Source organism: Salvelinus sp. IW2-2015, linkage group LG17, assembly GCF_002910315.2.
Source record: "Salvelinus sp. IW2-2015 linkage group LG17, ASM291031v2, whole genome shotgun sequence".
NCBI classification, from domain to species: domain Eukaryota; kingdom Metazoa; phylum Chordata; class Actinopteri; order Salmoniformes; family Salmonidae; genus Salvelinus; species Salvelinus sp. IW2-2015.
In genome coordinates, this window is record NC_036857.1 from 30382642 (window position 1) to 30526820 (window position 144179).

The 144179-nt window shown below is 43.8% G+C and overlaps 3 protein-coding genes and 1 long non-coding RNA gene across 4 annotated transcripts in view; 1 reads left to right on the top strand and 3 right to left on the bottom strand.

Moving 5' to 3' along the window:
- The first annotated feature begins 369 nt into the window (after nt 1-369).
- Nucleotides 370-1331, top strand: LOC111977144 (uncharacterized). The gene is made up of 2 exons (XR_002878998.2): nt 370-585; nt 704-1331. It is a non-coding gene; the product is annotated as an uncharacterized lncRNA (long non-coding RNA).
- A 5867-nt stretch (nt 1332-7198) lies between these two features.
- On the bottom strand, nt 7199-69606 carry LOC111977092 (sodium channel protein type 8 subunit alpha-like). Its single transcript, XM_070448079.1, is given in 25 exon segments — nt 7199-13637; nt 14059-14329; nt 15007-15111; nt 15414-15605; nt 15971-16255; nt 21716-21838; nt 28994-29167; nt 31274-31402; nt 31405-31430; nt 31665-31785; nt 33635-34108; nt 34368-34724; nt 35124-35297; nt 37477-37715; nt 39497-39632; nt 40649-40669; nt 41709-42032; nt 44875-45162; nt 45989-46195; nt 51845-51986; nt 56084-56147; nt 56328-56549; nt 67967-68058; nt 68985-69113; nt 69522-69606. Coding segments are annotated over 25 exon segments (5526 nt in total). The 5' UTR covers nt 69602-69606; the 3' UTR covers nt 7199-12486.
- Nucleotides 69607-72427: 2821 nt separating this feature from the next.
- LOC111977093 (sodium channel protein type 8 subunit alpha-like) lies at nt 72428-100563 on the bottom strand. Its single transcript, XM_024006397.2, has 3 exons — nt 100445-100563; nt 94151-94483; nt 72428-72533 (listed from the first exon to the last, which is right to left on the bottom strand). Exons 2-3 carry the CDS (start codon nt 94424-94426, stop codon nt 72453-72455), a joined length of 357 nt encoding a protein of 118 aa, XP_023862165.1. The 5' UTR covers nt 94427-94483; nt 100445-100563; the 3' UTR covers nt 72428-72452.
- A 30302-nt stretch (nt 100564-130865) lies between these two features.
- The window catches only part of LOC111976456 (disco-interacting protein 2 homolog B-A), a 73958-nt gene continuing 60644 nt past the window's right edge, over nt 130866-144179 (bottom strand). Inside the window, 13 exon segments of the mRNA XM_024005292.2 lie at nt 130866-134145; nt 134147-134295; nt 134298-134324; nt 134327-134340; nt 137925-138048; nt 138294-138468; nt 138710-138784; nt 138994-139051; nt 139249-139310; nt 139597-139767; nt 140075-140285; nt 141406-141460; nt 141736-141783. Of these exon segments, the coding sequence (XP_023861060.2) occupies nt 134092-134145; nt 134147-134295; nt 134298-134324; nt 134327-134340; nt 137925-138048; nt 138294-138468; nt 138710-138784; nt 138994-139051; nt 139249-139310; nt 139597-139767; nt 140075-140285; nt 141406-141460; nt 141736-141783 (1223 nt within the window). The 3' untranslated portion in view covers nt 130866-134091.

Sequence of the window (144179 nt, forward strand, 5' to 3'; positions counted from 1 at the left end):
GAATTAAGCTAGCTAGCCTGTTATGCTAACCGTTTAGCTAGCTAGCTAATGTCAGTAAGCTAAATAATGTACATAGCTATGAGTCTGGCTGGCACTGGCAGGAGTATGGGGTAACGTTGGTTGCATTAAATTCTTCAACATCTTGCTAGCTAGCTAGTTTACAACATTAGCGAAGCCAGCTGCAGTCACATATTGGCTACCTAGCAACATGACATCGTTTATAATTTATGGATACAGTGGAAATGCAATTTGAGCTAGCCCACCAAGGCCAGTGCAACCTGGGTTGACTTCAAAATGAAAACGGGGCTTAAGAGTTCCAAACCTCTTTGCCAATAACAGCTAGTTTTCATTTTTCCCCTTCCCACTTAGACCACTCCCAGAGAGTTCTAGCAAAATTCTTGCTTGAGAAATTGCTCTTTGCTAAGAAGCTATTTTGTTTCTTTTTGACCATTTTAACTGAAAACAATCACAGTAAGGTTTTTAATTGTTACTCATAAATGATTTGATATTGAGATAAAAATGACTGCATTGGACCTTTAAAGGACAGCTTTATCATCAATCCAAATACTGAAATACTTACAATGGGTATGTTTGTTGACTTCTGTTTGTCAAAATTGTTAGAAAATATCAACTTTTATGTTGTTGTTAGAATTTTTGGTTATTACATTGTTATTGAAACAGATGTTTACATTTCGACCTGCAGATGTGAGGACTTTCCCCTCCTTAACCTAGAGGTAGGTGAAAGGACCCAGACACTAGAAGTACCACAAGGACATTTCCTAGCTCCTTATTACCATATAGAGCAACATAAAACAGGACTTTCTACCACCAAAAAAGAAAAGGCGTCCTGTCATTGGTTTATGTTGTGGTAAATTACATAGAAACCTGGACGTTATTTCTGAACTGTATTACAGGCTATGTCATGTATGGTAACAGGCTGTTCTGATTTTCTACAACACAATGTCCAGGTGATAACATACAAATTGAGTTTGCTGTGCAACAGAATGTCAACCCTCAGGTCTAAACAGCTTACAATGTATTTTCAGTAAAAGTGGCCATTTTGGTTTTCAAATAGGACCGTAAAAATCCACATCAACCAAATTCGAAGGACAGTTCGGTCAGCGATAGCACACTATACAATGTCAGTCGGTAGAGCATGGCGCTTGCAATGCCAAGGGTTGTGGGTTTGATTCCCGCTGGGGCCACCCATATATAAAAATGTATGCATAACTGTAAGTTGCTTTGGATAAATGGCATATACTATTATTATTTTAAGGGTTTTTATTGGATGATAATACGGGATGACAAATAAAACGTGTACTGCATTATGACATTTTTACATTTACTGTGAGGTATTTAACTTTGAGCATGAAAGTGTGAACTGAAAATCTGCATTTATGGAAAAAGCTGTATCATTTCAACAGACTGATACACTCTGTATTAGAGGTTGTACATTATGTTTGACATTTTAATAATTTGGATGGTGCTTATATTTGTCCTATTTCATACATGTACAAGTGTGTATTATATTATTTTTGCATATCCCAACTCCCCCTGAGAGTGGGGTTGTGGTCAGCCATTATCAACATTGACCCTGGAATAATTAGGATTAAGTGCCTTGCTCAAGGGCACATCAACAGATTTTCACCTTGGGGATTCGAACTAGCAACTATTCGGTTCCCGGGAAGGCGCCACGCGCTGCCCTTGTTAGTGCATAGTCATGCTTGAGACACAGGGCTGTGACAGTGATTTCGCAATTAATCTTTCCTCAATTACTCTATCGTCTCTCTTCGGCTTTTACTCAGAGGCCGACAGGTAGCCTAGCGGATACAGTGCTGGGCCAATAACAGATAGGTCGGTAGTTCAAATCTCTGAACTGACATGGGGGAAAATCTGTCATTGTCCACTTGAGCATGCCACCTAACCCTAGATGCTCCAGGGTCGCCATTAACAATGTCAGGAAAGTTGTGATGCACACTTGTAAAAACAAGCTGGATTTAAACCATATCGCCAATGACCCGTGTTAAAATGTCAAGTTAATATCTGGCATTTACTGTGAACGCAGGAACACGCCTGGAACTGTTCAGTGCTACAGCCCCAAATTTATTTTATTAAACTGTGTTGGAGGAGAGAAGGGGAGGAACATTAGACTTTCTCCTCCAATACGGTTGAGAAGGAGATGAGGGGCAAGGAGATCATGGGCGCAAGGGATCATGGAAAGAATAATTGAGATAGAGCCTAATACATCATCTGAAATGAGACCCACTGAGAGGGACTGTTGGTAGACTAGCCAATGATGCCAGCCTACTAGTTTCAGTACACTTACATCACCTAACCAGTAGTGGGCACCCTTGCTCTTCAGATGACACACCAGCCACCAACAACAGAACCACAGCTTCCCACCACAGACATGTATGTTGACTTGGGAATGTAGCCTAGAAACGCTATGCGTGGGAGTGAGTAACAGCATATGTTTAGCAATCACAGTAAATAAACTGCAAACATCAACAGTGTCTTCCCACCACAGTAATTATTGCAGACTATCATCCATGTTACTCATATGTGCTGGCTGTATCATGTGATAGATATCTAGAGAATGAATGACTACCGGTAATAGAATTGCATTATCCACTGATGGAAGGAGGGCGAGATGGAAGGAGGGAGCAGGTGGGAGGGAGGGGATGTAGATGCAGGAGGGAGGGAGGGGTACAGCGCAGTCTGTGTCCGCCTCTCATTGGAGGGAGAGGCTGCTGGCCACTACTGAAATGGAGAGAGCCCGGTCCCTACTGAAATGGAGAGAGCCCCCTCCTGGCTACCCCCCTTCTCTACCCGGGTTCCCCTGCACAGCTCCCTGGAGAGAGACAGAGGATGCAGGGAGGACCAGGAGAGAGAGAGAGAGAAAGCGAGGGAGACAGAGAGCGGGAGAGAGAAAGAGAGGTAGCGAGAGAGAGGAGAGAGAGGGGGGAGGGAGAGAGGAGGCAGTAGGACTAGGGGAGGATAGAGGAGGCAGGGAGAGACAGAAAAGAGAGAGAGGGGTAGATGAGAAGGCAAGGAGAGACAGAAGAGAGAGAGGGGTAGAAGAGAAGGCAGGGAGAGAAAAAAGAGAGAGGGGTAGATGAGAAGGCAGAGAGAGACAGAAGAGAGAGAAGGCAGAGAGGAACAGGAGTTGCTAGAAAATGCTGAGAGAAGTCACACATGCTGTTCTCACTGCTGATTTTGGCTTTCACCACCTGGGTGTATTGAAAAAGGCTAATTCCATATTGATTAAATTCAGTGTTAAATGTCTGTGTTAAATGGTTAATAGCTAGCACAATACACCTGTCATATATCATACACATGCTATTCCTGTGTGATACACAAATTGAAAGATCTTAACAAAGCTATACCAATAAACAATAATGGTTGATTATTATAGACGTAAATTGTTAACCAGAATAATGGCCCCCAATTCGTGTCATAAAGAGAGGAATCACATGCTAAGTACTGCAGCTACATGACCAAATACACCCCAGTGAGAGGGGAGGGGTGTGGAGAGAGAGAGATAAAGGGGCAGTGAGAAAGAGAGAGAATGGGAGAGAGAGTGAGTGGGAAAGTAAGAAACAGAGAAGGAGACAGGAGAGAGAGCGGTAGGTGTGGCTGTCTATGAAGTAGGTCGGACTGTAAGCCTGCCTGCTCACACTAAACACATGACCATTCCGGGGCTCAGCCTATGCCTACAAGCCAACTTCCCCTCACACCAACCCATGGGACAAGGGGACTTTGTTCTGTAGCTCTGGTCCTTCAGGAAGGCTCAGCGTTAGCAAGCTGCACTAATGCCCTGGACCAGCGCTAACTGTACTGTAGCTAGCTAGCAGAGCACTCGCTGAACACCTACCTACCAGCTCACACAGACACCCCATCACACCGCCTCCACAAAATAAAAACATTAAATAACATCACTGTACATGTCTGTACATGTCTGTCCTGAGACGAAAAGAGGTATAGGGCTGGCCGTTATAATGGTTATAAAGCTCTATGAATGTGATATGTGTTTTTGTTTGGCGTGTGTAGTGTGAGCAAGGTGGAGGCAGGGAGGCTAGTAGCTAGCACAGCATATCCCAGTGCCATGGTGATGTCCCAGTGCTCTGGTTGTTGTCTCCCAGCGCAGTCACTGGGCCATGTGTGTGTGTGTAAGTGGGGGGGGGGGGCATACTGGGAGTGGGCTGCTGAGTCAGCCTGCTCTGCTGCATTAATTTATCTGCACTGCAGTGCTCTACTCCACCACTCCCTCCCCCTCCCCTTCCCTCTCTCTCTCCACCTCACTGCACTCACACAGCCATCCCCGGCAGAGCGAGGGAGAGGCGAAGGAAGAGAAGAGACGGTCAATAGAAAAAAGGACTGGCTCCGACACGCATAATTGTCTAGATGAATGGATAAGATAGAGAAAAACATTTTCATATAGAAAAAACCCTGTGAGACCGAACGAGAGAGAGGAGGAGGAGCGGGGGAAGAAGAAGAGAGAGAAACACTGGGAGAGAGCTGAGCAGAGCAGGGGAGACCATGTGACTAGAAGAGAGAACCAGGCAGGGTTGAACATTTTGTGACAGTGAAAAAAAGGGAGAGGGAGGGAGGGGACAAGAAGACGGAGCAATGAGAAGGAGAGAAAGAGGGAGGCAAGGGACAGGGAGAAGGAGAAAGGAGAGGAAGGAAATGTGAATGTGTACAGTGCAATATACACATAAAGAGAGTCAGTACCATACACTGTCTGTGTGGACGTCAGCAATACAACTCTACTACATCAGATTCATACAACTCCATCTCCTCCTAAATGTATTTCCCCTCTTCCTGCTCTTATTTCAGGCGATGACAGAAATTCACACATATGCTGCATCCCAAATGGGAGCCATTTGGTCAATATTGCTGCACTATAAAGGGAATAGGGTGTCATTTGGGACACCTGATCAAAAGTAGTGAGCTATGAAGGGAATAGGGTGTCATTTGGGACACCTGATCAAAAGTAGTGAGCTATAAAGGGAATAGGGTGCCATTTGGGACGCAAACAGGGTCTMAAMGMTYGGGGGGGGGGGGGGGGTGATAGTGATACTGGACCATTGGGCTATCTACTCTCTGGTTCTTTACAATGAACCACAAAGAGAAGCAGCAGTGTTGCTATACAGATGAACTCACCAACATAATGGTCTTTGGTCTGTCTTATGGCTGTGGGGGGATGTCGTTAACATGGGGCTTTAAACAAATTCAATACAGGCCCTACATTTCAAAGGATGGCTTTCAACGGCCGGGAAGGACTGTTAGCTGCTATACCATACCACACTTGGCTCTATTTCCTGGAGTGTGTTGTGATGCACTAATGACATCCACAGTACTGTAGGAAACAAACAAAACGAGCTAATACACACAGAATGGTGAACGAGTGCAGGGCAAGGGATTCTCAGTGCTAGGCTAGTAACAACACATTGTAAATGATGAGTAAGGGTCAGTAAAAAAAAGAACTATAAAAGACTTTCATATTTGAATTTGCATCAAAAGTGTTGCCTGCTGTAACTAAAATGAGTGAAGAATCACAATATTGTATAAGTCTATACTGTAGATACAGTGCCTTTGGAAAGTATTCAGACCCCTTGACTTTTTCCAAATGTTATTCTAAAATGGATTAAATACGTTTAAAAAATGTACAGAAGTATTCAGACACTTTGCTATGAGACTCGAAATTGAGCTCAGGTACATCCTGTTTCCATTGATCATCCTTAAGATGTCTCTACAACTTGATTGGAGTCCACCTGTGGTAAATTCAGTTGATTGGACATGATTTGGAAAGGCACACACCTTTCTACATAAGGTCCCACAGTTGACAGTGCATGTCAGAGCAAAAACCAAGCCATGAGTTTGAAGGAATTGTCCGTAGAGCTCAGAGACAGGATTGTGTCGAGGCACAGATCTGGGGAAGGGTACAAAAAAATGTCTGCAGCATTGAAGGTCCCCAAAAACACAGTGCCCTCCATCATTCTTAAATGGAAGAACTTTGGAACCACCATGACTCTTCCTAGAGCTGGCAGCCTGGCCAAACTGAGCAATCGGGGGAGAAGGACCTTGGTCAGGGAGGTGACCAAGAACCCAATGGTCACTCTGACAGAGCTCTCGCATTCCTCTGTGGAGATGGGAGAACCTTCCAGTAGGACAACCATCTCTGCAGCACTCTGCCAATCAGGCCTTTATGGTAGAGTGGCCAGACGGAAGCAACTCCTCAGTAAAAGGCACATGACAGCCCACTTGGAGTTTGCCAAAAGGCACCTAAAGACTCTCAGACCATGAAAAACAAGATTCTCTGGTCTGATGAAACCAAAATTGAACTATTTTGACTGAATACCAAACGTCACATCTGGAGGAAACCTGGCACCATCCCTACGGTGAAGCATGGTGGTGGCAGCATCATGCTGTGGGGATGTTTTTCAGAGGCAGGGAGACTAGTCAGGATCGAGGCAAAGATGAATGGAGCAAACTACAGAGAGATCCTTGATGAAAACCTGCTCCAGAGTTCTCAGCACCTCAGACTGGGGCAAAGGTTCACCTTCCAACAGTACAACGACCCTAAGCACACAGCCAAGACAACGCAGGAGTGGCTTCGGGACAAGTCTCTGAATGTCCTGGAGTGGCCCAGCCAGAGCCCGGACTTGAACCCAATCAAACATCTCTGGAGAGACCTGAAAATAGCTGTGCAGCAACGCTCCCCATCCAACCTGACAGAGTTTGAGAGGATCTGCAGAGAAAAATGGGAGAAACTCCCCAAATACAGATGTGCCAAGCGTGTAGCGTCATACCCAAGAAGACTTGAAGCTGTAGTCACTGCCATAGATGCTTCAACAAAGTACTGAGTAAAGGGTCTGAATACTTATGTAAATGTTATATTTCAGTTTTTTATTTTTTATATAAATTATAAAAACCCTGTTTTTGCTGTCTCATTATTTGGTATTGTGTGTATATTGATGAGGGAAAAAAACTATTTAATCAATTTTGGTATATGGCTGTAACGTAACAAAATGTGGAATATTGAATACTTTCCGAAGACACTGCATGTGGAAATATTTTGAAATCTCAACCAATTGCTTTAATAAGTCACAATATTGTAGAAATCTTCTGTACTGTAGAATACTGATATTCTGAATCTTGATCTATAGTTAAAAATAACCCACAGACAATACAGTTTGTAACTGGAAGGCTGCTTTATTGGTAATAAAAAGGTTCGTGCTCAAATGAAGACAATCTTTCATAAGTTCTTACTAAGAGTCCAAGTGGTTGTGCATCACTACCATCTTACTGTATATATCCTGTTTTATATCACGGTGTTCAAATGATAAACAACAGTTTGAAAAGCACTTTTTAATTATTTTTCAGCAAAAAAAGAAAAAAGCCTGTAATAAATCCATGCCAAAAAAAAAGAAAGAAAAAAGAAAACAGAGTCCCGTAATTTAATTAATTCAATATTGATACAAAAATAAATTTCAGATGGAAAGAACAGAAATATAGAAGGCAAGCTGCTTTTTCACAAGCGATAGAAGTGGGTGACACACATAAGCACAAGAAACATAACATTTTGAGTTTGAGCTGTTTTGTTAGGTAACATCACATTGTTGAAGTCTATCTAAAAGAGAAGAGGTGGGGTGTTAGTTTGTTTTCTCGCTTGTAATAGTTGTTAGGATGATCTGATCCTCGGCAGTATAATTTCTGACTCCTCGCGTCGTATGGTACGGACAGACGGTGTCGTGCTGTAGCCTCGAGTCCCCGATATACGTTGTGCTCCATACGTTTCAACTCAACGACCACCCCACCCTCACCTGTTCCCTCCTTACACAGTTTTGAACATTTAAGTGTGGTATCATCATCTTCCCAAAAATCACAGAAAAAAGCAGAAAAAGGCACATGCCAATGAGTGGAGATAAACACTAGATTAGAAACAAACCATTCAAAGTAAAAGTGAGAGACGATTGAAGCACAAATGATCAGACATTGAAATGTTGAACTGTAACAGTACTGATGTTGTGTGGCTGTATTTATGTGTGGGTAGTTACTCCTAATAGGCTTTGTGGATGTAGGTGTGGATAGATACATTTACATTGACATGTAACGATAGATTGGCCTGCTAGACCTTATGTATAGATAGATAGGTACTAGAGCGTTGGACGTATCTATAGACAGATCGACTATGCCTTGGTTGGGATAGACATACTCCATCTTCACTGGAAGAGGCAGTCACATCCAACCTTGTTGGGACAAATGACTGATTAGTTAGGTTGGTGAGTGAATAGTTGTGTGTCAATTTGAATGTGTGTGTGTGTGTGTGTGTGTGTGTGTGTGTGTGTGTGTGTGTGTGTGTGTGTGTGTGTGTGTGTGTGTGTGTGTGTGTGTGTGTGTGTGTGTGTGTGTGTCTATTCTGTGTATGTGTTTGTGTTTGTTAAGTGAAGGTTAAAAAAGTTATGAAAAGTTTGCAGTAGAATGTGAGAAATGTGCTGGTAGCATAAACCTCTAATCATATCAGGCTACAATCCATGGCAGCAGCTCCAGTGACATTGTATGAGCTATTTCCCAACACATACAGTAGGGTGCTGGAAACCAACCAGTTTTAGACATCCACTGAACATGTTGCACATAAATCAAATGTGACAAACAAACAGTGTTCTTTTGTAATATGTATATACATATAGACATATATATGTATACATGTATATATATTTTTGTATTATATAATATCTATATTTCATTCAATTTCCGTCAACAAAGTGAAAAGTGTCTCAAAAAATCCAAAAGGTAACAAATGTGACAAAGGGCATAGCTGGAAGCCATTCTATACTGTTATTGTTTCATTTTACATTATTAGTGGTAACTTTTTAAAATTCCGTATTTACAAAAAACACAACAAAGCATGCCGATAAAATAAAAGAATATAATACATTATTTATAGTTTCTCTCAAAAAGTTCCTTCCTTTTCAGTGATTGTGCCACCATAGCCTCCACTGTACATATATTTCTTATTTTTGTTCATTTTTTTTCTCTCCAAGTAAGTTCAATGATCAATGCATCACTCATCTAAAACATCACATCCAAAATGAACACGGGTTAAAATTGGATGGCATTGTTTGCTCTTATGGTTGTATCGTCAGTGAACGATCAATCGGGAATGTATTTGGTTTTAAGTGTGCAGCAGCCAAACAGACGTTATCGTTATCTGGAGACATGTCTTCATATTGTAAACAGTCCTCTAGATAGTATTATAATAGACAGGACATGGGGATATCAGGTACGGGTACAGGCAGTGTTCAATCAACACACCACAATGGCTTTAATGGTGTGTCCGTAGATACCAGGTTGTTGTCCAACCAGGCATCCGTTTGTTTGTGTGTTTGTTTGTATAGAGGACCGACCATCACGCCTGTGTAAAAAAACTAACAGCAGACACCTTAAAGAGGAAGTGTTAATATTATGTCTCATCTTGTCTAACCTGCCTGTCACTCACAGAGATCTGACTCGTATCGTTGGTTCGGCCTACGCTGGCCTGGCCTGGCCTAGCGCTCGCTCGCTCATCTTGTTTCCTCTGAGTCGTAGTAGCTTCAAACTGCCTTTAAAAACGCCTCACGTGTTCTTAAAGGCACGATTCTACTGTGAATCATGAATCAACTTACCATGAGTTGATACGAGTTGATCATACAAGGCCTATCTGATAGAAGTCTAACAGACTCTTATTCTGAAGAGACAGAGACAATCTGTGAGAAACTACGGTTGGACGGTTCACGCCACTTTGAGCTTATCCCCAGGCAGATTTTTCATTTATCAAACATACAGCAGGTGACCAATAAAAGAATAGCCTGCTAGCATATGACATGATGATGCAAGCCTGGGTCCAACATCCATACACTACAAACAGTGTTGAAGCGGTCCCACAAAGCGCAATGATACACTGACAAACATGGGACTTTCAGCACTCACTCCTAAGAAGACAAAATCACTATTCTCCCTGCTGCTCTGGCTCGCCATCTTTACTTTCTCTGATCATTTTCATTCATGGCAGTCAGTCTAGAAACTGTGGAGGGTCCGGGAGAGGATCTGTCGAGTCTCTCCATTGGTCCATTGTTATACCATCCTCCAGCTCCCTAATTAAGCCTATCAAATCAGATCTGTTTTTATTCTCTACAAACCTTCCATGGCCGACCGTCTTTTAGTCCTACAGCACATCATGCCAGGAGTGACTGAGCATGTCTTGCTGCAGCTGCTCTATGTACCCTCTATCTGTCCTCTATGTTACTTCTACAGTATGCATCTATGCTGCTTTATAGATGGCTACGCCACATACATTCTCACTGCTCGAAAATTCAAACTTTCTTCTGAGAATGATTGCACTGCAAGAAGGACATCAGATTCAGAGAAGGACATCTATTTACTTCAGAGCTGGCAACTCAAAGTGTCTGGAAAAGGCCATTGATGTACCACTGGGTCACAGTGAACAATATTCTAAGGGAACTAACTGAGTGACAGAGGACAGAAGTGGATAAAACAGATATGAAAAGAAGAACGAATCTATGGAAGCATCGCTATATCTTTAGTACATTTCAAACAGCTGTTTCAAAATCTGTTACATCTCCCCTACAGATGACACTCTCTCTTCTCTGTCCACAGATAGACAAAGCATTGGAGGAGAATTAAACATTTCAACTGACACTTGAGCTCGCTACACACAAATCTGTAAAGGATATGGCTATACAGGATATGGCATCAAACATTGCCTGTTCGTACTGCCACAGCAACAACAACAAGAAGGAGTTGGTTGGAGACCACAGGTAAGGGGAGTAGCCGTAGTAACACAGCTAAGACTGGTAACCATAGTAACACAGGCAAGGGTGGTAACCGTTGGATGTAAAAAGGTAAATCAAGGTATGTTGCTAAGCCCCAGATTTGGTTTCTTTAGAATGGTCTGAAAAGTTTTTTTCTAAATCTGTGCATCCTCATTCTGAAGATATACTCTTGGTACAACTCAGCAGTAACTTTCCCTATCCCTCTCAGTACAAACAGAGCAGCAAAAAACCCTTCTAGTTTCTATTTTTCATAAATGTGCCTGAATAAAACTTTGCCTCTGAGTGCCTCACTACATCCCCTGTTAAAATCCCAACGGGCTTCATAAAAAGATTGGTCTGGCAGTTGAAAAGCAACATTATAATAAAGGGTAGGTCATACCACTTTATTCCTTCAATATTGTATATGTAGATGTATATATATATATATATATAAATCATTTCCCAGTTATAGTTCTCATATACATTTTTCCAGTGGACGGCCTCAAACGTATGGTCAAGCCATTGTAGTGGTCAGAGAATTAGTGTCTTGTGGACTATGATTACGTCATGCATGATTCCTGATCAAAACATGCCTTCATGCAAGTCATTTCTATGCATTGAACGAGCACAATAATTATTAGTTATCTGAGACTCGGTCGGTCAGAGCGAGTCCCCGCCCTTCTTCAGCCCAAGTCTAAACGCTGACTAATGCCCCCTACCCAGTGTGACAGTGTGAAAGCTCATGTAGAAAATGTATTTTCCATTATGTCGGTATAACAAAGAGAGAGAAGATGAAAAGAGGCAAATGTGACATGGGCTAAATGTTATTTGTTCTTTTTTTTGCTGCTCAAATAATGTAAAGACGCAAGTATATTCAGCACAAACAAACGAAAAGTAAAAACCCTTTGTCTACTGTTCTGGGTTTTTTCCTTTCTTTCTCTAATCTTTCATTCTTCGTATTTAAAACTTGCTTAGATGTTGATTATTGTATGTGTTTCCTTGATAAGAAGGACGGTACAGGAACTGGATGTTACAGAGGCCCAGTCAGACTGCGTGGTAGAACAGTTCTAGAGGGTTCTGTAGTGTTCCGTTCCGTTCCACTCCTGGGGTGCTCCCATAGTGGTGGACCTTTCGCTGCAGGGGCTCGTCCACACAGGGTGGTGGCAGTAAGAGACTATTTGCTCCAGTAAATCTCCCTCCATTTTGTTTGCAGGGGTTTCTGTCCCTTTTTTCCCGACGATACCCAACATATATGTAATATGTAGTATGTCAATGGTGGGCACACTTTTATTATTATTGAGTTATTATTGATAATTAATTATATTATCATGGTTCTTCCTCACATTATTTCCAAGATATAAAGAAGAAATTCATCATTAGGCAGTAAAATCCTTTTGTGATAATGATGGTGTCCTAACTAAATCCTTATCGTGGGCAACATGTACATCGCCATCGGTGGTTTTCTTCAACCGACCCTAAGTATCCAACGACGAATCTCGATCCTTCATTTTGTATTGAATTTAAGTCCGTAAACATGTTTTTTTATATCGTTTTCGTACATTTTTTTTTAACTTGCAAATGATCTTTTTATACAGTTGTCTGTTTGTTGGGCTCAGAGTCTGTTCTCGTTGTGTGTCTTAATTTGCTAATGACAGTCACTGAACCCTAACTAACACTTCGATTCCCGCTCATCTTTTTGGTTTCTGTCCTTCTCTTTCCTCTCTCCCTCGTTCTCCTCCTGTTTCTCCTTGTCAGGTTTGGTTACGCTGTCGTAGGAGGGAAGAGAGGCGGTGGAGGGTGTACTCTCTTTCTTCTCCTCGTTGTTGGTCCCACCATTCTCCAGCTTGGTCTTGGGCCTGCGCTTGCAGATGAAGCCCCGTTTAAGCAAGTGAGCGCGGTAGGCTTTCTGGATGCACCGTGCGGATACGTCCTCCTGGCGCCGGCGCAGTGTAGAAGTGATGGGCTCGTATGAGACCTTGGAGGGGTTAGCCGCCACAAAGCGCTCCTCCATCTGCGTGCGTAGCATGTCCAGCTCCCCACTGTCTCCCAGCACACGCTTGGTGAAGGCAAACAGGATGTCCAGGCAGTGGATGCGGTCGCCGCTGACCATGGGCATGTCCATGGCGATCAGCTCGATGGTGTTGGGTTTGGGAACGCGGAYAGGGTGCTCRAGGGTGTCMGCYAAGTCACCCAGTTTTMSGAAGGTGATGAACTGGGAAGCAGAGGGGTCGAATTTCTCCCAGATTTCATAGAAGGTCTCGAAGTCGTCTTCACTGAGCGGGTCGGCGCTCTCTTCTGTCGCTACACTGAAATTCTCTAAGATGATGGCGATGTACATATTGACTACGACAAGGAAGGAAATAATGATATACATGACAAAGAAAAATATGCCAACTGAGGGGTTGCCGCAGTTGCCTGTAGACGGTGCACCTGGGTTCTCCATGGTTGGGTCACAGTCAGGAGGGTAGTTGAGGATGGGGAGCAAGAGACCATCCCAGCCTGCAGACGTGGTGATCATGAATAAGCAGATCATGCTGTTCCCGAAGGTCTCAAAGTTATACATGTCGTCTATCCCGGCCCCGTGTTTGACGTAGCCGAAGTTGGACATTCCGAAGATGCTGAAAATGAACATGACCAGGAAGAGCAGGAGGCCGATGTTGAACAGGGCTGGAAGTGACATCATCAAGGCGAAGAGTAAAGTCCGTATGCCCTTGGCTCCTTTGATCAGACGCAGGATGCGGCCGATTCGAGCCAATCGGATAACCCTGAAAAGGGTTGGCGAAACGAAGTACTTCTCAATGATGTCAGCCAGGAACATGCCTGTGGAGGGAGAAGGTAGACAAGACAGAGCACACAGTCAGCAGAAATGACTCCCAGTGTCTACCTTCAAAATGTCTCTTCCCTTCTACGATTTTTGGAATTATAGTTACGTTTCCATCCAATTGGCTCCAGAATTTCATGCGAATATTCTACAATCCGCATAAAGAAAATCTGCCATTTTCCCACCAACGGATTGTTTCCACAAAACGGACTTGTTGCGGATAAAAATCAGTGCGTTTTGATGTAGTGCTCACAGAATGTACTTTTTCGCTGCGTCCTGGTCAATAAGTAGTGCACTACATAAGGAAGCGGGTGCCATTCTAGACACAGCCTCACACTTCTTACACAGCCTCACTCTACTTACACAGCCTCACTCTACTTACACAGCCTCACACTTCTTACACAGCCTGACTCTACTTACCCGCGATGGACAGGATGACCACGACCGTGTCGAACACGTTCCAGCCATTGGTGAAGTAGTAGTGGCGCAGGGCGAAGAGTTTCAGTACGAACTCGATGGTGAACGCCACGATGAAGATGAAGTTGACCCAATAGAGGATGTTCTCCGTCTCATCCGACTGGTCGTCTGTCTCCACCATCATGGTGACCATGTTGAGGCAGATCAACATCATAATGGAGATGTCGAACACTTGCTGGGTCACAAAGTCAAACACCAACCCTTGGATATAGTTCTGTAGAGACAAGGAGACAACAGCAAGACACACACACACACACACACACAGACAGAAACGTACGCATGCAGAGAACACACACACACAGACAACAACAACAACAACAACAACAACAACAACAACGACGACGACACACACACACACATTTTGTTAATCGCAGGGAAATCAATATGTTATCGATTGAAATCAATAGTTCAGTGTTAACATCAAATCAGAGTTTATTTGTCACATGCACAGGATACAGCAGGTGTAAACAGTACAGTGAAATGCTTCCTTGCAAGCTCTTCCTCAACAATGCAGTTATGTATAAGTCATATAAAATAAATACATACAAGAATAAAAAAGTACACATGAGAATAGTTCAAATAATGCAACAAAAAACAACAACACTGAAAACAACAGAAAACTGCAAAGTTGAGTAGGCGCTAGCAACAAGGCGACAGTCTCTGTTATCTTTCCATATCACTATTCAGTGTTCCGTCAACAACGAAATACTGACAATACTGATTTCATTCTTTTGTGGCAGTGTTTTACACCATAAAGACCGAGCCTTGTCCCATACTGTGTGTTGAGCTGGCTAAACAAATATGGAGTGATATTACTGCCAACAAACTGTTGGCACCAATATCACTCCATAAAAAAAGCCAGGCTAATAAAAGCAGAGAGCAACAGCCAACCTGTGGTCTGGGAATGGGTTTCTGGGGCTTCTTTGAACCCAGTTTCTTCATGGCGTTGTAGTACTTCTTCTGTTCCTCTGTCATGAAGATGTCCTGACCTCCAAAGTATAGGGACACACAAACATTTGGTTACAACCCAAACCTAACCAATAATACAACACTAGGCCATTAGCCAAACGTTGATAACAATACCATTAGCTGCTTTACACATTCAGAGCCGTATGCAAACAGTGTAAATAACTACATTAAACTGTGATACTTTCATATGACCAGGTATAATGCTTTATAACATGTTATAAGCATGTTTGAGCCATTATAATTTTATATTATGTATATAATATGCTATAGGATTTAGCAAAAAGAGGAGGATGAGGCGGAGGAAGAGGAAGAGAGAAAATAGGTCTTATCTTTTTCTTCTGTTGGTTGAAGTTGTCAATGATGACACCGATGAAGAGGTTGAGGGTGAAGAAGGATCCGAAGATGATGAAGATGACGAAGTAGATGTACATGTAGAGGTTGTCTTCATAGATGGGCTGGTCCTCCACCCTTCTGGAGTCTATGGCTGCGTACATGATGTCCATCCAGCCTTTGAATGTCGCCTTTGGAGGCAAAGAGATCCAATTAACTTAGAATATTCAAAGCACAAATAAAGTTACGTCTCGTTTCCATATGAAGAAAAATTAAAAATGTCGAACTCAAACCCAAATTTGATGTGTGTCCTGGAGGAGATCTTGTACATGGAAAGAAATGAGGACATGTGGAAAACAGTATAAAGAACCAACAAATGGACAAACGCATAAAGGAGAGGAATAGAGGGAGAGAGAAGAGCCTCAGAGCACTGTGCAAGAGGATGGAAGGAAGAGAGAAGAGTAGACACAACATGACAAAATAGGTTAAAAACAGTGAACTGACGTGTGTGTGGGGGGGTGAGAGAGAGAGAGAGGGGATGAAGTGACATTCTCACCACTTGAAGCAGAGCCAGGTATCCAGCGCCAACATTGTCAAAGTTGATCTTGACATTCTTCCACCTGACCTCAGTGAAGTTCTGATTAATAAGGGCCAGGCACTGTGTCTTGTTGTTGACCTCGGTGGCAAGAAAGTTATCCTCTGAGGTCTGGTTGAAACAGTAGTAGTACTTGCCCGCGAACAAGTTGACTCCCATGATACTGAAAATCAGCCAAAAGATGAGGCAAACCAGCAACACATTCATAATGGAGGGGATGGCTCCCACCAGGGCGTTGACTACCACCTAGACCCGACCCGACGGAGGAGACAGGAGGATAGAACAGTGTGAGAGACAAAACATACTCCATGATACCTATCAACCCCCATCAGAGCAGCAGCATACTGTTATGGCATCTTATAGCAGAAAGTGGTAGCAAAATTAAATTTGACATGTTTTATTATTGGAGTCATAGAACAAATTGTGTTTCAACGTTATTATGATATTTGTATAAAGTATAGTATAGTTTACAGTACGGTTAAGAATATAGTTAGAGTACAATTTAGAGTATGTTTGTGTATATTGTAGTATAGTACAGTATAGTATAATGTAATACAGCACAGTATACTACAGTATTATCATAGTATAGTGTAGTACAGTATCATATAGTATATTACAGTATAATATAGTATAGTTTAGTAAAATCATATATAGTATAACGGTGAAAGAGCAGTATCAGCTCTGTTCTAATTAGAACGAATAGTCTTTGATCTGACCGAGCACACCGCTAGGATTGCCTAAGGGGTCTGCGCACAAACGCCGCACTTTCCTTTAGAGTGAGCATATAACTGTCAAACAAATTGAACTACATGTGTTTTGCCACACCAGTATGCGGCCTCATCTCTTCCCAAACATTCACCACCCTCCCTCCCTCTGTCCCTTTTCATAAAACAGACTCTAAACACCCTCCACCCAGACTAACACTATAATTTCAACACAATGCAATGGAAAGCATTCTGATCCATAGGGTGCATCCTAAATAGCACCATATTCCCTATACTGTATAGCGCATTACTATATTACAAAAGTAGTCCACTTTCTGGTTAAAAGTAGTTCACTATATAGGGAATAGGGTGCAATTTGAGGGACAACACATAGACTACGTCCCACATCCACAACCCCCCCCCCCCCCCCACACACCTATCCTCCTTTACAGCTTCTATCTCCACACTACCCAGCATCCGGACAGACCGGCCTTCCATACACTGACGTGCACTAAGCTCAGCGTTCTATACTATCCAGAACCTTAAAAGGGTCATTCGGCTGTCCCCAAAGGAGAACCCTTTGAAGAACCCTTGTTGGTTCGAGGTAGAACCCTTTTGGTTCCAAGTAGAACCCTTCGGGAACCCTTTTTTCTAAGAGGGTAGTGCATAGTGGGGTTTACCACTAGCTCACTAACAGTGTTAGGCAGGCCGACCAGACCAGCAGCTCTCAGGCACACAGCTGAGCTAAGCATGCATGTCATCTGTTTTTAGCAGACAGACTTGTTTTGTGGAGCCATATTCCCTCCTTGCATACAGTCAGGCAGACAGAGAGCAGAACGAGAGCTTCAGGAGCAGAATTCTCTCAGCAACGTGCAGGACATTGCAATGATTATTTAAAGCTACAGTCAGGGATTTTGGGAGCTGTTCAACGGTCATGTCAATGATGGATATTTATTGATTTACCCATTGGTTCTTGGAGGAATATTACTTACGAATGCTTTTAGTGCTTAGCATAAGTGGATGTCTTTATTTTAACCAAAAATATAGGTTAACTCTTCTCTTAGAGGTTAACATGTAAATGATGACATCATAGGTACTCTCTTTCTACATGTTATTGGAAGTGTTAACTACAGGCTTTTGACTGTTCCTCTTGAATGATTATGGCATATGGAGCTACTGGCTGCTAACTGGCTGCTATGGCACGGGGGTTGGATAAACACCATATGGCCAGAATGGACGCTTCAGGTAGTTGGGTGCCAACTTCTTTCTGTGTGAGTATTATAAAAATATTATAAAAATAGCTTACTGAAATAGCTGAAAGGCTTGTTCTTGGACCTCTAATAATACATGTAAGAATCTATTGTGAAAAAAATTAAATAGCTGTGAAGGAAAAGCTACCTTTTGAGAGGAACGATCACGATGCGTAAAGAGTTAGCAGTATGCCGCATCATCTCACTAACATCACACCTCCCACCTTTCCCATAAGAGAACACATATCACTGCACATGCTGAGAGAATGAACTACTTGCTCCTACTGAGGTAGTATAATTTAACTTGTTTTCAAAGATTCAAGGTAATATTAGCCATGCCTTATATAATCAAATTGGCCATGCCTTATATCATATATAATATATACCTGTATATATCATATATTATAAATATATTCTCAAAGCAGAGGGAAAATGGCTTTCAAAAGTGCATAATGTGCATCGGCAATTAGAGTACATGCGTGTTGTTACATGGATGGCATTGTTGTGCAATCTCAAGAACCGTTCAAATCGATAAATAAACAGATAGAGAAATGTTTTGGATAGAGAGATAAAGAGATAACCGCCCAAAATGTTGCTCGTCTTTACGTTACATATCTACCTGACAAGTGGATTTGACACTTGTGTACCTTCTGACACAAACCAAGACCAGTCAGGAATAGATGGTGTAGAGTTAGAATTCAGTCCCTCTGTTCTAAGAACTCAGACATCTGTTTTAAGGTTCTCAGAACTCAATTCTAAGGTTCCATGGTTCTAAGGTCTCTGTGTGATTGGTCTGTAACTCATGACGTTTCCTGCTAACGTGTCTGCTGCACATTTTTTACATGCTGCAGCTGGAAGGTATTGTTTTGTTTGTTTTTTACATTTAAAGTTAATAATATAAAAAATGTTTTAGAACTAAACATTGAAAATGCAACCAAAGACTAGAGAGCAAGCTCATTAGAAAATATATAGTAGGACAGTTGTAAGGGTGACTTGGCGACTGTGTCATGCTTGTACAGTACATTGCATTGCTCCAAAAGTAAAAAAATGAGGCTAGAAAGCAGCATAATTAAAGATATAGCATTTAACAAATGAACATAGGCAGTCAGGTAGGTAGGAACAGCCCATTGCATCATTGCATGTTAAGCAGTGCAATATATTCAAATGTAAAGCTGTGTTACGCTGCTCTCTCTCAGAGCTGTTGACTTGCATTGGCCTCCACCATTACACAACCTTCCATGACCACAGCCAGGAAGCTCAAGTCAACAAGAGTTCTCAACATTCTAACTCTCCAGAATCTCTTTTCATTATTATGGTTGTCGGTGTCATCTCTCCATTCTCGTACTTCCCTATCAATTTATTTACTACTTTGACTTGTCAATTTTAATATCAAGTTTTCAAAACAAAATAGCAACTCAATTGATGAACATAGACATTGTCTTGAATAGGTGAGTAAGTAAAGTGTTTTATTTTATTTCACTGCTACAGGTATTAGCCTACTGGGCCACCCTCACCTCCTACTACACACACCCAATGAATGAGATCATTCATAGGGGCAATGCAATGTTTGGCTACAACATTCCTTAAAAAAATGTACCATCATTTTTCGCCCAAAAATGACATTGGAATTTTGACCAGTCTAGCCGCCATAGAAATAAAACCCTTCTCATCCAATGCTAGTCTCATACCTGAGTAAACCAAACAAAGTAAGTGTAGTAGCCATAAGTATAGTATAGTAGCCATAAGTATAGTAGCCTACATCCATAAAGCCTATCCAGGGCCTAAAAGTTTTGTGATGTCATCAGCTCGTATTTTGCAATGTCATCCTCATATTTAGCCACTGGATATTTAATATGAATGGGCACTTCAGTATGAACAGAAATGTCAGTCAAATTGATGATTAGCTAGCTAACTTCTCCTGTACCGTAGTAACAGTAGTGCATAGCACACGTCTAAGCCACTACACCTGGTCTGTCATTTTTGGGACATTATGAAGAGGAATGGGGGAAATGCTCTGCGACTGTCTAGGGGTTAAGAAAGACGAGTGTTGTCCTTATAGTTTAATATAATATTAGCCCTGCCTGCCACCCAACCCACACCTATTATATAAGAAAATATGAGATATAAGAGAAAGCTCCAGTGTGCTAAACAATGTTGCCTCCCAGTTTTACTTCCTGTGGGAGTGGAAGGCAACAGGAAGCAGGAAGTAGGAAGCTCTATAAGACCTGCAGTATAGTTGCTATGTAGCATATTGTGTTATGACATGGGGGTAGTAATGCCTTAGGTGAGATGGCAGCCTATCAGCATATTTCCTAAGCTTCTGCCTTAGGGTCAAGAAGAAGACGAAAAAGCTAACATACTGAATCTGGTCTGCATTTACATTAAATCGGCTCTCGGGCCACATCTGGCCAATGGGCCGTGAGTTTCAAGCCCCTGGTCTACATTGGACTAACTGACATGACTTAACTGACCTCTGCGATTCAGCCATTTAACATCTCAGCCATTTAACATCACACAAAGTGATAATCACAATGACACAGGCAGAAGCCTAGAAAATATTATCTTCTCAAACCCACAACAATGTGAGTGTGGAGTGTATGTGTGGTTCTTTCTCAGTCCCTGATGATGCAGATAGATCCTGGACAAGCAGGAAACAGAGAGGAGCAGACAGACTGAGACCTGCTGCAGGCCCAGCAGATCTACTTGGCAAAGATGGAGTGCGCAGTGGAAGGTTAGGAGGAGAGGCAGGGGTAGAGGTAAGGGGGTGCTGCACAGTGCTGCACTTACATACGAGGCTTCAGGAGAGGGTGAGGGTGGAGAGGGTGGTAAGCTCAAACTAGACGACAACGCAACCAATCCAAGGATAGGGAGATAGAAAGGGACTACATGTGATAGAGAGAAAGAGGGACTACGGGTGACAACAACCAGTTGTAACCTGTCTTTACCACCAGGTACCTGGTTCCTACTGGTTGTTCTCTGTGCCAGATAGATGTGTTAAATGATAGGGTGAGTATAGTGGTTGGGGTGAGAGTTGGGGTAGGTTAGGGGAACTGGGGACAGGTGGTGGTAGGGGGGAGGGGGCTTCTCGATTTAAAGCAGAGATTGAGAATCAGGCCAAATGAACAGCCAATTGTTGATTCAAATGTTCTATGAAATGGTATGTAGTTTGGCTTTGTTGACATGTAGTGTTGACTAGTATTAATTTGATCTTATCCCTCGAGCCAATCATAAAAAACAAAAAATAAATAAATAATAGTTAATTTTTCTAGTTTTTATGTGATGAGGCAGCTTTGTGACATATCCCTCTAGTTCACTATTTTTTGTTATTTTCTTTCTGTACATGGCAGTAATACTGAAAATATGAATTAGTATTTATATTTTTTTTTATTCAATTGAAACCAGGGAAATAGTTTCTGCTGGTAATACTGTATAACTTTGTAGCATTAATATTTAACATTACTTTACACTTCCAGCTGCATCATGACGTGTGCGTATATATATATATCTATATATAAATTGTATGTGTAAAGTATGGTACAGGATTTGTGAGCATGAAAAGGTGACTTCTTGTCTTGACTATTTTCTTCAAGTTTCTATACAAAAAATCTCCCAATAAATAAATGTATCATTTTTTGTCATTAAAAAAAAATTGAGTTTGGTTACTTTTGGAAAATATTTCAGTTTCTAGCATGCTTTAATAAACTGTTGAATGGGCATGCGTAAGYATCAGCTGCTTAGCTTTAGGATCTTACCCTCATCCCTTCAAAACGTGACAAGGCTCTGAGGGGTCTCAAGGCCCTTAGTGTCCTTAGTGATTTAATAGGACCTAGATCCGAGTAGCCCAGTGCATTAGCTACCAGACTGATTATAGACACCTACACACAAACAGAGAAGCAAAAGAGTTCCAAACTGTTAGAAGTAGTGAGAATATTCTCTAAAAGTAGAAGAGAGACTCAGACGAGAGCCCTTGGAGCAATAGGGCTGGCATGGGTGGGAGAGAGTTGCTTGACATACACACATAAATCTATATGTATGTATATACATGTATAATATTGCATTTATATATGTATATACATTGAGAGAGAAGGTCAATGTTTAGTATAGGTTTTATGTGCGTAGTGTTTTAGTAGCAGTAGTAGGTAGGCCGCAGGAGGAGGGGTTTGTTTCTGTTATTTTAGGGCAGTTGGACGAGACTTGACAAACTCCTTTGTACCTGCAAAGAAACTTGTGGTTGAGAGAGAGAGAGAGAGAGAGAGAGGAGAAAGAGAAATACATAAGACTCAAAGGAAGGGAAAAATAGGCCAAAATGTTTTGCCACAGCACACGACTGATTCAGTACAGATACAGACAGGCGAACGAAGGGGACCGGGAAGGAGGAGGAGGAGGGGAGGGAGGAAAGGAGAGAGGTTACAACCTGTAGAAGTTAATATAAAAACCCAACAGACTTGTAGAACCTTACCCTGGCCCCTCTAACATTGTCTCTCCATGTCTGTCGCTCTCGGCTGAGGCATAATATCCCATATAATTTAAGACAGACAAACTTAACGGAACCTAAGAGAAAGAATACAGGTAAATATGTACATGTACGTCATTTTGATTTGCCAAAAATCTCCTTATCATATTCAGACAGCATTAGAATCAAATAGGAGGCACATACAATTCATACAGTTAACCACACACTGACAGTAGTAAAGGGCTGGGATAGAGGGTTAAGGGGAGATTGGACACATTAGTTATTTGGCACTGGATGGCACTTAAAGGACCACTGGAGAGACACTGAGTACAGTAGAGTTACACACAGGAACAGGTAACAACACACAACCTCAAAGAAACGGGTGCATCTCCCCCACTCTCACACACAATGGCCCAACACCTAATCAACCCCTAAGCTATGCACTTGTGAAGTACTGAGAGGATTTGTCAGGGGTAAGTAATACTGGTAATAGCTCCACCTTGCTCCCCCACTCTCACACACAGTACCGCAGCTGCCACTCAGTCACGGGGCCCGAGTTCTTTTATTTGGATATATTTCTTTTTTTAAGATTCATGAGCGTTGATCAGGTTTTATTTGTACTTGCAAACATGATTTTGGGGGATAACACTAGCCAAAAAGAAAAGTTTACAGCAGTGACTTTTCTGTAATCAACACAAAGAATTCACCTAAGCTTGACACTTTAAATATTGATTAGTCATCATTCTTCACATTTATCACTTATAGAAAGGCAACATTCCGACAGTCGACAAATGAATTGCTTCCATCTCAGAGGTTTTGTAATATAGCTAGATAATAATGTATTGGACCACTCAGTAAGTGCTTAGCCCAGAGCTGTGCCTCAGACTCTCAGCATTCTTAAATAAGCTCTGTTTTAGCCTTATGGAAATGGACTAGGAACCTTGGTACTAAGTTCAAGCATCAGGTTAGACACTCAGTGGAAAGGGAGCTTTTGCAGAGTCATCATTAACAGCAGAGTCTGGTGATCAATAGGCAGCACTGTATAGAAGCGAGGGAGGGGTGTTAAGAAATGATGAGGTAACCTCAAGGAGGCAATGCCTGTCATTAGAAGATGAAGGGGAGCTGCTGTGACCAGTAGGCCTGTACAGTAGCCACTTCCTGTTGTATCTCAGACACAATTGGGGTCGGAGCGCCATGAGTCTGGAAAGCAGAACCAGTAGGCATATAGTGAAGAGAGGAGAGCAATGTTTTTCAGTCAATTTAGGAAGTAAACTGAAATTCCAATGTCAACTTTCATCATTAGTAATTTCCGTTCACTTCCTGAATTGAAATAGAATTGACCTGACGTGACTAAATGGTACTACACAGTATCTCATTGATTCAACGTTACAGATGTCCATCTAATAGTTCTTAGAACGGCAAACACAAAAAGTTTGGCCCGATCTCTCACACTGCCATTGTTCAGGTGGTGAGACTGGGAAGAGAGAGAGCACCAGTTCCTTAACAAAGGGAAAACAGTGGTACACAGTAAAAACATGTGAAGGCACCTCCAACCAGCCAACCAGACCATACTGGTCAAACTCACTGCAAAGAACACAACATCCAAAGCTGACCAGACCAGTCACAGATAGAGGGGGGATTCTAACAAAGGCAAAATCTTTATTTAGATTTTAAGGCCATTGGCGGTACTACAGTCTATGGAAACTGATATACTACGTACAATGGCACTCTGGTCATTCCAGTTGACAGCGATGAAGCTATCGGCATGGAACTCACCACTGGACTCATGGCTCATGATGAGTCATCTCTGGGTTATGTGGTTCAAGGGCTCCTGAGTCTCCAGGACTCCGTATGACCTGTATATTACACACGATTCCATCAGATTCTAGCTAGCTCAATTATTTTAGTTGAGGACATCCCATTTGTTAATAATCGGTATAGCTGTATAATAACCCAGAAAGCTGTATGATCTGGGCAATGATACATTTAAATATAAATAATTTAAATTTAAATATTTAAACACACACATCAAGGATAACACAATAAAGTCACTGACTTATTTCCATTGTGCTTCTTTAAAACAGATGCAAAAATAAAATAAAGATTTTGCCTTTATTCTACCGTCACAGTATTTGGGGTATTTGTCACCTTCAGCCTCAGCCTGACCCCTTGGAGTGCCCCTCCCCCTTAGAGATCAAGGGGCCTGCTGTGTGGGTGTGGCAGCCCTCAGCGAATCAGCGTCGAGCTCTGCAAGGCAAGGCCAATCACATCTCTGGGCTGTGATCCAATGAGGAACAGTGGAACAGAAACAGAAAGAAAAACAGAAAGACAACGGAAACTAAAATCAAACAGAACAAAAACAACAATGATGAAAATGGCTAAATGTCTTATAAAATAAAAGGATGGATGGATGGATCCAGCCTCATTCCACTATTACATAACGACTCCATCCCCAAACTCGACTGGCTACTAGCTTTACTAGAAGGATTTGTTTTGATCTAGATTCTACCTTACAGCACTGTGGCTATGTAATTGAAGAGTACTGAGTCCTGCATAAAAATGTGGGTACCCAAAGAAATACTGTACTGTATTATTAGGAAGTGTCATTAAGATAGCGGTGTACTGAAAATGACTGTTTTCTCAACAATGTAAAGCAACTGATTTGATAAAAATCAATTCTTCAACTTTTGGACCAAATAGACTAGAGGTATATTGTAAGTAATGTATGGCTTAACAAAGCAAGGGTTCAGTAAGTTATTCTGTCTTCTCATAGTAATTCTACTGTATCACATTTGCTATTCACATTTCTAAAATACAAAATCAAGAACCAGAGAGGCCAATGAAAATATAACTCAACAGAAATATATCAAAACACAAAAGGTATGTGGAACAGATAAACACACACACACACAGAGAGTAATTCATGCTCGTATAAACTTAAGCAATGATGGTGTCCCCCTTCTGATGGTGCCCACAGAGTGACAACGTGGTTAATTCCAAACCAAACCACAGACATCACAGTGACAATGACAGACAGTAGAGTCACAGACAGGCCACAAACAGACGGACTACCCAGGACGACCTAGACTCGGTGAGGCACAGCAGCATTATAAGAGGGACTGACTGCTTGTTTGCCAGTCTGGAGGACCAAACTTACCAACTGGCTGCCACCATCATTACATCATCACCTCAGCACAAGGTCAAAGGTCACTCACAACATTCCTGGGGTAAGAGGAAGCGTAAGACTTTAAGGAGGACGGGAGGGGGGTGGGGGTTGGGTCGAGGGAGGAGAGGGGGTGGGGGTATGTCACACTTTGTTGTCAAACATTGACAGCTTGGGAGGGGATTGTCGGCCCCCGTACCATACGACCATCCCAAGTGCATCTTGGGAAATGTAGGCCACTGTACGGTCGTAGTACAGTACGGCCATCCTCCCAAGTGTTGGTTCACACCGCAACAATGAACACACTGCAGCTCTGTGCATCACAACCCTGTTGGCTCGGGCTGAAGCCGAGGGTTGTGGGTAAAGATGGGGGTGGGGAGGGGCGTGGTAGAGCCATCAATATACAGAGTTTGGTGAAGTGTTCTGATAGAACCCCGTAGTGGCACCAAACTCACCACCTAACTATATTGTAGTGTATATCAATGGCTCTGGGTCGTGGGTTACATTGGAGTCAGTCAGTCCATAGAGGGGACACTAACTCTGTGGGGTACATATAGGACTTCAATTAGATTTAGGTAGAATTTGTTCTACCAGAATCAACACTGAAGGTAAGGTGTCTTGTGTTTTACATGATTGTTTTGTAAGCTACGGTATGTTTTAGGTTAGTGTTAACTATATTCTACTGCAGTTACTACTGTACATAAAACAGCACCATATCTGGAACATGTTTGACATTAACAATGACTGAAAATAGTTAGCAAAAAGACTGTAATTAATTCAAGTTGATTATTCCTTAGGGAATTACTGTGTAACAATGTCATTTTAAAGGCATGAAAAGGAAGTAACTGTACTAAAATGAGATCGGTATAACATGCCTTCAACTCTGACAATGGCTGATGCCAATCAATACAGCCTATTGTAAAGTCAAGCATACTGGGACCGTAAAGGCCAAAACACACCATGACTACCAACAGCTAAAAACAGCGGGCGGCCGTCATTCTCTGTTCATTTCGAGTCTACATATTGTATCACCAGCGTTCGTTGACACCCAGCAGGTGTTTGCTAACAGTGCACGGCCACCCGCTGCTTTTCGCCGGTTGTCTTTTCGGTGCGTCTCAGCAGTGTTTGTTCGGTGTTTAAGAATAGAAGGGTCAACCACGGAAATACATAGAGAATCACAGGATCTCTATGGGGTCAACAGTCACATTCTCATACTGTATCATCTCCAGTGGCGGCTGGTGTCACTTTAAATTGGAGAACGGGCTCACGGTAATGGTTGGAACGGAATGGTATCAAACACGTATTCCATCAATGTGTTTGATACCATTCCATTCCAGCTATTACTATGAGCCGTCCTCCCCTCACCAGCCTCCACTGATCATATCTAACCTCCAACCATTAGGGGTTAGATAGAACTCCTGTCAGACAAAGATGGCTTGGGCTGGACCATACAAACAGTGTGTCGGCGACTGTTGAGAGGTGGTTAGTTCAAGGACAGAGGTAAGAATTCAAAAACACACAGAAGAGAGCTTCTTCATCGTTCCAATGACAAGGTAATAACCAAGGTCATTGGCCAAATCTGACCATCCAAGCAGGATTTCCACACCACAGATACAGTTCAGTCAGGGGATCATATCTATGCAACATGACATTACTCAATGCCCCTTGCTGAGGCGTCAACTTTCAAGTCTGAAGGAATTTCTCTGCCTGTTTATATATATATATATATATTACTGTTAAAGCAACCAACCGTGAATTATCATTCCCATAACTAATCAATTCAATGGTCCTGGATTAATTTAGAATGAATTAATCAACTTAGAATTAAATAACGGAATTAAAGAAATTCCACTGTTCCAAAGACTGTCAAGAGTTGTGTCACAGAAGGGGCAGAGAATGAGCAATAACACAGAGATATAAAAGACATCCAGTACATTAAGACATACAGTAGATTACACTGTAGACAGGTCAGAGACACAGCAGAGGACACAGTAGAGACACGGTAGAAGACAGTAGAAGACGCACACCCTGTTGTTGCTGAGCATTGCTTGAATATGTTGATCAATAATCCTGGTTATTGATTGGCTGATTGATTCCAATGTGTGCTGCTGCTTAGCTACCAGCATTCACATTCCAATATCATTGTCATCAAATTTGAATCATTTTTCTTACCGCTGTTATGTCCTAAAACAATAGAATTGGTTTCCATTTGCACATGATGGGAAACAGAGAGCGCACAATTCCTTGCTTCATCGCACACGAAGGTACATAATAGCCAAACTCACAAACAGAGAATTGCCGTTCATATTCAAGCATTGCAGATTGACAAGAAACCAAGTAAACAGAGAGAGAGAGAAATTGCTTCATGGAGATGCAAGTGGTGAGAGACATAGATTCACTTAAAATTGATGGACTAACTCATGGTATAGTAAACATTTCCATGTTCTCTTGGGATATGGATATTGGATATTGTAAGATTGATGTATCCTACACTTTCTGTTAATGTGAATATCATCATGTCTTCTCACCCATTGCGTAACATGAAGTTGCTGTTCGTTTACTACTCTATCTATCTATCCTCCCAACCCTACCATACCACACCACACCCTGTTAGACAGAAGCCTATGTTAGGAATCACTGTACCGAATACCTATATAAGGGATAACTTAAAGTAATTGTCCAGTGATAATCTCACTTTTAAAAACACATCATCTGTTAACTCATACTCAAATCGAGATGTTGACTCGTCCTATACTCATATTTGTTGCCAAAGCATAAATTAGAGGAAAAAAACTCAAACTTGTATGACAAACAGACCGTTTAAAAAATGTTTTCTATTTCCTCATAGAGTATGACATACAGTAATGTTTTTGTCTGAGACGTCTCATTGGCTGAACTGGCCAATCACCTGTTAGCTTGTCATAAAAAACATTTATTTATTGACAGGTATACGCCCACACCATTCTGTTGTTGGTGTACGCCCACACCATTCAAACACAGAAAAGCTTCTTTTTAACATACTTAATTTAAAAAAATTGTAAGGAAAACTATTTCACTCATATTGTAATTAATTATAGATCATATTTCATAGAGATCTGGAAACACTGGACAGCTACTTTAACAGTGTACTGTGTGACTGAACGCACGCCTTAGGCCCTATATATAATATATGGAATATATCTATTTTTACATAAAAATGTGTGTTTTTCACCATAACTCTACATGACAGGCAGTGTTTTAGAATGTACACAGTATAGTATGTTGCTTCAACAGAGTGTGGTTGCCATAGAAATAGAATTCCTAGAATGGGCCTCCCTATTCAAGTCAATTCTATTTCTATGGTCCTAGCCTCCTATCCTGCCTATACAAAATGGCTACCAAATCTACCGTACAGAACCAGAAAATGTTACTTACATCGACAATGAAGAAGTCGAGCCAGCACCAGGCGTTGGTGAAGTACTTGTGGAATCCGTAGGCGACCCACTTGAGCAACATCTCTAGGATAAAGATGTATGTGAACACACTGTCGGCGTATTCCAAGATGGTCCTGATMGTCTTCCTCTGCTGGATGTACACATCCTCAAAAGCCTGGTGGGGGGGAAGCACATACACGGTTAGCTTCAGCTGAATTGGGGGGTAAATGAACACGCTCTGTGATTGATGAATTTATTGATCGATTTTAAATACATAGCCTATAAATTTGCCTCAGCCAAATAAGTACAACAATGAATATATAATAAATCATGGAGGATTAGAAACACAATAAAGTCAACAGACTATTTACATAAAAAGTGATGAAAATGTATACAACAACGGTTCTGTTGCTCAATCACGACAAAACATTTTTTTTAAATTCCCAGGAAAAATGTAGCATTGATTGCACTATTCCATTCCTGCTGATTTGACGTCATGCCTGAGGACATAGCTCCCTTGGCACCAGAAATAGATTCCCCCCGCCTATCCTATCTGATAAATCACACAGTCCATTAGATCCCCTCTCAGATAAATGGTACAGTCCATTAATCACAGAGAGAGTCCATATGTGTCTCAAATGGCAGCCTATTCCCTAAGTAGTGCACTGCTTCTGGTCTAAATTAGGGCACTATAAAGGGAATAGACTGCCATTTGGGACACCGACTCAGTCAGGCTCTGCTCTGATGCTCCTGCCTGGACCCTCCCCCCACCCTTCTTAGAACAGTGACTGGCTGAGATGCTCCTGTCTGGACCCTCCCCCCCACTCTTCTTAGTACAGTGACTGGCTGAGATGCTCCTGCCTGGCCCCTCCCCCCACTACTCCTTAGAACAGTGACTGGCTGAGATGCTCCTGCCTGGCCCCTCCCCCCACCTTAGTACAGGACTGGCTGAGATAATCCTGCCTTAGGCCCTCCCCCCACCCTCCTTTAGTACAGTGACTGGCTGAGATGCTCCTGCCTGGCCCAACCCCCCACCCTCCTTAGAACAGTGACTGGCTGAGATGCTCCTGCCTGGCCCAACCCCCCACCCTCCTTAGAACAGTGACTGCTGAGATGCTCCTGCCTGGCCCCTACCCCCACCCTCCTTAGAACAGTGACTGCTGAGATGCTCCTGCCTGGCCCCTACCCCCACTCTCCTTTAGAACAGTGACTGGCTGAGATGCTCCTGCCTGCGCCCTCCCCCACCTTAGTACAGTGACTGGCTGAGATAATCCTGCCTGGCCCCTCCCCCCACCCTCCTTAGTACAGTGACTGGCTGAGATGCTCCTGCCTGGCCCCTCCCCCACCCTCCTTAGTACAGTGACTGGCTGAGATGCTCCTGCCTGGCCCAACCCCCCACCCTCCTTTAGAACAGTGACTGGCTGAGATGCTCCTGCCTGGCCCCTACCCCCACCCTCCTTAGAACAGTGACTGGCTGAGATGCTCCTGCCTGGCCCCTACCCCAAACCTTCTTAGTACAGTGACTGGCTGAGATGCTCCTACCTGGCCCCATCACCCCCACCCGTCTTAGTACAGTGACTGGCTGAGATGCTCCTGCCTGGCCCCTCCCCCCACCTTAGTACAGTGACTGGCTGAGATGCTCCTGCCTGGCCCCTACCCCCCACATTAGTACAGTGACTGGCTGAGATGCCTCCTGCCTGGCCCCTACCCCAACCCTTCTTAGTACAGTGACTGCTGAGATGCTCCTTCCGGGTCCATCCCCCTACCCTCCTTAGAACAGTGACTGACTGAGATGCTCCTGCCTGGCCCCTACCCACACCCTCCTTAGTACAGTGACTGCTGAGATGCTCCTGCCTGCCCCTACCCCAACCCTTCTCTTGTACAGTGACTGGCCTGAATGCTCCTGCCTGGCCCCTACCCCCACCCTCCTTAGAACAGTGACTGGCTGAGATGCTCCTGCCCGGCCCATCCCCACCCTTCTTAGTACAGTGACTGGCTGTGATGCTTCTGCTTGGCCCCACCCCCCCACCCTTTCAGTGACTGGGCCTGCTGACTGCACCACTCCCATGTTTTGTCCTATGTCCTCATAGCCAGGCAGAGAGAGACACAGCCCTTAAATAGCCAACCTTCTCCACTCACAACTCGACCTCCTTTCTGCGTCTGAAATGGACACCCTAACCTATTCTCTAGCGCACAAATTTGACCAAAGCCTCTCTGTCTCACTGTGTTGTGAACATGCATTTTTTTTGTGTGTGTGTTAACGTTCCACACTGTGACTTACCAGGGCCCCACTACTGAGTAGGATCATAAAGATAATGACGGTTTCGAACCAGTTATGCTCCACAATTAGATAGCATGTCTTTCTCAGGAACCACCAATATTTTCCCCACCCGTGAGTGATAGGCACGTCCAGCATGCGAGGTACTTGATAATACACTCTGTACGGAAGGGGACAGGAGCAAACACACAACATCATACCGTTAACTAAAACATTGAAAAGAATGTACGAATTACAAACTGGGAGGAGAGGGCAGGGCAGGGAGGGGCACAGGGTGCAAGGGAGTGTCAAGGAGTGGTTTAGGGCAGGAGGGCAAGGAGTGGTTCAGAGTGGGGAGCAGGGAGGGGCGGGGCACGGAGGGCGGGGCTAAGGAAGAGCAAGCGTGCAGTCCTACCAGGTGTCCAACAGTTTTCTGGGTCTAGGTACTCTTCCACAGCCTCCACCACCACCGCCTCCACCTCCACATCAGGCTTGATGTCTATGGTGCTGCCCTCCGATGAGCTGGTGTCGTCCAGCTACACACACAGACAGAGATGCACACACACGCACAGAGATACAGACAGACGCAGAGCGAGAGAGAGGGACAGAGAGCGAGCGCCAGAGATACACACAGACACAAAACACACAGAGAGGACGTGAGAATGACAGGACAAGGGACAGAGGAAATACATCAGCAGCAGCAGGTTGACTGATCAATAGCCCTGTCGGCAGCAACGGCTCTTGGGTTATTGGTACACAGAGAGAGACAGACAAGAGAGAGAGAGACATGACCAACGGCGAAGCCTCTCTCACAGCCATTCATACATACTGCTGCGTGCATTGCAGTGGGTCTCACTTCCTGTCTCAATGTATAAATAGCTACCTCCCTGAGGCTTCATATAGGTAGACAGACAGATGACGATACAGAAATGAAAGGATGATGAAGAAGAAGAAGATGTAGACATAGTCCTGGGGCTAAGATACATTCTGGTCATACACATAATGAGCTGCGTCTACCCATGTCTACATGCGGAGTGTGTGATCTGTCATACTCGACGTGTTCTAATTGACCTTGAGTAAACACATGCCATGACTAGCAGAGTACCAATGACCTGGTTGTAATTCACCTGGACTTTACATTACATCAGAGAGCGCTAGATTTTAAACGAGAGCCTCCAATGAACGATTCAAGTTGACTTTAAACGCTAAACTACCGTAATAATAAGCAAACGATGAGACTTAACTGTAAATATAAAAACCACAGCAGCTGACTGCAATTCCTAACATGATGATATGCCACAGATTTAAGACGTACTGTAGCCTACAGGGGTGGAATATCAAATAACCATCCACTCCAGCCATACTGCTAAATGTATTGGCGACGTTTTAAGAAAGAAACAAACACCAGTCAGCAGATATCCATTTCATCCACGGCTGTAGCCATTACTATATGAGTGTGTGTATATATGAGTAATGGACTTACATAAGAGCCTTGGGCAGTGGAAACTAATGTTACACTGGTGACCACACCCATGCTTTACAGCCAGGAGACCACAAAACAACAACCATGGAGTAATGCATCACTACAACATTACTACAACATCACCGCAACATTACAATACGATTACCTCAGCATTACCAAAGCATTAATACAACATTACCACAACATTACAATAAGATTACCGCAACATTACCAAAGCATTACTACAACATTACCACAACATTACAATAAGATTACTGCAACATTACCAAAGCATTACTACAGCATTACCACAACATTTAATACAACATTACCACAAATTACAATAAGATTACCGCAACATTACCAAAGCATTACTACAACATTACCACAACATTACAATAAGATTACCGCAACATTACCAAAGCATTACTACAGCATTACCACAACAATTAATACAACATACCACAACATTACAATAAGATTACCGCAACATTACCAAAGCATTACTACAACATTACCCACAACATTACAATAAGATTACCGCAACATTACCAAAGCATTACTACAACATTACCACAACATTGATACAACATTACCACAGCATTACTACAACATAACCACGCCATTTGGTGACTACAACATTACCCCCATGCAACATAACTACATCGCTGCAACATTACAACATAACCACAACATTACTTACCCCCTGCAAAAATACCACAACATTACTACAACATAATCCTCAAATGACCTCCTGCAACATTACAACAACATCATTATCAAGAGACAAACTATGGGTGTATCTAAAATGGCACCCTATTCCTGGTCATGCACTACTTTTCATCAGAGCCATATGGATGTACCAGGTTCTCATGACAACATATTCATTAAACAATTGGCTAACTAACTCTCTGTTCACGCACCTCTTTGCTGTTCTCGTTCTCCGACTCGCTACTGAAGTCCTCGGTGTTGAGGTTCTCGAAGTCGGACTCTCCGACCGCGATGGGAACGCACACGGTCAGGTTCGGATTATGGATGAAGGACATGTGGTCCTCGTCGATCATGTACTTCCCGACGCTGCTCCCTATACCACTAGTGGTGCCGTTACCATTCTTGGTGTAGTCCAGGTCGCGGTTGATATCCACACCACTGTGGTTGGCGATACAGTTCAGCTTCTTGTTGTACATGTCGTCTAAAGGTTTCTGTTCATCCTCCGCCGGCGGCTTCTTGGTCAAGCTGAGCACCAACTCTGCCAGCTTGATCTTGAACCAGGCCACGCCCTTCTTGATGCGGATGACGGAGATCTGAAGGTTGTTCATCTCTCCGTCGTCGTCTGTTGCGGCTAAGTTGTCTGCGCTGAACGAGGACAGCAGCAAGGCAAGGAAAAGGTTCAACACCTACAGGGAGGAGAATCAGGCACACACTGGGTCAGACGTGAGGGTGGATCTGGCATGGCCAACGGAGATGTGTGTACACATGGGACCTGGTATGTGTCGTGTAACGAACCTGCCGTTCATAAGACGGCAAACTGCTCCCAGAGAGTTACGTTTCTTGGGCCAGTGATTACGGTCACCGCCTTCGGTTATGGCGACTGGGGTTTGAGGACCATCAGGAAGGCTAGTATTGTATACAAAGATACACTCTGGGGACACTTACCACCAAGTTCCCGATAACCATGACCATCATGAAGACGATGAGACACATGCCCTGTCCGGCCACCTCCATACAGTCCCACATGGTCTCGATCCACTCCCCGCACAGCACCCGGAACACCATCAGGAACGAGTGGAAGAAGTCGTGCATGTGCCAGCGGGGCAGCTTACAGTCCAGGGCGATCTTACACACACAGTCCTTGTAGTTCTTGCCGAACAGCTGCATGCCGACCACGGCAAAGATGAAGACGATGAGCGCTAAGACGAGGGTCAGGTTTCCCAGGGCGCCAACAGAGTTACCGATGATCTTGATCAGCATGTTGAGTGTGGGCCACGACTTGGCCAGTTTAAACACTCTTAGCTGATGGAGAGGGGAGGGAGGAAGAGAGAGACAGGGAGGAAGAGAGGATGTGAGAATGATGGAAGAAGGGAGAGAGGAAAATACTCATTAGCAGCTGGGGTTTGAGTGATCAATAGTTCTGGTTGCGGTAATGGCTCTTGGGGTATTGGTAGGGTAATTGATAGAGCAGAAGCAGTAATTATGAAAACTAGCAGTACACAGACTAGTAAGGCAGTATATACAGTAAGTTGTATTGCATACAAGTAAATGTATCACTACAACAGACAGTGCTGTAGTTGAGCAACACCATGTAATCATTCAGCACGTGAATCAATGCACGCTGTGGAATTGATATGATTGGTGTACACAACTGACAGACACGTACATTTGGGGGGAGGGCGGGGCTAAAAGAGAGATTACCAATCGGAATGATCTGAGCACGGACAGCCCCTCCACGTCAGCCAATGCCAGCTCCACTAACGATAGGGTCACAATGAAGCCGTCAAAGCAGTTCCACCCTTCCTGGAAGTAGTAGTAGGGATCCATGGCAACCAGCTTGGCAAACATCTCCACAGCAAAGATCCCTGTGAACACCTGGCAGGGACAAATAGAGGTCAGAGGTCAGCTAGAGTAACTGCTATGGAAACATTTACCTTTCAAAGTGACAAAGAGAGGTCAGACGTACTGTAGGACCTGGTACTATAATTCTTTTAAAAAGTTAGCGGTGAGCACTACCTTAGATGGAAATTAAGATTAGCCCACTAGCAAGAGGCTAGCACTTACCTCAATTAAGATTCAAGAACGCTTTCTGGAGTCTCTTTGAATGCATTTCCAATGTCTCGATGGCGTGTGTTTCTCTGTCTAAAGATGACCCTTGTGTAGGCTGCCTTCACATTCAAAATGTGCAAAACTAGCTCCCTTAGGACAGTGACATTTTCATCACAGGACAGACATTTGGCTAGCAGAATGTCACCTAAGCTAGTAGAAATTGTGGTTTACTAGCCCGGCTAGTCAGTGCTCAAAATCCTTACTCTCCATCCCTTACAGCTGCTCTGAAGTCAGTAAGGCCATTGTGACACCTCTGTGTTCTGCTAATGAGTCTAATGAATGGCTGAATGTCATAGTTAATCATGGAGTCAGCTGATGTAACACCCTGGGTGTCAAGGCGTGGCCGGGCAGTGTTTGTGTGTGTGTGTGTGTGTGTGTGTGTGTGCGTGCGTGCGTGCGTGCGTGAGAGCATTTGTGTGTGTGAAGATGACTCATGCTTCAAGGTTATACCCAACCCATGAATGAAAATACCTCTAACAGAACACACACACTGCCCGATGCTGAATATCACAAATAATTTCACAACAAACACACACTGGTCTAATATGTAAAAGACTGATCTCACAATTTACGGAAAGTGATACATTTTCCAGCTGCTGTAAATTGATCAAACCGCTAATATCAATATCATAACCATACCACAGAAAGAGAGACTGTGTTCTACTGATATGCTATCCATGCTAACAACATGAACTAGTAGCTTTAGCTAACATGCTAACTAGACAGTGAAATCCTATGTGCATCAGCTCTACTTTTACTGTGTTTCTGTGGAAATTCTAATAGCATCCATGATAACAGCATCAGCTAGTTGCTTTAGCTTGCATTAGCTAGTAGGCTTAAGGCCCTAAGCAATATGCTGAAACCGTATGTGCAGCTCAGGAATTTGACTCAGTTTCTGTAGAAATGCTAATTGTAAAAAGGGCCAGGTTGGGATTTCAGAAAAAAAGAGCCGTTCTTCAGGCACCATTTTAGGGGAGCTCATCGATCAGGCAGCATCAAATATTAATGTGGGCCACCCACCAGCCTGGCATGCAGCACAGAGACAGAGCAGGCAGCGTGAAGCAGATTTCTGCCTGGGACAAGGAAATAGCAGCACAGAAGAATCATATGATAAGAGGGGGGGGTTGAGAGGAAGGAAAAAGTACAGAGAGAGACTCCTACAGTATACAGACCAGCCCCATGTAAGAAATGGGGAGAGAGGAGGGGGGAGAGAAGGAGAGAAGGAGAGGAGCAGAGAGGAGAAAGACACAAGGAAGATGTGTATAGATACAGGGACACTGTAGGTAGGGGGTCCGGGAACGTTTTCATTTAGCTTTGAATAGCCAATGAAAGAACTGCCAATTATGTGTACCAAAATAACACAGCTCTCTCAGCAGACGACAAGCGAATAGATCTTATAAGAGGAGATGTCATTGTCAACGCACCACGACAAGGACGAGATAACGATCAAATGCCAGATTCTGTTCAGTTTTTTAATGAACCCACTATCAATGATGGGATATACAATGGAAACGAGACAGAGAGTTGAGAGAGAGAGAGAGAGGCCTGGGGTGGTCACATCGTGGTCTAGCTTGCAGTTAGTGTCGCCGCCCCCAGGTGCACACATATGAATCTGTCTGACACACACACTCTCCTCCTGTCTTTCCCGTCCCCTCTACTGACTGTCCTATCAAGTGGGTTGAATTATATGAGCTAAATACTAGAAAGTGTCTAATGTTACCGTATACTTTCTAAGTTAATACCATACAAATACTAGGTAAGTACTAACTTAAAGTACCAGCTTAAAGTACTTTTTAAAGTGGCACTTTACCACTTTTGTAACCTCATATTCATCATCTACAGCGCCATACCAGTGTCTACATGTGAATATGAGGTTAAAAAAATGCCTCTATAAGTGCCAGCTTATAACGGCTGTTAAATATCACCAAAAAAAAGAGATCCTCACCAGGTTTCCCACAGACAGCACCTCCTCAAAGTGCGGGGTCATGGGGTAGTGCTCCATGGCCATGAAGAGGGTGTTGAGGACGATACAGATGGTGATGGCCAGGTCCACGAAAGGGTCCATGACGATCAGGTTGACAATCTCCTTGATCTTCAGCCAGATGGGACAACACTCCCAGATGAGGAAGATGTTGGAGAACTTATACCAGCAAGGTGGACAACTACGCTGAGACTCCTCCAGTTCTGAGAAAATTGATTAAGAGACCACGCCAGGAAAGGAATATATCAAAAATCCAAATAATAGAATAGTCTCCAACAGCGCAAATCCTGTCCCTGCCCACCTGGCGCTACAGCCATCCTTAAGGAAACACTCAAAGTATTTGAAAGAAAACAGAGATACATGTTATAAAATAATAATAATATGTCCTGTTTATGTAATAATAATATGTATGTCATGCATTGTCTGTAAGTACAAGAATGACAAGCAATAGTTTTAGAACACCTACTCATACAAGTGTTTTTCTTTATTTGTAATATTCTCTACATTGTAGAATAATAGTGAAGACAACAAAACTATGAAATAACACATATGGAATCATGTAGTAACCAAAAAAGTGTTAAACAAATCAAAATATATGTTGTATTTTGAGATTCTTCAAATAGCCACCCTTTGCCTTGACAGCTTTGCACACTCTTGGCATTCTCTCAACCAGTTTCATGAGGTAGTCACCTGGAATGCATTTCAATAAACAGGTGTGCCTTGTTAAAAGTTAATTTGTGGAATTTCTTTCCTTCTTAATGCGTTTGAGCCAATCAGTTGTGTTGTGACAAGATAGGGGCGTATACAGAAGATAGCCCTATTTGGCAAAATACCAAGTACATATTATGGCAAGAACAGCTCAAATAAACAAAGAGAAATCATCATTACTTTAAGACATAAAGGTCAGTCAATAAGGAAAATTTGTCATTTGGTCTGGAGTCCAAATTGGAGATTTTTGGTTTCAACAGCCGTGTCTTTGTGAGACGCGGTATGGGTGAACGGATGATGTTCGCATGTGTATTTCCCACCGTAAAGCATGGCGGAGGAGGTGTTATGGTGTGGGGGTGCTTTACTGGTGACACTGTCTGTGATTTATTTAGAATTCAAGGCACACTTAACCAGCATGGATACAACAGCATTCATCTGGTAGGACTATCATTTGTTTTTCAACAGGACAATGACCCAACACACCTCCAGGCTGTGTAAGGGCTATTTGACCAAGAAGGAGAGTGATGGAGTGCTGCATCAGATGACCTGGCCTCCTCAATCCCCCGATCTCAACCCAATTGAGATGGTTTGGGATGAGTCGGACCACAGAGTGAAGGAAAAGCAGCTAACAAATGCTGAGCACATGTGGGAACTCCTTCAAGACTTTTGGAAAAGCATTCCAGGTGAAGCTGGTTAAGAGAATGCCAAGAGTGTGCAAAGCTGTCATCAAGGCAAAGGGTGGCTATTTGAAGAATCTCAAATATAAAATATAATTTGCTTTGTTTAACACTTTTTTAGTTTCTACGTGATTCCATATGTGTTATTTCATAGTTTTGACGTCTTCACCATTATTCTACAATGTAGAAAATAGTACAAATAAAGAAAAACTCTCGAATGAGTAGGTGTTCTAAAACGTTAGACCGGTAGTGTATATAGATATAGATATAGGAGATGTAGAACTCTTCGTCCAACGAGAGAGAAGGGCACCTCAGTTGAATCCCGTTTGGGGATCAATAAAGTCTTAACGTAAAAATCGTATCTCATCTTAAATCAGTTAGAAAAGGAAATAGCGAAATCGAAAGAACTGTTCGTCCAACAAACAAAAAAGGTGAGAGCCTGTTTTGACTAAGAAACTACGGGAAGTACGATCTGCCTTTCTTCGACATCAGATTTGAAACTTTTTGGTTTACACTGTCAGCTGAAAACAAAAGAGCATGGAAATAGCTAGTTAGTTAGTGTAGGGAAATTAATAGTATGAATAGTATAGGGACAGTACCCTCCACTAGTGTGTTGGTGATGACGCTCATGACACTGTTGGCCCGCTCTTTCCTTCCGAAGGAGGTATTGAGCTGGTCCACAGACACCATCAGGGAACCAGACAGCTTCTTCTTCACCTCAACCTCAGTAGTGGGCTGCCAGGAGGAAGAAGAAGAATCAAGCACTGATGGTAGTCAAACCATGAACACCATCCCACAGCGCCATCGCTGGCCAGGGAGGGATGTGCACTTGTAACAACACTGGATTGGAAGGAGGGGTTAGGCCCATATTGGAGGTTGGTCATTCTTTGGTTGGCACAGCGGATAGTACTGTATTTGTCTTGTTGTTGCTAGATGTTGAGAATATGTTGTGTCTAGAAACATGCAGGTCATACGCAGCCAGAATGGGAGCAGTGGTATGGGGATATTTGACAGTTACATAATACTTGAATAAGAATGTAATATTCCGATATTGAGCAGGGAAGTGTTTTGTATTTGTGTGTGTATGTATTAACGTTGTGACTTACCTATTCTCTGAAACTTGTAAAATAGGTTCCAACCACCATTACATCACACCCATTCTAACTAAATGTCCCCCTGTCTAAATGTTCCAATGCTGCCACTTTGACCATGTCCGAATACCCGTACTTGCGCTCTCAATAGTAGGCTGATTGGGTGTAAGAAAATTGAATGTTTTAAAGTATGTGACATTTTGAAAATGTTGTATGGTTTAAATGCCAGGATGTCATACTAATTTCGCCTTTTATCTAGTAGAATTCGCGGCAACACTATTGAGGAAGAAAAGCGCCTTTTCAGACCCACGTGTGTTTGACAACAGCTGATAATCAGATAAGAGGACGCGCTCTACCAAAATGAAGGAATGGCGGGAAACAACGCAAATGTGCATTAGATGACGCCTTCTCAGTATGGGTGAGCCTAGTATGTTGATATTTGTTGCTTACTGCATACATTTATTCTAAACAGTACGTTCTAAATAGTATGTAGTATGATTAGTGCACAGTATGCTGTTTTATTAAGTAGTAGGCAAGAAAGATTTCGGACACAGCCTTTTTTCTACTTTCCAAGCATTATCCTGTCCCTAACCCCATCAATACTCAGAACTCCACACTATCTGATAGTAATCCATTTTCTATTTGACCCTGAAATATCACCTTCAAGTCCTGTAACAAATCCTGTAGCATTTGAGGAGAACATAGAGGGAAGAGTAGTCTGGTTACTGTAGGAGAACACTAGGAGAACACAGGGGCAACACTATTCGGATTGCGGTCGTTCCAGTCGTCATGCATTGAGCATGCACCAAGTCAAAGAGTAGGAGAGGATAGGATAGACATCATAGCCACTAGTTTGGTTGTTATCATGCTGGCTAATTCAGAAACATTGTACAAGACCTGGTAGAAGGGCAAGTCAAACTACCATGCTGCTTACTAGCAAGAGAGAAAGATTGGTTTGGTTTTTTCATTTTCTTTGTTTTGGTTTGCTCACTGTTGATTGTTTGAAAAGGAAGGAAATATTTCCTCTATTTTGAAGAGGGTTTTTACTTACAATGACTGTTATATGTGGTTGTTTATACCTATCTTAGTGTGAATGCACTGACTGTACGTCGCTCTAAGATAAGACAGTTTGCTAAATGACTCAAATGTTAAAGGGATAGTTAAAGATTTTGGCAATTAAGCCCTTTTTTTCTACTTACACAGAGTCAGATGAACTCATGGATACCATTATGTCTCTGTGTGCAGTTTGAAGGAAGTTGAAGGTAGTTTCTGGAGCCATTACTAACTAGCATGAGTGCAATGACTGGAAGTCTACAGGAGCAAGGGCCTTGTTGCCAAAATCTCAAACTATCCCTTTAATGTCAATGTAATGTAACACCGTTTGGAGTGAGAAAATGAAAAGGTTGAGATATAAAACAACAGTATGCTGGAAGTCACTGAAAACCCCAGTTATAAAGTAACAATAAGAACATGTTTTTCTAATAAAGTAAACTAAAGTTTCTCTATTTTGCTTCTTTGGGTTGGGGGGCAGCATATCATACACGAGACACTAGGAGCAGTGGAGGAGGGCGAGCGCAGATAGCGCAGACATACGGACTTGCAAAGAAAAAAGTTGAGAAGAGAGACAGAGAGAATAAGAAAGTGAGGGAAGAGAGAAAGTTGAGAAAGAGGGGGCCATGCCTAGACGAGACGGGTCTGAGTTACTCATTGACTTCCTTACACTGTCGTCAGCAGATGCCTTATCTATTTTCACCTCAGGCAGAAGGCGTCCGCCGGTCCCCGGACTGATCAGCGACACCACGCCGTTGCAGTCCACCGTTGAGTTCCTCTTCCCGCCGCCGTGGTGGTAGCCCGTGTAGCTGCTCCGCCGGTACGGGCTGAACAGGGAGTCCCGCCTCTCCTCGCACTCCTCCACAGTGCTATGCTCGTCATCGGCGAACTCGTTCTCCGAGCCCACGTCCTTGCCGCGGCCCTTGAAGCTGAAGATGCTGCTCTTGCTGTTGTGCCTCGACAGGAACGGCGAGCCTGGGATACTGAGGAGGGACTGCAAGGGACAAGAAGACAATGAGATGAGGAGAGGAGAGGAAACGAGAGGAGAGGAGAGAGATTGATGTAGCTGTGTAAAACTCCTGACACAAAGCATACAAAAGAGCACTGAAGATCATGGGTTGAATCCCCACAACCACCTTTCCAACTATCTGTCCTCCTGTCTTTATCTGTTTTAGTACTGTCTACATCAGGGATCTCTGTCCCGTAGATTCTCTCTCCAACCCTAATCCAGTGCACCTGATTGTAATAATTAGCTGGTTGACAAGTTGAATCAGGTTAGTTACAACTGGTGTTGGAGTGAAAACCTACAGGAAGGTAGTTGTCCAGGAACAGGGTTGGAGAGCCCTGGTCTAAATGTAGCTTCAAAAATATGAAAGGAAGGTGGAATTCCTATTGAATTACATATGGAATTATAGGATCCCTATGAGAAGTCCAATCTCCATGAGAGAAGAAAAGAGATGAGGGGGTTGTTTTGAGTCGTTGATTGTGCCATTACTTGGGACAATCCTGGTTGTCATCAATTCTGGGGTCAAAATGAAAGGCACACGGCGGGCTGTGGATGTGTGTGTCGTGTGTGTGTGCTTTTGGCCACCGCGTGTCGTGTGTGTGTGGTGTGTGTGTGTGTGTGTGTGTGTGTGTGTGGTGTGTTTGTGTGTTGTGTGTGTGTGTGTGTGTGTGGGTGGGTGATGGAAAGCCTCCCTGTGTGTGTGTGTGTGTGTGTGTGTGTGTGTGTCACTTAGGGAAATGCTGATGGAGAGTGATCAAGTGACCTAGTAAACACAGGGAAATGCATCATAATAATAATAATATTTTGGACTTCTATTTTCAATGATCCAATGCTGCTTTAAAATTGTCGAAAATAAACAAAAAACAGAGATCCAAACAAGACAGCGGCAGACTAACAACAGGAAGAAACAGAACATGTAACAAAGAGAAGGGGGAGGGGCTTAAAGAAGGGAAAAGATTGTGATGTGTTGCACTTGGGAACGGCAAGGTGGCCTGCTGTGGTGGAACGGAGTGAGCGAGTAGGGTGCTAGGGGAGAAGAAGGTCAGAGAGGTAGGGAGGGGGTCAAGGTGACGAAGGGCTTTGTAGGTCAGAAGAAGGATATTGTAGTTCATGCGTCGGGAGACAGGAAGCCAGTGGAGTTCACAGAGGATGGGGGTGATGTGCTGCCAGGAGTTGGGCTGCAGAGTTCTGAACCATTTGGAGCTGATGGCGGGAGCTTGAGTTGATGCTGGAGAGTAGTGAGTTGATGCTGGAGAGTAGTGAGTTGATGCTGGAGAGTAGTGCGTTGATGCTGGAGAGTAGTGCGTTGATGCTGGAGAGTAGTGAGTTGCAGTAGTTGAGACAGGAGCTGATGAATGTGTGAATGAGGGTTTCAGCTGCAGGACGGAAGGTTTGAAGAATGAGGATTTGACAGTTTGTTGGATGTTGTGGTCGAAGGAGAGGGTGGAGTCCAGGAGTACGCCAAGGTTGCGTGCAGGGGGAGGGGGGAGAACCAATGGTGTCATCAATGGGGAGAGTGAGGTCGCCAACTTTGCAGAGTGTGGTTTTGGTGCCTATGAGGAGGAGTTTGGTTTTGTCGCTGTTTAGCTTGAGGAAGTTGTGTTGCATCCAGGTTTTTAATGTGGCAGGATTCAATGTGGGTCAGAGGTGCGTTGAGGAGGGATTTGGTGCTCAGGTAGATCTGGGTGTCGTCGGCATAGGAGTGGAAGTCGAGATTGAAGTGGCGGAGGATCTGACCAGAGTAGGGAACCCAGCACAGAGCCCTGGGGAACACCCTGTGTGTCAGCAGCGGAGTCAGAGGTATGGCCATTGAGGGAGATGTAGTGGGTCCGGTTGGTAAGGTATGATTGTAGCCAGTAAAGCGCTGTGCCCTCATACCCAGACCCTCAAGTCTGGTGAGCAGGATTTGATGGTTCACCGTGTCGTATAATCAAATAATTAGGCGACTGACATCCTACCCCAGCAAGGTCAAACACAGGACAGTCAGACAGGAGAAACACACAGCTGAGCCCAACGCTGCATGGGAAAAAATTCACTTCCTGCTTCTACTTTGTGTTTTTCTTCTATGGGTACACTCAATATTGCTGCCAGTCTACGCATTGTCGGAACATTGATTTGAATGGGATTCTCCATTGTAGTTATTCTATGGAAATATGAGCTGTTTGCATACGACTGTTCTCACTGTGAACCTGTACTGTATCTGTATCCTCTGTATCTGTATCCTCTGTACTGTATCCTCTGTACTGTATCCTCTTACTAATGTTGCATATAGAATCCTCTTTCTTACTACTGTTATATACATGTTCGCTCTGCTGATTTGACATGTTTATGGTCACAAGCCTGCTTGAGTACTCATCTGGTTAGCGGGCCTATTCTCTAATACTGATGATGACAATGACCAAGATCTCAGACAAAACCTAGTTCTAACACCAATAGAATTCACATGAACGCATGAACGAATACTGCCCTGTGTTGCTGAACAGATACACTAACAGTACCCTATGAAAGATGCCAGAGCAATACAACACTGTGCGACTGCTCTTCTCTCACTGAAACATTCATGTACTCACTGTTAATAATTCAAGCCTTGGATGCATGCTACTGTATCTTTAGCTACAACAAATATACGCACAGTACTGTATATGTTATGATGCTATAAACTGGTTATAACCTTTAGCTACACCCAATATACTTCACACACTGTAGTAGGAGCCTTAAACAGATACATTACAAAGCTCTAAATAGTGTTTATCTGAGTTTATCGCTCAAGGCTAAATTATCTATGGCTCAGAATACATTACACCGTGACCTTCAACCTTCGTCATCTCACCTGGTTCATGATGGAAGACTTTCGACCCAACCGGTTGTCAGGGAAACGGAAGCGGCTCCTCTTGCTGCCGTCGTCTGACTCGGATTTGACGAACTTCTCGCAGTCCCCCTTCTCCTCCCTCTGTGACTGCTCTTTCTGGCGCCACTTCTTCTTGCGGTTGCGCCGCTCCTTGGCGCTCTTGGAACTGAGCTTGGACATCTCTGACGAGCTACAGGACAGGTTCCCCCCACCGTCGTCCTCCGCTACGTCCTCCGACACCGTGCCTGCCGACGTCGCCATGGCGTTGGCCTATCGCAGACCGCCACACCAGGACAGAGAGTGAAAAAAACACCTGTCTGTGTCCAGCCCTCCTGAAGCCTAATTTATACCCTGTGCAAATACGCAACGCACTTAGCTAGCTACTCAAAATGACGATCCTGCATAGTTTCATCAAGATACAAATTGCGGGGCTGCAGCTGAACTTGACTTACTTCACTTACTTGGGGCTGTGGAAGTATGCATCTTTTTGCTAAGCAAGTACGCAGAACGGCCATTTTGCGTAGCTAGGCTTCAGAGACATGGCTGTACAGCTTATATCAGGCTAAACAGATTTAAACTAAGCATATGTGACAGACAGGGTTCGAACCCCGGTTTGCTGTGAGCCAGAAGAGTGCATTAGCCCGCTAAGCCAAAACCTAGGCATTGGCTCAGGAAGCCCATGCAGATCTTCAGGTCTCAGGCAAGGTTACTCACCTCCGTCACAAACACAGTGAGGTATAGGAGCACGGTAACGAACACGGCTCCACTGCTTATATTAGGCACAACAGATTTAAACCAAAGAGACAGTCAAGGATAGGAGTGAAGTATAGTAAGCAGAGACAGTGGCAATAGAAAGACAAGCACATACAGTATACACAGAAAGCTGCTGAGAGACAGACAGACAGTCAGACAGAACTGACAGACAGAACAGAACAGACAGACAGACACTGACCTGTGTGGCCTCCTGCAGAGCCAGTGACAACAGAGACAGAGAAACAAACACAAATGACCAAACACATATGCACTATATTCAGAGAAGGGTGCCATTTCGCAACCTCATAGACATGCTGAGACACAAAGACACTGGGATACTGACCTGTGCAGCCTCTTGCTGGTTCTTGATCTGCTCCAGCATGGCTTTGAACTCAGCCTCTTTTTGCTCGGCCTCCTCCATGGTGGCCTGGTTCTGCTCCTCATAGGCCATGGCCACCACAGCCAGGATCAGATTGACCAGGTAGAAGGACCCCACGAAGATCACCAGCACAAAGAAGATCATGTAGGTCTTCCCTGCTGCCCGCAGGGTCTGGGAGGGGAGAGAGAAGACAACAGAGGGTCAGATACACTGATATTTGACCTATAACCACTGACCTCTAAACCAAACAACATCGCTTCCCTGCCATCCTCAGGGTCTGGAAGAGAACAGAGAGTACAGCATAGCATCAGACACTTGTCACTCATCCAGTCCTCCAGAAGAGGCCGTCACTTTCTTCCCCCTCCTGTACTCAGATCTGGTTCATTACACTGCTAACTGGCTCATATGACAGGGCTGTGAGGTTCATATTGAGGTAGAGTTAGAGGGCAAAGGTCAGAGGTTATGTATCAGTTACTGAGTAGTCGTGAAGATATCCAGGCTGTGATGAAATTTAGAATCTACTGTAACACTTCCTCACTTCAAACACAATAAATTATATTTAGATTCCCTTCTGCTTACTAGAGCGTGATGCTGATTCGAATGCACTGTCATGTACATTATGTACGCTGATAATCAATGATTTATAACTGATTTGAAACTAGGAAGTAGGAATTATTCTTGGGTGTGCCAGCGCCAGAAGCACTTCCATGCACTGACTGCATTTCGCTAGGTTCCCAGTGTGTGTGTGTATTAGTTTCCCAGCATGGGCACAACTCGCCAATATCTGCATTTTGACCTAGTTTTCCAAGCAGTGCAGTGGAAGCACACCCCACCAGCGAGCTAGCGAACTAGCTAACACAAGCCCAATGATTTCAGTGAATTGGGATGCTATCCCCAGTGGAGAGAGGATTAAGAGGCTCAAGCAGAAGCACAGAGCAGCAGACAAAGAAGACCCCAACATACCTTTAAAAACAGCCTTTAAAAATAGCCCGTCTCTTAAATGTTTCATAATACTATTCAGAATTACATGTATGTATTACATGATCATGGCATGTACTAGTTTTCTATTGTATAAATGCAGTGGCAATATTTCAGTATACTAAAAAAAAGTAGTCCACTTAGGGAATAGGTTGCCATTTTGGATGCAGCTTTAGTTCCCCTTTCAAAAGAGGGAGTAAAGTATGGTCTGCACTAGGGCCCTTCAAAAGAGGGAGTAAAGTATGGTCTGCACTAGGGCCCTTCAAAAGAGGGAGTAAAGTATGGTCTGCACTAGGGCCTTAAAAGAGGGAGTAAAGTATGGTCTGCACTAGGGCCTTCAAAAGAGGGAGTAAAGTATGGTCTTGCACTAGGGCCCTTCAAAAGAGGAGTAAAGTATGGTCTGCACTAGGGCTTCCTTCAAGAGGGAGTAAGAGTATGGTCTGCACTAGGGCCCTTCAAAAGAGGGAGTAAAGTATGGTCTGCACTAGGGCCCTTCAAAAGAGGGAGTAAAGTATGGTCTGCACTAGGGCCTTCAAAAGAGGGAGTAAAGTATGGTCTGCACTAGGCCTTCAAAAGGGGAGTAAAGTATGGTCTGCACTAGGGCCCTTCAAAGAGGGAGTAAAGTATGGTCTGCATAGGGCCTTCAAAAGAGGGAGTAAAGTATGGTCTGCACTAGGGCCCTTCAAAAGAGGAGTAAAGTATGGTCTGCACTAGGGCCCTTCAAAAGAGGGAGTAAGGTATGGTTCTGACTAGGGCCCTTCAAAAGAGGGAGTAAAGTATGGTCTGCACTAGGGCTTCCAAAAGAGGGTAGTATGGTCTGCACTAGGGCCCTTCAAAAGAGGGTGTATGGTCTGCCTAGGGGCCCTTCAAAAGAGGAGTGTATGGTTTGCACTAGGCCTTCAAAAAGAGGGAGTATGGTCTGCACTAGGGCCCTTCAAAAGAGGGTGTATGGTCTGCACTAGGGCCCTTCAAAAGAGGATGTATGGTCTGCACTAGGGCCCTTCAAAATAGGGTGTATGGTCTGCACTAGGGCCCTTCAAAAGAGGGTGTATGGTCTGCACTAGGGCCCTTCAAAAGAGGGTGTATGGTCTGTAGGGAGCAGAGTTGAGGCAGAGAGAGAGGACTTCCTGGGTTCTGGCAGAAGCAATTCCCTACCCCATCAATTATGGATGCGGTTTACATGTAGTGCTGGTAAGAATATTCAACACAACACACTGCGACACTCCCCAGCAAGACAGGGTAGGAGCACAAACTGACAAAAGGACAGAAACTCTACTGTTCTCCTGTTTCACACATAGACTTCCCCCTGACATTAGGACAGCAGAGTCCATAAAATAACTAGCTTACCAAGATCGTGACATGCGGTTGTCTCTCAAAGCTACCTTAACATTTCAAAAATATTTTTAAATGTTTTTACCTTGCTCTGGATAAGCGCGTCTGCTAAATGACCACATTGCAAATGTACTGCAGACCAAATATTCTACACACGCACACACACACCTGAGCCTACTCTGGACACAGTGCATATGATTGGCTGCAATCTTAAAACCTGGTAATGTTTGAGCGGGTAGTTTATGCATGCAAAATCTAAATCCTAGGTTGAACCATAATGGTCTGACAATCTGATACAATACAATGGGAAATCATTTGAGATCATTTCAGATTTTCCTCCTTAGAAAACAAGCACATATTGTACTGTAGTATCTTGATTTAAAACAGGACAGCACAAATATCCTTCTGGAATACAGCTGAATGCAAACGGTGACTTGAGTCTCCATATTACAAAGCTCAGATGAGCGAACACTGGCACATGCACAACAGTAGATTTGGAGATCTGACAAAAGAAACGTGTCTGTTCTGAGCTAAGAAGCCATGTAATCTGCATCCCAAATTGCACCCAATTCCCTATATAGTGCACTACTTTAACCATAGCCCTATGGGCCCTGGTCAAAAGTGGCTCACTATATAGGGAATGAGGTGCCATTTGGGATGCATATGTAGTCTCCTTGATTGCCCATACTGTTCTCTTCCTTTCCTTCTCCTCCCTCTGACCACTCCTGCCCTCTCTGCTCTGTATGACAAAGCCTAAGCGTCTCTTTCCACCATTCCAGAGTGCCTGTATGGCTGAGGAGCTGCATCTCATATGGCACCCTAAATATGCAGTGCACTATGGAATAAGGAGCCACAGTGTGGAAATTAGGCTGTAAAACAGGCAGCATGAGTTGAGCCAGGGGCCACAGTATGGAGATTAGGCTGTAAAAGGCAGTATGAGTTGAGCCAGGAGCCACAGTGTGGAGATTAGGCTGTAAAACAGGCAGTATGAGTCGAACCAGGAGCCACAGTGTGGAGATTAGGCTGTAAAACAGACAGCATGAGTCGAGCCAGGAACCACAGTACATAGAGTAGGCTGTAAAACAGGCAGCATGAGTCGAGACAGAAGCCACAGTGTGAAGATTAGGCTGTAAAACACGTAGCATGAATCGAGCCAGGAGCCACAGTGGGGAGATTAGGCTGTAAAACAGGCAGCATGAGTCGAGCCAGGAGCCACAGTATAGCGATTATGCTGTAAAACAGGCAGCATGAGTTGAGCCAGGAGCCACAGTATGGAGATTATGCTCTAAAACAGGCAGCATGAATCGAGCCAGGAGCCACAGTATAGAGATTATGCTGTAAAACAGGCAGCATGCCAGGAGCCACAGTATGGAGATTAGGCTGTCAAACATGCAGCAGAAGTTGAGCCAGGAGCCACAGTATGTAGATTAAATTGCTGAGCTGTAAAACAGGACAGGACAAAGAGCCATAGTATGAATATGAGAACGCTGAACTGCAAGACAGCATGAGTCGATCCAAGAGCCACAATATGGAAATGAAGCAGCTAGGCTGCAAGACAGTGCGAGTTGAGCCAGGAGAACACAGTATTTATATTAGACTGGAGGATGGGGAGTCTTTCTGTCATACAGTAGCAGGTGGAAGGTGGGAGGGATATCTTTCTCTTGACAGGAATCCAGTGTTCTCTACTAGCGGATGTCCTTGCATGTGTCTGAAATGGCATCCAATACCTATATGTAGTGCACTACTATTGGCCAGTGCCAATGAGGCTCTGGGCAAAAGTAAAGTGCACCAAAAACAAAAATATTGGTGGGTGATTATATATGTTCTATTGTAAATGTTTTTTTGTTGCATATTCCACTCTCCTTGAGACACCAGGTGCTTCTACACCTGCATTGCTTGCTGTTTGGGGTTTTAGGCTGGGTTTCTGTACAGCACTTTGAGATATCAGCTGATGTAAGAAGGGCTATATAAATACTTTGCTTTCGTCAAAGAATCCTCCATTTGCAGCAATTACAGTCTTGCAGACCTTTGGCATTCTAGTTGTCAATTTGTTGAGGTAATCTGAAGAGATTTCACCCCATGCTTCCTGAAGCACCTCCCACAAGTTGGATTGGCTTGATGGGCACTTCTTACGTGCCATACGGTCAAGCTGCTCCCACAACAGCTCAATAGGGTTGAGATCCAGTGACTATGCTGGCCACTCCATTATAGACAGAATACCAGCTGAGTGCTTCATCCCTAAATAGTTCTTGCATAGTTTGGAGCTGTGCTTTGGGTCAATGTCCTGTTGTAGGAGGAAATTGGCTCCAATTAAGCGCCGTCCACAGGGTATGGAATGGCGTTGCTAAATAGAGTAATAGCCGGCCTTCTTCAAGATCCCTTTTACCCTGTACAAATCTCCCACTTCACCACCACCAAAGCACCCCCAGACCATCACATTACCTCCACCATGCTTGACAGATGGCGTCAAGCACTCCTCCAGCATATTTGAATTTTTTCTGCATCTCACGAATATTCTTCTTTGTGATGCAAACACCTCAAACTTAGATTTGTCTGTCCATAACACTTTTTTCCAATCTTCCTCTGTCCAGTGTCTGTGTTCTTTTGCCAATTTTAATCTTTTATTGGCCAGTCTGAGATATGGCTTTTTCTTTGCAACTCTGCCTAGAAGAGCATCCTGGAGTCGCCTCTTCACTGTTGATGTTGAGATGTTGGTGTTTTGCGGGTACTATTTAATGAAGCTGCCAGTTGAGGACTTCTGAGGTGTCTGTTTCTCAAACTAGACACTCTAATGTACCTGTTCTCTTGCTCAGTTGTACACTGCGGCCTCCCACTCCTCTTCTATTCTGGTTTGATCCAGTTTGCGCTGTTCTGTGAAGGGAGTAGTTTACAGCGTTGTACGAGATCTTCCGTTTCTTGGCAATTTCTCGCATGGAATAGCCTTCATTTCTCAGAACAAGAATAGACTGACGAGCTTCAGAAGAAAAATCTTTGTTTCTGGCCATTTTGAGCCTGTAATCAAACCCACAACTGCTGATTCTCCAGATACTCAACTAGTCTAAAGAAGGCCGTTTTATTGCTTCTGTAATCAGAACAACCGTTTTCAGCTGTGCTAACATAACTGCAAAAGGGTTCCTAATGATCAATTAGCCTTTTAAAATTATAAACTTGGATTAGCTAACACAACGTGCCATTGGAACACAGGAGTGATGGTTGCTGATAATGGGACTCTGTACGCCCATGTAGATATTCCATAAAAAATCAGCCGTTTCCAGCTACAATAGTCATTTACAACATTAACAATGTCTACACTGTATTTCTGATCAATTTGATGTTATTTTAATGGGCAACAAAATTGCTTTTCTTTCAAAAACAAGGACATTTCTAAGTGACCCCAAACTTTTGAACGGTAGTGTATACTGTATATCATACTGCATAATGTATTTAATACTGTATATAATACCGTATACCATACTGTATATCATAATTTATACTGTATATCATACTCACCAGCATGTAGAGGTTCTCCCAGAAGTCCTGTGTCATGAGTCTGAAGAGAGCCAGGAAAGCCCATCCAAAGCTATCGAAGCTGGTGTAACCGTAGTTTGGATTCCTCCCAGCTTTCATGCATGTGTAGCCCTCGGGGCAGCGGCTGGGGGGAGAGGAGAGAGGGCCACAGCCATTCAGTGACTCAGCATTATACTGTATACAGTGCATTCGGGAAGTAATCAGACCCCTTCAATTTTTCCACATTTTGTTACATTCCAGCCTTATTTTAAAATTGATTCAATCGTTTTTCCCCCCTCATCAGTCTCCACACAATACCCCATAATTAAAAATCTAAAAATGTTTTTTAGAAATTTTAGCAAATGTATTAAAAATAAGAAACTGAAATATGACATTTACTTTACTCAGTATGTTGTTGAAGCAACTTTGGCAGTGATTACAGCCTTGAGTCTTCTTGAGTATTACACTACAAGCTTGGCACACCTGGATTTGGAGAGTTTCTCCCATTCTTCCCTGCAGATCCTCTCAAGCTCTGTCAGGTTGGATGGGGAGCATCGCTGTACAGCTATTTTCAGAAATCTCCAGAGATGTTCGATCGGGTTCAAGTCCGGACTCTAGCTGGGCCACTCAAGGACATTCAGAGACTTGTCCCAAAGCCACTCATGTGTTGTCTTGGCTGTGTGCTTAGGGTCGTTGTCCTGTTGGAAGGTGAACCTTCGCCCCAGTCTGAGGTCCTGAGCACTCTGGAGCAGGTTTTCATCAAAGATCACTCTGTACTTTGCGCCGTTCATCTTTGCCTTGATCCTGACTAGTCTCCCAGTCCCTGCCGTTGAAAATATCCTCACAGCATGATGCTGCCACCACCATGCTTCACCGTTGGAATGGTGCCAGGTTTCCTCTAAACGTGACGCTTAGCATTTAGGCCAAAGAGTTTAATCTTGGTTAAATCAGACTAGATAATCTTGTTCCTCAAGTCTTTCGTGGGCTGTCAAGTGCCTTTTACTGAGGAGTGGCTGTAACGCTCGTCTTCTTCCTCTTCTGATGAGGAGTAGTATGAAGGATTGGAGGACCAAAATGCAGCATGATGATTATCCATTTTAATAGAATACTTTAACAACGAACAAAAAACAATAAACAGACAAAATGAACGAAGACGAAACAGTCCCGTAACCGTGAACACAACACAGGAAACATAGTAACAGGAACAGGAACAATCACCCACAACCCACAATGACAAAACAGGCTACCTAAAATATGGCTCCCAATCAGAGACAACAAAAAACACCTGCCTCTGAATGAGAACCATAATAGGCCAAACACATAGAAACAGACAAACTTGACATATAACATAGAATTGCCCACTCCTATCACACCCTGACCAAACAAAACATAGAAACATACAACGCAAGCTATGGTCAGGGCGTGACAGTACCCCCCCCCTCCCCAAGTTGCGGACTCTGGCCGCAAAACCTAAACCTATAGGGGAGGGTCTGGGTGGGCATCTGTCCGCAGGTGGCGGCTCTGGTGCGGGACGTGGACCCCACTCCACCATAGTCATTTCCCGCTTCAGTGGCCTCTTTAGAGCGACGACCCGCCGCCGACCTTGGACTGGGAACACTAATAAGGCCCACTGGACTGAGGAGCGCCTTCTGGACTGAAGGGGCACTCCGGACTGAGGGCAGCTCGCGGATGACTGAAGAGCAGCTCCGGACTGAAGGGCAGCTCCGGACTGAAGGGCAGCTCCGGACTGACGGGCGCTCAGGCGCCTCTGGACTGAAGGGCGGCTCAGGCGCCTCTGGACTGAAGGCGGCTCAGGCGCCTCTGGACTGAAGGGCGGCTCAGGCGCCTATGGACTGAGGCGGCTCAGGCGCTCTGGACTGAAGGGCGGCTCAGGCGCCTCTGGACTGAAGGGCGGCTCAGGCGGCTCCTGACTGAAGGGCGGCTCAGGACAGACGGGCGGCTCAGGTGGCTCAGGACAGACGGGCGGCTCACGGCGGCTCAGGACAGACGGGCGGCTCAGGACAGACAGGCGGCTCAGGCGGCTCAGGACAGACGGACGGCTCAGGCGGCGCTGGACAGGAGGGCGGCTCAGGCTGCGCTAGACAGGAGGGCGGCTCAGGACTGCCGAGGCGACTGTAGGCCCTGGTGCGTGGTACCGGCACTGGTGGTACCGGGCTGGGGACACGCACCTCAGGGCGAGTGCGGGGAGGAGGAACAGGGCATACTGGACCCTGGAGGCGCACTGTAGGCCTGGTGGGCGTGGTGCTGGAACTGGGGGCCTGGAACGGGAGGAGGCACCGGATAGACCGGACCGTGGAGGCGCACTGCAGGTCTCGAGCACCGAGCCTGCCACCCTACCTGGCTGAATGGCTCCCCGTAGCCATGCCAGTGCGGCGAGGTTGGAATAGGCCGCACTGGGCTGTGCTGGTGAACCGGGGACACCATGCGTAGGGCTGGTGCCATGTACCCCGGCCCGAGGAGACGCACCGGAGACCAGATGCGTAGAGCCGGCTTCATGGCACCTGGCTCGATGCTCACTCTAGCCCGGCCGATACGAGGCGCTGCTATGTACCGCACGGGCTATGCACACGTACTGGAGACACCGTGCGTATCTCCGCATAACACGGTGCCTGCCCGGACCATCTCTTCTCCACGGTAACGCACGGGGAGTTGGCTCAGGTGTCCTACCTGACTTGGCCACACTCCCCGTGTGCCCCACCCAATACATTTTTGGGGCTGCCTCTCGGGCTTCCTAGCCAGCCGTGTTCCTTCGTAATGCCGGTTCCCTTTTCCTACTGCCTCCGTTTCCTGGCTCCCTCCAAATGTTCCCATGGAAGGCGATCCCTTCCAGCCAGAATCTCCTCCATGTGTAACATCCCTTGCCATCTAGAATGTCTCCCATGTCCATTCCTCTGAGATTTCGGCCGCTGCTGCTGCTGCTGCTGCTGCCGTTACCACGCTGCCTTGGTCCTTTGTGTGGGGTGATCTGTAACGCTCGTCTTCTTCCTCTCTGATGAGGAGTAGTATGAAGGATCGGAGGACCAAAAAATGCAGCGTGATATTATCCATTTTAATAGAATACTTTAACAACGAACAAAAAACAATAAACAGACAAAATGGAACGAAGACGAAAACAGTCCCCGTAACGTGAACACAGTAACAGGAACAGGAACAATCACCCACAACCCACAATGACAAAACAGGCTACCTAAATATGGCTCCAATCAGAGACAACAAAAACACCTGCCTCTGATTGAGAACCATATCAGGCCAAACACATAGAAACAGACAAACTAGACATATAAATAGAATGCCCACTCCTATCACACGCCTGACCAAACAAAACATAGAAACATACAACGCAAACTATGGTCAGGGCGTGACAGTGGCTTCCGTCTGGTCACTCTACCATAAAGGCCTGATTGGTGGAGTGCTGCAGAGATGGTTGTCCTTCTGCAAGGTTCTCCCATCTCCACAGAGGAACTCTGGAGCTCTGTCAAAGTGACCAAAGTGACCTTGGTCACCTCCCGGACCAATGCCCTTCTCCCCCGTATACTCAGTTTGGCTGGGCCGCCAGCTCTAGGAAGAGTCTTGGTGGTTCTAAACTGCTTCCATTTAAGAATAATGGAGGCCACTGTGTTCTTGGGGATCTTCAATGCTGCAGACATTTTTTGGTACCCTTCCTCAGATCTGTGCCTCGACACAAACCTGTCTCGGAGCTCTACGGACAATTCCTTTGACCTCATAGCTTGGTTTTTGCTCTGACATGCACTGTCAACTCTAGGACCCAAGCAACTGCCCAACCAACTGAATTTACCACAGGTGGACTCCGATCAAGTTGCAGAAACATCTCAAGGATGATCAATGGAAACGGAATGCACCTGAGCTCAATTTTAAGTCTCATAGCAAAGGGTCTGAATACTTATGTAAATAAGGAAATTCTGTTTTTTATTTGTAATAGATTTGCAAAAAAATACAGTTTTCGCTTATGGGGTATTGTGTGTAGATTGATCAGGATTTTTTATTTATTTAATCCATTTTAGAATGAGGCAGTAACGTAACAAAACGTGGAAAATGTGAAGGGGTCTGAATACTTTCAAAATGCACTGTACATACAAAAACATCATGGCTGCCGTATCGTACAGTTGTCTGGTTTAATAAAAGGATAAGAGAAGAGTGGGTCTGAAGAGGAGAAGGACAGAAAGACAGACAAGGAGACAGACAGACAGAGTAGGTACTCACCCAGAATCTGAGCTGTTGCCACATAAAAGGGCATCCAATTGTCCAGGCAGGAAGTAGAAATTGGCTGGTGAAAGAAACAAACACACACACACACACAGAACAGCATCAGAATAACATCTCTCTCTAGCTATGTAGAGGGATATAGGACAAAGGTTTCCAGAGAATTGAAACCTTTTGCTATGGTGTGCCACTGTGCCCAAAATAACACAACCCTGGTGTGTTTGACTGTGACTAGGCTACTTACTGTCGTTATTGATGTATTCATTCCAGTCGAAGCCTTTGCTGCCGTTGGCCAAGTAGTTCTCGGTGGAGTTGATTGGCCAAATCACGCATTTTTGCCGTAGGTTGCCCATGAAGAGCTGTAGTCCAATCAGAGCGAAGACACTGAGACAGAAGACCGTGAGGATCATAACGTCTGACAATTTCTTCACAGATTGGATTAGAGCACCGACAATGGTCTTCAGGCCTGGAGAGGGAGAAACACACACACGCACGGACGAACGAACAGACAAACGTACGCACACACGCACAAACCAAAGAGGTGATGCGGAAGGTGTGTATACTTGAAGTGTCTTGAAGTTCCCAAACAAGGTGACTGCGATTTTTTAAAGATGCTATAGCTACAGTACTATACTGTACTATCCTGTATGTTTTACAGCCATTCCTTCATCAGACAGTATTCAACTTACAGTATATTGTTTGAAGGGAATGGATTGTTATGAGCAGCCATTATAATACGCATATTAAAACCTAATGCCTGAGCTGGGTATTTAATCACATACAATACGAATGTAAATGTTATCAGTATAATACACAGTTTGTATTTAAGCATTAAGGCCTGGGGGGGTGTGGTATATGGCCAATATACCATGGCTAAGGGCTGTTCTTAAGCACGATGCAACGCAGAGTGCCTGGACACAGCCCTTAGCCGTGGTACATTGGCCATATATCACAAACCCCTGAGGTGCCTTATTACTATTATAAATGGGTTACCAATGTAGTTAGAGCAGTAAAAATGTTTTGTCATACCCCTGGTATACAGTCTGATTTACCACGGCTGTCTGCCAATCAGCATTCAGGGCTCAAACCACCCAGTTTAAAATATGTTATATGTTATGTACAGAACATTCGGAAAGTGTTCAGACCCCTTCCCTTTTTCCACATTTTGTTACGTTACAGCCTTATTCTAAAATGGATTAAATAAAAACATCTACACACAATAGTGAAAAAGGGTTTTTAGGAAGTTTTGCAAATGTATTAAAAATAAAAAACAGAAATATCTTATTTACATAAGTATTCAGACCCTTTGCTATGAGACTCGAAATTGAGCTCAGGTACATCCTGTTTCCATTGATCATCCTTGAGATGTTTCTACAACTTGATTGAAGTCCACCTGTGGTAAATTCAGTTGATTGGACATGATTTGGAAAGGCACACACCTGTCTATATAAGGTCCCACAGTTGACAGTGCATGTCAGAACAAAAACCAAGCCATGAGGTCGAAGGAATTGTCCGTAGAGCTCCGAGAAAGGATTGTGTCGAGGCACAGATCTGGGGAAGGGTACCAAAAAATGTCTGCAGCATTGAAGGTCCCCAAGAACACAGTGGCCTCCATCATTCTTAAATGGAAGAAGTTTGGAACCGCCAATACTCGTACTATAGCTGGCTGCCCGGCCAAACTGAGCAATCAGGGGGAGAAGGGCATTGGTCAGGGAGGTGACCAAGAAACCGATGATCTGACAGAGCTCCAGAGTTTCTCTGTGGAGATGGGAGAACCTTCCAGAAGGATATCCATCTCTGCAGCACTCCACCAATCAGGCCTTTATGGTAGAGTGACCAGACAGAAGCCACTCCTCAGTAAAAGTCTCGACACCCCGCTTGGAAAAAGGCACCTAAAGGACTTTCAGACCATGAGAAACAAGATTCTCTGGTCTGATGAAACCAAGATTTAACTATTTGGCCTGAATGCCAAGTGTCACGTCTGGAGGAAACCTGGCACCATCCCTACGGTGAAGCATGGTGGTGGCAGCATCATGCTGTGAGGATGTTTTTCAGCTGCACGGACTGGGAGACTAGTCAGGATCGAGGGAAAGATGAACGGAGCAAAGTACAGAGAGATCCTTGATGAAAACCTGCTCCAGATCGCTCAGAACCTCAGACTGGGGCGAAGGTTCACTTTCCAACAGGACAACGACCCTAAGCACATAGCCAAGACAACGCAGGAGTGGCTTCGGGACAAGTCTCTGAATGTCCTTGAGTGGCCCAGCCAGAGCCGGGACCTGAACCCGATCGAACATCTCTGAGAGAACCTGAAAATAATTGTGAAGCGACATTCCCCATCCAACCTGACAGAGCTTGAGAGGATTTGTAGAGAAGACTGGGAGAAACTCCCAAATACAGCTGTGGCCAAGCCTGTAGCGTCATACCCAAGAAGACTCGAAGCTGTAATTGCTGCCAAAGGTGCTTCAACATATTAGTGAGTAAAGGAGCAGAATACTTATGTAATGTGCACTCAGTTTTTAATTTTACATTTGCAAAATGTCTAAAAACATTTTTTTGCTTTGTATTATGGGGTATTGTTTGTAATTGATGAGGGTAAAAAAATTTATTCAATTTTAGAATAAGGCTGTAAAGTAAAATGTGGAAAAAGTCAGGGGTCTGAATACTTTCCCGAATGCGCTTCGTAAACTGATTATACAAAACATTAAGAACACTGTTCTTTCCATGTCATAGAGTGACCAGGTAAATACAGGTGAAAGCTATGATCCCTTATTGATTGTCACTTGTTAAATCCACTTCAATCAGTGTAGATGAAGGTTAAATAATTATGTTTAAGCCCTGAGACAACTGACACATGCATTGTGTATGTGTGCCATTCAGAGGGTGGATGGGCAAGACAAAAAATATAAGTGCCTTTCACGGGTATGGTAGTAGGTGCCAGGCACACAGGTTTGTGTCAAGAATTGCAACGCTGCTGGGTTTTTCAGGCTCAAGTTTCCCCTATGTATCAAGAATGCTCCACCATTCAGCCAACTTGACACAACTGTAGGAAGCATTGGAGAAACATGGGCAATATCCTTGTGGAATGCTTTTGACACTTTGTAGAGTCCATACCCCCATCAAATTTAGACTGTTTGAGGGCAAAAGGTTTTGTGGGGGGGGGGGGGGGGGGTCAACTCAATATTAGGAAGGTGTTCCTAATATTTGTTATACTCAGTGTATATCAAAAAGGTAAAATTGTCTTTAAGAAGGTGGACTGAAAAACGGACATTTGATTAAGTCTTGGCAAATAGAATACTGAAAGTAGTTTCATTAACATAATCACAGAAATCCCACTTAAATTTACATTTCATTGGTTAAAGACAGTCAAACTTTAGACAAATTTTAACAACTGAACACATACAACACATTTTAAAATACAAAACGAACAAGAAATACTAAAGAGCCATCCCCCTCTGTTCTGAGCTTCAGTATTGAGACACTCAATGGCTTTATACAGTTAGTCAGAGAAAAATATGACAGAGATAATATATCACTATTGAATCAGGAAGAGATATCACTATTGAACCAGGAAGAGACCTATAGTATCTTGCCTTTCAAAAGATTTGCACTTCTAGCCAGCAGGGCCAATGGTGGATTACACCTGAACTAGAGGGGGAGGACGAAACAGAACAGTGAAAATCCATAAGAAAGAAAGGAAAAGAAAGAAAGAAAGGAAGCACAGCAGCACAACAAGGGGGCCATGATAAGAGGACAGAGGCACAAGCAGGCAGGAAGTCGAAACCAACCACATGCAAGTAATTTAAACTCCAAGGCTGAACAGAAACAATTCAATGCCATTGCCACTCTGGGGCCTTTCCTTTCTTCTTTTCTTGTATTTTAGTGTCGTTAGGTCGAAGCACAGACTCTTACCCCTTCTTAGCCCAACCCTACTACAGACTCTTTCTCCAAACCTACAGCGCTTTACTGAAGACAGAATCATATTATTTTACCTTCAGGACAGGCATCATCCTCAGGCAGAACTCACAGTGGCTGAAGCAATGAGTCCATAAAGTGCAGGAGGATTCCAAAAATTTTCGGAACCGGAATGTCTCTTACTCTTGAAACCGGAAAGTCCCCTCAAACATGGAACTGAAACGCCTGAGGGACTTCTGTTGACTCTTTACATTAGGGGTTCTTAAACCTTTTCAACTCGAGACGCAAATGTGAAATTGAACATCGGTGACCCAAATTGTCATCCAACAACCCAAATTAAGAACAAAATAGGGTGTGATTATAGATGTATTCTCATAACTCGCGACTAACCTCTCACATACCCAGGGCCCATTTTTGGTTTAGGCCAAGCCTGCACTAGTGGTACAACAGGCTTGGCCTCTCATTCTATAATATGCTCCCATCTTATGGTGTGTTCAAGACAGCTCGGAACTCAGAACTCGGAACAAGGAAATCTCAGAACACTGACGTCAGTGCATTCAATAGAACTGGGAACTCTGAAAAAAAAGAGCTCAGACTGTGAAAAAAGTTTTTAACTGTCATCCAACTTGGAATTACAAATTGGAAACTCTGGCATCTTCCTAGAGTCACGACTTCTCCGACATGAAGAGATCACTGACGACACCATTTTTCATAGTCTGAGATTTTTTCCAGAGTCCCCAGTTGTCTTGAACGCATCAAAAAACTAAACCACTACGATGCAGACTAGTGGGAAAAAATGGACCACTAACAAGGCGTCATGCACCTAATGAATATATCATTGACATAATAAGAAACAATTTCTTCTATATTTTCAGTGACGCTCCTGAGTGAATTTAATTCATACATAATAAAATATATTTATTCTTAATGGCCTTGCCCGAATACCCATACTTGCGGTCTAAATAGTAAGCATTTTGGGTATGCGAAAATAATGTTTTTTAGTATATAAAGTTTAAAAGAAAATGGTATGCTTTAAATGCCAGGAGGTCATAATCTTTTCGGCTTTTCATGTTATTGAGGAAGAGAATTGTCTTTTCATACCCACGTGTATTTGACAACAGCTGATAATCATCTGATAATCAGATAAGAGGACGCGCTATACCAAAATTAAGGAATGGTGGGAAACAACATTAGATGATGCATTCTAAGGAGGAACGTGGGCTACCTAACCCCCTTCCTATAATTCTCACAAAAACCACTTGATGTCACCAATTTTATTTGGAACACTTTCCCTTCCCAGCAAAACAATTTTGAGGTAAATGTATCTAATATTTCATAATTTAAGAAAAAGTAATATATAATCTAATTAAGTTATACATACCATTAGGGGAGCCTAAACATTTATAATTTCCTTGTTTAATAAAGCAGTACAATTTAAGGTGAGTATGATAGGAGCAATCAAATGCAAGTCTATGGTACATAAATAAAATAAAAAATTGGGACATGATTTGGTGCAGAAATTAAAGGAGGCACCTTACACCCAAAACCTCATCGTAGTGAGGATATATACTGTGCCTTCGGAAAGTGTTCAGACCCATTGACTTTTTCCACATTTTGATACGTTACAGCCTTATTCTAAAATGGATTAAATTAAAAAAAGATCCTCAGCAATCTACACACGATACCTCATAATGACAAAGCGAAAACAGGTTTTTTGATTTTTATTTTATTTACATACCTTATTTACATAAGCATTCAGATCTTTTGCTATGAGACTCGAAATTGAGCTCAGGTGCATCCTGTTTCCATTGAGCATCCTTGAGATGTTTCTACAGTTGACATTGCATGTCAGAGAAAAAACCAAGCCATGAGGTCAAAGGAATTGTCCGTAGAGCTCCGAGACAGGATTGTGTCGAGACACAGATCTGGGGAAGGGCACCAAAACATGTCTACAGCATTGAAGATCCCTAAGAACATAGTGGCCTCCATCATTCTTAAATGGAAGCAGTTTGGAACCACCAAGACTCTTCCTATAACTGGCCGCCAGGCCAAACTGAGCATACGGGGGAGAAGGGCATTGGTCCGGGAGGTGACCAAGAACTTGATGGTCACTCTGACAGAGCTCCAGAGTTGTAGAGATGGGAGAACCTTCCAGAAGGACAACCATCTCTGCAGCACTCCATCAATCAGGCCTTTATGGTAGAGTGACCAGACGAAAGCCACTCCTCAGCAAAAGGCACATGGCAGCCTGCTTGGAGTTTGCCAAAAGGCACCTAAAGACTCTCAGACAATGAGAAACAAGATTCTCTGGTCTGATGAAACTAAGATTGAACTATTTGGCCTGAATGCCAAGCGTCACGTCTGGAGGAAATCTGGCACCATCTCTACGGTGAAGCATGGTGGTGGCAGCATCATGCAGTGGGGATGTTTTTAACCGGCAGGGACTGGGAGACTAGTCAGGATCGAGGCAAAGTTGAACGGAGGTAAGTACAGAGAGATCCTTGATGAATACCTGCTCCAGAGTGCTCAGGACCTCAGACTGGGGCGAAGGTTCACTTCCAACAGGACAACAACCCTAAGCACACAGCCAAGACCACGCAGGAGTGGCATCAGGACAAGTCTCTGAATGTCCTTGAGTGGCCCAGCTAGAGTCCGGACTTGAACCCGATCTCTGGAGAGACCTGAAAATAGCTGTGCAGCAACGCTCCCCATCCAAGAAGACAGAGCTTGAAATGATCTGCAAATAATGGGAGAAACTCCCCAAATACAGGTGTACCAAGCTTGTAGCGTCATACCCAAGAAGACTTGAGGCTGTAGTCACTGCCAAAGGTGCTTCAACAAAGTACTGAGTAAAGGAACTGAACACTTATGTAAATGTCATATTTTTTATAAATTCGCAAAAACGTCTAAAAAACTGTTTTTGCTTTGTCATTATGAGGTATTGTGTGTAGATTGATGAGGGGGGGAAATTATTTAATACATTTTAGAATAAGGCAGTAGCCTAACAAAATGTGGAAAAAAGTCAAGAGGTCTGAATACTTTCCTAAAGGCACTGTATAGTAACGTGTGATGCCATTTTGTTTCAATATTTGATAAAAATAAAATACCTACACTGTACAGGGGTTACCATGAATTTGGCAGTAAAATGTGGTATTTCATATTACATGGTATCAAAGCAAGTCATGTGTAATGACAGTATTTTACTGTAATTACAAGGGATTGGTGCAAGCAGGTTGGCTGCTAAGTCAAGTGTTTACAAACATTACAGCATATTAATGAATATTTGGTGTTTTATATCAATTGCACTTCTAGAGGCCTTAACAAAGGCTTCCAAACTTGCAGCGACTACAGGGAAAACAAACCAAAAGGACATGGCAAAATGCTCAACCATTTAAGGTTTAAGACGCTGCCACTCCAATCTGTCCCCTGTAAATGTTTAATTGATGGGGCACTGTAACCACATACGAATGAAATTGGTACAGCATTCTCACTTAAGGGTGCAACAAATATAGCCTCTTACAAGGCACGCCTCAAAATATGTTAATGCATCAGTAAAAACAATACCATGCACTCACTAGCGGTCAAAAGGTTTTTGGCACTGCAAAAATAAGGTATAGTACTGTATTCTGTGGGGTGAAATTACAGAACAATTCGAAATACGGCAATTATTTCCCAGGCCACAACATTTTCCCACAATGCACCATAATTTACAGTATGCTGCAATAAAACGTATTTTACTGTTGATAATACAAAACATTACTGTATAATTTACAGTTTTCCGTTAGGGTGTAGACTTTAGTTTTTAAGAGTTAACTACAAAAATATATATATTTAAATATATTTCAATACATTAATTTTAACTCGACAGAGGGTGAAAACGCTGCTTTTCCGAAAAATATATATTTTATTAAACAACAAAAAATGTGTTAACAGTAGCCACTGATTTCCCTTCATAGTTTGTTTGCCTAAGTATACTCATCATCACATACTTAATTATTACCAAACTTTACATTTTTGAGCAAGCAATTAGACATTGTTCTTAAGGGGGGCAAGTTACCACAAGCTATGGATGAGTCTAGTATGTTAATATTTGTTGCTTACTGCATACATTTTTACTACACAGTTCTTTCTAAAAAATATGTAGTATGATTAGCACACATTAAGTAGTTTTAGTAAGTGGTAGGCGAGACTTCGGACACGGACATTGACTATTATCCAGACAGCGTTTACTTTAAATTAATCTGAGATAAATATTTGTTTATTTTTGGCACCTCACTGCTTTGACATCAACTGAGTTGTCAATACAACAGATTCCCCCAAAAATGTTCCATCAAAATAAGAGAAAACCGCAGTTACTCTTTTCTGTGAGAAGAACAATAACCCAGTGAGTAAACAGGTTAAAATGACATCATTACAACCAGAAACAGGTCATCATGATGTCATTTCATCATGAAGTTATCATTAGGTAATTTCAACCAGTTTTGCCCAGCTTTGCCTGCTGAGGATAAAGAACCACATTTGACCATCCTTCATATATCATATCATATACAGTACCAGTCAAAAGTTCGGACACACCTACTCATTCAAGGGTTTTTCTTTATTTTTACTATTTCCTACATTGTCGAATAATAGTGAAGACATCAAAACTATGAAATAACACATTTGGAATCATGTAGTAACCAAAAAAGTGTTAAACAAATCCAAATAGATTTTAGATTTTAGATTCTTCAAAGTAGCCACCCTTTGCTTTGATGACAGCTTTGCACACTCTTGGCATTCTCTCAACCAGCTTCACCTGGAATGCTTTTCCAACAACCTTGAAGGAGTTGCCACATATGCTGAGCACTTGTTGGCTGCTTTTCCTTCACTCTGCGGTCCAACTCATCCCAAACCATCTCAATTGGGTTGAGGTCGGGTGATTGTGGAGGCCAGGTCATCTGATGCAGCACTCCATCACCCGCCTTCTTGGTCAAATAGCCCTTACACAGCCTGGAGGTGTGTTGGGTCATTGTCCTGTTGAAAAACAAATGATAGTACCACTAAGCGCAAACCAGATGTGATGCCGTATCGGTGCAGAACGCTGTGCTAGCCATGCTGGTTAAGTGTGCCTTGAATTCTAAATAAATCACTGACAGTGTCACCAGCAAAGCACCCCCAAACCATCACACCTCCTTCTCCATGCTTCACTGTGGGAACCACACATGCAGAGATCATCCTTTCACCTACTCTGCATCTCACAAAAACACGGCAGTTGGAACCAAAAATCTCATATTTGGACTCCAGACCAAAGGACAGATTTCCACCTGTCCATTGCTCGTGTTTCTTGGCCCAAGCAAGTCTCTTGTTATTATTGGTGTCCTTTAGTAGTGGTTTCTTTGCAGCAATTCGACCATGAAGGCCTGATTCACGCAGTCTCCCCTAAACAGTTGATGTTGAGATGTGTCTGTTACTTGAACTCCGTGAATAATTTATTTGGGCTGCAATCTGAGGTGCAGTTAACTGTAATGAACTTATCCTCTGCAGCAGAGGTAACTATGTGTCTTCCTTTCCTATGTCGGTCCTCATGAGAGGCAGATTCATCATAGCGCTTGATGGTTTTTGCAACTGCACTTGAACAAACTTTCAAAGTTCTTGACATTTTCAAGATTGACTGACCATGTCTTAAAGTAATGATGGAATGTCGTTTATCTTTGCTTATTTGAGCTGTTCTTGCCATAATATGGACTTGGTCTTTTAGCAAATAGGGCTATCTTCTGTATACCTCCCCTACCTTGTCACAACACAACTGTTCCTTAAGAAGGAAAGAAATTCCACAAATGAACTTTTAACAAGGCACGGCTGTTAATTTAAATGCATTCCAGGTGACTACCTCATGAAGCTGGTTGAGAGAATGCCAAGAGCTGTCATCAAGGCAAAGGGTGGCTACTTTGAAGAACCTCAAATCTAAAATATATTTGGATTTGTTTAACACTTTTTTGGTTACTACATGATTCCATTTGTGCTATTTCATAGTTTTGATGTTTTCACTATTATTCCACAAACTGGAAAATAGTAAAAATAAAGAAAAACCCTTGAATGAGTGGGTGTGTCCAAACTTTTGACGGGTACTGTTTGTACTATAGGTACAGTATGAGTTGACTCAATTAAAGGTTAGTGGGTCATTCAGTCCCACCATCAGCATTCTACAACGCTTTAGAATATCAGCAGAAAATATGCTCTGTTCTACTTTCTTGTCAAGTATTATTTCTAAAAATGTATCATCAAAATAAACAAAACAACAATCGAAAACTGGAAAAACAAACGATTTCAATGCCATTTTGATATCAGCCAAGCTTCTTGGTAGGCTAATACTGTAAAGCAAGTGACTAAAAAGCATCATGCAGCATAAAATATGTCCACAAACTAGGCTTGGCAGTCTTCATCAATAATAGATATATTCACAGCCATATATATAGAGAGTTCACAGCCATAAGTTCCGAGACACCACTTTTTCCTCCATAGCGATTATTAAGTGATTATTAATGCTTCCGTTTGTGCTGTTTATTTATTTAATTTAACTTGTTTAAAAAATATATATATATATCCCCAATTTCGTGATATCCAATTGCGATCTTATCTTGCAACTCCCCAACGGGCTGGGGAGAGGCAAAGGTCGAGTCATGCGTGCTCCGAAACATGACCTGCCAAACCGCGCTTCTTAACACCCGCCCAACACGGAAGTCAGCCGCACCAATATGTTGGAGGAAACACCGTTCAACTGACGACCGAAGTCAGCCTGCAGGCACCCTGCCCGTCACAAGGAGTCGCTAGACCGCGATGAGCCAAATAAAGCCCTCCCCTAACAACGCTGGGCCAATTGTGCGCTGCCCTACCGGACTCCCGGTCACAGCTGGTTGTGACACAGCCCGGAATCGAACCTGGGTCTGTAGTGACGCCTCAGACCACTGCGCCACTTAGGAGGCTGTTTATTTCTGATAGTTTTCAAAACCTATTAAGACGTCCAGTGAAAGCAGATATGCAATTTGTTGAAGCTACAACACGTTATCCAGAATGCTAATCACTAAAAAAGTCTGTTCAATTCGCTGCTCTGTTTTGCTTGTTTACAGTGGGTCATAAAAGTTCTATAATGGAGGCTAAAATGGCAGCCGTTCTAAAACCTGGTCTAACTCTCTATATATATGTTTCTGGATATATTCTGTGGGCTGTCGCTAAGAGCTATGTCAGCTCTCAACTTGACGTCAACATACTCTAACTTTCTTCTTTAAGTCAGATACATAGAGTAAAATTCGGAAATGTCCATCCTTTGATATAAATAATGTAAATGGATTTGGTTAATTGAATCTTTTCTTCCAAGCCAATTATCAAGTTATTTTTGTATTATATGAATAATTATCTTCATCTTCCGAAAAACCTGGAGGCTTTTTCCAATGGTGAAAGTACTATGGGTGAGCTTTACTGTAGCTGATGAGCTCAACTGTCTTCGACAAAGTGTATAGTACAGCGAATTAGGAACGGTTAGTTAACTATAAGCTATTCCTTATGTTAAGCTAAAGAAAAATGTATCCCATATATAATCAACATATATATTTGACTTTGTCTCTGGTTGTATTCTAGTGATATGCTATCGGACTGGTACTGTCAGTGTCCCTTTCTTTATAATAGCCATTTGCAGTGGCTTACAGCTATTTCTGAGGGGGACCACAGCTGCCTTGGAAACTAGAGCCTTATTTAGGATGAGAGTTTTAGTAGAAGAGAGTGCAGACACGTTGGAGGGCCCTGGAGTAGACTGCAAAGCCTATCAAAAATGTATTAGTACCATTTTTGATAATTTTGGAAAAATAAAAATAAAAAATGATTATTATTTCCAAATCTTTTTTTTGTTGCTTAAAAATTATAATAATAGTGAGTATAAGAAAAGTAAAAGGGTGAGATATAAGTATCAGCCTTAGTGTTTAAACTGAATCTCACCTGGTATGACAGAGATAGTTTTCAATGCTCGGAGAACTCTGAATGTTCTCAGCGCAGAGACATTGCCCAGGTCCACAAACTCTGTTATATATCTGTAAACAGGGGAAGGATCACACACAAACAAACACCAATGACAAAACCACACGCAAGAGCACCACAACACCACCACGCACGCACCGAACCAGGAAGTAACCACGACGCCACTCACAGAGCCTGTCCACTGAAGGGGAGGAAAGGAAAAAGGAAAGAAAAAACACGACCCACAATACACCTAACACTGACCCCATGGACCAAACCCCCATCCCCCATCCTGTCTTACCTGGAATTACAGAAATAGTTTTCAATGCCCTCAACACTCTGAACGTGCGCAGAGCTGAGACATTGCCTAGGTTTACAAACTCTGTTATATACCTGCAGAATCAAATCAAAGTTACAAACTCTTGTTATTTACACACAGATACAATCACAAATGTAGTGGTTCAACAGAAACACTTCTTGATGTTTAAGACATTGAAAGCCCAAGTCGCTGAACTAGTTCTACGTATCATCAAAAACATGGTAGCATATAGTTATAAATAGTTAGCGTTATAGTTAGTTTGTAAAAATGTAATGTATTAGTAATTATACATCTAAATACATCTATATCATGTCAAATCCAACACGGTGAGAGCAAATTGGAAGAGAAAAATGGAGATTGAGAGAGAGAGAGAGAGAGAGAGAGAGAGAGAGAGAGAGAGAGAGAGAGAGAGAGAGAGAGAGAGAGAGAGAGAGAGAGAAAGAAAGAGAAAATGGGGGAGAAATAAGGAAGTATGCAGGAACAGTCAGGAACCTTCTGAAAACACCTGATTGAACCACTCTTTCCCAAAGTAAAGAGAAAGAAAGAAAGACTGGACAGTTCTGGACAGTAAAAATAACTTGAGATGTATTTATGCTCTACTCAATGATCTCCCACAGTAATAATGCTAAGTATTTCTTATAAGAAGGAACAGGTAGGTATGTATAGGAGTCTGATACTTACGCCATAGAAATGACCATGAAATCCAGCCAGTTCCATGGATCCCTTAGGAATGTAAACCCATCTATACAGAATCCTCGAGCGACAATTTTTACAAGAGATTCAAACGTATAAATCCCTGTGAACGTGTACCTGGAAGACAGAAGCATGGAAGCGTGATCAGAATTAGCAATTTATCAAATCCATGAACAACAAAGAGCTTTTATCTGTTGAAATGATGCACTGGTAGTACACTAAGGCATCGTCCGAATACCCAACTTGCGTTCTAGATAGAAGCCAATTTGGGTATGCGAAAATAGAACGTTTTATAGTATGTGGAATTGAGTATGGCCTAATTGGCAGTATTTAATTTTATTACACGGTATGTAGTTTTAGTAAGTAGTAGGCAAGAAAGATTTCAGACACAACCTACGACTTTTAGTGCGGTTAGTAATACACCAATGATAAAATTGAACTGATGTTGGTTGAGACATGCATAATAAACTTGTTCTAGTATTTACTATGTACTTGTGTAGATAAATATAATAAACATGTACTTACTCTACTTGTTTGGACCACTCAGGAGGATCACTAAAAGTCATGAATATACAGTTGGTCAAAATAGTACACATAATGATCATGCTGAAAAGAGTGGGGAAACGAATTAAGGAAAAGTCCAGAGATTCACAGTGGGAAACAAACCAAAAATGTCATCCAAAACAGTTTACTATCTATCACATTACGTTTGATGGTAATCTTCCACTCAGTTCATGCAGATTATGCACACTCTTTTCACTATCTCTCATAGGAACATGACTGTATGGATGACTCTACAGAAGTGGTGCAAATTGCAGTCCCACCCCAAAAAACTATTAAAAAACCAGTCACGTCTCCAAACTTAGGACATATATTTACATCATGGTACAGTACTGTATGTTCTAATTCAACCAAAGGCTATTACAAACATATTGTTAGGTTAAAATAGTACAAAGTCATTGTTTATATACCTATTTCTATTGAGTGGTGGCTGTGCATGGCTCTCTTTTACTTCTTCACTATGTTTCGGTAGCGACACATTTTGTGGGGCGGTAAGGAATTCAGGTAAATATTTCAAATATGCAATACAAACAAAGTGTGTGAGTACTCTAAATTATATATTGGAAGACGTGTGCTGAAAGTTTTGGGAAAATAGGATCCAAGTTGTGTTATTCTTTGCACCCCTTCTGTAGAATGGCCCATATCCTACTACTGTAGTACTACTGAACCATACCACTACATACTATAAATACAGATTTAGGATCTTAATTTGATCACCCTGTTGCAGGAGAACTTTCCTGCAATGCAGGATATTTAAAACTTGTAGTGTATGTGACGATTAAAAAGGCTTCTGAAGTTTGCAATTTCCATTTGGAAAATTCAGACTTGATTTTTCCTTACGAAAAATGTATCAAACCCTACAAAAAATGTTCATTAATTATAATTTCCTGTTGCTGCAGGATAATGTTCCTGCTGTAGCAAACTGGCTCAAATTAAAATCCTACATCTGTAGAACTATTCATACATCTGCAAAACGCAAGAATGAACACATCGATCTAGCTTACAGTATATCCTAATGGACTTTTCATAGTAGATGAACTTAACACTAACTGAAATACTAGTACAATGGGTTAAGTGTGTCTACAGGTCACATATAGGTTCCCTCTAAAACCATTGTTTCCCATGAAATATTTATCTAACATATAGGTGGTGGGAGTGGACAGCACCCTATTCCCTTTATAGACCCCTATGGGCCCTGGTCAAACATAGTGCACTATAATGGTGCCCTTTGGGATGTAACCATGAACCATACTGCACTATACCTTTCAAGACCAACAAGGCTTCACCACAGGAAAAAATATGTGGTTGTGTGAAGGAAACTCCAATGTCAGCAGTAGAGCAACCAGGGATGTATTTCAATAATCTAAAGTGACTTCTTCTCCTCTATGTCTCCTTTCCTTTATCTGCACTGATCTCAAAACAGGCCATGTGAACATCAAAACGGAGTCTATTTAGCAATGAATTACATCTCACCTGTCTAGTGGTTTAATGACAAAGAGAAGAGAAGTGACCAGTAGGAGACAAGGAGAGGACACATCTTCGGACTATTGAGATGCAACCCTGATGTGTCAGCAGACCCACATGGCAGGCTGTGATTGGTGCTGAGTGGGAAGTCCAATCTAGGAAGTGACTGACATGATCAAACTACTCAAGATAGGATTAACCTTGAAGTAGTAGGCCTTATAGTACCAACACAATGGAGGTTTACAATAACTAAGACTCATCAGGACCGTATTCACAAAACGTCTCACACTTGTGGGTGCATGGACGGATTGTGTGTCAAATACACATTTTGTAACTGGATATGTCTATACATCTACCTGTCGAGTCTGTAGCGATATATAATGTCTATAATCAGTGCCCAGGTCAGGATCACGAATGAGGATCAGTTTCAGTGTTATTTTCAGCATCTTAATAGATCAATGAATGTAGGATGTACGGACTAAGCCATCTGACCTACTCTTATATTGGTAGACAATAGCTATCCCTTCTTCTAACATCTAAAGATGGGAGTTGACATCATTATTAGTCAGAGTTCCCTCCCCCTTCTCCATGGCTGAGAGTCATCCTGATGAAATAATACATTATAAGGGGGTCATTTATTATAACAAGTCTTAATACATTATAACTGAATAATACTGGATTAATACCGTCATTCTTATCGAAGTCACTCTTACACTAGCCCTCCACTCCTCCCCTCTCCCAATTTAGCAATCTGCTCTAATCAGTTCCGTAAGCGTAAACACAGGTATGTCTACGTTACCTAAGGTTTCTGTGGAAATCATTGGGTGCTAGCCCGGGTTAATAGATACTAGAAGTCTCCCAAAAAAAGGGAAAGAAGAAAAGGTAATCCCTCTTTTTAGAAGACGTTAGAAGCCCCTCTACAAGGGGGCTTAGTAAGAGGGTTTATGGTTGTCAGGTTAAGGATTGATTAAATGTAAAACCATACATGTACTCTTTCCAAGATTAAGGATCATCTACTTTGGCATTTACCCATTCTCATTGGTGGTTTAATCTTCAATTTAAAGAGCATATCCATGTATTTTTCCAGACTGTAGTTAACAGTCTTGCCCTTGCTGATATCTGCAGCTTTCAGACTCGATAGCGCTGACTGTGCGTCCAAAAACTTCACCCTAGCTTATTCCATATAGTGCACTATAAAGGGAATTAGGGTGCCATTTGGAACATCAACCCATGACATGATACAGTCTATACTACCTGCACTGAAGTAGTAGTCATATGAACAGTAATAGCAGCATGCAGCAGAAACAGAAGGAGCAACATCATAGTAAATACTCTAAACGAACAGGAAAGACTGTCGTCTCTCCTGGTAGGACACCATTTGAAAGGATATGAATGTATCAAAAATTTTTATAGCTATTCGCCTGAAAAGCATTAAAAAGGATTTATGATGTACAAGGCAGGGTTGGCACTAAAGCGGAAGATAGTCTTCCCTCTGTTTAGCACTATGAATGTCTGTGGAGAGAAGAAACAAAGAGAAAGGGATCAAGAGAAACAGAGAAGTGAAATATTGAAGTGATAATTTGAGGCATGCACACCCAAAATAGCTATAGGTGGTTCATCCATCCATATGTGTTCACAAAAATGTCAGATAAAACATAGTCTACAACATACATCATACCAAACTTGTATGTATAATATAGATATTCATCTATTATTTGAACAGAAAATTCCCAATACTAGTATTCGATTCGACCAGAATATATACCGTTGGTTTTGTGTAAAAAAACACCTTTCACTAACAAAAAGCATAAATCTATCATTTTCTAATTCTCCACCTTATCTTACATCAGATCAACATCGGTAAACTACAGGTTTGAAATACTGTACTATACAACATCCTGAAAATGGCCACCAAGCAAACTCGATGCAGGGCAGGCAGCCCCTATTCTCTAGGTTTTACGCATCAGCCCCTCTCACCCAATCATAACGGGAAATGTGCAGTGTGTAGAGAAATGTCCTGTCGTAACGTTTCAGCTCCTGCCTCTACATTGTGTCCTGCCCTGCCTGCCGTTGATGGCTGTAGTGGTTTTGAAAGGAGTGGAAGCAAGCAGAGGGACCGACGGAGGAAGAAGGGGCTGGCAAACCTCTTTCAGCAGATAACCTCATAATTGTTTCAATAAAACATGACAATTTGCATGAAACTTTAATGAGACCCTGTGTGCATTTGCAAAAGTGATATGTACCCTTGTGCTTTTAACAAGACAAGGCTTCCCTGCATTACGCCTTGCAGAGCATAGACCACGGACCAGTGTTTTAGCCCAAAGACAGAAGAGAGGAGATGAGAGGAGAGAGTGTCCCAGCCCCATTGGGAGACTAGATGGGCTCCCCATCTAGTCTTTCACTGAGAGGAGACGAGAAGAGAGGAGAGAAAGAAAGAGAGAGAGGCCATATACCGCGAGCACACTATATCATCCTCAGCTGACATGCTCTAACATGCACTTTTGTATACATCCTGTACAGTTATGTATGAAATATTGTACAGTTATTATAGAAAAGTGCTATGGGGAATAATCCTGTACAAGACACAGGATGGAAATCAAAACACACCCATATGACTTGACTTGTTTCAGTCACATGGCTAGCAGACCTTAATTTGATTGCAATTCAAATCAGAGCCTGATGTAAGTGGGGCGGCAGGCTAGCCTAGTGGTTAGAGTGTTGGGCTAGTAACCGAAAGGTTGCAAGTTCGAATCCCCGAGCTGACAAGGTACAAATCTGTCGTTCTACCCCTGAACAAGGCCGTCATTGAAAATAAAAATGTGTTCTTAACTGACTTGCCTTGCTAAATAAAGGTAACAAGTAAGGCAGGGTTGAGTGATGTCATTAACTACAGTGCTAAGTACAGTGCTAACTACAGTACAGTGCTAACTCCTGGAGCTATATGGAATCATGTAGTAACCAAAAGTGTTAAACAAATCAAAATATATTTTAGATTCTTCAAAGCAGCCACCCTTTGCCTTGATGACAGCTTTGCACACTCTTGGCATTCTCTCAACCTGCTTCACCTGGAATGCTTTTCCAACCATCTTGAAGGAGTTCCCACATATGCTGAGCACTTGTTGGCTGCTTTTCCTTCACTCTGCGGTTCAACTCATCCCAAAACATCTCAATTGGGTTGAGGTCGGGTGAAAAGCCTGAATGAGGTTTGTCCAAACTTTTGACTGGTACTGTATATATATATATATATATATATATAGAGAGAGAAAAATAAATAGCAAAACCACGATACCCTTCACAAATTGGTCACCACTGCCTTGTGGAGGAATTTAGGAAATGGTTGAAGGGAATGCTGGGAGATTTGGCGTCACCTTTGACCTTTTTAAACGTGTTGGCTGGAGTTTTACTGTTCTCTATTGCCAGGGAAGGAGAGTTGTGACCGGTCGAGTGGGACTCTGGCAAATAGTATATATTTAGTATACAGGATATATATATATATATATATATACAGTGGGGAGAACAAGTATTTGATACACTGCCGATTTTGCAGGTTTTCCTACTTACAAAGCATGTAGAGGTCTGTAATTTTTATCATAGGTACACTTCAACTGTGAGAGACGGAATCTAAAACAAAAATCCAGAAAATCACATTGTATGATTTTTAAATAATTAATTTGCATTTTATTGCATGACATAAGTATTTGATCACCTACCAACCAGTAAGAATTCCGGCTCTCACAGACCTGTTAGTTTTTCTTTAAGAAGCCCTCCTGTTCTCCACTCATTACCTGTATTAACTGCACCTGTTTGAACTCGTTACCTGTATAAAAGACACCTGTCCACACACTCAATCAAACAGATTCCAACCTCTCCACAATGGCCAAGACCAGAGAGCTGTGTAAGGACATCAGGGATAAAATTGTAGACCTGCACAAGGCTGGGATGGGCTACAGGACAATAGGCAAGCAGCTTGGTGAGAAGGAAACAACTGTTGGCGCAATTATTAGAAAATGGAAGAAGTTCAAGATGACGGTCAATCACCCTCGGTCTGGGGCTCCATGCAATATTTCACCTCGTGGGGCATCAATGATCATGAGGAAGGTGAGGGATCAGCCCAGAACTACACGGCAGGACCTGGTCAATGACCTGAAGAGAGCTGGGACCACAGTCTCAAAGAAAACCATTAGTAACACACTACGCCGTCATGGATTAAAATCCTGCAGCGCACGCAAGGTCCCCCTGCTTAAGCCAGCGCATGTCCAGGCCTGTCTGAAGTTTGCCAATGACCATCTGGATGATCCAGAGGAGGAATGGGAGAAGGTCATGTGGTCTGATGAGACAAAAATAGAGCTTTTTGGTCTAACTCCACTCGCCGTGTTTGGAGGAAGAAGAAGGATGAGTACAACCCCAAGAACACCATCCCAACCGTGAAGCATGGAGGTGGAAACATCATTCTTTGGGGATGCTTTTCTGCAAAGGGGACAGGACGACTGCACCGTATTGAGGGGAGGATGGATGGGGCCATGTATCGCGAGATCTTGGCCAACAACCTCCTTCCCTCAGTAAGAGCATTGAAGATGGGTCGTGGCTGGGTCTTCCAGCATGACAACGACACAAAGCACACAGCCATGGCAACTAAGGAGTGGCTCGGTAAGAAGCATCTCAAGGTCCTGGAGTGGCCTAGCCAGTCTCCAGACCTGAACCCAATAGAAAATCTTTGGAGGGAGCTGAAACTCCGTATTGCCCAGCGACAGCCCCGAAACCTGAAGGATCTGGAGAAGGTCTGTATGGAGGAGTGGGCCAAAATCCCTGCTGCAGTGTGTGCAAACCTGGTCAAGAACTACAGGAAACGTATGATCTCTGTAATTGCAAACAAAGGTTTCTGTACCAAATATTAAGTTCTGCTTTTCTGATGTATCAAATACTTATGTCATGCAATAAAATGCAAATTAATTACTTAAAAATCATACAATGTGATTTTCTGGATTTTTGTTTTAGATTCCGTCTCTCATAGTTGAAGTGTACCTATGATAAAAATTACAGACCTCTACATGCTTTGTAAGTAGGAAAACCAGGAAAACCAGGGTTAGTGCTATCTGGAATCCTTTGGGATGTCCCTACCCTGAACCCTAAACTTAACCCCTACCCTAACCTTAAGCATAACTCTTATCTAACCCTAATATCCTCCACCCTTATCGTTTTAAATGTCAAGTTTAATGGGGTAACGTCAGAGTTGGGACGTCCCAAGGATTCCTGATAGCATTGACCGTAGCTCCAGTCACCAGGCACTAGGCAGAGCAGAAGAGGGTTGTTTGCAGTAGCAGTAGCAGCAGCAGCAGCAGCAGCAGCAACAGCAGCAGCAGCAGCAGCAGCAGGATATGCATCCCAAGGGCAGCAGTGGCCATTTAACCTGTTAAACTAGCCGGGCTAGCTGCTTAGTGCTTACATCCTCAATTTAACTCTTCTTCAATCAATCAATCCATCCATCCGCTACCCAGCCACCACACCCCTATGTCATTCACTCTCTCAGTTTCCATATGTCAAGCATCCTCTCTGTTTTTTTAATTCACCTAATTCTATTGTGGTCCTCTCTATGCGGCATGGACTCAGAGGTAGACATAACATAGTAAACATAAATTTGTGACTCTCTAATTAGTATGATATATTACGTTTCATATGGTATGTATTCATTTGTGGATCTCCATCATCCGTTTCTTATGATATGTTACGAATTACATTTCATATGATATCTTACAACTTCCAAATTCATACAATATGTTACGAATTTTCCTAACCCTGGAGCATCTGATATGTTACAAATGGCAATTCGTTGCGGCTAACGTTAGCTAGGTGGCTAATGTTTTCTAGGCTAGGGGTTAGGGTTATGGGTGAAGGTTAGGGTTAGGGTTAAGGTTAGGGTAGGGCTATGGGAAGCATTAGCTAATATGTTAAGTAGTTGCAAAGTAGTTAAAAAGTTGTAAAAAGTTGTAACGTTTCTGTCCATTCTGTTGATTTATTTATTTTATTATTTTATCTGTCGGACCCAGCCGTGAACTCAGGCTCTGTGTGTAGTTAACCGACCCTCTCTGCCCATTCATCGCCATTTTACCTGTTGTTGTTTTAGCTGATTAGCTGTCGTTGTCTCACCCGTTGTTGTCTTAGCTAGCTCTCCAAATCAACACCTGTGATTACTTATGCCTCTCTCATATGTTAATATACCTTGTATACTGTTGTTTAGGTTAGTTATCATTGTTTTAGTTTACAATGGAGCTCCTAGTTCCACTCATTATACCTCTGATACCTCCTTTGTCCCACCTCCCACTCATGCGGTGACCTCACCCATTATAACCAGCTTATCCAGAGATACAACCTCTCTTATCATCACTCAGTGCCTGGGCTTACCTCCGCTGTACCCGCACCCCACCATACCCCTGTCTGCACATTATGCCCTGAATCTATTCTACCACGCCCAGAAATCTGCTCCTTTTATTCTTTGTCCCCAACGCTCTAGGCGACCAGTTTTGATAGCCTTCAGCCGTACCCTCATCCTACTCTTTCTCTGTTCCTCGGGTGATGTGGAGGTAAACCCAGGCCCTGTGTGTCCCCAGGCACCCTCATTTGTTGACTTCTGTGATAGAAAAAGCCTTGGTTTCATGCATGTCAACATCAGAAGCCTCCTCCCTAAGTTTGCCTTACTCACCGCTTTAGCACACTCTGCCAACCCTGATGTCCTTGCCGTGTCCGAATCCTGGCTTAGGAATGCCACCAAAAATTCTGAGATTTCCATACCCAGCTACAACATTTCCCGTCAAGATAGAACTGCCAAAGGYGGAGGAGTTGCAATCTACTGCAGAGATAGCCTGCAAAGTTCTGTCATACTTTCTAGGTCTATACCCAAACAGTTTGAACTTCTAATTTTAAAAATTAATCTCTCCAGAAATAAGTCTCTCACTGTTGCCGCCTGCTATCGACCCCCCTCCGCTCCCAGCTGTGCCCTGGACACCATTTGTGAATTGATCGCCCCCCATCTAGCTTCAGAGTTCGTTCTGTTAGGTGACCTAAACTGGGATATGCTTAACACCCCGGCAGTCCTACAATCTAAGCTAGATGCCCTCAATCTACTGCCAAATTGCTAGAATGCGCCCACATTGCAACTCTTTCCCGCAACTAACTTAACATCCATTAGAAGCCTCAAAGCATTTACCCATTAAACACCCTAATCCAATAATAACACCTAAATCTAAACCTTCACCCATAACCCTAACCCTAGCCTAGAAAACATTAGCCACCTAGCTAACGTTAGCCGCAACGAATTGCCTATTGTAACATATCAGTGTTCTGCAAATTCGTAACATATTGTATGAATTTGGAAGTTGTAAGATATCATATGAAATGTAATTCGTAACATATCATCAGAAATGGATGATGGAGATCCACAAATGAATACATACCATATGAAACGTAACATATCATACTAATTAGAGAGTCACAAATGTATGTTTACTATGTTATGTCTACCTCTGAGTCCATGTCGCATAGAGAGGACCACAATGGAAATAGGTGAATTAAAAAAAACAGAGAGAGGATGCTTGACATATGGAAACTGAGAGAGTGAATGACAACCCTAAATCCGTAAACACGGGCCTCCCTCATAGACATTATCCTGACCAACTTGCCCTCCAAATACACCTCCGCTGTTTTCAATCAGGATCTCAGCGATCACTGCCTCATTGCCTGTGTCCGCTATGGGTCCGCGGTCAAACGACCACCACTCATCACTGTCAAACGCTCCCTAAAACACTTCTGCGAGCAGGCCTTTCTAATCGACCTGGCCCGGGTATCCTGGAAGGATATCGACCTCATCCCGTCAGTCGAGGACGCCTGGTCATTCTTTAAAAGTAATTTCCTCACCATCTTAGATAAGCATGCCCCGTTCAAAAAATGCAGAACTAAGAACAGATATAGCCCTTGGTTCACTCCAGACCTGACTGCCCTTGACCAGCACAAAAACATCCTGTGGCGGACTGCAATAGCATCGAATAGTCCACACGATATGCAACTGTTCAGGGAAGTCAGGAACCAATACACGCAGTCAGTCAGGAAAGCAAAGGCTAGCTTTTTCAAGCAGAAATTCGCATCCTGTAGCTCTAACTCCAAAAAGTTTTGGGACACTGTAAAGTTCATGGAGAACAAGAGCACCTCCTCCCAGCTGCCCACTGCACTGAGGCTAGGTAACACGGTCACCACTGATAAATCCATGATAATCGAACATTTCAATAAGCATTTCTCAACGGCCGGCCATGCCTTCCTCCTGGCTACTCCAACCCCGGCCAACAACTCCGCCTCCCCCCCCAGCTACTAGCCCAAGCCTCCCCAGCTTCTCCTTCACCCACATTTTGGTAGTTGGCATTGCAAATGGCGGCGTCTCCGAAGTTTTAAAGTAACTTTCCAGTGAAAATCAAACTTTTAAAATGTAATATTTTGTTGACTCATACCCAAATAATTTTATTGGCTCATCTTATATTCGTATTTGTGGCCAAAGCATAAATTGGACAAAAAACGAATTGGTCTTTTGACCAATCACATCAAATTTTTTATCAACCAATTAGTGAGAAAATAAATCAGAATTGGGCTGGCTGTGTGGCCAAACAGACCACTTCAAAAATGATATTTCCTCAGAGAATGATGTCATCCTCCATCATTCAGCAGTCTACACACATTCATATTTTTTATGACTAGTATACATCCACACCATTCTGTTTTTGGGGTACGCCCACACCATCAAAACACAGAAAAGCTGTGGTATTTCATAGAAATCTGGAAACAATGGACAGTTACTTTAAAGCTACAGTAATTTCCAGCAATTGCCATGGGGCTATAAAGAAAATGTGGAGTTTTAAAGCTAAATTCCTGCAATTCTGCCATGGCTTATGCCATGTCCTTATGCTATCTGAGTGACTCAAACATAATAACTAAATCAATTGGGGGCGATATGCCATGATATTTTTAAAATTTTAGATTCTCCCTGACTATCTAGTTTCTATTTTGGTAATTGTTAGTTTTCAATGATGATGTTATTTAAAAATATATAGCTTTTCTACATACTTTATATCTGGTTTAAAGTTTACACTTAAATGTTTTACCATCCGCTGCTGATAAATGAACATAGGGGAAACACTGATTGAATAGCACATGGTTACATCTGTATCGTTGTTGTTTCAAGTCCGATGCGCTCAGAAATGTTGTTACATTTGTATAATTTGATGGGAGCGCATAACAAGCAAAGTTATTTGTAGAGTTTTACTTCACCTATGAGAACCATTAGCACAGGCAAGTCTGATTAGGCTTAGCTGTACCACAGCCTCTGCCATGGATAGAAACAAACGGAGTATGGCTTTGTGTCAGTGGTTGCACCTTTACAATGCAGAAAACCACTTGTCTCTAGCTCAAACTGTTCAAAATGAATGACCTATTTTACCTGAGCTATAAATAAATAACATTCTACCATGGATTCGCGGGACGCTCTTAAAGGGTTACTCACACATTATCACAATGAATAAGGCATTATGAAAATAGTTTAAATAAATCTATTCATCTATAAAAATTAAAAAAACATTTGTCACAGAAAATAGATGATTGTAAGTCATTATAACTTCATGAGGAATCATGAAAAAAATGACAGTTAAAAGGAATATATTAGTTAAAGTAGACAAACAATTAAGCATATTTTTTTGTCATGAAGTTAATTTACGAAAATCACTATTTTACAAGCTATCTTGCTAGCTAACATTAGCCAGCTACTTATACATTTAGTTTGCTATATGGGTGTTTGACATTTGTATGAATTGTAATTCATTTTTTAGGTACTCCTGAGCAAACCAGCAAACCATCTTGGGAAACCCAGTGGATGTAAAGAATGTAGCTAAAGCATTTAATGTTACTGCAAATTTAATAAAACAATTTTGTAAGCTTGCCTTGCTGTTCATAAAAAAGTCTGACTTTCTATCGTTAACATTAGAGATTGAAGACATCTGTCAAGCAATGCAGCTGAAGTAATGTCAACTAGCTAACTATTTTTTCTTATTGTGTAGTGGAGGATAAAAATACCTGTATGCCTATGGATGCATAGCAATGTAGCCAATATGTGTATGGACCCTAAAATGTTTGGTATAAATAAACTCAGCAACTTCAGGACCCTGTCTTTCAAAGATAATTCTTAAAAATCCAAATAACTTCACAGATCTTCATTGTAACTGTTTCCCATGCTTGTTCAATGAACCATACAAAATTAATGAACCTGTGGAACGGTCGTTAAGACACTAACAGCTTACAGACAGTAGGCAATCAAGGTCACAGTTATGAAAACTTAGGACACTAAAGAGGCCTTTCTACTGACTCTGAAAAACACCAAAAGAAAGATGCCCAGGGTCCCTGCTCATCTGCATGAACGTGCCTTAGGCATGCTGCAAGGAGGCATGAGGACTGCAGATGTGGCCAGGGCAATAAATTGCAATGTCTGTACTGTGAGACGCCTAAGACAGCGCTACAAGGAGACGGGGTGGACAGCTGATCGTCCTCACAGTGGCAGACCACGTGTAACAACACATGCACAGGATCGGTACAACCGAACATCACACCTGCGGGACAGGTACAGGATGGCAACAACAACTGCCCGAGTTACACCAGGAACGAATAATCCCTCCATCAGTGCCCAGACTGTCCGCAATAGGCTGAGAGAGGCTGGACTGAAGGCTTGTAGGCCTGTTGTAATGCAGGTCCTCACCAGACATCAACCTCAACAACGTCGCCTATGGGCACAAACCCATCGTTTCTGGACCAGACAGGACTGACAAAATTGCTCTTCACTGACGAGTCGCGATTTTGTCTTACCAGGAGTGATGGTCGGATTTGCGTTTATCGTCAAAGGAATGAGCGTTACACCGAGGCATGTACTCTGGAGCGGGATCGATTTGGAGGTGGAGGGTCCGTCATGGTCTGGAGCGGTGTGTCACAGCACCATCGGACTGAGCTTATTGTCATTGCAGGCAATCTCAACGCTGTTCGTTACAGGGAAGACATCCTCCTCCCTCATGTGGTACCCTTCCTGCAGGCTCATCCTGACATGACCCTCCAGCATGACAATGCCACCAGCCACACTACTCATTCTGTGCGTGATTTCCTGCAAGACAGGAATGTCAGTGTTCTGCCGTGGCCAACGAAGAGCCCGGATCTCAACCCCATTGAGCATGTCTGGTACCTGTTGGATCGGAGGGTGAGGGCTAGGGCCTTTCCTCCCAGAAATGTCTGGGAACTTGCAGGTGCCTTGGTGGAAGAGTGGGGTAAAATCTCACAGCAAGAACTGGCAAATCTGGTGTAGTCCATGAGGAGGAGATGCACTGCAGTACTTAATGCAGCTGATGGCCACACCAGATACTGACTGTTACTTTTGATTTTGACCCCCCCCCCACTTTGTTCAGGGACACATTACTTTATTTCTGTTAGTCACATGTCTGTGGAACTTGTTCAGTTTATGTCTCAGTTGTTCTTGTCATGTTCATATAAATATTTACACATGTTAAGTTTGCTGAAAATAAACGCAGTTGACAGTGAGAGAACGTTTATTTTTTTGATGAGTTTATTAGTTCAGAACAGTGGTTTTAATTCTTTATTGGTTCCACTGGTTAATCATTAATTCCCAATAAATTGCAGAAAATGACTGAGTGAAGGAATTGCGACTGTTACATGTCAAACTGCTATTATGGAATGTCCTGATTCAGTACTACTCTACTTTGAACAATCAGCCTCCACTCTTCTGGGGAGGCTTTCCAGTAAATGGAAATGGAATATTAGTGAGGTCGGGCACTGATTGATATTGGCTCGCAGTCTGCATTCCAATTAATCCCAAAGGTGTTCGATAGAGTTGAGGTCAGGGTTCTGTGCAGGCCAGTCAAGTTCTTCCACACCGATCTCGACAAAACATTTCTGTATGGACCTTTGTGCACAGGGGCATTGTCATGATGAAACAGGAACGGGCCTTCCCCAAACTGTTGCCACAAAGTTGGAAGCACAGAAGACTCTAGAATGTCATTGTATGCTGTAGCGTTAAGATTTCCCTTCACTGGAACTAAAGGACCTAGCCCGAACCATGAAAAACAGCCCCAGACCATTATTCCTCCTCTAACCACCAAACTTTACAGTTGGCACTATGCATTGAGGCAGGTAGCATTCTCCTGGCATCGGCCAAACCCAGATTCGTCTGTTGGACTGCCAGAGGGTGAAGCGTGATTCATCACTTCAGAGAACGCGTTTCCACTGCTCCAGAGTCCAATGGCGGCGAGCTTTACACCATTCTAGCCGACGCTTGGCATTGCGCATGGTGATCTTAGGCTTGTGTTTCGGCTGCTCGGCCATGGAAACCAATTTCATGAAGCTCCCGACGAACAGTTCATGTGCTGACGTTGCTTCCAGAGGCAGTTTGGAACTCGGTAGTGATTGTTGCAATTGAGGACAGACGCTTTTTACGCGCTACGCTCTTCAGGACTCAGCAGTCCCGTTCTGTGAGCTTGTGTGGCCTTGCCGTTGTTGGTCCTAGACGTTTCCACTTCACAATAACAGCACATTACAGTTGACTCGAGCAGCTCTAGCAGGGCAGAAATTTGATGAACTTACTTGTTGGAAAGGTGGCATTATATGACGGTGCCACGTTGAAAGTCACTGAGCTCTGCAGTTAGGCCATTTTACTGCAAATGTTTATCTATGGAGATTGCATGGCTGCGTGCTCAATATTATACACCTGTCAGCAACGGGTGTGGCTGAAACAGCCGAATCCACAAATTTGAAGGGGTGTCCACATACTTTTGTATATATAGTATATGTTGCTCATATGGTTAGTATGCATTTTGCATGAGAAATATAAGGAAAGCTAGGCATTGTGAAAAACACAAGGCACGTCGTCAATGAATTGCGTGGTAGGCTATCCTAGCCGCCTCTGCTGTTCGCGAGTGAGTATTGTAGCGATGTCCTATTCCATAGAGTTATTTAGCTCTCCCTACCACTAGTTGCTCGGTTTTTCGAGGGACACAAAAAAATGAGGGGGAGGGCTAAAGGGAGAGTTATTGGGATTGAGCCTAAGTGTACCTCAAAGGTTCCTCACAGCGAAATACATTTCAATAACATGGGCTTGGCTGCATCTAAGAGAGAGTGATGCCGCTCTTTCACGCATCCTTGCACACGTCTTCCATTTCGCCCCTGTCCCCCCCCTCGCCTTCCTTTCCAGCCTCCCTCCCATTAAACTGGTCTGGTTGTGACAAAATTCCACACCCGGCACAAGCTAGTCTCGCATTACCACACTGCATAGTCTCGTTCATCACTCGGCTGTTGAGAACAGACGTGAGGAAGCTTGGAAATTGAGGCTAAACACAATCTAGCTAGCACAGCCTGGCCCATCCCCAACTCAACCCAGGACAGTATAGCATTGGCCAGCCCTAGCCCCAGCCCAACACAACCCAGCCCGCATCCAGGTTTGCTGACCTGGTGTTCTGACAAACTGACCTACACACAGAGGATGTGATACCCTTGAATGAAGATTCTCAGCTGCGCCCCAAATGGCATCCTATTCCCTATATGTGCCCTAGGAAAAGAAGTGCACTATAAAGGGAATAGGGTGCCATTTGGGAATGGGACACACGCATCAGTATTCTCAGATAGTCAGAACAGCATCCCAGTATAGCCCAGCCCCAGCCCCCCACACAGCAGACTGAGGCTGAGGTAGAGTGCTGCATCATCAACCATCAGCCAGCCAGACTGTTCGTTGGCCGGCCCTTCCCGCTCTCTCCCAGTCTCAGTCTTGACACACTCTAACAGAGCCAGTACTGTGTCAGGGGAGGGGAGACAGACCAATAAGGAAGCAGAAGCAACCTCCCATCCTCGCAGCTTTCTCCACATTATATTCTCCTCACATCCGTCCATCCATCCTCCATACACAGGCTGTTGATGTGTTCCCTTCATTTGCTTATTATTCCCCAAAGCAATAACATGGTCTCTCATGACTACTAGCAATAACATGGTGTTCTCCCATCATGGCTGTAGTATTCTCGCGAGCCATAACCGACTCTTCAGCTGAGAAACTGTAGATAGGCTACAGAGATGGAAGAATCTTAGCCTAAGGAGGATGACTTCCCTTTCATTAGCTTTTGCGCCTTCAAGCAGTAACTGGTTTCACATCATGGCTATACAGGGATGCTACAATCTTAGCCAAGGAGGATCCGTTCCCTTTGGCATTAGCACAAGACTTGATGCTGGCCATAATCAGATTCCCCTGTTAGCTGAAAGCTGAGAGGGGTGTTGATAAAAGGCTGGGAGGGAGAGTGGTTGTAAAACAGAGGTTATGTCTAAAATAGCACCCTATCCCGTATATATTACACTACGTTTGACCAGGGCCCATAGGGATCTGGTCAAAAGTAGTGCACTTTGTAGGGAAAATGTGGCATTTCAGACAGCCTAAAACAGATGAAAAACATAGATCTCGTTCCTCCCTGCATTCATGTGAGAGAGGCAAGAACAGAGTGGCTGGGGGTGGATTATAAACTGGCTCCCCTTCCCTCTACTGGCCCTGTGTCTGTTTTTCACATTTCATCAGGAGAACATCATTTCTTTCTTGTGCACTGAACTTGTTTGTTACATAACTGTCAGCATGTACTACATAGAGAGAGGGAGGTAAGTGAAACACACACATATACTAGAGCACGCGGGCTCTTTATAATATAATTTAACATAATTCTACATCATCCAAGACAATAACTTCCATAGAGGTTAGCTATAGATAGGGCTCTAAAGTGTGACCATTTTGGTCGCATACGCGCCAAAAAGATTTAGCTGTAAGACCTAGAATATTTATTTGGGAGAACGATTTTCTATATTTTTTTTTAAACAAACGTTTTGCCAGGTAGTTGGCGTTAGCTAGCGCTAGTCGGCTGTACCTGCGCCAAAATGCTGGTATTTCTCCTTCGTCATAATCTTCTTTTTAAATGGTGAGCCAACATGTTGTCAGCACTTTTGTTACCATGATCAACACGCGTTTTCTCGTGTCTCTCTATTGTCCTTCTGCTGCAGATTTAGTGAGCAATTTGTTTGGAACATCGAATCACAATAAAATGGCAGTATCGTATCGCAATATGTATAGAATCGTGAGAATTGCAATACATATCATATTGGCACATAAGTATGAAGATAATCATTTGTATCATGATGTCCCTGGAAATTCCCAGCCCTAATTAGTAGAGAGAAAACGGATGGTTTCTAGCCCAAACTGTTCATAATATATGACCCATATTACCGGCGCTATGTTTTTTGTTACTGTCACGCATTGGCGATTTTTACATTCATAAACCAAGTCGCGGACCGTTTCTAAAACTACTTGCAGGCTAACCAATTGTTTACACCTTATTCAGTTGTCAAGCTAATAACATGGTAACTTTACCAGTGTATCCGATCATTTGGGAGCACAGAAAGAAAGGAAAAGCAATAGCTTCATCAGGAGATCAATGACTGCACCAGATTTGTCAGTTCTTGCTGTGAGATGTTACCCCACTCATAGTAATTAAAGAATGAATGACTGATCTCTTGCATGTTGTCACTCACAACATTGATGTTCTTATAGAGACAGTGTTACATTTTCAATGTAATGGATCTCAATAGGAAAATAGTAGAAACCTATTCGACAAATGACTTTGTAATTTCAATGACAGGAATTTATATTAACGTTTTAGCTTTTTTATAATAAACAATGTATTTAAAGGGTTATTCCTTTTTAGGGCGCAGCATGTGTGTTAAAAGTCGCCAGAATTCCTATAGGCCCAATATAAGCTTTATCTCAATCAATTTACAAACTCTGCTTATCTGGTGCTCCTAAAGTGCATTTTATGCTCCTAACTTTTTTATGTTGGGAGCACCAGCGCTGCCAATGACTTTTTAAAATGTAGAGCCCATGGCTAAAGACCCAGGATCAGGGCCTGTATTTATGAAGGGTCTTAGCTTATGAATGCTGATCTAGGACCCCCCCCCCCCCCCCGCCCCCCCGTCCCCCGTCAATGTAAATATCATTCATTATCATCTAAAATAGTCAGGAGCCATTTTACATTTACATCGACATAGTTAAGACTGACGAAGGAGGGAAGTAGACAGCACGTCAACCAACATGAGACAAGGTGCAGACAAAAAATCAGAACATCAATAGGTGCGACTCTCGCTCTTGTGACCTCACCTCTATTGACTTATACAGTTTTTCTCCATTATCACTTAGGTACAGTAGAAGATATTCATGATGAGAGAGGAGGATGGGACCCCCGTGTCTCTTTTACAACTACACTCTTAGAAATATCTAGCGTATATATCAACATGCATGATGACAAAAAACATTTTCAAGGTCACGCTTACACTTGGAGCGGCAGGTAGCCTAGTGGTTAGAGTGTTGGACTAGTAACCGAAAGGTTGCGAGATCGAATCCCCGAGCTGACAAGGTAAAAATCTATCGTTCTGCCCATGAACAAGGCAGTTAGCCCACTGTTCCTAGACCGTCATTGAAATTAAGAATTTGTTCTTAACTGACTTGCCTAGTTAAATAAAAAACATCAAAACAATGCAACATACATCACTCTTCACAAAAAACACACTGTCTGCTAGCTAATGCATTTCTGCTGGTTTGCTTTGCCTTATTTCTTCTGCAGGAATACATTTTTGAACAATTACAAAAGTCTGTCATCTGGAACATCAGTGTTTCAACTAACAGTGTCTGCCATTAACCTTTTCCCCGTAGCCCTCTGAGCCATTGGGGAGAGGGAGGGAGAGAGAGGTGGACATAGAGGAGAGATGGGGGAGACAAGCAGGAACAGCAACTGAACCTCAACAACTAGAATATTCTAGAGTCATCTGCACTCAAGCACACTAAACCTTTAATGCCTTGGGGACAGCGGGGACATGGCATTGTACAGCATAATAATAATAAAACATATACTGTATGTAGCTTTTAGGAGTGTAGCGGTTCCCCAAACCCACGATTCGGTAGGTAATGTGGTTTTGAGGTCACATTTCGGTACAGCAGGAAAATGAAATGCAATTCACAATGTTCAGCATTCACAATGTTCACGACATTTTCTGTTGTGACCAGGTTGTTATGTTGGGCCTCTCAAGATGCCACTTGGATTCTGCGTTAACAACCATGTGGGAGATGCCAGTTGTGAAGTTGTAAATACGAGTTGGATACATTCATGTGATTTGAACTCGTTGACAAACGTCAATTGGCTAACGCCCAAGAAGCTGTGTCAACCATAAACTATAAGTACAGCTATCATGCTTGTAAACAAATTATAGAGTTCAAAAACCACATTCATAGATTGCTTTTTATACATAATTGCATTTAACTGCCAAAAATGCTGTTATAGAAACCATTTCCTTAGTAGGTGACGTCAGAGGTTACCATGTGGGAGAAGTGGGTGCTCAGGATGATAGACGAGTTTCCCACTAGTAATTACCAGTTTTAGGGCCGTTCAAGTGGATTTTTACCAGTCATTTGTGGTAAATTCCCACTTCCCACTTGGTTTCGAATGCACCATGAGCGTGTCTGTAGAACGGTACATCTCCCACTCTGGGGTAATGGGATGGGCTGTCACTGTTAAGTAAGCGCAGGGTGCTTTGGCCAATTCATTGAAAACGTATGCTTTGGTTTGTGGGTACTACCTGTTTGCTGAAATGGGTGCAAGAGGGATGTTCGTAAAGTGTCTTGAGTACTTTCACGAGTTGTTGAAACGCGCTGTTCTCAACCACGGAGAATGGGCGCATATCCGCGGCTATAAACCAAAGACTGTAAAAAAGATATAAACATAGCCTACCTATCGCTTTTGTAATTTCTTTGACCCTATCAGAATCAGCTGCCAAGGGCAGAATGAATGCAGAGAGGAGGTGTTGTTTCTTTGCTTTTCCATCTTGCTCCGGTATACTGTGGTGATGTTGGAGTAAATGTGTCTACATATTTGAGGTGTTGGCAGCTGCATAGGATATTCTCGTTGAGCGTGCCGACCTACTGTTAACGTTTAATCCACAACTCTCTATCCAACATCGTTGTAATCTACTGGGAAGCCAAAATGTTCCCATACTGAAGATTTAAAGGATGATGGAGAATCCTCTGATTGTGGTTTATCGACCCCACCACTCACCAACGTACAGACATAGTTCCCGGCTGCGCCTCACAAATAGTTTGAAATGCGCCAATTAACATAATACATTTGATTACAACTTCCGCATATGCTGTAGTTGTTTTAACAGAATAGCCACACAAAAAATCCGCTTAGATTTACTCAAGAGACATACAACGCAGCAAAGCCATACCCTGTAGATAGGTACAGTTGAAGTCAGAAGTTTACATACACCTTAGCCAAATACATTTAAACTCAGTTTTTCACAATTACTGACATTTAATCCAAGTAAAAAATTCCCTGTCTAGGTCAGTTAGGATCACCACTTTATTTTAAGAATGTGAAATGTCAGAATAATAGTAGAAATAATCTTTTATTTCAGCTTTTATTTCTTTCATCACATTCCCAGTGGGTCAGAAGTTTACATACACTCAATTAGTATTTGGTAGCATTGCCTTTAAATTGTTTAACTTCGGTCAAACGTTTCGGGTAGCCTTCTACAAGCTTCCCACAATAAATTGGGTGAATTTTGGCCCATTCCTCCTGACAGAGCTGGTGTAACTGAGTCAGGTTTGTAGGCCTCCTTACTCACACATGCTATTTCAGTTCTGCTCACAAATTTTCGAAAGGATTGAGGTCAGGGCTTTGTGATGGCCACTCCAATACCTTAACTTTGTTGTGCTTAAGCCATTTTGACACAACTTTGGAAGTATGCTTGGGGTCATTGTCCATTTGGAAGACCCATTTGTGACCAAGCTTTAACTTCCTGACTGATGTCTTGAGACGTTGCTTCAATATATCCACATCATTTTACTTCCTCATGATGCCATCTATTTTTCTCCAAAAAGTACGATCTTTGTCCCCATGTGCAGTTGCAAACCGTAGTCTGGATTTTTTATGGCGGTTTTAGAGCAGTGGCTTCTTCCTTGCTGAGCGGCCTTTCAGGTCATGTCGATATAGGACTCGTTTTACTGTGGATATAGATACTTTTGTACCTGTTTCCTCCAGCATCTTCACAAGGTCCTTTGCTGTTGTTCTGGGATTGATTTGCACTTTTCGCCACAAAGTACGTTCATCTCCAGGAGACAGAACACGTCTCCTACCTTAGCGGTATGACGGCTGCGTGGTCCCATGGTGTTTATACGTGCGTACTATTGTTTGTACAGATGAACGTGGTACCTTCAGGCGTTGGGAAATTGCTCCCAAGGATGAACCAGACTTGTGGAGGTCTACAATTTTTTTCCTGAGGTCTTGGCTGATAGATTTTCATTTTCCTATGATGTCAAGCAAAGCAGCACTGAGTTTGAAGGTAGGCCTTGAAATACATCCACAGGTACACCTCCAATTGACACAAATTATGCCAATTAGCCTATCAGAAGCTTCTAAAGCCATGACATAATTTTCTGGAATTTTCCAAGCTGTTTAAAGGCACAGTCAACTTAGTGTATGTAAACTTCTGATCCACTGGAAGTGTGATACAGTGAATTATAAGTGAAATAATCTGTCTGTAAACAATTGTTGGAAAAATGACTTGTGTCATGCACAAAGTAGATGTCCTAACCGACTTGCCATAACTATAGTTTGTTAAAAAGAAATTTGTGGAATGGTTGAAAAAAACGACTCCAACCTAAGTGTATGTAAACCTCCGACTTCAACTGTATATATCATTTTCTAGGCTGACCTATTGTTGAGGCCCTTGAGTTTTTATGTATTTATTCGGGTTCAGTGCGGACCGAACCGAGATCCGTGTACCGAACAGTTCGATACGAATACGTGTACCGTTACACCCCTAATAGCTACTGTACACAGACCAATCACGAGCCAAAAAGCAACTCCTGTACCACCAGTTTACACGATGCCATGATCTTTTGTGTCATGGGTTTATGATATCGGGGATTGAATAATAATATATACAAAGTGGGACTTACAGTAAATGTGTCAGCTACAGTATATCATGTGACTGAACAACCCCTTTATGTAGTTTAATTACATATCTCAACTGGACAACATGTCAGTATTTTGATGATGAGGTCTTTACCGCATTTACATGAAAATCATTTCTTAAATATGCATCAAATATCTATACTGACATCAAACTGTCAAAACCACCAAGCCATCGATGACAGGAATCCTGTCCTCTAAACCAACTGAATAAGGTTAAAACTGATTGACAATGCCGAACCTGCACAGAAGCTGACTCATTCTACACAGGACAGGACCTGAGTCATGTTGCTATCTTAGTTAAATGACAGCCCTTATTACACTAACCTACAGTGCCTTCGGGAAAATATTCAGACCCCTTTACTTCTTCCACATTTTGTTACATTACAGCCTTATTCTAAAATGTATTCAATAGTCCCCCCCCCCCCCTCAATCTACACACAATACCCCATAATGACAAAGCAAAAACAGGTTTAGACATTTTTGCAAAAGAAATGACTTGGAAATAGACATTTACTGATTGGTGGAGTGCTGCAGAAATGGTTGTCCTTCTGGAAGGTTCTCCCATCTCCACAGAGGAACTTTGGAGCTCTGTCAGAGTGACCATCGGGTTCTTGGTCACCTTCCTGACCAAGGCCCTTCTCCCCTGATTGCTCAGTTTGGCCGGGCGGCCAGCTCTAGGAAGAGTCTTGGTGGTTCCAAACTTCTTCCATTTAAGAATTATAGAGGCCACTGTGTTCTTAGGGACCTAAATGCTGTAGAAATGTTTTTGTACTCTTCCCCAGATCTGTGCCTCAACACAATCCTGTCTCGGAGCTCTACGGACAATTCCTTCGACCTCATAGCTTGGTTTTTGCTCTGACATGCACTGTCAACTGTGCGACCTTGTATAGACAGGTGTGTTCTAAATCATGTCCAATCAATTGAATTTACCACAGGGATGATCAATGGAAACAGGATGCACCTAAGCTCAATTTCGAGTCTCACGGCTCCTAGAATCTTGACTAAAACCAAAAAATGTGATCATATTACTCCAGTGCTCCAGTACTCCACTGTACTCCAGTGCTAGCCTCTCTACACTGGCTTCCTGTTAAGGCTAGAGCTGATTTCAAAGTTTTACTGCTAACCTACAAAGCATTACATTGGCTTGCTCCTACCTATCTTTCCGATTTTGTCCTGCCGTACATACCTACACATACTCTACGGTCACAAGACGCAGGCCTCCTTACTGTCCCTAGAATTTCTAAGCAAACAGCTGGAGGCAGGGCTTTCTCCTATAGAGCTCCATTTTTATGGAATGGTCTGCCTATCCATGTGAGAGACGCAGACTCGGTCTCGACCTTAAAGTCTTTATAGAAAACTCATCTCTTCAGTAGGTCCTATGATTGAGTGTAGTCTGGCCTAGGAGTGTGAAGGTGAACGGAAAGGCACTGGAGCAACGAACCGCCCTTGCTGTCTCTGCCTGGCCGGTTCCCCTCTCTCCACTGGGATTCTCTGCCTCAAACCCTATTACGGGGGCTGAGTCACTGGCACTCTTCCATGCTGTCCCTATGAGGGGTGTGTCACTTGAGTGGGTTGAGTCACTGACGTGATCTTCCTGTCCGAGTTGGCGCCCCCCCTTGGGTTCGTGCCGTGGCGGAGATCTTCGTGGGCTATACTCTGCCTTGTCTCAGGATAGTAAGTTGGTGGCTGAAGATATCCCTCTAGTGGTTTGGGGGCTGTGCTATTGGCAAAGTGGGTGGGGTTATATCCTGCCTGTTTGGCCCTGTCCGGGGGTATCGTCGGACGGAACCATAGTGTCTCCCGACCCCTCCTGTCTCAGCCTCCAGTATTTATGCTGCAACATTTATGTGTCGGGGGGATAGGGTCAGTCTGTTATATCTGGAGTATTTGTCCTGTCTTATCCGGTGTCCTGTGTGAATTTAAGTATGCTCTCTCTAATTCTCTCTCTCTCTTTTTCTCTCTAATTCTCTCTCTTTTTCTCTCTCGCTCTCTCTCGCTCTTTCTCTTGGAGGACCTGAGCCCTAGGACCATGCCCCAGGACAACCTGGCCTGATGACTCCTTGCTGTCCCCAGTCCACCTGGTCGTGCTGCTGCTCCAGTTTCAACTGTTCTGCCTGCGGCTCTGGAACCCTGACCTGTTCACCGGACATGTTACCTTGTCCCAGACCTGCTGTTTTCAACTCTCTAGAGACAGCAGGTGCGGAAGAGATACTCTGAATGATCGGCTATGAAAAGCCAACTGACATTTACTCCTGAGGTGCTGACCTGTTGCACCCTATACAACTACTGTGATTAGGCCTGCTGGTCATCTATGAACATTTGAACATCTTGGCCATGTACTGTTATCTCCACCCGGCACAGCCAGAAGAGGACTGGCCACCCCTCATAGCCTGGTTCCTCTCTAGGTTTCTTCCTAGGTTCCAGCCTTTATAGGGAGTTTTTCCTAGCCACCGTGCTTCTACACCTGCATTGCTTGATGTTTGGGGTTTTAGGCTGGGTTTCTGTACAGCACTTTGTGACATCAGCTGATTGTAAAGAAAGGGCTTTATGAATATTTGATTGATTGATTGCAAAAGTCTGAATACTTATGTAAATAAGTATTTCTTTTTTTTATACATTGCTAAAATTTCTAAAAACCTGTTTTTGTTCATTATGGGGTTGTGTGTAGATTGATGAGAGGAAATCCATTTAATTCAGTTTAGAATAAGGCTGTAACGTAACGTAAATGTGGAAAAAGTCAAAGGGTCTGAATACTTTCAGAAGGCACTGTATCTTTATGTAAGGTGTTGAGAAAAAGCAAGGCAAGAAGGGATGTGTGTGTGTGTGTGTGTGTGTGTGTGTGTGTGTGTGTGTGTGTGTGTGTGTGTGTGTGTGTGTGTGTGTGTGTGTGTGTGTGTGGTGTGTGTGTGTGTGTGTGGTGTGTTTTGTGTGGTGTGTGTGTGTGTGTGTGTGTGTGTGAGCTAGAGAAGGGGATACGGAGGAGGTGTGTTTCTTACTTACTTTCTGAGCCTGGTAAAAGGGGTCCAAATCCTCCAGTGGTGTCGCCACCATTCCACTAGGGATGTCGCCATAGATGAAGGGCAGATTCCGCCCAGCCTCCAGGTCGCTGTTGGGCTTGGGTTTATTGTCATCGTCGTCGTCACGGTGACTGCTGTCCTGCTTGGGCGGCGGTTTGTTCTTCTCCTCGTTGATCCGGAGCTCGATGTTAGCCAATGATTCCGCGGTAAAATACTTGAAGCTGTCAGGTCCTGGTGGTGCCATAAGGGGTGCAGCCATGTTTTCATCCTGCAGCTACTTGGTCGTCAAGTATTGTACCATCCACTGTAACCAGCTCTGAGGGGCCAAAGAGAGAGAGTAGAGAGGAGGAGAAAGAAGAACAATTGAGCCAAGAGAGTAGTTGAGGCCCTTGAGTTTTGGATGTGCTTTTCTTGAAAATAAAAGGCATAAAATATTAAATGGTTTGAATAATTTTGTATCTTTTTTGTAAATGTCATACATGCATTATCATAACAGCAAGATGTATCTGTATGAACTGGAAGTATTATCATTATTATTACTCAGTGTAACTCTTTTTGTGCATGCACTATGGGCCCTGGTCAAAAGTAGTGCACTATGTAGGGGATAGAGTGCCATTTGGGATGCAGATACTCTCTCCCTGTTTGTCTACAGTAAGGAAGAGCCTCAGAGCAAGAGAAGGTCTTTCTAGTTCTGTCACAGCAGAGCCGTCACAGAAATGGACCAGTACAGTCTAGTCTTGACAGAAGAAGAAAACAGAGCGTGTGTCCCAAATGTGTCACTATTACCTATATAGTGCACTACGTTTGACCAGAGTTCTATGGGCCCTAGTCCAAAGTATTGCACTATGTAGGGAATAGGGTACCATTTGGTACGGGCCCCCAGACACTAACACTGAATGAGAGATAAGGGTTTTAATGTGAGATCATCAAACTAAAAATACCAACGAAAACATCAAATAATGATGCTGCTATTTTCGAAACACACTACAGATGTAGAAAGACGGAACAAATATGAGTCAATGGCTTTCATCTATGATAGATATGACAAGTAGGTTTGATCATTGGTTGCATCTCAAATGGCACCTTAGTCACTATATAGTTTACATAGCCCTATGGACCCTGGTCAAAAGTTGTCCACTATACAGGAAGCAGGGTGCCATTTGTGAGGAAGCCATTAAGTGCTGTAGGTGACACCCTGTGTTTTATTAAAATATATATTTATTAAAAGATAAGTATTTTGGGGGGAGAAACTACTCAATAGCGTTTTACTCAGATTGATATATTATTTGTGCTCATTATCAATTGAAGATACTGATTGCATCATTTCAAAAGGTGTGGTTGATTCAGGCGTGTTGAAATCAGAGATGTGTCAACTTACTGAAAGAATTATGAATATTCAAAGGATATTATGATGATGATGAAAGGATTTGGTGGGTACCATCTTGGAGGAGGAGCTTCATCCTGACTACCAACCCAGTATAAAACACTAATATTGTCTACATATGGCAAGCATAGAATTAGAATGCTTGCCATTTCATTGTATGATGGCACGTTTCTCACTGTCACAACCCATGCTGACCATGCTTGGCACAATGTAGGAAACGCAATAATATTATGGTAATAGTATAGTAGTATAGTAGTAGTATAGAAATGTGTCATGTCATGAATCTCTGTGCCAATACAGGAAATAAGAGACCCATCTGGCGAACAGACCCAGCAGACCACAACAGACTAATGGGATGTGTAACTGTAAGGAAACACCTTCCACTGACCTGTATTTCCTGCTGATTCAGAGAATACACAGACACACTATAGTACAACAGAATCTGTTTTACAACAGCAGCACAATGCATAGCCTATCATTCATAGGCTCCCCCTCGTAAAAGAGGTTTCTTACCTTTTGGGTCTTTCCCGGTTTGATTAAAGGTAAAAAATGTTTTACAAAAATGCCTCATAAGTGCATTCATAGGGTCATGTTTCCTAGTTTGACAATATAGACACTTACTTGACAGAGCTAAAGATGCTACATGAGATGGCTACATGAGATGCTACATGAGATGCTACATGAGATGGCTACATGAGATGGCTACATGAGATGCTACATGAGATGCTACATGAGATTATACATGAGATGCAACATGAGATGGCTACATGAGATGCTACATGATCATGGGATGACATCATGCTTTTAGGGCTATATTGTATTTGTAGCTTTGCCTGCAGCCAAAATGTCACCCTATTCCCTTTACATAGTGCCCTACTTTTGACTAGTGCCCAAAGTAGTCCAGTGTTATAGGAATCTGGTCAAAAGTAGTCCAGTGTTATAGGAATCTGGTCAAAAGTAGTCCAGTGTTATAGGAATCTGGTCAAAGTAGTCCAATGCTTATAGGAATCTGGTCCAAAAGTAGTCCAAGCACTTATAGGAATCTGGTCAAAAGTAGTCCAGTGTTATAGGAATCTGCGTCAAAAGTACTCCAGTGTTAAGGAATTTGGTCAAAAGTAGCCAATGTTATGGGAATCTGGTCAAAAGTAGTCCAATGCTTATAGGAATCTGAGTCAAAAGAATTAGTCCAGTGTTATAGGAATCTGGTCAAAAGTAGTCCAGTGTTATAGGAATCTGGTCAAAAGTAGTCCATGTTATAGGAATCTGCGTCAAAAGTAGTCCAGTTTATAGGAATCTGGGTCCAAAAAGTAGTCCAGTTTATATAATCTGGTCAAATACTCCAGTTGTTATAGGAATCTGGTCAAAAGTAGTCCAGTGCTTATAGGAATCTGGTCAAAGTAGTCCAATGCTTATAGGAATCTGTCAAAAGTATCCAATGCTTATAGAGATCTGTCAAAAGAAAAGTAGTCCAGTGTTATAGGAATCTGGTCAAAAGTGTCCAATGCTTATAGGAATCTGGTAAAAGTAGTCCAGTGTTATAGGAATCTGGTCAAAAGTAGTCCAATGCTTTATAGGAATCTGGTCAAAAGTAGTCCAGTGTTATAGGAATCTGGTCAAAAGTAGTCCAGTACTTATAGGAATCTGGTCAAAAGTAGTCAATGCTTATAGGAATCTGGTCAAAAGTACTCCAGTGTTATAGGAATCTGGTCAAAAGAGTCCAGTGTTATAGGAATCTGGTCAAAAGTACTCCATGTTATAGGAATCTGGCAAAAGTAGTCCATACTTATAGAATCTGGTCAAAAGTTAGTCCATACTTATAGGAATCTGGTCAAAAGTAGTGCAGAAAATAGGGTGCAATTTGTGACGCAAACCTGTGACTCTTAAGAGAGAAGGATGAAGACACTAAGACAGGTCAGACAACACACACACACAAACACACACACACACACACACACACACACACACACACACACACACACACACACACACACACACACACAGAGAGAGAGAGAGAGAGCCTAATCAATGAAAGACAGTCAGAAGAGCAAAACTCTGACACACTGTCACTACACAGTTTAATCCCACTAATAAAATACCGGAACTTTCACTTACATTGGCACTGTCTTACAGTAGCTTGCGTACGGGTTCCCAATACAGTATAACTATACCTTTGCTTTGAATTTCCTTAAGAAAGTATGAAAACAGCACCAATTCAGTTGCTGGTAGATCTATTTCCCACATCATACCTCACATAATAGGATACTGTACAGTACATGACATTAGTACAGAATCATGTTGGGGCATCACATCTGTCAAAAGACCATTTCAAAGCGTCTCTAGGACGCTCATGCTGTCCAGATTATAAGTATGTTAAACACATATCAGAACAAATCACACATTTTACAAATTGTACAGTCTATAGCCTACACGTTCTGTATAGGTTTATATCTAACCTCTGAATCAGATCTCTCATCAGACCCAGAAGGTCGAAGGAGGATAAGGCCCAGGCCTACATCCAAAATGGGCCTATCATTTATCATTTATAAACCTGTAAATATCGAAACTTCCTGCTAACATATTGCAATGAATAACGTTGAATAAATATCACGATTTCAAATGAAAGATTCAAATCAACAAACGACAAAATGTCAGGGCTTGTTCTCATGCTGAATGCTCGTCCACTGTAGAGCTTGTATAATTGTGTTGTTTGCATTGACACAATGTAACTAACTACAGGGACTGACAACATAACTAACCTTACAGCTCATGAAACACGTAGAAAAGGCTAAAATCTCATATTGCAGTCTAAAATCGGAGATAAGAGAAGGAAAGCTGCATTCCAATCCCTCCTCTCACGCTTCTCACGGGCGCTGTCCATTTCAGCACCACAAGATCAGCAAGGAAAGCGGCTGAAATATCAGGTTACAAAATAGCCGTTTTAATGCGATATCAACTTCGTCACTCTTTTTATTTTATTGCTTTACACTCAAAAATGATATAGATAACAGGACAAACAAGACAACAAGATTTTGGGATGCATGCAGGCCATGAGCCTATAGACATAGGCTACAGGGTAATGGTTTACTAACAGGGATATGGGCTGCAGGTGTGGTATAATCCGATAATTAAATATGTCACGTTGATAAAACAAACACTTAACTCATCAAGCAAGATCAAAATGCACATGATGGTTGTTTAGGCTACAGCGTTTACTTACCGACGTAAATGTTACTCACTGGCTGGTGTAAAATAAGGCTATTCATCAGCATAATGTGATAGCAACCATCCCTCATTCTATTCTTACTTGGACCCAATGGGACATACGAAATTAACCGTTTTTCAGTCATTTTGTTTCATCCAGTAGAGGTGCACCAGCATGTTTTATGTAACCATTTCAGACACAGAGCACCATGCAGCTTTTCCCGTTAACGACCGTGTCTCACAGGTAAACCGGTGGCCAAATGTCCTTAGGCTACCTAAATGCCCTTACATAATGACCACCCCTTTCATTTTCCAAACATACCCTAGGCTACACATTCAGCGTCATGGTATGATGGCAATCTATATTCTGTAAAGAAGCAGGCAGGTCTCAGTGGGTTGTTGCACCACCTGCCATATTCCTGGTAGTCGATGGCCCTGTCAATTTCACCTTATACTATTGTTTACTATATTATAAACTCAATGACACCAATCTCCCTGGCAAAGACATGCACACTAGGCCACTGTATCGTTGTTATCTAATCTCATTTTTTCACAGGCGCAATAGGCGAGCTATTGCTGAATGGTGTGTTTGTTCTGATGTATAAACATTAATATCGATCATTCTATCGTTGCCAACCGTATTACAAAAGTCGGTTTGTAGACTTTACATAATAAGGCATGATAAGCATCGTGCACAGATATTGCGATGCACACGTTTAGCAGCAGCCTACCCAAAAGTGCGGCCCATCAGAGCCTAGGAAACACTGCGAAATGCTGCAGTGGGTGGTTTCTATGTTATGCTCAGGTTTTTCCACGGAGCAAAAAAGTCCCATCTCGAACACATAGTCCTACCTTGTCGCCATCAACATCATAGACTCAGGAAAAAAATATTGTTCTCCATCATTTTCTCCAATAATTCAGTGTTTCTAGGATATTCTGAGCGTTTAACACGCTGCCTAGTCCTAAAATAGGCTCCTTGAAGGAAGGAGATACAGTATGTAGGCTACCACACCCGTAAAGCCATGTCGACCACCAGATCGATACCAGGGTATGTGTATGCAACGAAATTACAATGGTAATAAGATTCTTGCTTTGATTATATATTTTTTAGATGAAAGGTGGATGAAAAAGAGGTGTGAAGGATAGCAGCGCCGTTTCAAAGGCTCTGGTACCAACACCCCTCTACATGTTAGAATAGGCTAGAATAGATGGATTATTTTTTTTAAATGCATGGTGGAGGAGTGAATTAGGCTATCACATTAGGCTACTTGTTCTCATCACCATACATTGGCCCATATTTGCTGCGTGTCATAACTATCACGAAAATAAATACACATTTAAACTCGAAATCATTCATTTTCGTTTGATAATGATACATTTAGATTTTTTTAAATAATTTCATCGTTTAGTTTTTTAAGCAGTCAAAATCGGGGACATCGTCACCTCATCATTTGTCCTACTTGTCTGAACAATATTATGGTTAGCTCTGTGAAGGAAATTAGCAATATATCGATTAAGCTTAAATATAACGGGAATCTGGTTTAGGCTCTGGCAGGAAGCCTATTCAAGCAACAAAAAAAATGCTGGTCAGAGAGCGGCTCTGCGACATTTTTATAAGGTTATTGACAGACTATAACCAACCGATTCGTCAAAACATGCAAACGTTTCAGAAAAAGCAAAGAATTCACCTACTTTATAAGCGTTACAAGGAACCCAGAAAGGCGTTGTTGGACTGCAGATGTCGAAAAGATTCGGGAGAAACTGCGGTTGTCGCCATATTGTTGCTGCTATCTTCCCTCTCAGTACTTGCAGCTACCCTGGCTGCATAATTGATGACTCTCAGCAGAAATGTAAGGGAGTGTCGCCAAGTGCCTTTCACTGAAGAAATCAGTGACCACCACCACCATTCATCTTCGCTTAAAAATAGGCCTATGATAAACAGGTGAATTGTTATCTAACATTTGTTCAAATACCTCCACGAGATGTGAAATCGTTAAAAAGACTAGCCTATAAGACGTTCAGCATAGGCACAGCAACTGAATGAGCAAAGCCATATCAGCTGAACATGGTGTGGACCACTTTTTACAGTCTTGTAAGATTTCTTTCTGATGGATGATACGCGGCTTACTACTTACTGTACATGGTGGGCAAAGTAATGAGTTGTTGGCATAGATCTACAGGAATGTTTTACTAAAATGATTACATGAGAAACTTGAAATTGGCCCTAAAATTCGTTGCAAATAAGGATATGCAAAATCAGAAATTATATTGTAGTCTATGGTAGGATAAACCTATAATATTGTTCAAGGGTATCAACAGTATCCCTTTTTTTACAGACATAGTAGGTTATTGACTCAAGTGACCTCTCGCACAGCCTGCAGTACTAATCAAAGAGTGACCAAACGTGGTATAACGTCACAATGCCGACACCTCTACACTTTGAAATAATACATGAAGGAATCAATAAATGAACCCCCTATTGGATCCACCTGTCAGTTTAATCCATCTAGCCTACATTTCCTCACTCAAATAATGGACTTTAGGGCATTTGGAATCTTTCTATGTGCCCTGTATATAAGTGTATTGTTGTCTGAAGTTTCAGCACACGGAAGTAAGTCGTAGACTTGTTCGCAACGAGTAGGCTAGGGTTTGCACTTGGAGCCCGCGCTAAACGATGCTTGAACGTGGCCTGAATGTGGCTCACTCAAAGTTGCCAATACATTCCGAGACGATGACGCGAACGCTGATCCTATTTAACTGACACATGGGAGATCTTCCCCATTTCTAATGTAAATCAAAACTTTAACTGAAACTTAAATGTACATTCTAAACGTTTAATATTCGGTGTTGTTAATGATCGCATGCTGACAGCGGCGGTTGGCAGACGCTCCAGGAGCGTCACGTGTTGTTGGAGGGCGTGATGCACCATTGGGTGCTTGGCCTTGGCAGGCCAGCGTGCAGGTGAAGTCGTGGCACCTCTGTGGCGGGACTATCCTCAACAACCTCTGAGTGCTCACTGCTGCACAGTCGTTCCGTGAGTCATTTACAGGCCTGCAAGAATAGGCAGCCTATATTTAGTAGATATTTTTATTAGAGAAATCCTAGCCTGAGTGCCAGTCTGATTGGGCTATCATGCCAACTTCTTGTCACTCATTGTCATGCCATGTGTTTGGCTGGACAACGACAGCAATGTAGTTGGCAAGAGCACACATATATATTGGTATAGGCTAGAGGAATTACTGTAAAGCAGATAAATCCAAAAAAGGCATAAATGTATATTTACTTAATATAGGTAATTGACAGTGGAACTGATACATGCAGGCTCGGCTACACCTTTCAGATTACTATTTTGTTAATTGTTTAGGCCAAATAAGACAATGCTATAACACTTTGAAATGACATTAGTGACCGACACACGCTGCCATTTTTCCTTAGTCATTGCTCAATGTAAAAAAGCTGCTATCACTTTTCTGCTAAATACAGTCATTTTTGTTGTTCACCCCAACTCTCTTTTCTGCTGCACCTAGACCCCATAGGATGTCCAGTCTACGCGTGTTGGCAGAACTCAATGTGCTAACAGCGCTATGTTACAGAGGTCAGAACTCATGAGAAGTTTCACCACCCCAGCTTCTCCAATGACCTACCTCTTCTGCGTCTCTGCTCTCCACTGGAGTACACTGATTTGTCCCGCCTGTCTGTACAGTGGAAGACGAGATGGAGGAATTCAATTTAAACCTCAACCTGTGTTTTGTCAGTAGCTGGGGCAGCACTTATTTCAAAGGTTTGTGTGGGATCTATTAGGAAATTACAATATTACCTTTATTAATCAAACTGTTACATCTGAAGCTGGTCTCCTGCACTGCTCTCAACCCCCCCGTATAACACAAAGACACCCATTTGAGAGGACCACAGGGTCAGCCACAGTTCAGTGCCCCTGGGTGAAGAGCAGTTAGGGGTTAAGACAAGGAGTTGACATGATAGCACAAACAGATCTGGGACTAGACTATAAGAGCCTTGCTCAAGGGCACAACAGTGCTGAATGTTGAATTTAGCAGTAGATGAATACAGCATGTGTGTCTGGTCTCTCTTTAGAAAAGCCGATGGGCATACTGCAGGAAGTTGAGGAGAAGCTGATTGAGAGAAACACTTGTAATCGGATAGACTGGTACAACAGTTACATCAAGAATGGTATGATCTGTGCTGGCTCTGAGACTGGGGGGGTTGACACATGTCAGGTGAGATGGCCATCATGTGTGTGTCCAAAATGGCACCTTATTCCCTTTATAGTGCACTCCTTTTGACCAGAGCTCATGGGAAATAGGGTGCGATTTGGGACGTAGACCATGAACTTTTTGAACTTTTTTTATAGTCGCTCCCTGTGCTTACCCCATGCATTATGCCTGTCTCATAACTAAGGCGTTATATGTCTGCATATGATGCATTATAAAAAAGGGGTTAATTTATTCATTTTTTTCCCTTCATGAATTCATTATGAGAATAAAGTTGTGTTCTCCATTACAGTGCCTTCGGAAAGTAGTCAGACCACTTGACTTTGTCCACATTTTGTTACGTTACCGCCTTATTCTAAAATTGATTAAATAAAAAAAATGTACACACAATACCCCATAATGAAAAGCAAAAACAGGTTTATAGAATTTGTTGCAAATTTATAAAACATAGAAAACAGAAATACATTATTTACATAAGTATTCAGACCATTTGCTATGAGACTGGAAATTTAGCTCAGGTGCATTCTGTTTCCATTGATCATCCTTGAGTTGTTTTTATAACTTGATTGGAGTCCACCTGTGGTAAATTCAGTTGATTGGACATGATTTGGAAAGGCACACACCTGTCTATATAAGGTCCCACAGTTGACAGTGCATGTCAGAGCAAAAACCAAGCCATGAGGTCGAAGGAATTGTCCGTAGAGCTCCGAAACAGGATTGTCTCGAGGCACAGATCTGGGAAAGGGTACCAAAACATGTCTGCACCATTGAAGGTCCCCAAGAAAACAGTGGCCTCCATCATTCTTAAATGGAAGAAGTTTGGAACCACCAGGACTCTTCCTAGAGCTGGCTGTCCGGCCAAACTGAGCAATCGGGGAGAAGGGCCTTGGTCAGGGAGCTCCAGAGTTCAGCACTCCACCAATCAGGCCTTTATGGTAGAGTGGTCAGGCGGAATCCACTCCTCAGTAAAAGGCACATGACAACCTGCTTGGAGATTGCCAAAAGGCACCTACAGGACTCTTAGACCTTGAGAAACAAGATTCTCTGGTCTGATGAAACCAAGATTGAACTCTTTGGCCTGAATGCCAAGCGTCACGTCTGGAGGAAACCTGGCACCATCCCAACAGTGAAGCATGGTGGTGGCAGCATCATGCTGTGGGGATGTTTTTCAGAGGCAGGGACTGGGAGACTAGTCAGGGTTGAGGAAAAGATGAACGGAACAAAGCACAGAAAGATCCTTGATGAATACCTGCTCCAGAGCTCTCAGGACCTCAGACTTGGCACACCTTGGCATACAGGTGTGCCAGCGTCATACCCAAGAAGCCTCGAGGCTGTAATCGCTGCCAAAGGTGCTTCAACAAAGTACTGAGTAAAGGGTCTGAATACTTACGTAAATGTGATATATATTTTATATAATTTAACAAAACATTTTAGAAACCTGTATTTGCTTTGTCATTATGGGGTATTGTGTGTAAATTGATGAGGGAAAAAAAACATTTGAATCCATTTTAGAACAAGGCTGTAACGTAACAAAATGTGGAAAAAGTCAAGGGGTCTGAATACTTTCCGATTGCACTGTATAGGGGATACAATCATCCCACCCCTGCAGACTTTGCTCACGAAGAGACAGACTCATTAGATCATTTGTTTTGGTACTGTCCATGTGTAGCTTGTTTTTGGTTGCAGGATACTGAATAAAAATATAAATGCAACATGCAACAATTACAAAGATTTTACTGAGTTGAGTTCATATAAGGAAATCAGTCATTTGAAATGAATTCATTAGGCCATAATCTATGGATTTAACATGACTTGGCAGGGGCGCAGCCATGGATGGGCGTAGGCCCACCCACTTGGGAGCCAGGTCCACTCACTGGGGAAGCAGGCCCAGCCAATGAGTTTTTCCCCACAAAAGGGCTTTATTACAAACTGAAATACTCCTCAGTTTCATCAGCTGTCCGGGTGGCTGGTCTCAGACGATCCTTAGGTGAAGAAACCAGATGTGGAGGTCCTGGGCTGGCGTGGTTACATGTGGTCTGCGGTTGTGAGGCCAGTTGGACGTACTGCCAAATTCTTTAAAACAAAGATGGAGGCGGCTTATGGTAGAGAAATGAACATTAAATTCTCTGGCAACAGCTTTGGTGGACATTCCTGCAGTCAGCATTCCAATTGCAAGCTCACTCAAAACTTGAGACGTCTGTTGCATTGTGTTGTGTGACAAAACTGCAGATTTTAGAGTGCCCTTTTCTTTTCCCCAGCACAAGGTGCACCTGTGTGATGATCATGATTTTTAATCAGCTTCTTGATATGCCACACCTGTGAGGTGGATGGATTATCTTGGCAAAGGATAATGCTATAATTATCAGGGCTCGGGCTAAGACCCAGATGCAGACACAGGAGGCGAATAGTACGAGTCTCAGAGTTTATTATAGTACAAGGGGCAGGCAAAAGGTAAGTCAAGGCAGGCAAAGAGTCATTATCCAAATCAGAGTCAGGCAGGTACAGGACGGCAGGAAATTACATTTACATAAGTATTCAGACCCTTTACTCAGTACTTTGTCGAAACACCTTTGGCAGCGATTACAGCCTTGAGTCTTCTTGGGTATAATGCTACAAGCGTGGCACATCTGGATTTGGAGAGTTTCTCCCATTCTTCCCTGCAGATCCTCTCAAGCTCTGTCAGGTTGGATGGAGAGCATTGCTGCACAGCATTTTCAGGTCTATCCAGAGATGTTCGATCGGGTTAAAGTCTGGGCTCTGGCTGGGCCACTCAAGGACATTCAGAGACTTGTCCTGAAGCCTCTCCTGCGTTGTCTTGGCTGTGTGCTTAGGGTCGTTGTCCTGTTGGAAGGTGAACCTTCGCTCCAGCCTTTTCAGTCAGTTATGAATACCAGGCCTGGTATCCAAGATTTTTCATAGTGTTCTACTGTTTCCAGTACTTGTCTTATATTATTTCCAATGTATCGTCCATATAAAAAAACTAGGCTGAATAATATCCGACAATACGTTTTTAATATTATGCGCTAGGTATTTTATTAGAATTTTTGCATCACAACACCGAAGTGTAAGGCGCCTCCAATTTATTGAATGGACTGGATCTATATATTGTTTCAGTAATTGTGAAATCAGACCTTTTTGTTGAGTATGATACTCTACCATTTTTTTAGGAGTGGTTAAAACATGCTAATAACGTTCCTATGAGTACATCCAAAAAGGTTTGATGTACCTTAACTGGTATGCCATCCAGCCCTGGAGTTTTCCCGGATTTAAAAGGCTTTAATTTCATCAAGAAGTTTCTCCTGTAATTTCGCCTTCACATGAGTCTTTCTGTTACAGCTGTTCATTATTAATAGAAAAAACGTCCGTACAATTAATTTTGGTTAATGGAGATGGAGAAGACTGAAACAAAAACATATGCTTAAAGTACTTTGCTTCCTCTTTCAAAAGATAGTTTGGTGAATGATGGGTGACTAGCATTTCTATGTTGAAGATTCAACAATTATTTGGTGCATTATCCCCCATATTCCATCCAGTTCGCTTTATTTTTACAATATATTACACTGGATCTTTCTTGAATAAGTTCCTCCAGTTCTTTTTGTTTTTCCTGTTGCTTATTCTGTGCCTCTATGGTACCGTTGTAATTGCTATCTATCTGTACTGTTAGTCACTCTATTATGAACTCTATTGACCTAAATTGATTTTGTTTTTAAATATGAGTGTAACGATTGTCATCTGGAGAAGGAGAGGAGGACCAAGGTGCAGCGTGGTAAGTGGTCATATTTTTTTATAAAATACGAAAACACTTGACAAACAACAAAAACGACAAATGAACAGTCCTGAAAGGTGAAACAAAACACTAAACAGGAAACAACCACCCACAAACAAAAGTGGGAAAACAGGCTACCTAAATATGGCTCCCAATCAGAGACAACGATAGACAGCTGCCTCTGATTGGGAACCACACCAGGCCAACCACACAGAAACAGAAAACCTAGACCTACAACATAGACATAGAATACCCACCCACATCACACCCTGACCAAACAAAAAATAGAAACATACAAAGCAATCTACGGTCAGGGCGTGACAATGAGCATAGAATTTCATGGCCTCTAAAGGCACATTTAAAAGTGTCCCATATAGTAAATGGATCTGTTTTGTTGGAAAAAGTCACCTATAAGTTCTTGTCTTATTTTTTTTTTTATCATCCAAAAGGTTGATTAAATTTCCAATATCATTGCCCAAGTGGAAATTCTGTAAGAGTAATGTATATGCCAATAATTTGATGGTCCGACCGCATTCTGTTCCCTATCAAATTTTTAAAAACGTTTGATGCCAACGAGAATGACATAAGAAAGTAGTCAAGATGTCACGTTCTGACCATAGTTCTTGTGTGTTTTGCTTGTTTTAGTGTTGGTCAGGACGTGAGCTGGATGGGCATTCTATGTTGTGTGTCTAGTTTGTCTGTTTCAATGTTTGGCCTAATATGGTTCTCAATCAGAGGCAGGTGTTTTGTGTTGTCTCTGATTGGGAATCATATATAGGTGGCTTGTTTTGTGTTGGGGTTTGTGGGTGGTTGTTTCCTGTCTTTGTGTTTTCTCTGCACTAGATAGGGCTGTATCGGTTTGCCACATTTTGTTATTTTGTATCGTTGTAAGTGTTCACTGTTTCGTTTTATTAAACATGTTGAGCACTGGCTACGCTGCGTGTTGGTCCGATCCCTGTTACACCCTCTCTTCTCGTGAAGAGGAGGAAGGCTGCCGTTACACAACGACTAGCATGATTGATCCTCCGCCATGTATATCTCACAAGGTCAGGATATTTAAGCCTCCATATATCCACTAGTTCCAATATATCCATGATATTCGTGATTTCCTTAAGTGCATGAGGGTAATAGTTTGTAGTGTGATTTCCTTTGCGGTCCATTAGGGTATTTAAAACCGTATTATAATCTCCCATTATAATAATAGAGTCTTGTATTGCATGTTGCGTGTTGGCTTGATAAATTCATATACACTACCGGTCAAAAGTTTTAGAACACCTACTCATTCAAAGGTTTTTCTTTATTTGTACTATTTTCTACATTGTAGAATAATAGTGAAGACATAAACTAGGAAATAACACATATGGAATCATGTAGTAACCAAAAAAGTGTTAAACAAAAAGATATATTTGAGATTTGAGATTCTTCAAATAGCCACCCTTTGCCTTCAGGGCAGGAAGTTTGCCCCCGGTGATGCGTTGTGCAGACCTCACTACCCTCTGGAGAGCCTTACGGTTATGGGCAGAGCAGTTGCCGTACCAGGCGGTGATACAACCCGACAGGATGCTCTCGATTGTGCATCTGTAAAAGTTTGTGAGTGTTTTTGGTGACAAGCCGAATTTCTTCAGCCTCCTGAGGTTGAAGATGCGTGGCTGCGCCTTCTTCACCATGCTGTCTGTGTGGTTGGACCATTTCAGTTTGTCCGTGATGTGTACGCCGAGGAACTTTAAACTTTCTACCCTCTCCACTACTGTCTCGTCGATGTGGATAGGGGGGTGCTCCCTCTGCTGTTTCCTGAAGTCCACGATCATCTCCTTTGTTTTGTTGACGTTAGAGTGGAGGTTATTTTCCTGACACCACACTCCGAGGGCCCTCACTCCTCCCTGTAGGCCGTCTCGTCGTTGTTGGTAATCAACCTACCACTGTAGTGACGTCTGCAAACTTGATGATTGAGTTGGAGGCGTGCATGGCTACGCAGTCGTGGGTGAACAGGGAGTACAAGAGAGGGCTGAGAAACGCACCCTTGTGGGGCCCCAGTGTTGAGGATCAGCAGGGTGGAGATGTTGTTATCTACCCACACCACCTGGGGGCGGCCCGTCAGGAAGTCCAGGACCCAGTTGTACAGGGCGGGGTCGAGACCAGTGTCTCGAGCTTGATGACGAGTTTGGAGGTACTATTGGTGTAAATGCTGAGCTGTAGTCTATGAACAGCATTTTCACATAGGTATTCCTCTTGTCCAGATGGGTTAGGGCAGTGTGCAGTGTGATTACGATTGCGTCGTCTGTGGACCTATTGGGGCGGTAAGCAAATTGGAGTGGGTCTAGGGTGTCTGTTTAGGGTGGAGGTGCTATGTCCTTGACTAGTCTCTCAAGCACTTCATGATGACGGAAGTGAGTGCTACGGGCCGGTAGTCGTTTAGCTCAGTTACCTTAGCTTTCTTGGGAACAGGACAATGGTGGCCCTCTTGAAGCATGTGGGGACAGCAAGACTGGGATAAAGGATTGATTGAATATGTCCGTAACACACCAGCCAGCTGGTCTGCGCATGCTCTGAGGACGCGGCTGGGGATGCCGTCTGGGCCTGCAGCCTTGCGAGGGTTGACACGTTTAAATGTTTTTGCTCACGTCGGCTGCAGTGAAGGAGAGCCCGCAGTTTTGGTAGGGGCCTTGTCATGGCAGCTGTATTGTCCTCAAAGCGAGCAAAGAAGTTGTTTAGTCTGTCTGGGAGCAAGACATCCTGGTCCGCGACGGGCTGTTTTTCCTTTTATAGTCCGTGATTAACTGTAGAACCTGCCACATACCTCTCGTGTCTGAGCCGTTGAATTGTGACTCTACTTCGTCTCTATACTGACGCTTAGCTTGTTTGATTGCATTGTGGAGGGAATAGCTACACTGTTTTTATTCGGTCATGTTTCCGGGTCACCTTGCCCTGATTAAAAGCAGTGGTTCGCCCTTTCAGTTTTGCGCGAATGCTGCCATCAATCCACGGTTTCTGGTTTGGGAATGTTTTAATAGACGCTGTGGGTACGACTTCACCGATGCACTTGCTAATAAACCCGCTCACCGAATCAGCGTATTCATCAATGTTGTTGTTCGCCGCAATGCGGGAACATATCCCAGTCCACGTGATCGAAGCAATCTTGAAGCGTGGAATCCGATTGGTCGGACCAGCGTTGAACAGACCTGAGCGCGGGAGCTTCCTGTTTAAGTTTATATCTATAGGCTGGAAGCAACAAAATTGAGTCGTGGTCAGCTTTCCCGAAAGGAGGGCGGGGGAGGGCCTTATATGCGTCGCGGAAGTTAGAATAAGTTAGAATAACATAACAATGATCTATAGGGTTTTGCCAGCCCTGGTAGCACAATCGATATGCTGATAGAATTTAGGGAGCCTTGTTTTCAGATTATCCTTGTTAAAACCTTTTCTCAATACAGGGGGTGCTGTTTCCACTTTGGAAAATATTGTCTCCAAATTAAACTGCCTCATACTCAATTCTTGCTCGTACAATATGTATATTATTATTACTATTGGATAGAAAACAATCTCTAGTTTCTAAAACCGTTTGAATTATGTCTGTGGGTGAACCAGAACTATTTCTACAGCGAAAATCATGACAGGACATGCGAAGGTCAGAAAAATAGTCTCTGTTCTCAGATCAGTTTAAAGCTCTGTGTGTGCCCTATGGATCGAAATGAACTGCACCCGCCTTCCCCTGGATGTCAGTAACCAATGAGAAGTGGAATGGAGTCTCTACGTATTTCTCAGAGCTTATAAAGCCCCAAGGAACGAYGTGCGCTRTCTTTTCGACTTCCGCCATTATGCAACGCAAGACCTCAGGATAGCATTTTGAAACGCTCAGTTATCGGCCTTAGATATGTCCGTCTGTAATTTAATRCGATATAGGTGTTAGAAACATCATAACGAAGTTATTTTAAACCGAGTTATATCAGTTTATGCGAGTATATTGCTATTTTCGGTATTTCCTTAGTATTGCACTTTGGCCATTTGGGCATGTCTGTGCGACATAGCTATTGTTAGCTGCTAGTTCCGAAGTTGAAGAGGACGTTTTACAACAAAGCAACGATTATTTTGGACAAAGGACAACTTGCCCAAGATTCTGATGGAAGCTCGTCCAAAAGTAAGAGCTATTTATGATTTTATTCCGTATTTATGTGGAAAAATGTAAACGCATTTGTCGGCCATTGTTGCGGCACTAGTCTGGCTGTAACGCACACTGTATGTCTAGTAACGTTAATTTTAAAAATCTAACTCAGCGGTTGCATTAATAACTAATGCATCTTTCATTAGCTGTCCAACCTGTATTTTTTTTGTRWATCTAATCGATAAATAATCGTAAACTTAGGTGCCTTTCCAAGATGGCGCCGGCCAGAATGCATGCCATGTTTTGACTGATTACATTGCATAACCACGATTTGTGATATTAAATATGCACATTTTCGAACAAACTCTATATGCATTGTGTAATATGATGTTACAGGACTGTCATCTGAAGAATTCTGAGAAGGTTAGTGAAAAAATMAATATATTTTGGTGGTGATAACGTTATCGCMCTTTTTGCCTTGAATCAATGCTGGGGTGATGTTAGCTCATGTGGTATGCTAATATAACGATATATTGTGTTTTCGCTGTAAAACACTTAGAAAATCTGAAATATTGTCTGGATTCACAAGATCTGTGTCTTTCAATTGCTGCACGCTGTGTATTTTTAAGAAATGTTTTAGGATGAGTAATTAGGTAATACACGTTGCTCTCTGTAGTTATTCTAGTCGCTTTGGTGAGTTTTGTGATAGTGGCTGCAATGGTAAACTGATTTATACCTGAAAAATGCACATTTTTCTAAAAAAACATATGCTATACCATAAATATGTTATCAGACTGTCATCTTATGAAGTTGTTTCTTGGTTAGTGGCTATATATATCTTTATTTGGTCGAAATTGTGATAGCTGCCCATGCAGGAAAAAAATGGTGGAGAAAAAAAAGTTGTGTCTTTTGCTATCGTGGTTAGCTAATAGATTTACATATTGTGTCTTCCCTGTAAAACATTTAAAAAATCAGAAATGATGGCTGGATTCACAAGATCTGTATCTTTCATCTGGTGTCTTGGACTTGTGATTTAATGATATTTAGATGATTGTATTTACTTGTGATGCTAGGCTATGCTAGTCAGCTTTTTTTACTGTGGGGGGTGCTCCCGGATCCGGGTTTGGGAGGAACTAGAAGTTAAAATCCCCAGCTACAATAAATACAGCCTCAGGATATGTGGTTTCCAGTTTACATAGTGTAACGGCAGCCTTCCCTCTCTTCACGAGAAGAGAGGGTGTAAGAGAGGGTGTAACAGGGATCGGACCAACACGCAGCGTTGCCAGGGCTCAACATGTTTAATAAAACGATAAAACAGTGAACACTTAACACGATACAAAATAACAAAATGTGGCAAACCGATACAGTCCTAGCTGGTGCAGAGAAAACACAAAGACAGGAAACAACCACCCACAAACCCCAACACAAAACAAGCCACCTATATATGATTCCCAATCAGAGACAACACAAAACACCTGCCTCTGATTGAGAACCATATTAGGCCAAACATAGAAACAGACAAACTAGACACACAACATAGAATGCCCACCCAGCTCACGTCCTGACCAACACTAAAACAAGCAAAACACACAAGAACTATGGTCAGAACGTGACACATAGAGTCAAATGAAGTTCGTTAAGGGCCATCGATGTGTCTGCTTGGGGGGGATATATGCGGCTGTGATTATAATCTAAGAGAATTCTCTAGGTAGATAATGCGGTCGGCATTTGATTGTGAGGAATTCTAAGTCAGGTGAACAGAAGGACTTGAGTTCCTGTATGTTGTTATGATCACACCACGTCTCGTTAATCATAAGGCATACACCCCCGCCCTTCGTCTTACCAGAAAGATGCTTGTTTCTGTTGGCGCGATACGTGAAGAAACCAGCTGGCTGTACCGACTCTGATAGCGTGTCTTGAGTGAGCCATGTTTCCGTGAAACATAGAACTTTACAGTCTCTGATGTCTCTCTGGAAGGCTACCCTTGCACGGATTTCCTCTACCTTGTTGTCAAGCGACTGGACATTGGCGAGTAGTATGCTCAGGAGCGGTGCGCATTGCCCCGATCACGAAGCCTGACCAGCAAACCGCTCGTCTTGCTCCTTCTACGGCGTCGTGTGTTGGTCGCCGGCTGGGATCCAATCCATTGTCCGAGGTAGTGGCAAAACAGAGATCCGCTCGGGAAAGTTCGTATTCCTGTCGTAATGTGTGTGAGTGACGTTGCTCTTATACCATAGTTCCTCCGCGATGATACTGAATAGGAACAACCTAATATTACCTGGGCGTAACAATGTAACGACAATAAACTATAAAAAAACTCAAATATCGCCATGTCCCCTCAGGAACGCCGAAGCCGAGGCGGCCATCTCTGTCGCGCCGCGAATTTTTGCTGACACTTTCACAGTTCTTGGCATTCTTCGTCAACCACGTTCACCTGAATGCTTTTGCCTTTTTTATTTTAATTTTTTTAAAATTCTCCCCTTTTCTCCCCAGATTTCCGTGATCAAATCGCTTAGTAATACTACAATTCTGTCATATCATCGCTCACAACTCCCCCCGTACGGGCTCAGGCGAGACACGACAGGCGAAAACCATGCTCCTCCCGAAGCACAACCCAACACAAGCCCGCACTGTTCTTAACAACACCGCGCATCCACACCCGGAAGCCAGCCGCCACCAACTGTTCGTCGGGGAACACACCTGCAACCTGCCCCCTGGTATGGCCCACTGCGCCCGGCCCGCCACAGGAGTCGCTGGAGCCGATGAGACAGAGGATAGTCCCTTACGCCCAAACCCCTCCCTAACCCGGACGACGCTGGCCAATTGTGCGTCCCCCCACGACTCCCAGTCGGCGGCCGGCTGCGGACAGAGCCTGGGCGCGAACCAGAGACTCTGGTGGCGCAGCTAGCACTGCAATGCAGTGCCCTAGACCACTGCGCCACCCGGGAGGCCCCTGGAATGCTTTTCCAACAGTCTTGAAGGAGTTTCCACATATGCTGAGCACTTGTTGGCTGCTTCTCCTTCACTCTGCGGTCCAACTCATCCCAAACCATCTCAATTTGGTTGAGGTCGGGGGATTGTGGAGGCCAGGTCATCTGATGCAGCACTCCATCACTCTCCTTCTTGGTAAAATATCCCTTATACCACCTGGAGGTGTGTTGGGTCATTGTCCTGTTGAAAAACAAATGATAGTCCAACTAAGCCCACACCAGATGGGGTGGCGTATCGCTGCAGAATGGTGTGGTAGCCATGCTGGTTAAGTGTGCCTTGAATTCTAAATAAATCACTGACAGTGTCACCAGCAAAGCACCCCCACACCATAGCACCTCCGCCTCCATGCTTTGTGGTGGGAAATACACATGCGGAGATCATACATTCACCCACACCGTGTATCACAAAGACGGTTGGAACCAAAAATCTCCAATTTGGACTCCAGACCAAAGGACAGATTTCCACCGGTCTAATGTCCATTGCTTATGTTTCTTGGCCCAAGCATGTCTCTTCTTATTATTGGTGTCCTTTAGTAGTGGTTTCTTTGCAGCAATTCAACCATGAAGGCCTGATTCACACAGTCTCCTCTGAACAGTTGATGTTGAGATGTGTCTGTCACTTGAACTCAGTGAAGCATTTATTTGGGCTGCAATTCCTGAGGCTGGTAACTCTAATGAAATGTTCCTATGCAGCAGAGGTAACTCTGGGTCTTCCTTTCCTGTGGTGATCCTCATGAGAGCCAGTTTCATCATAGCGCTTGATGGTTTTTTGCGACTGCACTTGAAGAAACGTTCAAAGTACTTGAAATGTTCCGTATTGACTGACCTTCATGTCTTAAAGTAATGATGGACTGTCATTTCTCTTTGCTTATTTGAGCTGTGCTTGCCATAATATGGACTTGGTCTTTTAGCAAATAGGGCTATCTTCTGTATACCCCCTGTATACCCCACAGAACACTGATTGGGTCAAATGCATTAAGAAAATAAATTCCACAAATTAACTTTTAAGAAGGCACACCTGTTAATTGAAATGCATTCCTTATGAAACTGGTTGAAAGAATGCCAAGAGTGTGCAAAGCTTTTTTGGTAACTACATGATTCAATATATGTTATTTCATAGTTTTGTTGTCTTCACTATTATTCTACAATGTGGAAAATAGTAAAAATAAAGAAAAACCCTTGAATGAGTAGGTGTTCTAAAACATTTGACCGGTAGTGTATACGAATAACTATCAATAGAAAACAGGTATCTGTGTTGTTGGCTAGCTCTTGAACAACAGTGTCCCGACGAGACAGTACATTTTCTATGCCAGGTGAAATCTTGCATCATTAGCTCATTGTTATGGATGTATCAAAATAAATGTCACTAGATAGCAGCTTAAACAAATGCAAATTTAGCGTAGCCTCTTCTGTAGCCTGTCAACTATGTGTCTGTCTATCCCTCTTCTCTCCTCTCTGCACAGACCATACAAACGCTTCACACCGCGTGGCCGCTGCCTGGTGGTCCCAGCGCGCACGACCCACGTGGAGTTCCAGGTCTCCGGCAGCCTCTGGAACTGCCGATCTGCGGCCAACAAGGCAGAGTTCATCTCAGCCTATGCTTCCCTCCAGTCCCTCGACTTCTTGGCACTGACGGAAACATGGATTACCACAGATAACACTGCTAACTACCTACTCGCCGTCTCCTCGGTCTGCCCACGTGTTCTCAGCAACCACCCGAGAGCTTTCTGGTCAGCGGCGGGGTGGGCACTGGGGCAATCCTCATCCTTCCCCCGACAAGTGGGACTATTCTCCTCTCTTTCCCCCTGACCATCTGTCTATCGCCTCCTTTGAATTCCATGCTGTCGCAGTTACCAGCCGCTTTCAAGCTTGAACGATCCTTGTCATTATATCGCCGCCCAGGTTCCCTGGAGAGCTTCATCAATGAGCTTGAATCGCCCTTGATTGAAAGCTCCTTTCCATGAAGGATGGCTGCAACTCTCACGAGTTCTTGGGTGACTTTACCCTCCCCCACGTCTGACCGTTTGACTCATGGCTCCTTGCTCCTTCTTGTCGACTCGCTCTGCCTCGTGTTTGACCTCACCCTCTCACCTTCCCCCCTACTCAACAAGGCAGCAATCACGCTTGCCGCTCAGACTTTACTCAGACTTGCTGTTCTTCACCTAATCTCATTGCAACTCCCTCCAGAGTCTCTGATACCACTCTTGTATCGCTTTGCTCCACTCTCGCTCCTCGGATCCACACTGTCCCCCAACTGCCCACTAACGTCGGATGGTATCGCGCCGTCCCACCTTCGCTCTCTGTCTCCCTGAGTCCCGCTACTCTCGCGCGGTCCTCGGTTTCCATCCTCAGAAGCTCCATCTCTTCCTCTGCTCAAACCTTCTGCCAACTATCGTCCTGAATTCTGCTCCTCAACCCCTCCTCTCCTCCTTTCCTACATCCTTTGACTCTCTATGTCGCCTATCCTCCAGCCCGGCCTCGGTTCAGCCCCCTCCTGCTCGCGTGGTCGCCGACTCATTGCGAGCTTCGCAGAAACGCCGGCGGCCCTCGTGCCGGCCGGGGCCGCGCGGGGGTGGGCTGTGGGGGATGGGCTGTGGCCCCGGGTTGCCCAGGGGGTGCCCGGCAGCTCCGCGCCGGCCCTAGGAATCGGGCCGGACCCGCGAACCTATCCGCACTGGCGGTGCCGAGCCGGTGTGGGGCGGATAGGGGCGTGGCTGCGCCCCGATGGTGGCACAGGCCACACGATCCCTCCCCACCGGGGGTGGGCCCTGTGTGGGAAACTGGGTGGCCGCCCGGTGTGGGCAGCGGGGAGTCGTGTGGCCCTCGGGGCAGCTGTGCCGGGTGTGCTGTGGGTGTGGCGGGCGGGCCGGGGCATGCCCCCGGGCGAGCCGGGTGGCTGGCGTGGGGCGGTCTGTGGCTGGGGTGGCGCTGGATGCCGCCCCGTGGATGAGTGAGTGCATGGTGCAAATGGGTTGTGGCGGCGGGGCGGGTGGGTCGGCCTCCGCGGGCGTGCTGCGGGGGATGGAGGGAAATGTACATCTCCGCCTCCCTTCTGGTCCTCAGCCGGTGCTGGGGGCTGAAATGCCGGGCGCACTTGGGATGTTGCTGAATAGTGCCTGCGGCCCCCACCTGCCCTAGGCGCGCAGGGGCATGTAGATTTCCGGGGAGGCGGGATGCTGGCGCTTTCGCTGAGGGGATGTGGCTGCACGGGGCGCGTGGCTGTGCCCTCCGGCCCACGGAAGCCTGGTGGTGCGCTCTTCTGCAGCGTGCGGGGTCGCCACTTCTCCTCGGTGTGGGGGGGGGCCTGGCGCGGCGGGCCGCCGGGTAGGTGTGGTGCTGCTGGGGGGGGCTGTGCCCTGAAGTTCGTCTTGGCGCGTGGAGCCCGGTGGGGCGCGTGACTGTGCGAGCTGTGTGCCTCGCTGGTGGGGCGGGTGGGGGCTTGTGGCCGGGGGCGTGGGTGGGGCGGGCGGGGCCCGGGGCGCGGGGCGGGGGGTGGGGGCCCCTCGTGGTGGCGGTGCCCCAGCTCTCTGGCCGAATGTGCGGTGGATGGCGGGCGGCGGGAGTGGTGCGTGGGGTGATGGGTGGGCGGGTGGGGGCCTGGTGGGGGGTGTGGGGGCGAGTGGGTGGGGGGGTGGGGGGGGGTGGGTGGGGGGGTGTGGTGCTGTCGGCGTGGTGGCGGCATGCGGTGCGGGGCGGGGGGATGTGGCGCCCCTGTGCCCGCGCGGTGGCGCGTGCGGGCGCGTGCCGGTGCCCGGTGGAAATGGCGCTGGGCGGTACGTGTGAATGGGGGTGCGCCGTTGGCGGGGCTTGGCCGCGCGTCTGGAATGGTGTCGTGGCGGGTGTCGCCTCGGCGGGTGTGGGTGCAGGAATGGCGGCCTGTGGTGCCCGGGTGTGGGGGGCGGGGGTGTGGTGGGCCGCGGGGGGGGATGGGGCGGTGGGCCCCTGCGGGGTGGGGGGTGGTGTGGGGGCTGGGTGTGGGCGGTGTGGGTGTGCCCGGGCGGTTGTGTGCCGGATGGAACTGCGAATGGTGGTTGTGGCGTCAGACTGCGGGGGTGGATGCGTGCCTTTGCAAAAGACAGGCTCCGGCGGAGCGGATGTCCGAGCGCGCGGGGGTCGGGGCCCCTCCTCTGTCCGGTTTGGGCGCCCATAAGGGGCTCCAAACGGAGGTGCAGCGTTGCCCGCCCCTGGGGGGTTGGGCGGTGGTGGGCGGGAATGCCCCGTGCGGGGCTGGCGGGTGGGGCCCGCCCCGCGTGCTGGGGCGGCGGGTGGGTGCTGGGGAAAATGTGGGTGCTGGGCGATGACGTCGCGGGTGCCGGGGCCGCGGGGGTGCCACGCCTGGCGGCCCCTGCCTTGCTGTGCGTGGAAATGTGCGCCGGGCGGTGCTGGGGGTGGCTGGTTGTGGTGGGGAGGCGGTCGGCTGGCTGCCTGCTGTGCTGCGTGGGGTGCGTAGGGCGGACTGGGTCGTGCGGCAGCCCAGGGGGATGGGGCTGGGCCGCCTGCTGGGCTGCTTGACCCCCTCTTTCTCTCGGGGAATGGCCCTGTCCTCGGGCTGGGGCTGGCTGCGGGAGGCAGTGCTACGGCTGAGGGGCCCGGGTGGCGATTCGGGGGCGGGGCTGGCCGCAACCGGGTCGGGAGAATGGGTGTGGGTCGGGCTGGCGTGTGGGGCGCGGGGTCGCTCCCAGGAGATGGCTAAGGGTATGCCTGTGGGCCCGTGCTCGTTGTGACGGCCCGACAGGCCGTGTCCGCTGTCCGAAGTCTCCTTCTCCAACCTATCTCCTGATCTGCCTCATCAAACCCTCCTCTCCTCCCTTTCTAACATCCTTTGACTCTCTATGTCCCCTATCCTCCAGGCCGGCTCGGTCCTCCCCTCCTGCTCCGTGGCTCGACGACTCATTGCGAGCTCACAGAACAGGCTCCGGCAGCCGAGCGGAAATGGAGGAAACTCGCCTCCCTGCGGACTGGCATCGCTTTCCACTCCTCCTCTCTACATTCTCCTCTTCTGTCTCTGCTGCTAAAGCCACTTTCTACCATCTAAAATTTCCAAGCATCTGCCTCTAACCCTAGGAAGCTCTTGCCACCTTTCTCTCCTTCCTCTATCTCCTCCCCCCCCCCTCCTCCCTCTCTGCGGATGACTTCGTCAACCATTTTGAAAAGAAGGTCGACGAATCCGATCCTCGTTTGCTAAGTCAAACGACACCCGTGGTCTGTTCTCGCACACTGTCCTACCCTGTGCTTGACCTCTTTCTCCCCTCTCTCTTCTCCAGATGATCTCGCGTCTGTGACGGCATGCCTTGAGCCTTCTCCTTCAGACCTTTCGTACTTCTCACCTCGCTCCATCAACTCATCCTTGACCGCTGGCTAGCGTCCCTTCCGCCTTCAAGAGAGCGAGAGTTGCACCCCTTCTGAAAAAACCTACCACTCGATCCCTCGATGTCAACAACTACAGACCAGTATCCCTTCTTTTCTTTTCTTCCAAAACTCTTGAACGTGCCGTCCTGGCCAGCTCTCCTGCTATCTCTCTCAGAATTACCTTCTTGATTCCAAATCAGTCAGGTTTCAAGACTAGTCATCAACTGAGACTGCTCTTCTCTGTGTCACGGAGCGCTCCGCACTGCTAAAGCTAACTCTCTCTCCTCTCACTTCTAGACCTATCGCGCTGCCTTTGATACTGTGAACCATCAGATCCTCCTCTCCCCCCTCCATCGGTTGGGCATCTCCGGCGCGGCCACGCTTGGATTGCGTCCTACCTGACAGGTCGCTCCTACCAGGTGGCGTGGCGAGAATCTGTCTCCGCACCACGTGCTCTCACCACTGGTGTCCCCCAGGGCTCTTTCTAGGCCCTCTCCTATTCTCGCTATACACCAAGTCACTTGGCTCTGTCATATCCTCACATGGTCTCTCCTATCATTTGCTATGCAGACGACACACAATTATCTTCCTTCCTTTCCCCTTCTGATAACAGGTGGCGAATCGCATCTCTGCATGTCTGGCAGACATATCAGTGTGGATGACGGATCACCACCTCAAGCTGAACCTCGGCAAGACGGAGCTGCTCTTCCTCCCGGGGAAGGACTCGCCCGTTCCATGATCTTGCCATCACGGTTGACAACTCCATTGTGTCCCTCCCAGAGCGCTAAGAACGCTTGGCGTGATCTGGACAACACCCTGTCGTTCTCAACCAACATCAAGGCGGTGACCGTTCCTGTAGGTTCATGCTCTACAACATTCGCAGAGTACGACCCTGCCTCACACAGGAAGCGGCGCAGGTCCTAATCCAGGCACTTGTCATCTCCCGTCTGGATTACTGCAACTCGCTGTTGGCTGGGCTCCCTGCCTGTGCGATTAAACCCTCAACTCATCCAGAACGCCGCGCCTGTCTGGTGTTCAACCTTCCAAGTTCTCTCACGTCACCCCGCTCCTCCGCTCTCTCCACTGGCTTCCAGTTGAAGCTCCCATCCGCTACAAGACCATGGTGCTTGCCTACGGAGCTGTGAGGGAAACGGCACCTCCGTCCTTCAGGCTCTGATCAGGCCCTACACCCAAACAAGGGCACTGCGTTCATCCACCTCTGGCTGCTCGCTCCCTACCTCTGAGGAAGTACTGCTCCCGCTCAGCCCAGTCAAAACTGTTCGCTGCTCTGGCACCCCAATGGTGGCAACTCCCCCACGACGCCAGGTCAGCGGAATCAATCACCACCTTCCGAGACACCTGAAACCCCACCTCTTTAAGGAATACCTAGGATAGGATAAAGTAATCCTTCTAACCCCCCCCCCTTAGAGTTAGATGCACTATTGTAAAGTGGTTGTTCCACTGGACATCATAAGTGATGCACAACTTGTAAGTCGCTCTGGATAAGAGCGTCTGCTAAATGACTTAAATGTAAATGTAAATGCAAATGAAGCTACATTGTTGTTCTTCTGGCTGCACTGTTTGAAGTGACTAAGTTAGCCGTAGTTGGGCTAGCTAGCAAGAAAGATTTAGAACGTTGTCAGCCAATATGGCAATGGAACATTTAGAACGAACGACTGGGATGCATCCGTAGATACAGAACAAAAAGACAACGACTGGGTCGCGTCTCTGGCAACCGAACCGATTGAACGAACAACCAGCCGGGTTAGGAAGCAACCCTAGATTTGTGTTGGGACTATATCTTGTAGGATGAAATAGTACGAGTAAATGAATCAAAATAACGTTTTTAATGAAAATATGTCAATCATTATTTGAATATGTTGGTAACCCGATGTATAAAAGTGATAATTCCCTCGATGCCAGGGTTTGGAGGATATATTGACATGGTTTGCCGGCCCTCGACCTCGTCTTGGCCCTAACAACACCCGTGCCAATATATCCTCCAAACACCGGCTTCTCGGGCATTATCACTTAAATATGTAACGTTAGCCTAGATGTAGCCTAGTAGGCTCATGTTAACTAGTGTCATGACTGTCCTGTGAGGATCCAAATAGGTCAGATCAGCTTTGCAATAAATAACTTCAACCAGACCCCACCCAGCTTTGCAATAAATAACTTCAACCAGACCCCCCCCCCCCTCACCTGCAGAGGGGGGAGGAGGGAACTGGTGGGGGTTAACACCTCACGCCCTGTTGTAAATCAAGGACAGGACATTCAGCATCTCCCTTTCCAATGTTCACCAAAGGAATGTGCCTTTGTTTTAAGAAGACTTCTCCTGCCGAAACTCTAACACGTAACTCTAACACGTTCTAAAGCGAATACTAGAACACTATTTCTAACTTAGGATGTGGGGAATGGTCAGAGGCGATCCAAAGAACAGTAATGTCGTTTTGGTTATTTTGTGATGTCATTAAAAATGTTATAAAGGAAATACTGTAACTTGGATAGTATATACCCACTATATGTGTGAAGTGTCCATCCTATGCGTTGTGCATGAAATATGAAAAATTATGTGTTTTTGTTAAGAGAGGGACATGAAATTTGGAGCCATAAGAGATAATAGTTTTACATAACTTTGCACAGTGACAAGTCACGCCTGTGAGTGAGGTCAGAGAGCGTGTCAGCCTGAAGGAACTGCCCTTTTGAACAAACTGCATAAAATTATGAGTTAAGAATTAACCTATCAGACCAGAGAGACATAGAGCTGCAGCTCACTTTTAAAGTAGTTTGAACTCAATCTCAACACGAGGTAGAGATGATAAAGTCACCTCCCGGACAATCACTGGTACGGTTGATTAGTTGTCCTAAGTAAAGTATCTTCAAAATCTTCTACTACTCTTTTCAAACCATCGTATTCTCATCACCCCACTGGGAACCATCTACACGGCTGGCTAGCCTATCTTCAAAGAAGCTTCAGGAGCGAATGGAAGGAAAATCAACTCTGTAGTTCTGGTCAGGACTACACGACAAGTCACCGGATGACTGCAGAGGAGAACAACAGTAGAAGACAGGTGGGGACCCCTTTTGGACAATCAGAGCCTTACAAGCGTGCCATGAAAAGGCCCAACCCCTTTCCAAGGTGGCCCGGTTCAGAGAGATACACAGCAAACCAAGACATTTACATTTTTACTCCAAGCGGGTGGCGGTTGGTGTGTAAAGCATAGGAGTGCTATAAGTGAGAGTAGTATCTAAAATGTACCAACGTTAAGTGCCTCTGTCCCTCTCTCTCTATGTCTTTTGTAACAAGCAGCCATATTGTTGTCAGTCTGCTTGGAACCTGTTTTTAATGTATTAAGTGTGTGTGTGTTTATCCAGTGTTACCATTTAGTTAGCTAGTAAATCAATAATTAAACCAATTTGTGCAGTACTGAATCATAAGGCTTGGATTCTTGCAGATGCAAAGAGGTTACGACTGTTCAGAATGATGATATGATACGAGGTTATGAGTAATAAGTTGACTGTTCATAAATGTGATAGGTAAAGACCTTTAGAGTTTAATTCGGGAGATGGCAACTTTAAAGAACTGCTCTCATGGTGCCCCAGATCCTAATTAGTTAATTTTTACATGATTAATTTAAATCGGGGAACAATTAAACATATTTAGGTTGATTAGATAAATAACAGTCTTCAGATTAATATTAAAAGTGTCACGACTTCCACCGAAGTTGGTGCCTCTCCTTGTTCGGGCGGCGTTCGGCGCTCGTCGTCACCGGCTTTCTAGCTGCCACCGATCCATGTTTCTGTTTTCCATTTGTTATGTCTTGAGTGTACACACCTGGTTCCCATTAAGTTATTATTATTTCCCTATTTAACCCTCTGGTTCCCATTATGTCTTGTGCGTGATTGTTCCTGGTCTGTGTTAGTCTTTTGTGTTAGGGTTTGTGATCCCTGCGTGGATTTAATTCCTGATTATTTCCCCAAGTAAAGTTCGTTATTTTACTCAGTTCTGTGTCCTGCGCCTGACTCCGTTCTCACCTCTGCACAACTAACACCTGACCAAAAGTCAAGTCACGACACTAGCTAATTTAGTCCTGAGTTACCCCTCAGTCCTGAGTTGCCCCTCAGTCCTGAGCTGCCCCTCAGTCCTGAGCTGCCCCTCAGTCCTGAGTTGCCCCTCAGTCCTGAGTTGCCCCTCAGTCCGGAGTTGCCCCTCAGTCTGGAGCTGCCCCTCAGTCCGGAGCTGCCCCTCAGTCCGGAGCTGCCCCTCAGTCCGGAGCTGCCCCTCAGTCCGGAACTACGCCTCAGTCCAGAGGTGCCTTTCAGTCCAGAGGTGTCCCTCAGTCCTGTGAGCCCATTTATTGGGGTTCCCAGGCCAAGGTCGGCGGCTAGGATCGCTGCTCGTAAGAGGCCATGGGGGCGGTTAAGGAGACGGACAAAAACTGATGAAGTGGGGTCCACGTCCCGCGCCAGAGCCGCCACCACGGACAGACGCCCACCCAGACCCTCCCCTATAGGTTCAGGTTTTGCGTCCGGAGTCCACACCTTTGGGGGGGGGGGGGTAGGGGTACTGTCACGTTCTGACCTTTATTTCCTTTGTTTTGTCTTTATTTAGTATGGTCAGGGCGTGAGTTGGGGTGGGCAGTCTGTGTGTTTTTCTATGTTGGGGTTTTGAGTTCGGCCTGGTATGGTTCTCAATCAGAGGCAGCTGTCAATCGTTGTCCCTGATTGAGAATCATACTTAGGTAGCCTGGGTTTCACTTTTGGTTTGTGGGTGTTTGTTTCCGTGTTAGTGTTTGTCGCCACACGGTACTGTTTCGGTTTAGTTCGTTTCTCGTTTATTGTTTTTGTATTTTGTAGTGTTCAGTTTATGTCTTTAAATAAACATTATGGACACTTACCACGCTGCATATTGGTCCTCCGATCCTTCTCGCTTCTCCTCGTCAGAAGAGGAGGACGACAGCCGTTACACAACCACAGTCTGCTTAAACTAATAACACACAAACAATTATACGTTTTCATGTCTTTATTGAACACACCGTGTAAATATTCACAGTGCAGGGTGGAAAAAGTATGTGAACCATTGGATTTAATAAATGGTTTACCCTCTTTTGGCAGCAATAACCTCAACCAAACGTTTTCTGTAGTTGCTGATCAGACCTGCACAATGGTCAGGAGGAATGTTGGGCCATTCCTCTTTACAAAACTGTTTCAGTTCAGCATTATTCTTGGGATGTCTTGCATCTCAATCGGGTTGAGGTCAGAACTCTGACTGGGCCACTCCAGAATGTGTATTTTCTTCTGTTCAAGCCATCCTGTTGTTGATTTCCTGTCTTGTTGTCCTGTTGCATCATCTAACTTCCTTTGAGCTGCAATTGTCGGACAGAAATCCTAACATTCTCCTGCAAAATGTCTTGATTAACTTGGGAATTCATTTTTCCGTTGATGATAGCAAGCTGTCTAGGCCCTGAGGCAGCAAAGCAGCCCCAAACCATGATGCTCCCTCCACCATACTTTACAGATGGGATGAGGTTTTGATGTTGATGTGCTGTGCCTTTTTCTCTCCACACATAGTGTTCCAAACTTCCTTCCTAACAACTCAACTGTAGTTTCATCTGTCCACAGAATATTTTGCGAGTAGTGCTGTGGAACATCCAGGTGCACTTTTGCAAACTTCAGACGTGCAGCAATGTTTTTTTTGGACAGCAGTGGCTTTCTCCGTGGTGTCCTCCCATGAACACCATTCTTGTTTGGTGTTTTACGTATCATAGACTCGTCAATGGAGATGTTAGCTTGTTCCAGAGATTTCTGTAAGTCTTTAGCTGACACTAAGATTCTTCTTAACCTCATTGAGCATTCTGCGCTGTGCTCTTGCAGTCATCTTTGCAGGACGGCCACTCTTAGGGAGAGTAGCAACAGTGCTGAACTTTCTCCATTTATAGACAATTTGTCTTACCGTAGACTGATGAACATCAAGGCTTTTAGAGATACTTTTGTAATCCTTTCCAGCTTTTATGTAAGTCAACTATTCTTAATCTTAGGTCTTCTGAGATCTCTTGTTCGAGGCATGGTTCACATCAGGCAATGCTTCTTGTGAATAGCAAGTGTTAGTGTTTTTTATATGGCAAAGCAGCTCCAATATATCCAATCTCGTCTCATTGATTGGACTCCAGGTAAGCTGACACCTGACTCCAATTATCTTTTGGAGAAGTCATTAGCCAAGGGGTTCACATACCTTTTCCAACCTACACTGTGAATGTTTAAAATATGTTTTTTTTGTTGTCTATATTGAATACAATAATTTGTATGTTATTAGTTTAAGCACACTATGTTTGTCTATTGTTGTGACTTAGATGAAGATCAGATCAAATTTGATTATCAATTTATGCAGAAATCAGACATTTGGAACTCAGTCAGGCTCTCAACTTACTGTTTTGAGTGAGAATAGTAGAATACAAAATTTGCTTGTGCATCAGCAGTTTTTCTCTTTTTATGTCAGTCACTGATAGTCAGTCAATTAGCCATGTCATCTAACATTTTTTAGATTGCCAAGTTAGCTGGCCACTAAACTATCTAAACTTGTTATCATGATCGATTTTTACTCAGATATCATATTAAAAACTGCAAACATTTCTCTCCACCCTATGGAAAAATGTGTAGAATTGAAAGAAATGAAAACAGCAAATTTTCCTCTCTGCCCCATGGCAAATGTGTAGAATTGCAACAGACTTGCTTTAACACTACAACATACAGTTGAAATCAGAAGTTTACATACACGTATGTAAGGATGGTGTCATTAAAACTTATTTTTCAATCACTCCCCAAATTTCTTGTTAACAAACTATAGTTTTGTCAGGTCGGTTAGGACATCTACTTTGTGCAAGACACACGTAATTTTTCCAACAATTGTTTACAGACAGATTATTTCACTTAATCACAATTCCAGTGTGTCAGAAGTTTACATACACTAAGTTGACTGTGCCTTTAAACAGCTTGGAAGATTCCAGAAAATTATGTAATGGATTTAGAAGCTTCTGATAGGCTAATTGACATCATTTGAGTCAATTGGAGGAGTACCAGTGGATGTATTTCAAGGCCTAACTTCAAACTCAGTGCCTCTTTGCTGGAAATCATGGGAAAATCAAAAGAAATCAGCCAAGAACTCAGAAAAATTATTGTAGACGTCCACAAGTCTGGTTCATCCATGGGATCAATTTACAAACGCCTGAAGGTACCATGTTCATCTGTACACACAATAGTATACATATAAACACCAGCGTCATACCGCTCAGGAAGGAGACGCGTTCTGTCTCCTAGAGATGAACGTACTTTGGTGCGAAAAGTCCAAGTCAATCCCAGAACAACAGCAAAGGACCTTGTGAAGATGCTGGAGGAAACAGGTACAAAAGTATCTATATCCATAGTAAAACAAGTCCTATATCGACGTAACCTGAAAGGCCGCTCAGCAAGGAAGAAGTCACTGCTCCAAAACCTCCATTAAAAAAAGCCAGACTATGGTTTGCAACTGCACATGGGGACAAAGATCGTACTTTTTGGAGAAATATCCTCTGGTCTGATGAAACAAAAATAGAACTGTTATGTTTCGAAGAAAAAGGGGGACGCTTGCAAGCCGAAGAACACCATCCGAACAGTGAAGCACGGGTGGCAGCATCATGTTGTGGGGGGACTGGTGCACTTCACAAAATAGATGGCATCAGGAGGAAGTAAAATTATGTGGATATATTGGAAGTAACATCTCAAGACATCAGTCAGGAAGTTAAAGCTTGGTTGCAAATGGGTCTTCCAAATGGACAATGACCACAAGCATACTTCCAAAGTTGTGGCAAAATGGCTTAAGGACTACAAAGTCAAGGTATTGGAGTGGCCATCACTAAGCCCTGACCTCAATCCTGTAGAAAATGTGTGGACAGAACTGAAAAAGTGTGTGCGAGCAAGGATGCCTACAAACCTAACTCAGTTACACCAGCTCTGTCAGGAGGAATGGGTCAAAATTCACCCAACTTATTGTGGGAAGCTTGTGGAAGGCTACCCGAAACATTTTACCAAAGTTAAACAATTTAAAGGCAATGCTACCATATACTAATTGAGTGCATGTAACTTTTGACCCACTGGGAATGTGATGAAAGAAATAAAAGCTGAAATAAATCTACTATTATTCTCTCTACTATTATTCTGACATTTCACATTCTTAAAATAAAGTGGTGATCCGAACTGACCTAAAACAGGGAATTTTTACTAGGATTAAATGTCAGGAATTGTGAAAAACTGAGTTTAAATGTATTTGGCTAAGGTGTATGTAAACTTCCGACTTCAACTGTAGATGTGGGTATGCAGACCTGCGAGCAACTGCGGGCCCTCGTGAGGAGTTGATTGTTTGTGGCCCCCACCCCCATCAAAGTTGCCCATCCCTTTTGTAGTCCTACCAAAACAAATGGAGAGGTTGTCTGCCATTAAGCTGAAGCAAACTCAGCATTATGGTTCTTGTCTTCCTTTTTAGTAAATTTTGGAAAGAGACCAGACACCATCAACAATGATGCCACCTGACTATGGTGATTATGGTGGTGGTCGGTTTATTAGTGGCACTCCAATGCATCGTTTAAAACTGGGAAGTCTCCGACTTCAGTGTGTTCAAGACAACTGGGAACTCTGGAAAAATAGTTTTGAACCACCACCCAACTCGGAATTCCAAGTCGGAAACACTTGTATCTTTCTAGAGCTACGACGTTCTGATCTGAAGGTCACTGACATCGTGATTTGACTTAGTTTTTTCCCCCCAGAGTTCCCAGTTGTCTTGAAAGCACCACAGTTGACCCTATTATGAACTGACTGACGGCAGCAGATCCTTTCCAGCATCACTGTGGAGGAGCCATCATCATCAGCCAGGACTGAATACTGACAGTTGCCGTATGTGTTCATACACCACAGTATTGGTAAATATACATGTCATCATATATTGAATGTCTACTATTTAGCTACTTTAGTTATGACTCTTTCCATAATGTAACTTTTCATTTGCGTTTTTTGTTGTAGCCTTTCGACCTACCTGATAGTCAAAGCTGGGACCATGGATGCAATCAACAATGACGCTAACACACAGTCATTACAAATTTAGAGAATAGTCAGTCATAAAAGTTTTAATCCCATCACACTGTGATACAACGTTGCACTTATGAACATGAAAACCCCCTTGTATTCAACACCTTTTTGGATGAAATTCGCATTTGCAGATTAATCCTAATGTTAAGGAACAGGGCCCAATGGTAAATCCAAAAATACTACACTGCTTTGCATCGTCAAAGTATAGCTCGCCACATAGCCTACTGCTTCAAATGGTTAGACATACCAGTACCGGTCAAAAGTTGGGACACACCTACTCATTCAGGGGCTTTTCTTTATTTTTACTATTTTCTACATTGTAGATAAATAGGGAAGATATCAAAACTATGAAATAACACATATGGAATCATGTAGTAACCAAAAAAGTGTTAAGCAAATCAAAATATATTTTATATTTGAGAATCTTCAAAGGAGCCACCCTTTACCATGATGACAGCTTTGCACACTCTTGGCATTCTCTCAACCAGCTTCATTAGGTAGTCACCTGGAATGCATTTCAATTAACAGATGTGCCTTGTTAAAAGTTAATTTGTGGAATTTCTTTCCTTCTTAATGCGTTTGAGCCAATCAGTTGTGTTGTGACAAGGTAGGGGTGGTATATAGAAAATAGCCCTATTTGGCAAAAGACCAAGTCCATATTATGGCAAAAACAGCTGAAACAAGCAAAGAGAAACGACAGTCCATCATTACTTTAAGACATGAAGGTCAGCCAATAAGGAACATTTCAAGAATTTTGAATATTTCTTCAAGTGCAGTCACAAAAACCATCAAGCACTATGATGAAACTGTCTCTCATGAGGAGCGCCACAGGAAAGGAAGACCCAGAGTTACCTCTGCTGTAGAGGATAAGTTCATTAGAGTTACCAGCCTCAGAAACTGCAGCCCAAATAAATGCTTCACAGAGTTCAAGTAACAGACACATCAACATCAACTGTTCAGAGGAGACTGCATGAATCAGGCTTTCATGGTCAAATTACTGCAAAGAAACCACTAATAAAGGACACCAATAGGAAGAAGAGACTTGCTTGGAAACTTGCTTGGAAACATGAACAATGGACATTAGACCAGTGGAAAATGGTTTGGGATGAGTTGGACCGCAGAGTGAAGGAAAAGAAGCCAACAAGTGCTCAGGATGTGTGTGAACTCCTTCAAGACTGTTGGAAAAGCATTCCAGGTGAAGCTGGTTGAGAGAATGCCAAGAGTGTGCAAAACTGTCAGGAAAAGGGTGGCTAATTTGAAGAATCTCAAATTTATTTTGATTTGTTTAACACTTTTTTGGTTACTACATGATTCCACATGTGTTATTTCATAATTTTCATGTCTTCACTATTATTCTACAATGTAGAAATAGTAAAAATAAAGAAAAACCCTTGAATGAGTAGGTGTGTCCAAACTTGACTGGTACTGTATATTCAGACAAGTTACATTTGGTATGAAGTTGTGAAGAGATGAAGATAAGCCAGGAAATGGGGCAACCACTGTAGACATCTAGAAACGACTAGAAAATTCAGCTGAGAAAGAGGGTTGGCTGACCCCTGGTGGAGAGCTGTAACTTTTCTCTGTAATAATGTGATGCTGCACTATGGCTTTGTAGTCTCTTTTTACAGTTGTCTTTTCACTTGTCTTTGCCACAGCATCTCGGTTCAACACTATTGGGCATTCAGCGAATTAGCCCCCCCCCCAAAAAAACATCAGAAGTGGATGGGCTGTTGATGTTAAAAATGAAGTTACTGACAGGTCATCACACCAATCAGACTCCAAGTGGGCAGAGACAAGCAGCTGAAAATAGACTAGTGGCTTTACAGATCACAGAGCAGGGCCCGGTTTCCCAAAGGCATCTTAAGGCTACGTTCATCGTTACCGTTTCCATCCTATGGTTCTAATGATGAACATAGCGAGATGCTTTTGGGAAACAGGGCCCAGAGGAGTGCTGACAAAAGCCTATTTTTATCGTTTCATTTTGCTAAACCAAATAGAAAACAAATGATCCCCATTAACAACTTCACAAAACGTTGGTCAAATAGGCCATAATTATGCCTCTTTTCTGAGTTGCACCACTGATGCATAGCGTTTATGCATAGTGAACAGACCTCAAGCCTTGAGGTTAACAAAGAAACATTTATCTGAAAGAATGTTTTTATCACTACAAAAGTACAGTACATTTTGGGTTTTCAATACTGACTCTAAAAGATTACAACATCTTTCATTGTTTTAAATTTTACTACAATTGGTACAGTGGAGAAAAAAAATCAATAGGAAATGTCTGCAATTCTGATGGTTTATCCATGGGCAGATGGATTTTGCAACTATTCACCGTTTCCAGTTTTGGATAGCACCAATGTGTGTTGAATACATGGCAGGGCAACATGTTGTCCCACCCATAGAAATAAAATGAGTAGAACAGGCTTGGAACTTCTCATCGTGGCAATTTGACTGGTAAACTCATTCTAGTTCTATGGTCACACCACTGTAAGAGAAGATGTTTAAAACATGCGAAGGTGTAATTATACAGTAGCAACTTGCAAAAAATCCAAATACCACAGAATAGTCCAAGTTCAATACATTTATTTATGAACCATTCAATTTCAACTTCACTCAAGAGATGGACTTATAAATTACAATGTTTGTCTGTCATTCAAGTAGTCTAAACTACTTCCAAATCAAAACAAGGCTTTCGTTTTGCAACAGAGTTGTGCTGTTAATGTAGGATCGTTGAGAGAAGAGTTCATGAGAAAGAGAACATAAAATCTTGCATGAAAAACCATTAGAATTACATTTAAATCAATAATGTCTCATTTGGATAAAAAAAAAATTGGTTGATCAACTGATAAAAATTGTAGTACAGTGAATTTGACATAAAAAACCCAATCTGGAACTAAAATATTGTTCAATATTTTGATGTTCATTTAATTAAAAAGGGCAATGAAAATGTTTTTGCACAAGGAAAGACAAACAATGTCACCATTTAAACCATACGATCATACACACACACACACACACACACACAGTAATGATATGGGAAAGTGCAAATTGTTACCACCTGCCAAACCATAAGATGCTTTTTTGAATTTTGCAATTTGTTACTTAGCCTATTTTTATGTCAGTAATGCAGAAATTGGCTGTCAAGTATGAAAGATCAGTCAAGTTTTATCAACATTAAGAATAAGTTCATCATGTCAATGTACACAGTAACACCAGTTATACAGTTTTTGACCTCTAAAATATACACTATGCTATACAGTCAACATCTCAACCTTACCCTCCGCAATCCCTTTTCTATTCATCACCAGCACAGCAATAAAATGAAAGCCTTTGACAAATAAAAACAAAAATGTTAAAAGTTCCACAGGTTTTATAAGGCAAGAATGTGTTCTCATCTTATACCCACTGCAAACTGTTTTGGTAATACACCAAGTCGTTGATTTCTGAAGATGTTACGTGTCATGTTAACACAGTAGAAAGCCACAGGACAGCAGTCTCCTGATAACCCCGATGTAGCGTCGTGAAGTTAGTCAGAGTTGAAGATGCCCTTTGTGGCTCAATGGACAGTACAGAACGAAGAAACAAGCTTAGCAATTGACTAGCCTTGGACGCCAGGCTTCGCTTGTTGGACGCCAGGCTTCGCTTGTTGGACGCCAGGCTTGGCTTGTTGGACGCCAGGCTTGGCTTGTTGGACGCCAGGCTTCGCTTGTTGGACGCCAGGCTTGGCTTGTTGGACGCCAGGCTTGGCTTGTTGGACGCCAGGCTTGGCTTGTTGGACGCCAGGCTTGGCTTGTTGAAAGCCAGGCTTGGCTTGTTGAAAGCCAGGCTTGGCTTGTTGAAAGCCAGGCTTCGCTTGTTGGACGCCAGGCTTGGCTTGTTGAAAGCCAGGCTTGGCTTGTTGAAAGCCAGGCTTCGCTTGTTGGACGCCAGGCTTCGCTTGTTGATAGCCCGTGACAGAGGCTAGCAGCCGACTGACTGACTGGGTGACTGGGTATAGGAGCCTCCGTGATATCAGCCAATAAGATAATCAGTTTATCAGAAGTCAATTGTTCCATATTACCGGTATTGTGTTTGTTTGATATTTAAATAATGATTATTTACAATTCATTACTGTATGGTGCACTATAGTGAATACAGATGTTTAAAGGTAAATATCTACACCAGTTTACCTTGTCTTGTGGCTGCACAGACATATAACCGTAAGCCCATTGAATAGCGTTACAGTTAAACAGGAGTTCCTTTTCTTTACATGATCGATGAGATCACTGTCATTCCCGCTCATACATCCAAGGACTTAGAATATTGTCCAGAAATAAACAGCTTGTCCGTTTTGTCGTTTCAGTTTGCTGCTGATATGTTTGTTGCACATCCTTTTTCGTTCCATACCAATTCAAAGTGGGTTTTAAAAGTGATTTCTTCCAGCAAGTCGGAAAGCTTGTAACATAGCAGTGAGCCGTTAAAACAAACCTAGAGATGTGTGGGACAGAAATGTACGATGACCGATCGATCGCAGCTCGCAAAGTAAGTGCAGCTATAGAGGTGCAGGCATCTGTTTGCCTGAAGTGAGCTGTACTTGCTGGCGGTATTGTATTGTTTTAATAGTTGTTGATCTGAATTTTATCATGAAAAATGGTGGTTAGAGGAAGTCAGTTTCACATCGACTACCCAGGAGACATATGTGCACTATATAGGCAATAGGGTGCCATTTGGGACACACACAAAGCCTGGTCTCAGATCTGTTTGCACTGTCTTTCCAACTCCTACGGTCATTGTCACATGAGGAGTTGGCAAGACGGCACAAACAGATCTGAGACCAGGCTAGGAGAGACAGGACAGATTATGGAAGGACAAGGAAAGGTTAAAGTGCATGGGGGGGAAGCTTCCAGCTCGTCTCATTGGCTCCATCCTGACAAACATGACGGACTGTGGACCCCTCAGGAGAAAGGAGAGCGCAAGGTACAGGCTGAACTAAAAACAAACCATGGAATGGATTGAGACGTTAAACAAATCTCTACAGTTTTTGTCTTCCTCTATAAAACAAGATGCACAAAAATCTTTATTTCTGGGGATAAAATCATTGATCGGAGCAGTCGGGAGAGAAGAGGGGAGAGACAGTGGACGAGGGTATTGGCAAACGTCTCCTTGATAGCTGGACCTAAATGTCAATCAAAGAGAAGTTACCAATCCTATTCCTCCTCTGTCAGAGAGAGGCGGGGAATGGTTGGATAAGCACCAGTAAGAAGCAGCTCAAACCCATGCAGACGGACATGCTGTAGCTTCACTCCCACCCAAAAACTCAATAAACATAGTAGAGTAGACTCTGGCCAAGAGAGAGAGAGAGAGAGAGCACGCACTTAGGCATAAGACACTGTAACAGGGTGGCTAAACTAAGTCCACGCCCATTCACCATCGCCACTCCTGTTCTGCCACACTGTCCCACTGACAGATGAGTGAATGTGAGAGGTCCGTTCTCAGTAGGAGCAGTCCATCCCACACCCCCGCCTCTCTCTCTGTCCATCAACTCATTCTTAGACCCCCATAGCCAGCCTTCACTCCAGTGGACCCCCATAGCCAGCCTTCACTCCAGTGGAACCCCATAGCCAGCCTTCACTCCAGTGGACCCCCATAGCCAGCCTTCACTCCAGTGGACCCCCATAGCCAGCCTTCACTCCAGTGGACCCCCATAGCCAGTCTTCACTCCAGTGGACCCCCATAGTTAGCCTTCACTCCAGTGGACCCCCATAGTTAGCCTTCACCCAGTGTGTCTGGGGCTTGGCCCTCCTCCTCACATCTCACATGTTATAGGCCACGTAGATGGGGTCCAGCTGGTCGGCCAGGAACGATCCCCCGGAGGTGCATCCTCTGTTTCTCTCCCCGGGAGTTGATGGGGATGACGCCCGGGTCCACGACAACCACACGCCCACGATCAGGTGTGCTCCTCCAGAACTACGTTGTGACCAGAGGCCCAAAGTCCAGGGCCTCCTGCTCCGACCCGGCAGCTCAGCCACTACAACCAGGAGGTTGTCCATGTGAACACAGCACTGAGAGACAGAGAGACAGACATGCACAAATAGTCAGTCACTATTCAAGTTTAACATTCAACTGTGGTTCCAATGGCTCAGTGGGTTAGAAGCAGTGGTTCTCAACCTTTTGACCCACGACCTGCAGTAGTTCAAAAAACTTGCGACACCACGCTCAATCGCTGTGGAATGTAGCCTGTCATTACAGCCATAAATTGCCGATGCATTTTTCAAAACGCAAGATACCAGAAAATAAACTGCGTTTTATACCGAAATTTTTAGCTGAAAGTCATTCATGTTAGCAGCCAAATATCAACTAGGGATATCCTGTCCCTTCTCTGGAGTCCAGAGGAACCCAGAGTTATACGGGCAAATCTGTACATAGCGGAGGTGCAGGACAAGATGGAAAGCAGGTTCCGTCTGCAACCGTGGTGCTATCACTTAGGAGGGCCGCCCTGCCCGAAAATACTCGTTGACAACTGGGTAGCACTTTATTCCTCACAAATGTCTATTTTATTTGTATTTAATTTCACCTTATATAACCAGTAGGAAGTTGAGAACAAGTTCTCATTTACAACTGTGACCTGGCAAGGAATAAAGCAAGGCAGTGTGACACAACAACAACACAGAGTTACACATGGAATAAACAAACGTACAGTCAATAACACAATAGGGGGGGGGGGGTGGGGAGTCCTATATACAGTGTGTGCAAATGGCGTGAGAAGGTAAGGCAATAAATAGGCCATAGTAGCAAAGTAATTACAATTTAGCAAATTAACACTGGAGTGATAGATGTGCAGATGATGATGTGCAAGTAGAATTACTGGTGTGCAAAAGAGCAAAAAAGTAAATAAAAACAATATGGGGATGAGGTAGGCAGATTGGACGGGCTATTTACAGATGGGCTGTGTACAGCTGCAGAGATCAGTTAGCTGCTCAGATAGCTGATGTGGGTGTTGTTATAGTGACCAGTGAGCTGAGATAAGGTGGAGCTTTACCTAGCAAAGACTTATAGATGACCTGGAGCCAGTGGGTCTGGCGACGAATATGTAGCGAGGGCCAGCCGACGAGAGCATACAGGTCGCAGTGGTGGGTGGTATATGGGGCTTTGGTGACAAAACGGATGGCTCTGTGATAGACTGCATCCAGTTTGCCGAGTAGAGTGTTGGAGGCTATTTTGTAAATGACATCGCCAAAGTCGAGGATCGGTAGGATAGTCAGTACCGTAATAAAACGCGCCAGAATATGTTTCATCTTCAACCCATAATATTGAAGGCAGTGCGATGGCACAGCTATCTTTAGACATATAGCCAGTAGCCAAAACTAGGCCTATCTGAAACATAAAAATTCTCAATGAAAATCGGCAGGTAGCCTATTACTGCTCTGGTAAAGGTGCCTCTGTAGTAGATTTCTAAACGGTGTTTTATATGGATAATATCAATGTAGGTCTACTATGTTTTTGTCTGGCAATGAAAATTATGTAAGCTAATCTGGATATAAACCCGCCCAATTGTCATACTTGAGTAAAAGTAAAGATACCTTAATTATTAACATAAAATGACTCAAGCAAAAGTGAAAGTCACCCAGTAAAATACTACTTGAGAAAAAGTCTAAAAGTATTTGGTTTTAAATATATTTAAGTATTAAAAGTAAATGTAATTGCTGAAATATACTTAAGTATTAAAAGTAACATAATAAATCATTTCAAATTGCTTATATTAAGCAAAGCAGACAGCACCATTTAAAAAAAAAATAATAATAATTAACGGATAACCAGGGGCACACTCCAACACTCAGACAGAACATACAAACAAAGCATTTGTGTTTAGTGAGTCCGCCAGATCAGAGGCAATAGGGATAACCAGGGATGTTCTATTCATAAGTGCATGAATTTGGCCATTTTCCTGTCCTGCTAGCCATTCAAAATGTAACGAGTACTTTTGGGTGTCAGGGAAAATGTATGGAGTAAAAAGTACATTATTTTATTTAGGAATGTAGTGAAGTAAAAGTAAAAGTTGCCCAAAATATAAATAGTAAAGGTACCCCAAAAAACGACTTAAGTAGCACTTTCAAGTATTTTTACTTTAGTACTTTACACCAATGTGCGCGCCAATGCTGATGTCTGTCATTGGTCAACAATCAAGATGCGTAACGTTTTGGTTCTGAGGCACAGATGAGATGTTTTTGAGACAATCATTTAGTACAATAACATAGGCCTATATTAGAAACCAGATCATACATGCAAAGGTAGATAAAATATAAATGGCAGGCTATATGTAGCCCATTAACATACACTACCGTTCAAAAGTTTGGGGTCACTTAGAAATGTCCTTGTTTTTGAAAGAAAAGCACATTTTTCGTCCATTAAAATAACATCAAATTGATCAGAAATACAGTGTAGACATTGTTAATGTTGTAAATGACTATTGTTGCTGGAAACGGCTGATTTTTAATGGAATATCTACATAGGCGTACAGAGGCCCATTATCAGCAACCATCACTCCTGTGTTCCAATGGCACGTTGTGTTAGCTAATCCAAGTTTATCATTTTAAAAGGCTAATTCATCATTAGAAAACCCTTTTGAAATGATGTTAGCACAGCTGAAAACTGTGGTTCTGATTAAAGAAGCAATAAAACTGGCCTTCTTTAGACTAGTTGTGTATCTGTCCTCTTGCTCAGTTGTGCCCCGGGGCCTCCCACTCCTCTTTCTATTCTGGCCAGTTTTATTGCTTCTTTAATCAGGACAACAGGTTTCAGCTATGCTAACAATTGCAAAAAGGGTTTTCTAATGATCAATTAGCCATTGGAACACAGGAGTGATGGTTGCTGATAATGGGCCTCTGTACACCTATGTAGATATTCCATAAAAGATATACCGTTTCCAGCTGCAATTGTCATTTACAACATTAACAATGTCTACACTGTATTTCTGATTAATTTGATGTTATTTTAAATCGACAAAAATTTGCTTTTCTTTCAAAAACAAGGACATTTCTAAGTGACCCCAAACTTCTGAACGGTAGTGTATGAAAAATATGTATTCACACTCGCGACCCCCCAAAACCTCCTTGAGGGGGGTTGCGACGCCCACTTTGAGAACCACTGGCTTAGAGCATGGTATTGTGGGTTTATAGCAAAAATATATGTCACTGTCAAACACAGCTCTGGGAGACAAGTGAGACGGCGACCACAACAGTCACACATCAGGTACAACACTCAGCTTCAAAACAGTGCGAGTTACAGCTTCGGGATCCTAACTTTCACCTGTGTGCATAATCCAATCGGTGTAACTCGTTCTCAGACAAGAGACAGCCACAAACAGTCACCACAATCACATTCAGCCCATTCATTGAAATTGAACTGTGTGTGCTATTGGTGCCACCCAGAGACAGCAGCTATACATGAGTCTGTATTCATAGTGCTGCACGCTGTGCACATGCATGTATGTGTGCACCCATCTTACCTCTCAGTGATTCTGCGGTGTGTATATACACAGTATACACACTCAGTGAAGCATGTAGGCACTGTGTGTGACAACACCCGTCAGCATGCATTTACCGTGTGTGTCTGAGCAGACAACAGAACAGACCGGTGTGTATCGTACCTCTCAGCGATGCTGCGGTGTGCCCGGGACACAGAGGTCTCGATGTCGATGGGGTGGTAGCGAAGCCCCCTGAGCTCCAACGTCTCATCCAACTGGCCCACCACAAACAGGGCGTCATGCCGATCTAAGAAGGGGGGTGGAAAAGATGGTTCTGGTTGGAAAGCGCTATAATCCTTTCGTCTGCATAACTGAATGATCAATCAACTGACTAATCACGCCTTGCATGACTAAGTCGAACTTCTCAGATTGGTTTAGTGTAGCAACCGACGCCCAGGGTGAGAATCGCCACAATCCCAAGAAGGATATCTAACTTGGCAGAGTCCATAACATGCTCAATGCTAGGATGGTTACATTAGAAGGGTCCTTAACCTCCGGTGGACCCCAGTAGCTCGGTCCTCTTGACAAAGCCCAGGTATCCCGTCCTGGCCCACAGGGTGTGGGGCTCCCCGAAGCTCAGCCGTGTGTTGAAGTGGTCCGCCTGCAAGCTCTCCTCTCCATAGATGGTGTAGTAGCCACTGGAACTGTGGGGACTCTGAACCCAGATCTAAACAGAGAGAGGGAGAGGGAAATATGCAAAGGAGGTAGAAAAAAGAAAGCAAAGTGAAAGGCAAGGAAATGGGGGATGGGATTTGAACGGATAGTGGATTCGTTTAAAAAAAAGGACAAGAAACTGGGTGGAATCCTCTGTGCAATACTCAATGCAATAACTCTGTGCGATAACACCATTTTCAGCCATTCCTCAACGCTGCCATGCCTTCAACTCTAGTGTCCGTCTGCCAACTCACCTCTCCAAGATGGGAATCCCCCAGCGGTCCCCTGGTCTCCGGGTTCACGATGATCACCCTCACCCCTGGAAGAATCTGGAGACAAGAGGTTTCGGTTAGGGTTAACAGACAACCCCACAGTTTCATCAATCTCAACAATGTTTTTGAACAAGTCCACTGGTTCTTCAGTACAGCAGCTCGATGACTGAACATGATGACAGGACAGCATGTGTAACCTGACCACTTAGCTACCCTGATCAACAGTGATACAGCCACATACTGTCAGAAACCCCGGGGATACTTACAGTGCCTGACTCCATGAGGGAAAGACTCTGGGGGGCACCTCGCTCCACCAACCTCACCCTGGAAGAGACACGGACAAGACAGACAGGGAATGAGACTAACAATGTCTCCGACACAAAGTGAAATACAACACTAGTAAATTGCATTCTACTATGGTCTCTGGCTCTGCAGTGTAGGCCACATGTTTTTCCTGTCAACGTGACCTGACCAGTTAAAACATCTGAGCTCTCGTAAATGTCAGCTATGCCTCGTCTTACCTGTCATGGCGGAGGGACTTCATGTCTACATAGACGGTGGAGGGGTCTGGTCCAGCAGTTCCCTAGCACAGAAACAGAGAGGATTTTAAGCTGCATGTTTACCTGAGGTTAACCCCTGTAACTAGACCTAATGACGCAGTAAATTAGTAGGTGTGGGGTTATATATTTAGTCTAATGAGTGGTTGTGTGAGACAGGGGTGAAGTTCAAAGAAAGAGAGAGGGAGGGAGAGAAAGAGAGAAAATGAAGGAAAGAAGGTACATGGAGATAGAGAGCACTAGAGAGAGAGAGAGGGTTAGACATCAAAAGCTGGGGAGAGCCAGAGAGAGAGAGTGTGTGCTGGGGCCCACCTGTAGGCAGATGGCTAGGTTGACCCTGGATCCGAAGGCTGTGCTGACCGCGCGGGGGGAGAGACCCAGGTCTTTAAACAGCTTGGAGAAGGACTGGGTCAGTGCCAGCCGGGGACGCTCCTCTGCTATCACCACACAGCTCCTCACACACGACAGGTTCACACCCCGCGCCTGGAAATATAAACACATTACAGGTCAAATCACATTGTATTTGTCACATACACATGGTTATGTATTGGTCACATTGCAATACGAAAATACACACATTCAGCCACTGATGCATGTGGGGGTTAAGAAGTATCCTTTCATGACCCAAACTGTAATATTCTGGCTCAGGTCGTTTTATTTTTCATATTGTCCTTTCCAGCACGGTTTCAACAACTATGGTGGATTTGTAACCAGGGCCTCATCAGTACAGCTCAACTTGGCTTGGCTCAGCTCAGTAGTGTGGAAAAGGGTAAGTGTGTGTGTCCCTCACCTTGAGTGCGTCAGTCTGCGTTCCCAGGCCCTTGGTGCAGAGCTCCATGACAGAGTAGGAACAGAAGGTGTCTCTGATCTTGTACTGGCTCAGGGTGCTCAGCCACAGAGGCAAGGACACCTCCAACTCCATAGGAGGGATCAGGATGGACTGGTGACCTGAGTAGACACTAGACACACCAACGGTAGAGTATTTAATTAGAATATATACTGAAATTGATCATCTTGCTATTACAATGCCCACCCTTACATACACACAGACACTCACTGGGATGGAAGCAGCCTGTCTTTAAAATACTTGGATCGTTTGATTGAGCTTGTCTGAAGTGCTGAATGGGCGGGGTTTGCACTATTCCATTGGTTACATTGAGCTAGCCAGACAAGCTCAATCAAGCACAGATCAAGTATTTTAAAGAAAACCAATACTATTTGAACTATATTTCATTTAAATACCAAAAAATTGACAGCTGTGCCATACAGGATGCAAATAGCTGGGAAGAGATTTCCAATTCCATGGCACAACGACGCCAGATTCAAAACAAACAAAATAGTTTTCTATTTAAATGATCATACCAAATTCTTGCAACCGATAGAATGTTATATACATATATATGGGGGATACAACCATCCCAGCTCTGCAGATTTTACATTTACATTTAAGTCATTTAGCAGACGCTCTTATCCAGAGCGACTTACAAATTGGTGCATTCAGCATTGGAACTAAAACCTATTATTGTACGAAGAGCTTGGCCACGCAGGATCCTTATATCTGTATGGAGTCAGGGAGGGTGACTATTGCTATTTCCTTCCTAAGGGTTGTGTTGTTTCTGTCTCTACTTCGTGCGCTGGTAGCTCTGTTCTTGGCCCACATGATGGTAAGTTCTTATCGCGTAGCTTGAGCTGGGTTGTCGCTTCTGCTCATGTTGCCTCTGTCAGATGGCTGCTTTCAGTGATAGTCATTTTGTGTGACACCCTGGCACTGTTGGAGGAGGGGAATCAAGCGCAGCATGGTTACCGTCCGGGAGCAACAGAGAACTCACTATATTGCAGTGTGTTTTTGTTTTTACTGTGGCTGCTAGCCTGCTACTGTAAACTGCTTCTCCCTCCCCAGTTTACAGTGACCTCTTAACCGTCCTGTTCTTGTTACCCTGGGGTCTTTGGTTGGTGTGATTCGGCCCTGAAAAGTCCTGAACTTGAATCGTAATATCAGTTTGATGATCCTGACTGCTCTCAACAGCTTCAACCCCCTCTCTCGGCGTTCTCTTCTCTCTTTCTCTCCTCTCCGTCTCTCTCTCTCTCTACTCAGCACCAGTTTCTGTTCTGAAGCCTTACAGTGGACGAGCCCAAACCGACCCTGGACCACGGTCCTCTATGTGCTGCTGCAACGCTAAAAGGTACGGACACCACGACATTCAGTTCACATGTTTTCTTTATGAGCTTATAAGCATTAACATTGGTCGTGTTAGGGAGGTAGTTTTGGAACCATCTCGCTTGAATGAGTGGACAGCATCTGGAAGAATTTGCTGCCTTCAGCTCAGTGGCTGATAGTCGGGGGTTACCTGTAGGAGATCAGGGTTCGAACCCCGGTCAGTCACAATGCTAGACTTTCCTGGGAATTTGAGCTGCAGCTGTTCTGTTGTTGTATATGGGACTGTTCCCCACCTCTCATCCTGCAGGGGTAGCGGTGCTCACGGGCCACGTGTAGTTCAGCTGCATAAGAGAGCAGAGGAAGATAACCCTCAGCCCTTGATGGAGAAGAGGGCCTCAACAACTGGGACAACGTTAGTGCTGCTAACCCCCCTGGTTGAGGAGCTACACACACACACCCACAGCACACCACCACACACCACACACACACACACACACAGCACACACCACACCTGACTGCTGCGACTGGCCTTCCTCACTCCTCAATTTAAAGTTAAGTCCTCAGAATAGTCAGTTATATGTATTGTTTAAAAGCCCCCCACTCTCTTCCTCCTCCCTCTCCCCAGCATTTGATCTGATAGTGCCTTCTATGGCTGTCTGGTACGCGGGGGTTGATTCCCTGTAACAGTGCGCCCCCCCTCACCCCCAGAAACCTGCTGCTACCCTTGGCCCACCGTCGCATGATCATCGACGGAGTCCAGACTAACAGCTTTATAAAAAGAGCTTGCCTCAATGATTCAACATGAAAAGTAGACATTGGCATATAGTTTGTACAATTGAACTTTGCAAGCGCTGGAAATGTTCTTGAAAAATGAAGCCCCCATCTACTTCTTAACTTCCCTGTCATCTGTGCTGTGTTTAAAGGTGAGTAAAGCAAGCCTGTTAATCCGTAACCACCCAGCCCTTATGAAGGATCCCTCCGGTACCAGAGAGGCCTTGCCTGCCAGCGTCAACCGTTCAAGACCCTGGCCCGACTATCAAATAGGACACAAGGTTACGTGGATCCTTGAAATATTTTGGTGGTGGTACCTATTCCAAAGCTCACTGCAAGTGAGGAGAAGTTGAGAAGTGAAATTGAATTTCAACAGCTTTTTAAATGTGAGCAGTCCGATACCTTTTGGAGTACGTGTCATAATCGTTTTCCTAATTGTAATCACCCACTCCACTTCTAGATCCGAACCCTCCCCAAGGAGGAACAGGGCCCCCCCAGCTTTACAAGCCCCGCCACAGCAAGAGATTGCTGCGCTACCCTGATCTCAGTGTGGTCCACCAACAGGCGATGCTGACGGAGGGGCTCCAAGGGTAACGGGCTCTGCTAGCAGACGACTGAAATACACAAAATATGTCTATGGTTTGCAACTTAAGATACTTGTATCCAACTCTGGAACAGACCATAGTTACCTGTTTGCAGATTATATATTCGAAATGCATCTCTCTCTTATTCTTTCTCTGTCTCCTCTCTCCCCCTTTTTTTGGTCTCTGTCTGTGGTGGTATGCGTGTGTTCAGATGTTCCCACTCCGGCGTCAGTTACTCTGTGTCGCTACCATCAAGCTAACAGTTCTGAGCTCTACTCCTCACGCCAAATAGCCATTCTTGTATCTGGATCCCTACCTGAACGCACGAGGCCTTATGTGAACAGTGGTGCCTAAGCTCCACAGGTAAGATTCTGGGCTTCAAAATAGTGTGTATGGTATCTATACAGCTTTTGACAGTTGGAAAGATGTCATACACCCTTATGCGCAAGATGCTTTATTACGAAACTCAGTTTTTCACAATTCCTGGACGTTTTAGACTCTAGTAAAAATTCCCTCTGTCTAGGGCTAGTTTAGATTGAGTCACCACTTTATTATGCTTCAGAGAAGTGTCGAAATGTCGAGAATTAATAGTAGAGAGAGACCACTTAATTATTTCAGCTTTTATCTTCTTTCATCACATTCCCAGTGGGTCAGAATTATTACTACACTCAGAGTATTGGTATAGCATTTGCATTTAAGATTGTTTAACTGGGTCAACACGTCTCGGTGTGTAGCCCTTCTACAAGCTTCCACAATAAATTGGGTATTTGGCCCATTCCTCCTGACAGAGGCTGGTGTAAACTGAGTCAGGTTTGTAGCCTCCTTGCCTCGCACACGCGCTTTTCAAGTTATCTACACACACGAATTTTCTATACGGATTTTGAGGTCGAGGGCTTTGTGATGCTCATCCAAAAATAACCTCGACTTTGTTGTCCTTAAAGCCATTTTGTCCACAACTTTGGAAGTAGATTGCTTGGGGTCATTGTCCATTTGGGAAGAAGCCCATTGTTGCGACCATGAGGCTTTTAACTTCCTGACTTGATGTTTCAGATATATTCCACATACAATTTGTCCTGCCGTAATGAATGCCCAATCGATTTTGTGAAGTGCACTCAGGTCTCCCTCCTGCAGCAGAAGCACCCCACACAATGAGGCTGCCAACGTCCCGTCGCTTTCACGGCCTGGGAAATGGTGTTTCTTCGGCTGCAAGAGCCTCCCTTTTCCTCCAAACATACGATGTCTAGACATTATGCCAAACAGTTCCTATTTCTTGTTTCAAATCGGACCAAGAGGATCATTTCTCCAAAAGTACGATCCTTGTGCGTCCCCATGTGCAGTTGCAAACCGGTCAGTGCTGGGCTTTTAGTTATGGCGGTTTTGGG

Coding starts and splice junctions, on each gene's coding strand:
- LOC111977093 (XM_024006397.2), bottom strand. CDS start 94,426: ATGGCTGCACCCCTTATGGCACCACCAGGACCTGACAGCTTCAAGTAT. Junction 72,534..94,150: donor CCTTTTACCAGGCTCAGAAA/GTAAGTAAGAAA, acceptor TTCTCTCCACAG/ACATTCATAGTGCTAAACAG.